Source organism: Megalops cyprinoides, chromosome 8 (assembly GCF_013368585.1).
Source record: "Megalops cyprinoides isolate fMegCyp1 chromosome 8, fMegCyp1.pri, whole genome shotgun sequence".
Lineage (NCBI taxonomy): Eukaryota > Metazoa > Chordata > Actinopteri > Elopiformes > Megalopidae > Megalops > Megalops cyprinoides.
In genome coordinates this window covers 39,809,354-39,953,532 of record NC_050590.1, presented here as the reverse complement: position 1 = coordinate 39,953,532, position 144,179 = coordinate 39,809,354, and the positions used below count along the sequence as shown (strand labels likewise).

The following is a 144,179-nucleotide window of genomic DNA, read 5'->3' as shown; positions in this document are numbered from 1 at the left end:
CTTCTTCATCCATATCTTCCGCAGAGAGCCCTTCGCTCCCAAAATGCCGGGCTTCTCACCATTCCAAGAGTGGGCAAAACTACTGTAGGCGGTAGAGCCTTTTCCTATCAAGCCCCTCTCCTGTGGAACAGTTTACCCTCTGAGATTCGGGGAACAGACTCTCTCTCCACCTTTAAGTCTAGGCTCAAAACATATCTATATAGTAAATCCTTCAGCTGAGGGACATGGCCTGGTGCTGGCGTGGATCATAGAGTCTCTGGTGGACTAAGTGGTCATTGCTTTCATGGACCCTGTGCCGTGATCTGGTGTTGACTGTCTTAGGGTCGCCCTCATGACTATGCCGGTCCCTTGCCTCCCGTCCCCTAGGTATGCTGCCATAATGTTAGCCTGTTGGGGTCTTTCCTTGTTGCACACCTTTTTCTCTGCCCCTCCTCTCCTGCCTCTCTGTTCTACATCCCTGCCATTCTTATCATCCACTAACCACTGTTTTCTGTTTGCTTCCTATTCCCTGCTCCGGGCTCCTGTCCGGAGCTGTAGCCCAAGCGTCTCATCCTGTTTTCCAGTCCTGCTACCTCGCTGCCCTGCCCATCAAAGCCAACTGCATTCCAAAACCCGGACATCCTAGGAGACATTCTTATAATTACTCTACTGTTAACTACTATTAGTGCCGGCCAGAAGCAGATGGGCCCCCCCCATGAGCCCGGTTCTGCTCAAGGTTTCTTCCTGATAGGGAGTTTTTCCTTGCCACTGTTGCCTTAGGCTTGCTCTCAGGGGGTCTCAGGCCTGGGAACAATGTAAAGCTGCTTTGTGACAACTTGTGTTGTAAAAAGCGCTATACAAATAAAAATGAATTGAAATTGAATTGAAAATAATGCAAAAAATAATGAAAATAATTGAAAATAATGAAAAATAAAGTCTAATGCTAACACTTACCCACATGCTAATGCTAACCCTAATGCTAACACAACCCTAAACCTAACTATAACCCTAACCTTAACCCTAGCCCTAACCCTAACCCTGAACTCTGACTCTCACCCAAATTTCAAGGCTAAATCTGACATTATTGCTAACCGGAAAGCTAAAGCTATCGCTACCCCTAACCTGAACCTCCATTTGGGCCCTTGGAAGCATTATCCATGTCATATTAAGCGAATACAATTTTATATATCTGCAATGAATATTAACACTTTCGCATAAAAAAAGTTTCAAGGAAATTAAAATAATCCTTCTTGGGAAAATATACAGTCAAAATATCTTAAAAAGTGGGGTTTTCAGCTCCAAAGTTATATTTAGCAAGATCTGTGGCACTCATTTTTTTATGCTGGACTAAATAACTTCTAGATGTGATAAAACTATATTAATACTACACAGAATCAAAATGTGGTTGCAAGAAAGTGAAAACTAGTGGAGATACAAATTTTTGAAAATTGAAGATTCTTCATTCAGGTAAAAAAATATTTATTTAAAAGCATTCAGCACAACTATTTACATGAATACATGTTGCAAATTATCCTTCGGGTTTCTTGGATGTTCAGTACAAATTTCAACCCAATCCAGTGAACTGGGAGGTCCTAGGTGAGTTGGCATGGATTGACCCATCTTTGTAAATTGATTGGCATGTGGCTCTAGTGTTAGTGTTTACAGAGCAACTTTTCTTTAGAAAATGATATAGAGCATACCCAAAAGGCTCTATACATCAAATTTCAATTCAATTGGAAGCATTTATGAAAAGATTAAGTATTTTTGACAGGTTAAAACTTTTCTTAAAAATTTACATTTTCAAGCGTTTGTAGACTCCATGTTTTTTTTACTACTGTCAAATTTGTAACATTATTCTGATGTATCTAGTTCTCCTTCACAAATTATTTGGAGCTTCATACAAAGATTGGTCAGATAAAATTTTAGTGGACATTTAAGCATTGAATGAACACCAATTCATGTGACCTGTGTAAATCTTCCGTATTGGACTGTGGTCAAGGACTGAACAGTACCTGTGAAGTTTTAGGTCTTCCCAGTTTTTTGTTCTGTAATGAGGACACATTGAAAATGTGCCATAAAAATATTCGATATAATACCGAATATAGTGGCCAAAATATTTGACCAGTGTGCATGTCCAATGTTCTTCTTTAATTCTGAAGACACTTCCTCCATCCTTGTAGAAGTTTGAAAGGTTTTGTGAGATTTTGAGCAGCTGTCCAGAATTTCAACTCCTTTGAAAAGCACTTCTGTTAAAAATAGTAAAAAAACAATTTAGGTAAAACATGCCCACAAAGGACCTACATACTGAGCTTATGTCAATCTGTACTAGTATTAATTTTTAATGTTTACAAATGGACAGTGTGTGTGGAATTTTAATTGCTTGCTACATCAGTTGTTGGAGTAAACTGCATTCACATTTGGTGCATTATTGAATCATGTCCAAAGTATATACATGTATTCGCAAATTGGGAGATCACAGAATTATACTGCTTTCAGCACTACCAGGTTTTATTATCATTGTCTCAAAATGACCTTTGCTCTTCCATACAGCAATATGCATTACGCTCAGTTGGCACAGTTGCTCCTGTAGTACAGAAACCTGTTCATTTTATAGCATTTATTATCTAATTTTAAGTACATGACAGAAGTTGAAGACGAACGTGATTCAGTGCAGTGCATTTCTGTATCATACGGAAACCTTATGAGTTATTAAGGTTCAGTTTAGCTAATTTAGCTACCTAATTAAATTCAGTTTCACTTGTACAGTAGGCCTACTTTCTACAAAGACAATTCCTTACAGATCAATTTGCTTTAGAGATCGATCCAGGGCTGATTACCCCATTAACAAACAGTGGCTTCACCCATTTGGAACAATCCATTTTCACTATCCGGTGGTTAGCCTGGATTACCACACGGGCATATCAGGCACAGGCCCAGGGGCCCAGAAGTCACAGGGCCCTAAAAACCCGCACAAAGTAGGCCCCACTGCTCCAGGGCGGACCCTTGAGAGACCCTAAAAGGCCCTTAGCAATACATAAATACCAACCTGAATGCAAGTGATCTAGAGCTAGTCTGATCATTGTGGACATGTACTGCTTTAAATGAAAGTTTTGCACCATATGTGAGGTCCTATATGTCCTTGTGTCTATATGTGTGTGTCAGTGACAGGGGCACTGCTAGGAATTCTGGGCCCCCTGACAGAATTTTCAGTTAGCCCCCCCCAGCGAGATTTTCAGGCCCTCCTCCAGCCAGGGCCCTAGGAATCGTACTCATCTTTCATGCCTTTACGGCACCCATGGTCAGTGAATACTGTGTGTCACAATGTTATGTGTTAATGTGTGTCTAAGCAATTGTACCATTCAAATTCCCTGTAGGCCTACATGTCTTGTGCTTGGTGAATGAAGAAATTCAGTTTCTGATTCAGATTATAAGGATTTCGGAGGGCCTCTAGCAGTGATCAGGGGATTTTCAGATTTGAAATACCCTTTTTCCCTATAAAAGTCTGGTTAATGAACATTTTTTAGTCTACTTAGTTGTATTGTGGTTATACATACAGGACATAAAGGAAGCCATCTCTCTCCTGAGCATGACCCACTTCTTATAGAGGTCTTATAGAACATATGATGACGAGAACAGGCCATTCGGCCCAACTAATTTCTTAATTAAAGAGTATCCAAAACTGCATCAAGTCTAGACTTGAACACAGCAAGGGTCTCTGCCTCAACTACATGACCTGGCAACCTATTCCATGTATTGATAACTCTTTGTGTAAAATAATATTTCCTTACATCAGTGCGGAACTTACTCTTAACTAGTTTCCATTTATGTCCTCTTGTTTTACAGACTGAACTCACCCTAAAGAATCTATTATAGTTAACCTTATTGATTCCTTTTATAAATTTAAATACCTCAATTAAATCACCCCTAAGCCTCCTCTCGCTTAATCTAAATAGGTTAAGTAACTTGAGTCTTTCCTCATAGCATTTATATTTCATGCCAGGAACTAATTTAGTTGCCCTTCTTTGAACCTTTTCTAAAGCTTCAGTATCTTTTTTATAGTGCGGTGCCCAGAACTGCACACAGTATTCCAGGTGCGGTCTGACTAAGGCATTGTATAATTTCAATATAACCTCTTTAGATTTATACTCAATACTTTTGGCTATATATCCCAGCATCCTGTTGGCCTTTTTTACTGCTACAGCACACTGCCTAGATCCTGTTAAGCTTGGGTCAACCATTACTCCCAAGTCCTTTTCAAATTGAGCACATTCTAGTTTTTTCCACCCATGAAGTAGTCTTGTTTAAGGTTCTTATTTCCCACATGCAAGATTTTACATTTATCTAAATTGAAAGTCATCTGCCAGGTATCTGCCCACTTTTGGATGCTGTTTAGGTCTTCCTGTATTACCTTAGTTGATTCTATACTGTTGGGTAGACCCCCTAGTTTTGTGTAATCTGCAAATTTTACTATTTTACTTCTAACCTCTGCATCAAGATCATTTATGTATATAAGAAATAGCAAAGGCCCCAACACCAATCCCTGCGGGACTCCACTTCGTACAGGACCCTGCTCTGATACAATTCCTCCCACAGTTACAGTCTGCTTTCTATTAGACAGCCAACTTCGAACCCACTCAGTGATGGCTCCTGTAATTCCCGCAGATGTCATTTTCAATATGACTCTCTCGTACGGAACTTTGTCAAATGCCTTTTGAAAGTCCAAATAGATAATATCATAAGCCTGGTTTGAGTCCAGACATGCTGTAGCTTCCTCAAAGAAGTCCAGGAGGTTTGTTAAGCACGACCTCCCTCTGCGAAAACCGTGTTGGCTATCATTTAGAACACCATTTCGTTCCAGGAATAATTGCAAATTATCCCTAATGATGGATTCCAGTATTTTGCATGCGATACAAGTTAAGCTGACAGGACTATAATTTCCTGGTTCAGTCCGGTCTCCTTTCTTGTAGATAGGTACTACACTGCCATGTTTCCAGTCATCTGGTATTTCTCCAGTTTTAAGGGATTGCTTAAAAATAACTGTCAGAGGCTTGTAAACCACTTCTGCTAGTTCTCTGAGAACTCTTGGATATATTCCATCAGGGCCTGCTGCCTTATTTGTTTTAAGTTTTTGAAGTTTATCTAGTACTTCTGCATCATTTAAATCAATTTCCTCTATAAGTCTCTGAGAACTGACTGCACCTGAAGGCATATGCGAAAACACTTCACTAGTGAAACTCTCCACAAAGTAACTGTTTAGTGTATCAGCAATAGCTTTGTTATTGTAAACCATAGCCCCATCCTTATTTTTTATACCTCTTATTTCATCCTTTTTGACCATAATATTGAAAAAAATGTTTAGAGTTGCTCTTTGCATCTAGTGCAATTTGTCTTTCATAACACCTTTTGGCTTCCCTTATTTTTTTCTTAACTTGAGCTCGCATATTACTGTATTCAATGTTATTACTATCTGAGCTCTCCAACTTGTATTTTCTAAATAATTTCCTTTTTTGTTTCAAACTGTTCCGCAGTGACTTATTCATCCACTGTGGATGCTTCTTTTTCAGTTTTCCTTTTCTCACTTGTGGAATGAATTTACGCTGTACATCCAGAATAATCGTTTTAAATATGCACCACATTTCTTTGACAGTTTTACCACCTAGAAGAGGTACCCAGTTTATATTCCTTGTATAATCACGCATCTTAATAAAGTCAGCTTGCCTAAAGTTGAATACTCTAGCATTGGAGAATGCAGACTTAACTTGCCAAAAAACTTCAAATGTAATTGAACTATGGTCACTTGTACTGAGTGGTTCCCCTACCTCAATACTGCCGATTCTATCAGGATTATTACACAGAACCAGATCTAGGATTGTGTTCTCTCTCGTGGGTTGAGTAACAGACTATATCAAAAAACAGTCATTTACAACATCCAAAAACTCTTCCTCACATTTACCTTGACCTGACACAGCTTCCCAATTAATTGAAGGGTAACTGAAGTCCCCCATTACTATTGTCTCACCCTCCTGACATGCAAGTTTAATGTTATCAAAGAGAGTACTACTGACATTGCTATCTGAGGCTGGTGGCCTATAGCATACTCCAACATTCAGGCCTTTTTCATTTTCCCCCAATATCTTAATCCATATGTCTTCACTAACACCAAGGGGCTCCATTCCTGGTATTTCCTGAGTATTAAGATTATCCTTTACATAGAGAGCTACGCCTCCTCCTCTTCTATTGATTCTATCTTTTCTTAGCAGCTTGTATCCCTCTACGTTGTACTCATCCCCATCCCCTGGACAAGCCACATCTCTGTAATCCCAACAACATCAAAGTTACTATTACTCATAACGGTTTCCAGATCGAGAATTTTATTTTTTATGCTTCTAGCATTTAAACAAGAGAAATTTCAGGGTACCATTTGTGCCTCTCCTGCCCTCTACCCCCGCCCCCAACTGCCCAGAACCACCTCTATTACAGTGCTGCTCTGACTGATTTACAAGCATTGTTTCCTCTCTACTAATAAGATATTTAGCCATGGTGTGTTCTATTCCGGCAGTCTGTCTATCCCTACCCATCTGACTGTATAAACTCCCTGCCCCCCCAGACCCTAGTTTAAATAACCCTCTGCTACCCTAAGCATACGCTGGCCCAGTGCAGCTGTACCCCTCCGGTTCAGGTGCAACCCGTCCCACTTGTACAGGTCACCCCTGTTCCAAAAGGAGTCCCAGTGCCCATAAACCTGTACCCCTCTTTCCTACACCAGGTTTGTAACCACGTGTTAAACCTCCATATAAAGGCTTGCTTCCCTTTGCTTGCACGTGGTACTGGTAGAATTCCAGAGAAGACTACCGTGGAGGTTCTGCTCCAAATCTTCCCCGCTAGCTCAATAAATTTTTCTTGCAGAACCCCGAACCTACCCTTTCCTATGTCATTGGTTCCAACATGGACCATGACCACCGGATCCTCCCTTGCTCTGGCCAGGAGCCTATCCACGCTCTCTAGGAGGTCTCCAACCTGGGCACCAGGCAGGCAACAGACCATGCGAGACTCCTTGTCGCACGAACACACTATGCTATCTACCCCTCTAATGACTGAATCCCCCACTATCACCAACTCCCTTTTCTTGGAGGATGAGGGCGTCTGGGTGCCCTGGGGCTCTTCAGTCCTCCCACTCTCAGGATCGTGGGTCAACTTGTCCTGCAGTGGCGCGAAACGGTTGGTCACCGCAATCTCTGGAGATACTACCCCTCTTGGAATTTTGTGCCCCTTTCTACGTTTACGCCCTACTGTAACCCAGCTCTCTCGCCTTATCTGGTCTGTATCTTCCCCCCTACCCGGCTTGGGTGAGCACACTATCTCTCTATAGGGCGTACTAATCAGTTCCTGGAACTCTAACAATTCAGGATTAATTGTTAGAGTTCCAGGAACTGATTAATTGTTGATTCTTGTACTTACAGATTCACTCAGCTATCCGTGGTAGTAAAGTTGGCCTGGATAAAGGTTTAGTCACTCACCCATTACTGGACTGGTTCTTAGTAGACAAAGGATTGGTATTACATTTATATAATAACTTTTTTAGACACAGGTTGGGACCGCTGACGGTCTCTGCGATCTGGGACAGAGAGCTAAGTGTGTATAAGGAAGTTCATGATTGGAGGAGAGCTTGGGATTACTCCTTTTCGTTGTCAAAGAATTTGGCGCATCAACTTACTCATTTTAAACTTATACACAGGGCTCATCTTAAACCTTGAAGGTTTCTCATGAGGTTAATTGCAGATTCCTTTTGCAAAACCTGTAATAGGGGAGCAATTGGAACAACACTTCACATGTTTTGGGAATGCCCAAATGTAATGATATTCTGGGAGGAGATGGATAACACAATACCAGGGATCTTGCAAACCAAAATTCTCCTCTCCTCTTCTGTGTTCCTACTGAATGATGTCAGTTTAGGCTTGTCAGTCCCACATCGCAAATTCTTGTTAGCAGCCTTCACAGCTGCAAAAAAATCCATTTTACAATCCTGGTTATCACCAGATAATTATTATTCTAGTTATTCCATTATATAGGTCATGGTTATCCAATCTGAATTCAGTTATTATTATGGAGAGATCTACCACCAAGCTACACGGGGTCAAACCCAGAACTATTGAGCACTGGAATGTGTTTTTATAATTGATAAGAGATCTGTAAGGTAGTCCGGTGTGTGATGAAAACAATGCAACTGGTATATCAATATGAGTTAATGTAAGTGTATGCAATATTTGTAAATATTATAGACATGTATGCGAGGTGATTCCCAGTACTTATGTATTTAAATAAATAGTTGTTCACAAAAAAAAAAAAAAAACAGTGGCAAGGAAAAACTCTCTGAAATCTTGGAAGAAATCTTGACCAGAACTCAAAGGAAAGGAGGAACCCATTTGTCTCTGGCCAGCACTAAGCAGTTACAATTTGTCTAAGGGAAGGGGGGAAAGTTTGAAGAGGAGGAGATGGTGAGGCCAGTGGTCAGGAGAGCAGGGGAGACACCTGGATGTGGGCAGTAAGGTTGTTCAAAAAACCAAATTGAGTCAAAATGATTGGTAATAAAATGGATTTACATTTGACTTTATTACTTGAGAAACCATGAAGTGATATAACTGCACATCATCATAAAACATCTTGATGCTTATGTTTTATGTTGTGATATATCTGCTAACCATAAGTCAATCATTGTAATTTGGCATTATGATGTGTATTATTTTGGTATGTTCATAGGCTAAAATATAAAGGCATAAGACACCTTGAGACACAATGGCTGCTTAAAAAACTAATAATAACCTGTCCAAGACTTACCAAAGCACTATCCATGCCCCTGTACTCCTGGTAGCTTTCTCTAAGGCTGCACACTACAACTCAGTAATGCTGGCACCACAACATTTTTTTCTGAACTGTGGATTCTGCTTGGTGTTTCTGCACTCCACACTACATTGGCGTTAGAGGCAATTGAAGCAATAATTTCCAGGATTCTCAAAAAAGACTGGATTCAGACTTTCAGATATTTTTTGAACGACGAGTCTTGCTTTTTCATTCAAAGCCCCTAGACTCTGGAACAGTCCTGACACGATAAAAGCTACCAAGTCTATGGTTTTCTTCAAAAGCCTTTCATAAATTAGCTTTTCATTAAGTATTTTGTATTGCGGTGACTTTTTTATTATTTTGTGAACACTTCAATTTATTGCTACACCACCTACATTGCTGAAGAATGTACCAAGATATGTAAAGATGGCTGTAAAAATTCATGAGTAAGCACAGTATTTGTTGTAATTAATAGATAACTGCAGATGACTAAGAAGCAACGGTGGGATAATTGTTTAACAAGTTGAAAAGGAGGCTATATCGACCTATTGATGCTGGAAAGCAACCGGTTCGACGGTTGCCTTTCTTCTTAGACATGTGGCAGTAGAACGCTATCTGCAGGCACTGAACATATTTCGGTTACAAATTAAACACTCTCTTCGCTCCGCTAATGTTGTACAGATCTCTAACTGTGGTTACATTTTAGGTGCAAAACGCATTAATCAACATTTTTTTAAAAATTACTGACGCTGAAATTCTATCACATCCAGAAAAATTCATGTATTATGTGCCAAACAATTTTTATGTAGAACTATAACCTCACGAATACCATCTCAAAGTTGTCGTAAATTCAAAATTACCTGTATGGACTTTCCACCACAATAAGCATACTGGTCCTTAAATGTGCGCACTACGTAGAATGAGACGTCAAAGATCACCTCACGGTGAGCTCTGCATGCCTCATTTCCAAGATGAAGAGTCTCCATCCTCACATTGTAATAGCTGAAAAAGTCCTCATTTACCATGATGGTGATATGGTCTTTCGCACATACAACGTTGATTGTTGCAACTGAAAAATGATCGAGAAAAAAAAAAACATTTATTTGAAACGCAAGCTGATATTTCAGGGCCTTTATAAATAATCACTTCGAAGTTGTTAGTTTTATCATTAGGAAGCAGACCTCAACAAAGATTATAATTTACCTCTGTCGCACATATCACCATAATACCCCACTGCGCACTTGCAGTTTCGTTTGTCAGTGGACAGCACACACTTGTGTGGATCGGTGCAGTGGGTAACGTTGCATGCCCCTACCATAAAACACAACAGCTTTCACTTTCTAACACGTCAGTACAACTTATAATAAATGTAAGATCACCATTCGCTAAAACAGCATACGAATAATGCCACCATGAAGAAAAACAAAAGTTACACCGGTCGGTATTCTCTTTACCAGGAGTCTCAACTACCCAACTGCCTTTTCCAGGTGTCAGGAACTAACTGGAATAACTTTCCAGTTGTCAATTTTTGATATTTCACTACCTCCGAAAATATCCACTATTGTATAAGTAGGACCCACAGCATTTCTTGACAATGTCAGTTGTAAAACAGCTATAACAAATAAATTAGATTGATCGATGGATTGATTGAGGTACTCACCAAGGACGAATTCGCAGGCACAAAAGAAAACAAGCGACAACATCAAATACACCTACACAAGTAACACATAAAGAGAAAAAACAGTAAGTGTAGGCTGTGCAATCCCGCAAATAAAAAAGTTATTTGTTAGCAAACTCAAGACAATAGTTCGCCTAGTGGTTACACTAAATGTACAAATAGTGTACTGGAGTCGGATATAAATGTTCTATACACACCTTTGAGCGTCGATAAACCATTTTAGGAATATAATCTTTTGTTGCGTTTTCTAATATAGCACCAATGTTAATACTGGATTGCGGTTTTTCCTCTACGATTTTGTTTGACTCTTCCTTCGGTTAAAAACAGCAAATGAAAGCACAAAGCGAGAGCTAATGTAGATACACCACAGGTGGTGAAGAAATTCTTTACGTGGAAAAAAAAAACCATCTGCGTTTACACAGGAGAGGGTGATACAGAATCAGCTCACGAGACAGTCAAAAGACAGTTTTACACGGACACCTAGCATTAACCCGGGATTTGGCATTTATGACAGACAGTGAACGTAGGGATTTACTGAGTTCCCCTTTTACACAAGACCACCCAAATCGCAGGAATGTACAAAATGATCAGGAAAAAAACACTGTTGCTCATCTGATTTCGGTGCCTCAAATTACATATAGCTCGTTAGCGTAATACCTGGTGCACACTAGAGGATTTTCAAATCTTAACCGATTTTGAAAACATAGGAGACCACAGACATAACGACAGATTTAACCGATTTTTAATATTTTAATCGTAAGAACGCACACACCAATAGACGCAGGACCACACACCTGGCGTTTATACTAAACCAGCGTTTCCCAAACCTCTCCTGGAGGACCCCTTGTCCTGCATGATTTAAATGATTAGTTTGTTATTAAGCAGCTTCAGGAGTTCATCATTTGAATCAGCTGTGTTGGAGCAGAGAGAGATGTAAAACATGCAGGACAAGGGGTCCTCCAGGAGAGGTTTGGGATTAGGGGTGGGCGGATCGATCCAAATATCGATAGTATCAATACCAACGTTGGTATCACTATTGGATCGATACTAGCGTGATGAGATCGATTCTTTTGTTCCAGTTTCTCTTCTAAGTTCAGTACATTACTCCCATTTCATCAAAAAGTAGACACGTGTGTGTAAAGCACAGCTCCCTTTACGTCTTGCTTGCTCACTCTGCTCCCCCTCCCCTCCCTGCTCTACTGGTTTGCTGTCACGTGACCCAGCAGCGCCTAGCAAACACTGTTAGTTGCAGAGAGAAAGAGGAGCGGTATTTGGAGTTATTTTACAAGCGAAAATTAAAATATTGCAAAATGCGATGTAGAGAGCTGTTCGTTACTGTGGCAACACCACCAATTTATACAAACATATAAAAAATCACGAAAAAGAGAACGCCGAGTTGCAACAAACAAGACGAGAGGAGGAGAGAAATCCCCCAGGCAGACCACTGCCGGCACAGAGACAAAAGTCGCTGGCAGAATCTTTTCTGCGAGTCAAAGAATATCCAGGTAGCTCCTATACAGCAGTGGAACTAATATTTTAGTCATATCGGATCTTCAGTTTTAGTTAATGTTAATTTTCAAAGTGATACTAGTCATCATAATTGTTACTTTAGCAGACTGATTAAATATAGACCGTATTAAGACATTCAGATAACACAGTCAGCTCATTACAATGTGTTATCTAAATGAATTATTTCACTGGAAGTAAGAAATATTTTAAAACTGAAATATGAAAATGGCAGAATATAATAATCCTTTAGTGTTAACTGTCAAAGGGGCACTGGGATGTATTTAGGCTACATTTAGATATATCTACTGTTACGGGTATGCCACATGACATCAGGTAAAGGGTGCACGGAAGTAGGGGTTATGGGTCACGTGACGTCAGGGTCACGGGTGCACAAAGCTGTGCACCTCGGGTATTTTAAATGTCTATGGAATTTGAGTGAGTAGGCTACCAGCGTGGTATATTGTGTGTATCTAGCTGTCTCTTATACAGAGACCAAGTGCAACTCTGTATAAATTTCGTGAGACGGTGGTGCAATTTAGTCGCGTTTATTTTCTAGTTTTGTTGTTTTGGGTAGGACGGTGGAACCGGTCCGATGGTCTATTGCAGACTGGCCGGTCCCCACCGTTTTATTTCATTCTTTTGCGCACCGATCTCCAGAACTCATCTTTTCCCTACTCCACATTACCTTCTTCCCTCTCTCAAACCACTCTTTCTGAAACTCCTGTGTGGTGGATATCCTCCTGGTCTGGGCCAAATGGACCAAGGGTCTTCCTCCACATTTTGATGCCTTCTGGAAAGTAATAAGTCCTCACAGAGTCTGATGTAATCATGGTTGTTTGGTTTATTGCATATGGTGATCAATCACATACAGTAAACCGGGTTGGTCCGCGGAGCGACAGGTGTATATGCGGTGTGTATTCACAAACACTCCCCAATCACTCTGCCCTCCCCTCAGCCTGCATCCATCCTTTATGCCTTTTCTCACTCCTCCTATCCCAGACCACAATTTCCAACTCCTCCCAGGCTCCTCCTTCAAGATCATCCCATTTTCCATTTAATACACCATTATTTAATTTTTAAGCTGTTACATGTACCCCGCCTGGAAAGTCCCATAAACTCTATAGTCATTAATTGTATATTATTTTTAAGCATAACACTTCTGAAATTTCCCATTATTTCCACTCCACACCTATATGATTTTTAAACATAATTAAATAATACACAGCATGTATACCTGGAATATTACCATTATTTCCAGGCCCACATTTAAATAATAAAAAAGGTTAAGTAACTCAATTAGCCAGACCGCGGTGCTGCAGTCTGTAAGAAGGCACACAGATATCTATGTGCCATAAGCTACAAAGTAAGAGCTTAAAAAAAAAGGGTTTGTGTCAGAACTAGGCCCCTTCTGGACACGGCCCAGGAAATGGGCTGCGAGAGCAAGACAAAGAAGAATTAAACCCCGTGAAGAGGGGCCGTTGGCTCAGCACTACTATGATGGGCAACTATGACAAACTGCAGTAAATCCACCTACAGTTCGCAAGCATTTGCTAGTAGATGTCAGCTAGGCCAAAGCAGGCAATCAGTTCTCCTAAAAGAAAATATAAAACTAAAATGGGATGCATATGTTAAAAGGAGGCAAAAACATGCTGACACGCTGTAGGGGCATGTCAGGGGGAGAAGATACAATAAGCTAAGGTGGCATGACTATGATTCAGAGGAAGAAGATACAATAAGCGTGACTAAAACAATAAGAGAAAGTGGCATGACTATGAAACCAGAGGAAAAAGATACAATAAGCGTAGACCATAAACCAATAGGAGAAGTGAAGGGAGAGAAGATACAATAAGCGTAGATTATGAACCAATAGGAGAAGTGAAGGGAGAAAAGATACAAAAAGCATAGACCATGAACCAATAGGAGAAGGTGGCATGACTATGGAACAGCAACATAGTGCACGAAGGTTCTGGGTTGACTTCCAGGGAGGGCTCATGCTGAAGGCAGTGTTCCTTCTCCAAGGTCACCCACTGTCCTGTAATAGCCCCCAAGATTACCCCCCTAGCAGTGTCTTACAATGGCCTTCATGCAATGTTTATGACCTAGGGTAACCCCCCAGCATTACTTAGGCATAGAATCACATCATATTACTTTTCAGTAGTAGTGCTTAATGCATACAATATTTTCTACTATACAAAGTGTAATAGAATACATATTATTTAAGGCTAACATATTAGATTGTCTGGTTTCCTTATACACTTCCAGACCTCCACATATACTGTAAAGATAAAGTAAATAGCTAATGTAATATATCAATAACTTCAGTTAATATGTCAATAACTGTGGTTAAAATCAAAAGCTAACATCTGTTGGCAATGCTTATGATGTTTGCTGGCAATAACTTATTTCCACCATGTAACAAGCTTAATCGTACCACGTCAAGCTCCACTTTTCTCTGGGGTGGGGGGGGGGGGTGTGTGTGTGAAAGTGGCAATACTCATAATTTACATATGGGGTATACACTTTATCAAAAATTTTCCGCCACACCTGTGCACTGCTATCTCTCCGATTATCTTTTCTCTGACCCGTATAAATGCTATTCAGCCAGTTAAAACTCTGAAGCACTCGCCGCTGCGTCATTTGCCCAGCTGGACCAAAAACTGAAGAGTGAGTAGCCGGGTTGTTGTACTTTTATGTATTTATTTATCCTGCCAACTGCCCTGTGACTGCCTGTAGTCACCTTTGGCAGGAGTCTGGCCGTAACACTACATATAGATATATTTGCACCTTATTCACTTTATTTTTCATTTTACATTTGTGTGCACTTTGTTTATAAAAACTAAAGAAATTTTTATTTTGTTATGATATTGTTTCTGAACAAAACTGAATACAAAGTCTAATTGAAAAAGTTTTACATGTTCTTCAGTAATAATTTTGTAACTTTGTAACTTTAATAACTTTGTTTATTTTTTCAAAAAAGCCAGACAAGAAGTGCAGTGTTATTATATTTTTGTTTTTGAACAAAACCTCTAACTGGGAAGGAAGAATTTGACTTTTTTAAACATTTGTTCCCTAGTAATAGTTTTGTGCACTTTGTTCTTAAGTCAGAGAAGTGTAAATAAAGGGAAAAATTGTTTTGTTATTATATAGTTATTTCTGAACAAAAACCTCAGACTGAAGGGAAAAGGAATGTAAATTTTCAATATTGATTTTTCTTTTGTGCAGATTTTATGTTAATAAATATATATTTTTTTATTTGCCTAACTTTGCTTAAAATCTGTTCTGGGTTTTAACATGCACATAATTAATTAACAGTGGAAAGCAAAAATCACAAACTCATTTAGTGGTCAGAAAATGTATTCAGATTTAACATATGATGACACACTGCTTGCCCCTACATGAAAGCACATAAGCTGCTTGTTTAAGTACAAAGTATCGGTATTGGTATCGGTATTGGCAAGACTGGCCCTGTATTTAGTTGGTATCGGATCTGTAAAAAATTTGCAATATCGTACATCCTTATTTGGGAAATGCTGTACTAAACGATTTCAGAGTGGCCATTCTAGGCACTAGGGATCTCACAGAAACTCGCGTGATCAAACGTGACTTCAGAGCAAAACAAACATGGAGGCGGACTGTCGTCTTCAGCTTGTTGCACTTGTGTGTGCTATGTTTTGCACCAAAAAAAACTGTGGATGAAGTCATGGCTGAGAAGATGGAATCAGCATGGCTTATACATTTTGTAGCGTGAGCTGGAGGTAAGTTGGAAATAAAGTTTTACTGTTAGTCTCAAAGGGGGCTAATGCAAGCTACTGCTACAAGCTAATGTTGTACACTCTATACACACGTTGTAACGCTAACTTTACACTCTTAACAACATTTTGGAAGTCTTTCAGTTCGGGTTTAGACCTTATCATAGTACGGAAACCGCTCTCCTGAAAGTGCTTAACGATCTTCTACTCTCCTGCGACAATGGCTGTATCTCTCTTCTTGTGCTACTAGACCTGAGTGCAGCCTTTGATAACATCTATCATTGTATCCTCCTCGACCGCCTCGAAAACCTGGTTTGCATAAGAGGATAGGCTCTATCCTGGTTTAGGTCCTATCTATCAGAACGATATCAGTTTGTCTCCATTAACAATGAATCTTCTGCTCGTTCCAGAGTAAGATATGGTATACCACAAGGATCTGTGCTTGGGCCTCTGCTCTTCTCATTATACATGTTGCCTCTAGGCAATATCATTCGTAAACATGACATTAAATTCCACTGTAATGCGGATGACACTCAGTTATAGTTACAGTTATACATATCAGTCAAACTTGATGTCCCTGTGAATATCTCAAACATGGAGGCCTGCCTAACAGATGTAAAGAATTGGATGGCCTGAAATTTTCTCCTCCTTAACTCAGACAAAACTGTAATATTGGTCATTGGCCAAAATTCAATCAGGAGCAAATTCACTCACTTTACACTGGACCTTGATGGTGTCTCCCTGTTCTTGAGTGCAGCTATCAAAGACCTTGGTGTTGTTATTGATCCTGAGCTGTCTTTTGAAACTCACATAACTAACACCTCTAGGACAGCCTTCTTCCATTTGAGAAATATAGTCAAAATCAGGAAAATTGTATCAATTAATGATGCTGAAAAGTTAATCCACGCCTTTGTAACATCCAGATTAGACTACTGTCATGCCCTCTTGTCAGGATGTGCAAATGTCTCACTAAAACCCCTTCAGCTGGTACAAAATGCAGCTGTTCGAATCTTAACTAGAACTAAACGTTTTGAGCACTTTACCCCAATTCTAGCTTCTCTCCATTGGTTACCCATTAAATACCGGATCGATTTTAAAATACTCTTACTCACATTTAAGGCTTTAAATGGGCTTCCCCTTACCTATTTTAAGGACTTTTTTCACCCATACCTTCCACAAAGAGCCCTTCCCAAAATGCTGGGCTCCTCATCATTCCAAGAGTGGGCAAAACTACTATAGGCGGTAGAGCCTTTTCTTATCAAGCCCCTCTCCTGTGGAACAGCTTACCTACCGAGGTTCGGGGAGCAGACTCTCTCTCCACCTTAAAGTCTAGGCTAAAAACATATCTATACAGTAAATCCTTTAGCTGAGGGACATGGCCTGGTGCTGGCATGGATCATAGAGTCTCTGGTGGATTAAGTGGTCATTGCTGACATGACATGGACTCTGTGCCATGACCTGGTGTTGACTGCCTTAGGGTCGCCCTCATAACTATGCCGGTTCCTTGTCTCCTGTCCCCTAGTTATGCTGCCATAATGTTAGCCTGCCGGGGTTTTTCCTTGTTGCATACTGGCATCTTTTTCCCTGCCCCTCCTCTCCTGCCTCTCTGCTGTACATTCCTGTCATTCTTACCATCCACTAATCATTGTTCTCTTTTTGTTTCCTGTTCCTGCTCCGGGCTCCTGCCTGGAGCTGTAGTCCAAGCATCACATCCCGATCTCCAGTCCTGCTACCTTGCTGCCCTGCCTGTCAGGCCAGCTGTGTTCCAAGAACCGGACATTCTCTAGGATACATTTTATAATTACTTTGTTATTTACTACACTCTATCAAAACTCAAATGTCTTAAAGTACATTGTACAATTTTAAGTATTCTATGTAATTCTATCTGCCCAGTGCCGGCCAGAAGCAGATGGGCTCCCCTTCTAAGCCGGCTTCTGCTCAAGGTTTCTTCCTGTAAATTAGGGAGTTTTTCCTTGCCACTGTTGCCTTAGGCTTGCTCTCAGGGGGTCTCTGGCCTGGGAACAATGTAAAGCTGCTTTGTGACAACTTGTGTTGTAAAAAGCGCTGTACAAAAAATAAAGATAAATAAATAAATTACAAAACGTTATTGTTATTTGTACACATGTGGAGGGGAGAGTGAAACCTGTGATAATTAGAAATGTAGTCATTTTTATACATTCTCTGACCTTCCACTGCCATGGAGAAGAGATGCCGTTCCATATTAATATTACTGTGCTCTGGGCTTGTACAAATGTACAGTGTTTCTGTTCTACACAAGTACGCAACATCCGGTTGGTGATGCTTCCCGGTCAGCTTGCTCTCATTGGCTATTGCGGGTTTCTGCTCAATATTCCATCGCTGTTCCTTTCACACTACAGGATTTCAAGGCATAAATATACAATTTGAAATCAGAGAGACTCTGATCAAGTCGGTAACATTAAGATTATGTCTGTAAACTCCTCACACTACAGGATCATTTGGGCAGTTTATTGGTTCAGACCAGCCTTGAGTTGGGAACGCCCCCGCGATTGTTGGGAGGGGCGAATTGGACGCAAAATCTGCCCACTAGTGTGGGGCCAGCATAAGCAGAATTTCTTTAGACAGTGGAGATAGTGTTACCGACAGATTTTCGGGAGGACATATAGATTTATGTGATTTTATTGCTCTAAATCTGTGGTATGGCAAGTCTGGCAAATGAATGGGCTAAATGTAAATGAAAAGCTATTTGTCACAGTTTCTGTTCACTTGTAAGTAAGGCACAGTGGAATCACTCCATCCAATGTTACCACTGTTTCTTACTATGTATAAGAAACGTATATTCATACATTAAAATCCAGCACTACCTGTGGTAAGATTATAGTATTTTTGGTGTCACTGTAGCATGGCCGCCTCTATATTAGGGGCCAGTGGGGCCCGACCCCACCACTAGATGGCGGTATTGAGTTCTTTCTTTGAGTTTATCAGCCACAGCAGTTCAACGAATAAAATTCATTTTGAATTCCTCCACACTCAGCCTTTGATAGATATTATCTGTAATATCTTTTTTAAAATGCAGTCCAAGAAATAAAAATTGTTTGTGCAATGTACTATACCCTAAGGTGCTTGATTCTGGCAAGTATCTGTCAGTGGGGCTGGCCCTACGACCCATGGCCCTGACAGTATGACAGGGAACCCCTCCTGCGCATGTCATAACAGATTTTCTATGTTGGCCTGTGGGGCCTGATCGTCTCGGCCCCATGTTTGGTAACATGCCCACATAAAGGTCAAGTGTAGGGCACAGAAATCATAGCTATGTGTCAATTGGCTAGCTAGCGGTAGATCTCCTGACTCTCCTGACTGTAGCTGTAGTAGCTGTCTCCTTACAATCACGTTATTGATACGAGATTGCGTTAAACTCTTGTAGTAGCCTAGCTGTAGCAGTCCATATCGGTAACTTTTGAAATACTCCATCACTATGAATGAGGTTGAAAAGCTCTTGGCCGACAAATTCAGTTCTCTACATTTTGAAGAGAAACTGGGGATCAAAAGGTTGGGACCCCACCATCCAGAAAATATTAACATCATCCTCATTAAGGAGGAAAGGATAAAAACCACAGTTTCAATCCGTGGTTCCAGAAGAAACCCTGGCTAACAGCTAGCACTTTGAAAAAAATGCTCTTCTGCTTTCCTTGTCTTCTTTTTGGGGGTGAGACGACATGGACCACGACTGGTTTTAAGGATTTAAAACATCTATCAGAATGGCTGGCAAAACATGAAAGCTGCGGAACTCGTATTAATAACGCAATCAAGTTGGGCTTACTTGGGAGGACAAACATTGCTGCTTAGATTGATACAGTACATAGCCAGGCCAACTCTTTGGAAAATGCGAGATGGCTCTGAGAGGCCACGATGAATCTTCTAGCTCTCTGAACCCGGGCATTGTTAAATGCATTTTTGACACAATGTGTGAAGGGGATTCTAGACTTCAAGACATTTCAGGAGTTTAATTTAGCCTACGTTTAAGGTCAACAATTGCAACAATTGCATTGCAAAAGAGATTGTGGCCAAGGTCCTGTGTGGCCAAGGTCCTGAAAAAGCTGAGCTGGGATTCCAAGCGGAATCTCAGCTGTGCAGAGGCTGGAGCAAGTGACATAGTGCAAGGAGTATGTGGAATTTAAAAAGTCCTCACAAAGGGAAGTCAGACATTGGGTAGCACGTTAATGAATGTTCCTCCCAAACTTATGTTTGAACATAATTCATTTTAAATGATAGGCTCATCTGCGCTCCCCCCGGTAGGCTACTTTCTTGTATTTTGCAGGTGAGCAGCTAGGCATGATAGTGTGTTTCATCACTGTGTCAAACTAGCAAGGCTGAGGCTCACAGTTGTCACTGATAGGCTTGACAAGCTAATTGGTGCCCCACCAGAATTTCTATGCCAAAGACGCCACTGCACTGTAGTTAAATCGAACTCCTTTAAAATTCGTAAAGTTTCTGTAGAGTTCGTAGAGTTTTCTGTGCAAACGTACAACCTGGACTGGCACAGTGGTGCCTATGCAGCCATTTAGGCTACAGTAAAAGCCCAGCAATACTTCAAGACAGAGCTCCCAGTTCAGTTCAACCTCACTAGTACTGGTTAGAGGAGGATCTCCTGAGTACACTGAACTCCTCTTTCATGTATAGACTTTCTTGTTTATGATGACAAGTTCAACAAAACAAAACTCTCACCACATTACATGACCTGGCTGCATGAAACGAATCAGCAACACAGGTACATCCAGTCCCAAAACTATTGAATAAGGCACATTTGGTGCTACTCCTGCTGACAGCATATAATAATATATAATAAATAAAGCTGCAAGCAGCGATACAGGGGCCAAGCACAATGAGGGCCTGTTTCACTACAATACCACTTTCAATAATCAAAAATCTATGGATAACTGTTGTGAGGCATACTCTCACTATGCTCTGACTCAATTTTGGTGAAGACGAGAACATTTGTGGGAGAAGTAGCAGAAAGATTGTTTTCATTAAAATTCAAAATGGCAGACAATCCAACATGGCAGACATTGAAACCATTATGTGTGTAACCTGGCATGACTGAAGGAATCAGAAGAAGAAAGAATTATGATTTTAGGCCATGCAATTCAAAAGATATGTTAAAATATAAGTATGTTGTAAGTTATATGCAATATGTGTTATAGCGCCACCTAGTGGTCAAATTGCACGAAAACGCTTGGGCACTCTCAGGGCATAGTCGCAAACAAAGGCAGTACACAAAAACATTGCGTAGATATGACCTCACTACTCGTTTGGCGTCTTGATTTTTTTTGCGCTGTTGATTCTGTTAGCACATTACTAGCGAATGCTTCCCATAAATAAAAAAAACATGGATAACTCTCAATATGCTCTGACTCAATTTTTGAGAAGATTGGAAAACATTTGTGGGAGGAGTAGCGAAAAGACTGTTTTTATTAACATTCAAAATGGCGGACAACCAAATATGGTGGAAATGAAAATTCAACTTGTTCAACTTGACATGACCCAAAGAATCAAAAGAAAAAAGAAATAAATAAAGCTGCAAGCAGCAATTCTGGGGGTCTTGAATTTCATACAGTACAAGTCTGTGATGAAGATTTTCACAAGCCAGTGTTAAGAAGAATTTGATGCTCATTTGCATATCAATTAGTAAATGAAGCAAATGATTGGCTTGTAGTGGCTATGTTTTCTGATATAGTAACTTTTCCTTCATAAATTAGACAGAGGTCAGTGTAAGGGTTTTACATACCAAGTTTTGTGCCGATCAGCACATTGGTTCAGAAGCATATGAGTATTAAATGTCAAAAAACTCACTATGTCACCATTGCAATTTGATTGACACATAGCTCTGATGTTACTTGACATAGCAACTATTCCTTCGCAATTTAGATAGAGCATACCCCAAAGGCCCTACAAGTGAAATTTTGCATCAGTAGAAGTTACGGTTCATGAGAAAAAGATTTTTAAGTATATTTTTCACATATTAAAACTTGGGTTAAAAATGGGTGTGTTCAAGTGCTTGTGGAGTCTGTGTTTATTGATGGATTCAAATTTTGAATATCTTATCAGGGAGGCCTTGTCATTGTGCAGAAGAAATTTCAGAATGATTGATGCAACGGTGAATGATACTGGCTAATTTGCATATTAACTAGGACATGAGGCAAATTGATTGGCTTGTGGTGGCCATGTTTTTTGATGTTTTTTGATGTAGCAACTTTTCCTTCATAAATTAGACCACAATAAACAATAAACATAAATTAGACCACAATAGACCAAATAAAACCACAAAATATCAAATATAAATTAACAATTGTTTGTGAAACAGACAGTCCTAAATGACAAATTATATATTCCCTAATGGTACAATGACAACAGCTTCTGCCATTATTGATCATGGAATGTGCTTTACCACATAACTGTGCAGTTTGTTCATTTGACAGTCATCAACCAGTTGGTTGTGCCCCTCATGAATCACATTGTCATAATTTTTCAGCACAACTGGAAACGCTTTTCTTATGCAACCAACTTTATTCATTTGCAACCTAAGTGATCCAATAAACAGCCACGGGAAGCGCATCATAGCATACACCTAATGTGAATGTATGAATGCATACATGATGGAGGAGGGAAGCTCAGCCTCACCATGCACTTGCTTCCTTAAGTCTTCACTTTCACAGGTAGTTGGGACAAATAATCGGATACGACATTGCATATAGGGTACAGTAACTCTTACATAATTCTAGGGTTGTCATATACTTCACTTTTCCCAAACTCTAAGTTTTTTTTTCCTTTGGCATTGAGAAGGGATCGAAGGCAGAAACTCCATTCATCTTTCCAAAGTCTATGCAGAACCTCAGACTCCTCTCCTTCTTTTGAACCAGTGTTTACTGGATGGCACCACTTGCTATGTGAGGGCTCAATGATGCCTGCCAAACAGGAACTTCAGCATGCTGTCACAGAGTTCTCTCCACTCTGCTGATTTGAGATGTGACAGATCGCACTGTACCACCCTGTCCTTTTCAGATGGGAAGTATTATTCCCCTAAGTATTCTTCCTCTGGAATCCCCCTGGCCAACAGACTAGTTGCATCTGGCTTGCTATGAGGAGTCCATTCTATAAGCAGATTGAAATGAAAGGCCTGCTTTGGCTTGTGTCGTATGTGTATTTTATGTTACAGCAATCAGTAAGGTCTATGCCACCTATTCAACAAGCTGTTCTCACATGTTGTAAGCAGTAAGAGCATCTGCTGCCCTGGAAACAAAGTATTGGCCTTAGAAATTTGGTCATGGTCAGGGGTGCATTGCAAAAGGATTGCTTCTGCTGCTTTACTTAGAGTGCATGCCAATGATATACTGTCTATCATTGCATTGAATGTGGGTATGTTATCAACAGAGACATCAGTGTAAAATAAACTGTCATTCTTTGGGATTCTCTTCCACCCTTGGAAAACAAAATTTGAAGGCACACTGCTGCTGTAAAGTAGATAGGGTGTATTAAGAGGGGAAGATGGGTGGGATATCCCAAATAACAATGTAAAAAGTATCACGGCCCTATGCATAATATATGTCTTTTTCTGCAGTCACCAATGGCACCTTTGTTATGCTGTGTATTGCTTTGTCTTTTTTTTACATTCCATTATTGGCATTTAGCAGACAAGCTTATCCAGAACAACTTACATCAATTACAGGTTTTTACAATGTTATCCATTTATACAGTTGGATATTTACTGAGGCAATTGTGGGTTAAGTACCTTGCTCAAGGGTACAGCAGCAGTGTCCCCATGGGGAATCAAACCACCATGCTGCTACAGCTAGCTAAACAATGGCTGACAGGGGTGGGGATGGTTATAACACCTTTTAAAAAAGTGTTACAACTAACCCCGTAATGACAACTGAACCTATTTTCTCTATCCTACTCCTTTTTTCAGCATGCCAAGACAGTGGGTGAGAAAAACTGATAGGGGTGTGCCTGCACACATACTTAAATCTGCATCAGTTGAGATGAAGCAGGGAAACACAGTAAGGTCTGTCGCAAAAGAATATTCTATCTGCCATGTGACATTGAGCAGATACTGCAAGAAATTAGAAAACCTGAGAGAACAAGGGTCAAAGGAGCTGCCTAGTGTGGGGTATCACACCAGTCAAAAAGTCTTCAATGCACAGCAAGAGGAGGTGTTGACTGCTTACTTGACTAAGACAGCAGACTTGTATTTTGAACTCACTCCACATGAGGTAGGCCTACTGAGCATCTGACAGGTGCAGATTAGTGTGTTAGACCTAAGTAGGAACTGGTTACTAGTATGTGTATCAGTTCTTTGTGTGTATGTATTACAGTACTATTTTTATTTTTATTAATAAATTAAAATTTAATTCTAAATTAATTTTTAGTATTTTTATTTATTTTTATTTTAGGTCAGGAAGTTTGCATACCAACTTACAGTGAGACAGAAATCAACCAGCGCAACCCGTTTATGGAAATACGGGGACCATTTTACTTTCAAATTTGGCAAAGGTTGCAACATAACAGTACAGTGCAAGCTGTGTTTGCCAGCAACCAAACTGCTATCCGCTTCAAAAGAGTTGACCTCTAACCTGAAGAAACATCTTGAAGTAAGTTCTCTTTTTCATTATTTAAGCTAATATTGATTGCTAGCTAGCTATCTTACATAGTTTGGCTGCACTGGATTAGCCGTTCAGCTAGCTAGTAGGCTAGCAGGTATAGTATTAAAACTAACTAGCTAACGAGTAGATAGGGTGACAAAACAAGTGGAATTTCATGTGTTCAAAACTGCGATTACTCCAACAATTTTACACTATGCATATTATACATTAAATTCTTAAGCTACTCCTTTCTCACTCACAATGTATTTAGGGTGGCTCGTGCCTTTTCTAACTCATGTTTTCATGTAATGTACAGTTTTTGAATTAACATTTACAATTCTGAAGAAACTGCGATGAACTGCCCATAGACTTAACATGGGGGTGCCAAAATGTTAGCCACAACAATGCTAAGTGAACATTCTAAAAATAACCGTTCAGAACCTTATGCTAAGTTCACACTGGATTAGCTATTCAGCTAGCTAGTAGTATAGTAGTAGTATAGTATTAAAGCTAACTAGCTAACAATTAGATACAGTGACAAAACAAGTGAAATTTCACATGTTCAAAACTGCGATTACTCCAACAATTTTACACTACACATATTATACATTAAATTGTTAAGCTACTCCTTTCTCACTCACAATGTACACTGATGAGCCAAACATTGATCATCTCCAAACAAGGACACATGTCAAGGTCTGGGTAGATTATATGGTAAGTAAACAATCAGTTCTCGTAGTCAACATGTTGGATGCAGGAGAAATGGGCAGGAGTAAAGACTCAAGCGAATGACAAAGGCCAAATTGTTATGGCCAGACGACTGGGTCAGAGCATCTCTGAAACGGCAAGGCTTGTGGGGTGCTCCCAGTCAGCAGTGGTGAGTACCTACCGACAGTGGTCCGAGGAGGGACAAACCACAAACCGGCAAACAATTTTTGGGCGCCCAAGGCTCATCAATGCGCGAGGGCAATGAAGGCTATCCTGTCTGGTCCAAACCAACAGAATGTCTACTGTGGCACAAATCACAGAAAATTTTAATGATGATTACGTGACGAATGTGTCACAACATATAGTGCATCGCACCCTGCTGCGTATGGAGCTGTGTAGCCGCAGATCAGTCAGAGTGCCCATGATGACCCCTGTCCACCGTCAAAAGCGCCTGCAATGGGCATGCGAGTGTTGAAACTGGACCTTGGAGCAGTGGAAGAAGGTCCCCTGGTCCGATGAGTCTTGTTTTCTTTTAGATCACGTGGATGGCTGTGTATGTGTACGTTGTTTACCTGAGGAACTGATGGCACCAGGATGCACTGTGGGAAGACGACAAATTGGTGGAGGGAGTGTGATGCTGTGGGCAATATTCTGCTGGGAAACCCTGGGTCCGGCCATTCGTGTGGATGTCAATTTGACATGTGCCACCTACCTAAACATCATTGCAGACCAGGTACACCCCTTCATGGCAATGGTATTCCCTAATGGCAGTGGCCTCTTTCAGCAGGATAATGTCCCCTGCCACACTGCACACATTGTTTAGGAATGGTTTGAGGAACATGAAGTGTTCAAGGTGTTGCTCTGGCCTCCAAATTCTTCAGATCACAACTTACAAGACTTGAAGGATCTGCTGCTAATGTTTTGGTGCCAGATACCACAGGACACCTTCAGGGGTCTTGTACAGTCCATGCCTCGGCAGGTTGGCGCTGTTTTGGCGGCACACGGAGGACCAACAGCATATTAGGCAGGTGGTCATTATGTTTTGGGTCATCAGTGTTTTTAGGGTGGCTCATGCCTTTTCTAACTCATGTTTTCGTGTAATGTACAGTTTTTTTTATTAACATTTACGATTCTGAAGAAACTTCGATGAAACGCCCACAGACTTAACATAGGGGTGCCAAAATGTTACCCCCAGAACAATGCTAAGTGAACATTCTAAAAATGTTCAAAACCGTTCAGAACATTAGTCAGATGAACATTCTTTAAAAAAAACGTTAAGAACATCAAATGACTTCTGTATTTTGGTAACGACAGAATTTTATTTAAAGTATATTAAAATATTTTGAAAACTACTTTTAATGTACTGCTGTGATCATTTCATGCACCAATTTGTCTAAATGTGAAAAGTTCAATAAAATAGACCTTATAATTAGTCTTTTTCCTACATCATAAAACATATCGGTAATGACAATTACACTGGTGCACATCCTTATAAAACTTTCATAAAATGCATAAATGTTTTTTTTTTTCATGTGAAATGCAATTGTAACTGGGCCTACTGGTCTATACTAAGCCATCTTGGGAGTTGCGCCCAAGGAAATAGTTATCACAGAAACTGTTTTTCCCCCACTCAGGTCCCCTTAATTGAATAAAGTCAGCAGAGGTGTGGATTTGAAGATTTAAAAACTCATTATACAAAAATGACAAGACAATCTATAGAAAAAAAAATAAAAATAAAAAGATAGTGGCAATAGGTCCTCCTGGACTGCTAGAGGCGCCACTGTCCACGTGCGGGTAGGAGCTAACCGCTGGGAGGGTACTCACGACACAGGAAGTGGGAGTGACACCACAGACTCCGGTGAGGCAGAGACACAAGCACACAAAGGAGCACAGCAGGGGGGTGAGTTCAACAAAAAAGTGAAATTAACCACGCACCGAATATCCCACACACGCACACACACACCATGTTTGTCGTAAAAGACAACCACCTCCGATATACTGCTACCGCCTCCTCCCCGCAAGTACAAACCCAAACCGTGCACGAGTAAAAGCAACAAACAAGCCCAAATAACCAAAACAGTAAAACCAATTAAAACCCGTTTAAAAGAGCTAACCACAGATGGTTTGTCATGGAGCACTAAAACAATTTGGGTTATCAACGAAAAATTCACAATAAGATTCGCACAGGGCACACTAAGGGCGAACGAAGCAACCACCGAAGACCATGGGACAGATGGAAATGGAAACCCAAAGGGCAGGTCGTGCTGAATGTAAATAAATAAATAAAAATAAATAGATCTTTGTTGTCCACCGGGGTGGAAATTTTCCTTTGGCTCACCAATACACATAAGACAGGTCAAAGGCATTTAAAACATACAACATAAAACATAGTCAATAATAAATACACTAAAACACAATCCATAAAAAACACTGTCCATTTCTGTGGCTAGCATGTCTTAAATTCCAGTTGTATTCAGAATATCTACTCCACATGGGACAAACGACTTTTTAAAGACAGCTTTAGCCGCCAGTGGGACTCTATAGCGCTTACCAGAGTGCAAGAGCTTGAACTGACTAAAAAGAGGATGGGAGCTGTCTGCCACAATACTCTTGGTTTTATTCACTGCCCTTTTTTTGTACAGTTGGCTCAGTTGTTTTTGAGGTTTGTCAACTGTCTTAGTGGCCATTGACACAATTTTGTTGTTTGGGGTTAGGGTTAGGGTTAGGGTTAGGGTTAGGTCTGCAGGTCAGATGGTGGTACCACGCAGAATGGTGGAATGTTAAAACACTTTCAACAACAGATTTATAAACAACTTCTAGAATCTGTGGACTGACCCTAAAGCTGCTGAGTTTCCTCAGAAGGTACAGCCGCTGAGAGCATTTTTTGTATATAAGAACAAAATAGAGAACAAAAAAAAGAACAGGCGACAGGACATATCCCTGTGGGCAACCTGTGCTCACAGTGACCTCCTCTGATGTGTTCCCCCTGACACAGACCCTCTGTGGGCGGAAAGAGAAACTGTCTGATCCAGAGGATTAACCCTGTGTTGATATTGAGGTCAGCAAGTCTCTTCAGGAGAATGTCTGTTTTCATTGAATTAAAAGCTGAACTAAAATCTAAAAATAAAACCCTAGCATATCCCTTGGGGTGCATAAGATGTTTTGTGACTGTTAAGCAGAGTTAGTATTTCGTCATCTGTGCCTCTTTTGCTTTTATAGGCAAACTGGAGCAGGTCTTGCATAGTGGCTACTGTGGAGGTCAGACGGTTGGCCAGAACTCGCTTGTGGTGCCTATCCTTCGGGTTTGGGCCAGAGGGACCAAGGGCCTTCCTCCACACTTCGGTGCCTTCTGGAAATAAATAAGAGTTCTTACAGAGTCTGATGTAATTAAGCTTTTGGTTTATTGCATATGGTGATCAGTCATATACAGCAAACCGGGTTGGTCCGCGGAGCAACAGGTTACAAAGCATTCGCAAGCATATCCCCAAGCATTCTGCCCTCCCCTCATCCTGCATCCATCCTTTATGCCTTTTCTCACTCCTCCTATCTCAGACCCCAACTTCCGACTCCTCCCAGGCTCCCCCTTCAAGATCACCCCATTTTCCATTTGATACACCATTATTTAATTTTTAAACTGTTACATTTACCCCGCCTAGAAAATCCCATAAACACCATAGTCATCAATTGTATATTATTCTTAAACATAACACTTCTGAAATTTCCCATTAATTCCACTCCACACCTATATGATTTTTAAACATAATTAAATAATACAGAGTTCATTTTTTTAAGCATATATGCCTGGAATATTACCATTATTTCCAGGCCCATGTTTAAATAATAAAAAGGGTCAAATAATTCAGTTAGCCAGACAGCGGTGCTGCAGACTGTAAGAAGGCACACAGATATCTATGTGCCATAAGCTACAAGGTTAGGCCTTAAAACAAAGGGTTAATGTAAGAACTAGGCCCTGTCTGGACACGGCCCAGGAGATGGGCCAGAAGAACTAAACCCTGCAAAGGGGGGCCATTAGCTCAGCACTACTATGATGGGCAACTATGACAAATTACAGTAAATCCACATACAGTTTGCAAGCATTTGTCAGTAGATGTCAGCTAGGCCAATGCAGGCAATCAGCTGTTATTTTCTAGCTGTATAACTCATAAAAGAAAATATAAAACTAAAATGGGATGCATATGTTAAAAGGGGCAAAAACAGGCTGACATGCTGTAGGGGCATGTCAAGGGGAGGAGATACAATAAGCGAAGGTGGCATGACTATGAGTCAGAAGAAAAAGATACAATAAGCGTAGACCGTAAACCAATAGGAGAAGAGAAGGGAGAGAAGATACAATAAGCGTAGACTATGAACCAATAGACGTGAAGGGAGAGAAGATACAATAAGCGTAGACCATGAACCAATAGGAGAAGAGAAGGGAGAGAAGATACAATAAGCGTAGACTATGAACCAATAGGAGAAGAGAAGGGAGAGAAGATACAATAAGCGTAGACTATGAACCAATAGACGTGAAGGGAGAGAAGATACAATAAGCGTAGACTATGAACCAATAGGAGAAGAGAAGGGAGAGAAGATACAATAAGCGTAGACTATGAACCAATAGGAGAAGAGAAGGGAGAGAAGATACAATAAGCGTAGACCATGAACCAATAGACGTGAAGGGAGAGAAGATACAATAAGCGTAGACTAGGAACCAATAGGAGAGGATGGCATGACTATGAAACAACAACATAGCGCACAAAGGTTCTGGGGCGACGTCCAAGGAGGGGCAATGCTGAAGGCAGTGTTCCTTCTTCAAGGTCTTCATATTAATAACAGTACTTTTCCGCTTTTCCAATAGCGGCACTTTTCCGCTTTTCCAATAGCGGCACTTTAATCAATACTGTCATTAAATGCTTATTAATTGTAGTGCTTATGTAGTAAATCAACAATATCATGTAATGCTTATTATTGTAGTACTTAATATAATGCCTTTCATTAATAACAGTGCTTTAGTGCATACTAGTGCTTTAGGCCTCACATAAGGCCTCACATTCTCCACCACACGCTCCATGGTTTTACACAGTATAGAGGTTATTGCAATGGGCCTAAAGTCATTAGGTATGCCATACCAGTTAAGAATTTACTTTGTTTTGTTTTTGTAGTCGATTTTGGCCTTGTTAATTTTCCCCCTTAAATCCCTCCTTTTTTCCCGTAACTGTTCTGAATATAGCTAGCCAGCAAGCTAGTTACTGCCACACAACGCGATCTACCCCAACAGGCAGCACATACCACACTGTGATGCTAGCACAATGGCAACATGAACGTCGGCTACCCCGTGCGATCTACAGTACATTACACAGTAAAACAATTTAAAACAATCAAAACACAATGGCAAAACAGCAGCCAGCAATGTCCTGTAGGCATCAGATCACAATTAGTGTATGTATGCATTATAACAACACCACCTCAGGAGCTGAATGCTTCCCTACTTTTACCACTAACAATAAAAGTTTAAAACCAGTACCTTCATTCACCACCATATTATTATCCAGGCTATGGCCTGTCTATGGCCACCTATAAAACAGACAACCGTCAGATCTGCACCAACTGTACGCAGAATGCATGTTCACAGTTTAACACCTACCTCTAAGGCAGCAAGGAAGTTACACATCACATGCACAGCAGAAGGTAAGGCTTTTTTCTGCTACCACCAATATGGTGTATTTATAGCCGCTCACCTTGACTGATTTGTGTGATGGCAAACCGGGTAACTGCTATATTGTCAGCCCTGCCTAGCATGCTAACTAGCTTGTGTTTGCCTACTCATTGTATTAGCAATCCTGCTACATTATCATAATTTAAAAAATATAGACTGTATTTTATGTATTGCAGTAAAAAAAAAATCACTCAAGTTTAGCTATTTAGATTTTGACATCACTTGGACATAGTTCGTGAGAATCACCCAGCCAGCATATGCCACATTCACACTTTTACTTACATACTTTTAAAAATTAAAAACAGTGTTCAGAAAGTAATCCAAAGAATTACATTACTTACCTTGAGTAATCTAACAGAATACGTTAGAAATTACATTTTAGGGCAAGTATTCCGTAATCTGTAGTGGAATACATATTAAAAGTAACCCTCCCAACCCTAATTTTAGATACTCCAAAGCAGCCAAGAAAATATTTTAAAGAATATTTTTGAAAAGAAATTCATACATAGGCATCAACTTCACTATTTCAATTTGACTATGAAACAAATTTCAAGTATTTAAGCATACGTCTTTTGATCAAAATGTCTTTGAATGCATGTTTCTGTCAGGGAACAGGCACGGACTCATGCGCAGACCTGAGGTGCATTCAAATTAGCAAACAAAGGCAAACATTTGCGAACATTTTCAAACAGCCTTCTGTTTGCTTTGAGTTCACTGCAAACACACACAAATGGGCTGAGGAGGTAGTACAGGCATGGTCAAAACCAGAAAGGCAGTCTGAGGCAGAACAAGTGAGGAGCAGGGATGGAAACCAGGCAGGCAGAACAGGCAACCAAGGCAGGGCGGCGGGTTCAGATTAGATTCAACTTTCTGTTGAATACTGTCATTGTGCAGCATACAGGTACAGAGCCAATGAAATACAGTTAGCATCTAACCAGAAGTGCAAAAAGCATATATAAATAGCAAGCATAAATAAATAGCAATGGTATATAAAACTGGTATGTACAGAGTGCAAGATATGAGATATAGGAGTGAGGTAGGAGCGGTAAAAACTTAATGCAGAGAGACCAACTGCAGTGAAATGACTTGCAATGATTCAGTATAGTGATACTGTTCAGTATAGTGACACTATTGTGCAGAATAGAAATGTGCAAGGAAGAAGGTGCAATGTTGTGCAATGTGCAACACAAAAACAAATGAAAGTTCCATGTAGAAGGAGGAGTCGGGGGGGGGGGGGGGGGGGGGGAGTCAACAGTCCGTGATTGGGGTTAGAGGTGTCCTTGATGATGCCTTTCACTCTCAACAGACAATACTTGCGCTGGATGGTACTGCGGTGGAAGTTCACCTGGATCTGGGGGGAGACGTGAGCCTTCCACAGTCTCCTCAGAAAGTAGAGGTGCTGTTGCTTCTTCTTGACCAGGTTGGTGGTGTTGAGTGCCCAGGAAAGGTCCTCGGAGGTGTGGACACCCAGGAACTTGGAGCTGGAAACATGCTCCATCACAGCCCCATTGATGTCAATAGGGATATGTGCGTGACTTATCTTGGTCCACCGGTAGTCCACAATGAGCTCCTTGGTCTTCTGGGTGTTGGGGGCTAGATTGTTGTCTGCACACCGCCTCGTCAGGTGCTGGACCTCCTCCCTGTAGGCAGTCTCATCATTGTTGCTGATCATGCCTACTACCGTGGTGTTGTCTGCAAACTTCATAATGGAATTAGAGCCATACACAGGTACGCAGTCATGGGTGAAGGGGGAGTAGAGGAGATGGCTCAGCACACAGCCCTGTGGTACACCAGTGCTCAATGTGAGGGTGGAGAAGGTGTGGGTGTCAAGCCTAACAGATTGTGGTCTATTAGTGAGGAAGTCCAGGGTGCAATTGTAGAGTGATGTGCTGATGCCAAGGTTGGTGAGTTTGGAGATCAGCTTGTTAGGAATGACAGTATTAAATGCTGGAACGAAGGAAGTCATTGAGGGCTGTTGACACTGGCACAATGGTGGCAGTTTTCAAGTGGGTGGGAACGACTGCTTGGACCAAGGACAGATTGAAAATGTCAATGAAGACCCCCCAGTCTCCAGACGTAAAAGCAGCATCACGCACTCTGAGTAGGGGTTTTCCCGGGGATCAACTTGAGCTGTAGAACTGATGAATAGGCTATGTATTTCAAGGAATGTCAGCCAGAGAGCACAAAAATGAAGGATGGGTTTATTCTAATTACTATATTAGCTCCTTGCGCCTGATTTAAAGGAAAAACATCTTATTTAATAATACTATACCGCCCAGTGAGGCACAAACATAAACATTTTTTTTTAATTATTAAATTTAAATTATTTAAATTATATTTAAATCTACCTCAGTAAACCAGGGGGTGAGTCTTTATTTGTATTGTAAAACTAAGGATTAAAACTTACCAACAGAGTGAACTCTCCCATTCTCTGCTATACCTTGTCTTAAACAATTCCTAATCATTATATTCTTATTAACGCTTTTTCACCATGTCTCGCCCTGCACATTTAACTATATTTCATGCTTAGGAAAAACATAATCAATGAATTAATATTGTAATAACTAGAGGAAACTCTTGCTGATTTATGTTTTCATTAGCATTATTAAGCTTCTCATAGTTTTCAGTTAGCATTTGCTATATTTTTAACGTTAAATCGCTAGTTTTCCAATCTAGTGTTCTAATCGCACCGGTTTTAGCATACGCGCTAAACGGCAAATCACACCGGTGTGACCGTTCTGTGAAAGGGTTAAAAAAAACCTTGTCTTTTTAAGTGTATTTTCTTGAACTTTAAATACAATTCAACTGAAGAAATAACCATAACCGCGCTCACAGTTATGAGAAACATCATTTATTTGACATTTTTTTTCTTCCCAAAAAAAAAAATGTAAATATTTGTACAAAATAAATATTCGTAAAAACCCACTATTGGTGCTTTGCCGAATACCATACCAATTCGGCTCCACCCTGAATAAGCAGAAGATGTTAAAATGTGCTGAACACAAAAGTAAGGATATGACAGAAGCTCATAGGTATATTCTGGTGTCAGGTCATGCTTTGTAAGCAATAATACAATCTTAAAATCAACTGAACTCGAAAGGCAGCCAGTGCAAGGAAGGTTCATATAAAAGGCTTGCATATGCACAAATATCACCATAAATTGTACAGTATGTGTAAAAATCCACACCAGCATTAATGATACTTGATTTGACATGAGAATGCATGTGTGTCGGGAGTTGTGGGATGCCCTACCAACCACCCTCACAGCCCCCCCTTACAGGTACACTATATGGACAAAAGTATTCGGACGCCTGACCATTACACCAACAGGGACTGTAATGACATTGTTTTCAAATACATAAACTTTAATATGGAGTTGGTCCCCTTTTGCAGCTATAACAGCTTCCACTCTTCTTGGAAGCCTTTCCACAAGATTTTGGAGTGTTTCTGTTGGAATTTGTGCCCATTCATTCTGTAGAGCATTTATGAGGTCAGGCACTGATGTTGGACGAGAAGGCCTGGCTTGCAATCTCCGTTCCAGTTCATCCCAAAGGTGCTCGATGGGGTTGAGGTCAGGGCTCTGTGCGGGCCAGTCAAGTTCTTCCACACTGAACTCATCAAACCATGTCTTAATAGTCCTTGCTTTTTGCACTGGGGCACAGTCATATTGGAATATTCCTTCCCCAAACTGTTGCAAGAATGTTGGAAGCATAGCATTGTCCATATGTCTTGGTATGCTGAAGCATTAAGATTGCCCTTCACTGGAGATAAGGGGCCTAGCCCAAACCCTGAAAAACAGCCCCATATCATTATCCCTCCTCCACCAAACTTCACAGTTGGCACAATGCAGTCAGGCAGGTAACATTCTCCTGGCATCCGCCAAACCCAGACTCGCCCATCTGACTGCCAAACAGAGAAGCGTGATTCGTCACTCCACAGAACACGTTTCCACTGCTCCACAGTCCAGTGTCGGTGTGCTTACACCACTCCATCTGACGCTTGGCATTGGACTCGGTGATGTGAGGCTTGCATGCAGCTGCTCGGCCATGGAAACCCATTCCATGAAGCTCCCGCCTCACAGTTTTTGTGCTTACATTAATGCCAGTGGAAGTTTGGAACTCTTCAGCTATGGAATCAGCAGAGCGTTGGCGACTTTTACGCACCATGCGCCTTAGCAGTCGTTGACCCCGCTCTGTGATTTTACATGGTCTTCCGCTTCGTGGCTGAGTTGCTGTTGTTCCTAAACACTTCCACTTTCTAATAATAATTTCTAATATCACTTACAATTGACCGTGGAATATCCAGCAGGGATGAAATTTCAAGAACCGTCTTATTGCAAAGGTGGCATCCTATCACAGTACCACGCTTGAAGTCACTGAGCTCTTCAGGACAACCCATTTTGTATCACAAATGTTTACAAATGGAGACTGCATGGCTAGGTGCTTGATTTTATACACCTGTGGCAACCGGTCTGATTGAATTCAGGTGTTTCAATAATTAACAGGTGTGGCCAAATACACTATATGGACAAAAGTATCTGTAACCAGGCAGTTCAATATGGAGGCAAACCTACACCACCCTCAGTTAACAGGTGAGGGCCCTGAAAGCAGATAACACCTCAGTGACAGTGCACAGATGACAGATACAGACTAAAATTTGCAAAGTTTATTTAAAACATCAAGGGTACAAACTTTGAGGGGAATAGCCTGGGCTGGCCCACAATACTAAGATGTCCTGCAGTTTCTGCCAGTGTATTTCAATTTAAGTGCAATTACTTCCACACCAAAAAGTGACAACCACAAAGACAAGGTGCATCACACTGGAAATATCTACAAAAAAGCTTTGCACTATATTCAGTGCTACGCTATTAGCAGCCACCGCAACCCACAACAAGCATATCACCCTAAATAGTCAGCAATACAAAAGGCAGACGCCAGCACACCATTCAGCCAGACCAGGCCTCCCCAAGACAGGCTAAAAAAGTATAAAATATAAGGTAAAAACAAGTATGCCGCTAACCCAGTCAAGCAGCCCACATTAATCACGGTATCCTAAGCAATTCCACCTTTAAAAGAATGTAGCATCCATGTTAAAATGAGGTACAAAAGTTTTAAAACTACGTGCACGTACAGTGAACCAGCTCCACAGCGCACAGCGCTGTCTGCACAACGCAGAACAGAGAAGCCACCAATGCGGTAGAAAATTACCAACAAGTTTATGAAATCACTAGTCAACAGCGAGAACGTTGCTGATCGAAATGATATTCCAAATCTCAATCTACAAGATTCAATGCTGTAACGCTGAATACCATACCACACAGACGCACGATGTATAAACGCAACCCGCTTGCTCTGGAGCTGATTCTGCCTCATTTTCCGATCCCTTTTTTAAAAGGACGCCAAGTTCAGTTTCCTGTGATATTAACTAATCTGTAACAGATGTAAATCATCACATCATCACTCCGCTTAAAAACAGGAACACAACAGACACAACTTGACAAGATGCAAATCCACATGATACATCCGCATAACACAGATACATTTTAATACACACCCTGCTACATCGTAATTTAAATGATATTTAAAATAACGCTACCCGCTACTACCCTGCTACATATCTACCACTGGCCCACCAAGCACTTCACAGACACAGAAGTGAAAAAACACCTTATCAATTTTATTAAGGAAAATTCATAAATTGTACTGATTGTAAAGATTGTGTTGGAGCTCACTGATGTTAATTCTCTCAACTATCCCACCCATCCAGGAGCCCATTAGTGGGCTCAGTCTGGCGTGTTTGAATTCTGGAGTTGCTCTGGACAAGAGAGTCTGTTGGAAGTGAAAAATATAAATGTTAATGTAAATGTAATGTAATGTCACCTGTAGTTGCTGTCCTGACTGTATTAGCTCACCCCTTACCTGGATGGGTTGTGAGCCTGCACTCCCAGTTCTCTCGACCTCATCTGCTCTCTCAGATCTGTAAACATGACTCATTGAAAGAGCATAATGAGATTATTAAAAGAACAGTGCAGATGCATCAGCATGAGTGTTTAAAAGTGACAATGTCTAAAATATATAGGCATAATTCAGTGTGACGGTTTAACTAAATAATGATATAACTGTATGTACTGTACTGTATTACACCACCAGTTGAAAGTTTGGACACACCTTATTAAGATAATGGGAAACATGCATTCAAAGACATTTCAATCTAAAGACTTATGCCTAAATATTTGAAATTTGTAGAATCTAAACTATAAGATTTGTTTTGACTTGTTAAACACTTGTTATCACTGTATAATTCTATTTGTGTTATTTCATAGTTTTTATGTCTTTACTATTTTTCTGAAATGTTGAAATTATTAAAAATAAAGAATAAGAGTTATGTTCAAACCCTTGACTGGTATTGTACTTCACATGTGTATTGTAGTCTTGTAGAAGTAATGACTCCACCTTAACTTTTGGAGTATGGGGCTAACATTCCCCTACCCCATGTGTTCATTCAGAGACTGGGCAGACTTTTTAGCAGCTGAGGATGAACAGCTCACGAGCCAGTACTGGGTTCCCAGAGCCATCCTCTTAAGCATTTGTAAGCTTCTCAGCTCAACCCTGAAGAGGCCAACTAGATGCTGTACCATAAAGTAGAATAATGCTATACCAGTACATTTCAGGTCCTCTCCACCCTTGGTTTTCTGGCTGCAGAGATCTTTCAGAGGGAGCTCAGTGGCAGTTCTGGCAAATTCCAATCATGACTAAACCGCATTATGTCTGATGTACAGAGCAGCATCATTTACATCACAACATTATATGCTTGCTTCTCCTACACAACAGTAGCTCAAGTGGACATCAAAAAGGGATTAAAAGTCCTCAATGAATTCCCAAATGAAATAGGGGAAATCAATTGCAAAGCATGTTGGCATATGGGCATCATCAATAAGAGCTATCAGCTACGTTAATCAGAAATAACTATCCCATCACTCTTTTTTGATGCTCGTATGGCACTATTAACCATGGTTGCTGATGGCCTGGATCTCCCCATAACTACTTTATTTTAAAGAACAGCAATTTGGCACATTACCTGGAGGCAGGGGCAGTGAGAGATAGCTGGCTGATGATGGAGTGACTGAGAGTAAGAGATGGAGATACTTAAGTTCTGATGTATTTTCTTTATTTAAATAAATTAGCCAGGTCTAACAAATTTATTACTTCTTTGAATGGCAACCTCATTTGGAGAATGTACAGGTGGCTCTTCTGTCAGTGGATCATCTCCCCCTGAGAGAATACATATTTTTGGGCCAGGGTGTGAAGGATGCAACACTGTGCAGTTTCAACAGGGCAGTGATATCCCTGCCCTGTCCCCTTCCTCTTGCTGAGTGACACCTATGATGAAAAAAATAAGGGCTGAAAGAGCACCTGTACACATACAGGGACACCATGACAGTATTTCCATTTGCACTGTGCTATAATTCAGGGCTGGCCCAACGCATGAGCGTACTAAGCAGCTGCTTAGGGCTCCCGTAGCCACCATGTCCCACAAGAAAGCTTGAAATTTTTTTTGTGGTATATTATATTTAGGGTTGTCAAAATAATGTGTTAATTTTGATTAATTAATTATGGAAAAAATAATGCATCGAAAAAAAATTAACACAGATTAATCACAATCTGTGATGCCCCTTGACCCCATACGTCACTGTGCATTTAAGCAATGTCACACTGGAGGTTGTGCTGTTTCACTGAATATCAGCACGGCTGTGATTCGGTCGTAGGTACGAGGCTGCAAGCCGAGTGCCAAAGATAATCATAGCCGTGCTGATATTCCTTAATTAATTAGGTCATATTTTTTGATTGTTATGGCCATTATTGCATATGAACAGTCAAAAAATGTTATGAATGTATGGGAAATAAAAGACATGTTGACCTTTAAAGTTTATAATGTCTATAATCATTGATGCAGTCATTTACCAAAATCCATTTGAATTGAAATATTTTTAAATGCTTCTCATGGCAAATATTGATATATGTGATTAATTTAGATTAATTAATCACAAAGCATGTAATTAATTTTTTTTAAATCACTTGACAGCCGTAATTATATTATGTCAATGGTAAACATACAAAAACGCAATATTATGTTAACAATAGTCAACAATAGTCAATAGTATTGGAGGTGGGGGGTCCCCAAATAAAATTCTGCTTAGGGCTCTGTAAACACTTTGTAATTGTAAGAATACAGTATAACAAAGAAAAACAGACAATTTGATTGATTGATTCTATTTTATATTAGGCTAGTCAACACCTACAATCATGTAGGAGTGACGATGCCTGGTGAATGCCACCCTCTGACACACTGAAGAATCATTTTATGGAATGTTCAGTAAATGTGTGTCTCAAATATGTTTTCCCCTTGGCAGAAACACATCATTAATGATTTTGAGTCAGTGTAAAAGATATTTTGATTGGCTGTGCAAATGATGGCTGATGGAGGATGTGGGCTTTGCACAGCAGCACTGTATATTAATGTTTGAAATAAATGTTTTCTATTGAAGATTATTATTGGATTTTTATTGCTGGAATTATGAGCTGACAAATTATCTTGTTTCCATTTATAGTGATTTGTTAAAAGTCATGCCATAAATTAGTTAAAACTGATAATCAACAGAATTTGTGTGTGGTGTGTTCCATTACTGTGTGATCCCGGTGTGATAACAATTTGCACAGGAGTGGAAACATGATGCATCGTTTCATACAGATTTTACAGACAGGTTTTATTTACCAGGGTCTCAAATCCTGACTGATTCTGGCTTCTGATAGGATTGTTGCCAAAGAAAAAAGACATTAAATGCCTGAGGTTTCTGTTTAGAAAAACAATGTGTACATTTGGTATTTGCCTTACAGTTGTATTCTGAGCAGCTAGACAGGAGACAAATTCCTTTGGCAGTAGATGCAGGTAAAAGTAATCATTTTACAATCACAAAATTACTATATGCCTGAAAACAGCACATCACTGCGCTACAGTAAAACCATGGCATAGCAATCCAGTGAGTCATTGCAGAATAAGAGAAGCCACCACAGTACACTTTTATCCATCAGATCTGGCTCCTCCCACTGTCCGCATATACTCCCTGCACATGCAGCGCCACTTAGCAGGGCAGGATTCCTCTGGTGTCACTCTGGTGTTATGGAAAAATGATGGAATGTTATCGGAGACTAGTAGATTTTGACCTGATGACCTCAGCATTATTCTTTATCTAATAAATAATTCTAGCTTCAGTACATGATCAAATAAACTTCAAATGCATTCCACTACTGGAATGAGGCTTGGAAGGCACTGGTCCTTTGTGGAATGCCATGTTCTGGTGAAGAGACTTCATCTGAACAGCAACTCAGTCCCAGGCTTGACAGGCTTCCAGCACTCTGCCTGTCTCATATGACTGTTGGAGAACTGTAACGTTACTAGGTAACTGAGGTGAGGGTACACAGCTCCATGTGGTCTGGGCTAATCAGCAATATCCATTTCAGTCAGCACACAGAAGAAGGTGAACTGTGTAAAGCCAGTGATGAAACCTGTCCAAAGAGAGGGGACAGGGGTCACAACTTCTTACATATAACATCCTCAATTCTAAAGTCTCTTGGCTAAGATTCCATACATAATGCATATAAAAGAGGAATACAGTGCATTGTAGCATTCATGTATGTTTCATTGACAGATTGGTTGTCAAACACCACTTCTGATGAAAGTGACACTAGAGCTTGAACTTGAATTGGGAGTGTGAGTGAGGTAAGGAGAACTGGGAGTACAGGCTGGTAAGTAGACCTGAGAGTGTGGGTGATAAGGAGAACTGGGAGTGTGTGAACTAAAGAACTAGGAGTGTGAGTTAAGGAGAAATGCGACTATGAGTGAATTACCGACAACTGGGAGTGTGAGAGTCACAGGTAAGTTAGCCAAACATATTTTGATTTGTAATGGGTGTGATAACTTATAATAAGAATTACAATTCTTCTGGTTAGATTTCCAACAACCTACATAGTTAGCCATGAATCTAACCATAAGTAACTGGCTAGTTAATGATTTTGCTATGTTGTATTACTTATGCTTTGTGATTAGCAATGTTAACTTATCTGAAATTTAATAATGTAAATCCTCAGAGTTTGCTATTTGGATGGCAAGGTAGACATACAACTGGCTAAACTGGCTAGCAGTTAATATTACAACACAAAGTGCCTTAAAACAGGATAAGCGCTCAGCTAAGACAACTGATCCCACTGCCACTGTAACATCTACAAGGTAACATGCACCATTATGCTACAAGAAAACGATTAGGTGTTTAGATGCCGGTATATCATTGGGGTTATCCACTGGGCACCTTCCATCATTGGTGTTTCATTGATTTAGGCCAACGACACCTCAGCAAGGCTGAAATGTTAGTTCTGGCATCCTAGAACTACCCTCCTCCACACCTGCTCTCACTACCTATGCTTCCCACCTGCCCGACTAAACAGCTAACCATGTAATGAAAAATGACTAATTACCTAAGTGGCTTGCCATGTACGCTAACTTCAACAATAACTCAAACAACAACAAACTTCCCTGCTACTGAGGTACACCAACACACATGCGCTAGCAGCCTTACAATTATACTGCCAAATACGCATGGTAATAAAGCTTGGTAACTCCACACTAACACACAAACACAATGGAAAGAAAAGCACAAACCATATGCTATACATCTTCTTTCTGACACCCCATAACACTATTCTTTCTGCACCAAATCCACCTACTTCCTTGCTCTGTACCCTCTGCTATCTCCTTAACTGCCTGATGTAAGCTCTGCCCCTGAATTCCCAACTCTCTAAACAGTGCCATAGTTGATTGTGCTGCAAAACCTCTACAACCCACCTTTATTGGATGCACGCTTGCTCTCCATCCTTGCTGCTCCACCTCTACTGCTAAATCTATGTATCTAAACATTTTCCTTTCATAAGCCTCACCCACTCCCATGGCACCATCAGCTCTATAAAATGTATGACCTCATGACTAACCAACCATAAAAATATATCTGACCTCAAACTAGTGCTAACTCTTTCCAACAACACACTTTCCTCCCAGGTCTACTTGCATCTCCCAATCAACGGCTCTCCTTAGCTGGCCTACCTCATGCCTGTATAAAACCTTTCCTCCTCTACTTTTCTCTCAGTCATGAACAAAATGAATAGCTGAAGTCTCAGTCCTATTACATATTAAATTTACTAGTCTTCTCCTCCTCACAATTGCTGCTGCTATACACTTCAAAACCTGGTTATGCCTCCTCAAGTATATTGGCCCTGTGAGAACATCCTGACAAAATATGTCTCCATGTTCCAAACTCTGAACATAGGGGACATGCTGGGTCCCCATCTACCCACTGTTTGAAGTTCTGCAGTGATTGCAGCACATCATACTTACCCCCAGTAAAGAATCTTACATGATTTGTCTCCATACAACACAGGTCCCTCCAACTGAGCCTTCTCTTTTCTGTGCTCTCCCGGTTCATTTGTTGTCCTTGCTTCACCAGAGCCACTGGCCTAGAATGCCTCACTGCTTCATCCTGATGCCGTATCTGCTCCACAACCATTTTCCTCCTCTCTACAGGTCCTGATTTATTCCACTGTAATTTCCCTGTGCTAAGGCCTAGACCCCCTCTCTCTTGCTGCACCCTACCCGAAATGTCTAAATGCCTCAGAGCTGCATGTGCCTCTTGTACTGCCTGCCTCAAGCTCCACTTCCTGCCTGTAGCTACATTTGGCACCAGATTACTAACATATCCTTGCTTTCTGACAATTGCATCTCTAACCTTACCTTTGCACACTTAAACTCCTCCACTAAGCTAGGAACTGGTAACAGAAGAATACCTCTTCTATACAATGCCACATTACTCAAGCACCAAGGAACACTTAACCACTTTCTAATATATGCACTAACCACTCTCACAAATGTTTCTGCCTTGGCACCTCATACACAGTTAGTGGCCATATTACTCTAGGAAGTAGGCCAAACTGCAAACTTCAACTTGCCTGGAAGCCCTGACTTCTTTATCATTTCTAACTCATCAATCACGTAATCATGTTTGTTCTAAGTTGCTACACCTGCTTGCTGTCATTTACCTTGCTGTTATACCACCTACCTAAGCTTTGGACTGGCTTTACCATCACAGACAGGATTTCTTCCTCATTAATGTAAAACACTGTCTTTATAACGTTCCCTCTAGCCAAAGAAATACTCTGTGATTTACTCTGCTTAATCTTCAATTTAGCTCATGAAATTACAGCACTCTGCCCCAGAATGTATATTCTATCAGACAAATTAGAGACATGACCTAATTTGAATAGCTGCGTCATCCCAAATGGCTTGATTGCCATAGAGACACTGACAGGATGGTCCACACCTCTGCTGACACCCTAACAATTGGGTCAAGTGCAACGGCAATCAATTACAGCATGGGACTGGGAGTGGGCAATCGAGAACCATCTGACTTCCTCAAACACGGAATTCAGATTTTATCATCATACAGGTGACAGGTCTGGTTCATTTACATCACAAGCATAGCCTAAACTAAATATATATGTTGGAATGGGTTTGAAAGTTCAGGGTTCACTCCGACACTGTTGAACCCAAAGTAAGTGCTTTTCACGTGCTTTGTTACTGCTTTTTATTGGATTAAAGATGGACTTTTACATCAACACACATTCTTCTTCTCTATCCTCTTTTTCTCTTATAACTTCTGAGCCACGCAACGCGGGAACTTTCTGAAAAAAGCAGGGAAGGGGGAATATACTACTAACCTACTGCTAAATTTCTTTCAGGTAATTCTTTCATATAAAAGAAAGTAGAAAAGAGTTTTAAGGACAGGGAAAAGGTTGCCTTGTTTAGTATTAAGCAGGAGTTGTCATAGGCCTAATTCCTTACCATTCTGTAAAAGATTCTGAAGTAATTGAATCAGCCTGAAGTACTGTGGTGGCAGAGTTGTATTGGAATATAGTTTCTAAAGTAACTGAAACAAAGTGTCTTGAAGTTTCTAAAGTAACTAAAACTGAAGTGTTGTTGTGAGCCTGACTGGCTCTGTGAGGTTTAAAACTGTAACCTGATGTAGCATGGTTCCTGCCTGACGCACTGTGGCAGTGTTTTAAACTCGTTGATAGTATTGTGAGCCCGACGCACTGCGGCTCTGTGAAGTTTAAAACTGTAAGATGAAGTAGTGTGGTTTTTGCCTAATGTACTGTTGCAGAGTTTTACACTTCAATGGCGTTGTTGGAAGCCCAATTTAGTGTGGAAATATTATTCATGCACTGAAGCTGTGAATAATTCAGCATCTTAAAGTAACTAGAAACTGTACAGTCATTGAGAGGACTGATTGTGACTAGCCTACTGAATTGTTGCAGACGACTTTGTAAGAATTTCATAATGGAAGATTTGATTGTTAAATATTGTAATTGTTAAATGTAAGCATGGCTCACTGGGAATGTTCGATGGGATAGAGAACGTTGCGGATAAGCACTATGGATGGGCTGTGTCTCGGTTCAAGAACTATCCCAAGATGCCCATGAAAAAGAAAGGGAAAAGTGCTAATGCGCTTCAAGCGCTTCTTGCTTCATTCAAGGTAACCACGAAAAGATAAGAGGAAGTGGAAGCAGAGTGAGAGACATGTTGTATTCAGAAAAGAAGGTGCTCCACTCCCGAGTCAGTGACAGAGTGATGAACAGGCTAGTGAAACACTTTTGAAAGGAAAAAATACAAATGCAGAAAGAGATTGCTGCACTGAGAGCTAGCAATAACATCATCTGTCTGGAGATTTAGATGTAGCAGGAACCACTTGTTTATGATGAAAAACAGGACAATTGAAAGAAATGCTTGTCATAGGTTGGCAGATTCAATGTGTTGTAGCCCAGTCACAGACCTGGCAGATTTCCAAGGTAGATGGGAAGACAGCAATGATTGTTGGGAGAGAGATTCTTGATCACCTAGCAGAAGAGATCAGTACTCTAACCACATAGTTAGGTTTCCCATGGAATCAATTCACTCCACTACTACAGTGCGTAATAGTGAGGAGGAAGATGGGCTGATGACCTATACCCTTGTTAGGAGTTTTAGTCCCACTGAGCAAAAGACTGTGGTTAAGAACATTGGAAAGTTTGACCCATCCAAGCATGACCCATTGGAATTTCTGGCAAGCCTAGAACAATATTCAGATGTGTACAGTTTAACACTGATGCATGTATCTTGTTAACTATGTGCCTACCCACTACTCTGTCCAGAGCCTCAACAGGCAAAATGAAAAGTACAACTGCAAATGAAATGGAAAGGAAACAGGCATTGCTTCAGGTTTTGGGGATTTTCAAACCTACAGTGGTAATCCAGATGTTACACAGGATGATGGTAGCTTTTAGCTTGTGCTTGATTTCTGCCTTTGACTGTTCTGAGCCACCTCGGAGCTTTTAGCACTTTTTAGCTGGTAATTCTGTTGGCAGAAAATCTTTATTTAGTGAAAGTGTGTTCAGTTAGGGGGGAAAAATGTGATCAAAACTGTGCGAGAGTTGCCGGATGATTGGATTTCTGGAGGGAGACCTCCAGGATGAGTTCATCTGCGACCGTTGCCTACTCGTTGAGCACTTGGAGAACAACATTCTTGATCTCAAGCCCCGACTAGTTGGACTCCACAGTAATCCTGAATTGTTAGAGTTCCAGGAACTGATTAGTACGCCCTATAGGGAGATAGTGTGCTCACCAAAGCTAGGTAGGGGGGAAGATACAGACCAGATAGGGCGAGAGAGCTGGGTTACATTAGGGCGTAGACACAGAAAAGGGCACACAATTCCAAGAGGGGCGGCATCTCCAGAGATCGCGGTGACCAACTGTTTCATGCCACTGCAGGACGAGTTGGCCCACGATCCTGAGAGTGGGAGGACTGAAGAGCCCCAGGGCACCCAGACGCCCTCATCCTCCAAGAAAAGGGAGTTGGTGATAGTGGGGGACTCAGTCATTAGAGGGGTAGATAGCATAGTGTGTTCGTGTGACAAGGAGTCTCGCATGGTCTGTTGCCTGCCTGGTGCCCAGGTTGGAGACCTCCTGGAGAGTGCGGACAAGCTCCTGGCCAGAGCGGGGGAGGATCCAGTGGTCATGGTCCATGTTGGAGCCAATGACATAGGAAAGGGTAGGTTTGGAGTTCTGCAAGAAAAATTTATTGAGCTAGCGGGGAAGATTAGGAGCAGAACCTCCACGGTAGTCTTCTCTGGAATTCTACCAATACCACGTGCAAGCAAAGGGAAGCAAGCCTTTATATGGAGGTTTAACACGTGGTTACAAACCTGGTGTAGGAAAGAGGGGTACAGGTTTATGGGGCACTGGGACTCCTTTTGGAACAGGGGTGACCTGTTCAAGTGGGACGGGTTGCACCTGAACCGGAGGGGTACAGCTGCACTGGGCCAGCGTATGCTTAGGGTAGCAGAGGGTTATTTAAACTAGGGTCTGGGGGGGCAGGGAGTTTATACAGTCAGATGGGTAGGGATAGACAGACTGCCGGAATAGAACACACCATGGCTAAATATCTTATTAGTAGAGAGGAAACAATGCTTGTAAATCAGTCAGAGCAGCACTGTAATAGAGGTGGTTCTGGGCAGTTGGGGGCGGGGGTAGAGGGCAGGAGAGGCACACATGGTACCCTGAAATTTCTCTGTTTAAATGCTAGAAGCATAAAAAATAAAATTCTCGATCTGGAAACCGTTATGAGTAATAGTAACTTTGATGTTGTTGGGATTACAGAGATGTGGCTTGGTCCAGGGGATGGGGATGAGTACAACGTAGAGGGATACAAGCTGCTAAGAAAAGATAGAATCAATAGAAGAGGAGGAGGCGTAGCTCTCTATGTAAAGGATAATCTTAATACTCAGGAAATACCAGGAATGGAGCCCCTTGGTGTTAGTGAAGACATATGGATTAAGATATTGGGGGAAAATCAAAAAGGCCTGAATGTTGGAGTATGCTATAGGCCACCAGCCTTAGATAGCAATGTCAGTAGTACTCTTTGATAACATTAAACTTGCATGTCAGGAGGGTGAGACAATAGTAATGGGGGACTTCAATTACCCTTCAATTAATTGGGAAGCTGTGTCAGGTCAAGGTAAATGTGAGGAAGAGTTTTTGGATGTTGTAAATGACTGTTTTTTGATATAGTCTGTTACTCAACCCACGAGAGAGAACACAATCCTAGATCTGGTTCTGTGTCAAAATCCTGATAGAATCAGCAGTACTGAGGTAAGGGAACCACTCGGAACAAGTGACCATAGTTCAATTACATTTGAAGTTTTTTGGCAAGTTAAGTCTGCATTTTCCAATGCTAGAGTATTCAACTTTAGATGAGCTGACTTTATTAAAATGCGTGATTACACAAGAAATATAAACTGGGTACCTCTTCTAGATGGTAAAACTGTGAAAGAAATGTGGTGCATATTTAAAACGATTATTCTGGATGTACAGCGTAAATTCATTTCACAAGTGAGAAAAGGGAAGCTGAAATTCAATATTACAGTTGAAAAAGGATAGTTAAGGATGAAATAAGAGGTATAAAAAATAAGGATGGAGTTATGGTTTATGATAACAAAGCTATTGCTGATACACTAAACAGTTACTTTGTGGAGAGATTCACTACTGAAGTGTCTTCACATATGCCTTCCGATACAGTCAGTTCTCAGAGACTTATGGAGGAAATTGATTTAAATGATGCACTAGAAGTACTAGATAAACTTCAAAAACTTAAAACAAATAAGGCAGCAGGCCCTGATGGAATATATCCAAGAGTTCTCAGAGAACTAGCGGAAGTGGTTTACAAGCCTCTGACAGTTATTTTTAAGCAATCCTTTAAAACTGGAGCAATGCCAGATGACTGGAAACATGGCAGTGTAGTACCTATCTACAAGAAAGGAGACCAGACTGATCCAGGAAATTATAGGCTTGTCATCTTAACTTGTATCGCATGCAAAATACTGGAATCCATCATTAGGGATAATTTGGAATTATTCCTGGAACAAAATGGTGTCTTAAATGATAGCCAACATGGTTTCCGCAGAGGGAGGTCATGTTTAACAAACCTCCTGGACTTCTTTGAGGAAGCTACAGCATGTTTGGACTCAAACCAAGCTTATGATATTATCTATTTGGACTTTCAAAAGGCATTTGTACCGCATGAGAGGCTCATATTGAAAATGAAATCTGCAGGAGCTTACAGGAGCTATCACTGAGTGGGTTCGAAGTTGGTTGTCTAGTAGAAAGCAGACTGTAACTGTGGGAGGAACTGTTTCACAGCAGGGTCCTGCATGAAGTGGAGTCCCGCAGGGATCGGTGTTGGGGCCTTTGCTATTCCTTATATACATAAATGATCTTGATGCAGACGTTAGTAGTAAATTAGTAAAATTTGCAGATGATACAAAACTAGGGGGTCTAGCCAACAGTATAGAATCAACTAAGGTAATACAGGAAGACCTAAACAGCATCCAAAAGTGGGCAGATACCTAGCAGATGACATTTAATTTAGATAAATGTGAAGTCTTGCATGTGGGAAATAAGAACCTTAGACAAGACTACTTCATGGGTGGAAAAACTAGAATGTGCTCAATTTGAAAAAGACTTGGGAATAATAGTTGACCCAAGCTTAACAGGATCTATGCAGTGTGCTGTAGCAGTAAAAAAGGCCAACAGGATGCTGGGATATATAGCCAAAAGTATTGAGTATAAATCTAAGGAGGTTATATTGAAATTATACAATGCCTTAGTCAGACCTCACTTGGAATACTGTGTGCAGTTCTGGGCACCGCACTATAAAAAAGATATTGAAGTTCTTGAAAAAGTTCAAAGAAGGGCAGCTAAATTAGTTCCTGCCATGAAATATAAAAGCTACAAGGAAAGACTCAGGTTACTTAACCTATTCAGACTTAGCAAGAGGAGGGTTAGGGGTGATTTAATTGAGGTATTTAAATTCATAAAAGGACTCAATAAGGTTAACTATAATAGATTTTTTAGGGTTCAGTCACAAGAGGACATAAAGGGAAACTGGTTAAGAGTAAGTTCCACACTGATATAAGGAAATATTATTTTACACAAAGAGTTATCAATACATGGAATAGGTTGCCAGGTCTAGACTTGATGCAGTTTTGGATACTCTTTAATTAAGAAATGGTGAGCTTAGTTGGGCCGAATGGCCTGTTCTCGTCATAATATGTTCTTATGTTCTCTCCTTCACTAATATATAGCTAACTGTAGACATACAGCTAACTGGCTGGCAACATAAAACAAAATACAATGACTAATACCAATTCTGTATATTACCATATGCTTGCTAGCCATCAAAAGAAATTCCTTCACTTGGCACGCGCTCCTTACTGAACAAAGAAATTCCTCAAGAAACAAAATAAATTATTACATAGAATACAGTAGATGGTGACTGGGGAAGTAATTTGTTGGGAGAACTTATTTTACCTTACAATTTCATCTAATTTAACTATTCTGCTGTTCACTGCATCTGTTGAGCTGAGCATCTCTGTACGGATAATGGCATACAGGAAAACAGCTTGGACAAAGCACGCTGTTGGAATTGGCTTCCATTTCAATTGAAAAGGGGCTTCTAATTTAGCTGGAGGATAAAAACAATCTACACTACAAAAGAATTCTTCATTTTCTCAAGTAAGAAAAAAGGACATATTTCCTCCAAAGTGATGCTTTGTTGCGTGCTGCTTTAATATTATTTCAAGAATAATGCTCATTTCATAACAGCAACTGGAAGTTGAGATGGTTTGTGATATTAAGCTAATTTGTGGGTTAGATATTATGTGCATGATATATTTTGCTCTTCTGTCTATCTAGTCTAGATACCATCACTACCACTGGGGCGGCAGTGTAGCATAGTGGTTAAAGAGCAGGACGCCTAACCGAAAGGTTGCCGGTTTGATCCCCGCTGGGACACTGCTGCTGTACCCTTGGGCAAGGTACTTAACCCACAGTTGCCTCAGTAAAATATCCAGCTGTATAAATGGATAAAATTGTAAAGAACGGTAATCTATGTAAGTCGCTTTGGATAAAAGCGTCTGCCAAGTGAATAAATGTAAATTTCAATGAGCATTCAGTGTTGCCCTGCTTTCTCTTATGGCTTGTGTTGCAAGCTACTGTAAGCGTTAACTGTGCAATCTGCTTGTCTGATTTTTTGCTTATGGCAGTCAACACGGCTATTAGGTACTGTAATTTACTAGATGTGTATAAGGTGTTGTGTGCTGTGAGGAGTCAAATGATGTTACTGAAGGCCCAGTAGTTGACCAACAATTCCCTAATGTTTATTTGTGTGAAGTACAGAGAAGGGCAACAAGCTATGAGGAGAGACTCAGCTTTAGTCGAGAAAAAAAGGAAAGTCAGGGGAGATTTGATTATGAGGTTACTGCATTTATCAAAGAAAAAAAATGACAACAGAAGCTATTTTAAGATTAATTCTGTCAGTAGAGCAAGTTATATTTTAAGTAGTTTTTTATAGTTAAGTTTGTCTTAGAAATATAACTGTCTTATAACAAAAACTGTGCAGGGGTATGGGTGAAAATGACTTTATCAGTTTACAACAAACTTATGAGTTTCTTTGTCAAAGAGCCTGGAATATATCCAATGCATTAAATGTTGTATTGTAGGGAACATTTATTGACTGTTATCAAATGCAGAACAAAAATGACATAATTTCATACTTTCCAAATTAGTGGGGGTATATAGAGCTGCGTTTTGAGACTGAGAAACTGAATTTCAATTTCAACTCTCTTTTTAGTTACATTACATTATATTAGATGTATTTATTTTCTGGTTGTTTCAGTTTTCCCATTTTTGGTACATTTTTATCATTTTACTGTTTTACTATCTTTTATTGTTTGAGTTCTTAATCAACAGCCAGTGTTTTAGCATTTTTATCAGTTCTATATGTTTTTAGCATTTTTCTGTCACTTCCCTGTGACACAAAGATCTAAGCAGCTCCACACTCTTACATTTACTCTCAATCCAGGACACGGGTGGCTTTAATAGCTGGGCCTGCACTTCTCCATATGTCCTGGTCATACTTAGAATGGAAACAGTTGCACATGCGCATACATTTGCAAGAAATTCTTTTGATGAAAGCAGCAAAGGTTCCAAACTCTCAGGAAAGCCTTGGAAGGTGAGTCCTGTGAGATGTTTGTTGTTGTCCCTGATGATTTGTACATGGCTTATGAATGCCAAAAGTGTAAACATGGCTATGAATTGAGATGCCAAATCATCACCTTAGAGCACATCTAAAATTTAGGGAAAACCAAAAATAGTGCTTTGGAGAGCACGATTCTAAGTAACAAAGCTGAACTTAGAGACAGCTCCTCAAATTTCAGTGCATCAGTGGAAGGGCCTGCAGAAGGAAGAGGTGCCACAGACATGACATGTTCCACTTCCTGTGAGCCAGAGCAACAGGTTAGAATTGGAAAAAAGTGCCAAGCCAGGTGTCTCGCTCTACTGGAGTGCCTGGTGCTTCAGTTTTCCAACTACTTCCAGTCCCTGTGCCTGCCCTCCCCGACACAGCCCCCTCCATCAGAATCCCTCCCCACTGAACCAGCTCCCACTGAACTGGGGCTGTTTGGTTAGGGTTAGGGTTAGGGTTCAATTTGTGGTATATAGCACTGGACTCTATGGTTGTTGCCCCACAATGGTGTGCCGTCTCCCTGAATGTAGCATTATTGATATAAATGATCAATTTCCATTCCTTTTAAATATATGTATGACTGTCACACATGTTAGCTCAAATGATGATCTTTTGTTGAAACAGTGATCTTCAATGGGATAAGATCAGTGCAGAGAGACACAATCTTCCTAAATTGTGCAGTGTTAAAACCCATTCTCAGATTAATATTTCCCTACATTTTTAGCTAAGATTCCACATGTGCTTTCCAGATCTCACCACTTCTGCCTTTTCCATTGTTTTCTGTGGTTTTTTGGTGTTGCTCCTGTTTCATTATTAGCTACTCCACCAATTTAAATGGGTGATGTCACTGCAGGGCAGTATGTAAGTTCCTTATATGTAATTAACTATTTGTTCTGAATGAAAGCAACATAAAACAATGCAAAATTTTATTTAATGAATGCAGATTTTGGTACTGCTACACCCAACTGCTGCATTTGATATCACTGGCCACTCTATAGTAATTGATAGACTAAGACATTCATTTGGGATCTCTGGAACTGTGCTGAGTTGGTTCACATCATTTCTGTCAAACAGAACACAGGCAGCTGACTTGCATAAAAACAAATCAAAAAAACGGATAGAAATCTATAGTTATTCACCAATCAATAGATGGGAAAGACCCTTGTGTTTTACATATTTCATTTGTTCTTCAAGGAAAATGCATTACTCACAATTTGAAAGTCACCCTTTTTGAAACAACACACCTTACTGCTGTGAATTAGCTGCAGACAGCATAAATAAATGTCAAGATTTCAATTCAAGAAATATAACATTTCAACACGCTCCTGCACAACATTTCACACACATTGTCCATTGCTCTAAATAATCCAACTGAGTTCAACAGATGACAGTGCCTGATCTAAACATCACTGTCATTTGTGTTTAATTGGTAATTGATTCATCACCTTTAATTATTGGGGAGGTGCAACAATTCTTTAATGAGTGGCTGGCAAAAAGGCTGTATTGACCTCTTGGAGCTGGAGGGCTGTAGTACATGCAAAAAAACAACTCAAGAAAAAATGAGACCTCTGGATATGCACTAATTTGAGGTTCCAAAAGTAGGTAACTTATTCAGAGACTGTTTTCATTAAGGTTTAGAGAGCTTGGGTCATTTCTTCATACTTTACAACCTTAGAGAAAATCTATTATGCATTAGCTTTGCAAATGTCATTAGAGGCAAACTTTGCCTGTGTGCTCTGCCTATAGGAGGAGGACAGATGGCAGAGGAATTACTCACACAGCAGCTTGGTAATGAATGGAGGGCGTGTGGACACTGGGAGGTGGATGCCCAGGAAGTAGACAGGCACCCCGGAAAGGGCGATGGCAATACCAATGAGGGAGTTGATGGTGTCACTGTACAGGGGCACACCCACCAGGAACACAGTGCAGAGACAGAATACGATGGGAAACAGCAAGGACAGCTGCATAAACAGACACAAACATATGAATGTACACACACACACATACACAATCACACACACAAACACGTGCGTGTATACACACAGAGGCAGATACATGAATATGTGCACATACATACAAAGACATACATGTGCACATACACACCTGCATACATACATGTGCAAAAAACACATATGCAGTATACACACACACACATTCACACATGTGAAAAAACACACATATATACACACAAATATGTGCAAAGACATGTACATAAGTGCACAAACACACACATAGGAGAAAGAAAATGTGAAAGCCTACTTAATAATAATAGAATAACAGTTCAGTAATTCAGTATAATGACTAGTGTTGTAATTTCAGTTTCAGTCTAGATTTTGCTTTCAGCACATTTTATGTCTAAACATTTTTACATTAACAAATACTGTTGTTTAAACAGACTAGACAAATCATTTGTATATATCATGTTTAACTGTGGAGAAATGCACTTCTCAGTGTGAATATGACAATCAGCAGATAAAAGCCATTAATTGCAATAAAGCTGGGTGGGCAAGTTGCTCCATTTGCACGGGGTAGTTATTATTTATTTTAAGGACATTACTAACTGTAGCATTATCCTGAAGTGTTGTCTCACCTTTACAGGCCTGGGTCGCTCAGGTTCCTTCCAGCGCAGGTAAATTTGTCCTGCAATGGACAGCCCTACAAAGAACCAGTAGCTAAAGCTATAGTAGTTAATCAGCTGATAGACGTCCTCCACAGTCAGGTAGATTAATGCCATGGCACACTGTCAACACAACAAAATATGTAACACTCAGTCAAAGTTGTACTGCTCTAACTTGATGGTGACAATCACAGGGGGAACACGTGTGCACAGAATGAGCATTCAGTAAGCGAAGTGACATTTAAAAACTATTTACACACTTTCTGTTTAGGTTAATTTAAGTCATTTAGCCTTCCCCAAAGTATAATCTCATTTTATTTTGTTTTAACTAAGTATCCCCATTTTTATTACGCTGCTCAGTAAGATAGTTGAAGGGAGTCACCATCTCATACATTGAAGAGAAGAGCAGGGATGGGAGTGAATCGTTCTACATGAATCATGGACAGGGCATCGGGGAGATGTCCTTCACGGGAACCCACAAAGAACAGCCTTCAAGCCAAAGGGAAGAGACAGCCAGCACCAGTTAAGAATAATTTCAAACACAAAGAGTACATTATTAGCAAATGCACATGCCCACATAAACTTGTTTACCTGACAGCTGCTTAAGTATATTCTACACGACACCACATTGCTGCCCTGTTCCCTACAACTGAACCAAATGACTGCTTCTTACCACTACACCACACTACTGTTCTATACCACCACAATACACTGCTGTCCTGCTCTTTACCACTAGACCAAACTGCTCCCCCCTTCCCCTGCACCAAACTGCTGCCTAGCTCCTTAGCACAACACCACACTGCTGCTCCTTACCATTACACCACACTGTTGCTCTTTAAAGCTACACCACACTACACCTTACACCTACACTACATTTCTGCTCCTTATTATGACAACACATTATACTGCTGCTCCTTACTAGTACATCACACTGCTCACCTGCTCCCTAGTACTACACTGCTGCTCCTTACCACTACACCATACTGCTGCCACACATTTTGCACCACACTATTCTGCTGTTCCTTAACACAACACCACACTACTGCCCTACTCCTTAGCACTACATCACACTGTTGCTCCTTATCACCACACTATACTGCTGCTCTTTACCACAACACCACACATCTGCACTGCTCCTTACCACTACATAAAACTGTTGCTCTTTACCACTACACCACACTATTTCTTACCCTACACCAAATTGCAGCCTCGCTCCTTACCATTACACTATACTGCCAATCCTTACATTACATTACATGCATTTAGCAGACACTGTTGACCAGATCGACTTCCAGCACAATAGAACAAAAGTGTATCCATTCAATTTAAACAAGCAACAGTGTCAGACCAGGCTAACAACACTCCCAGGCCAGTGAGTATGAGCATAACAGTATTCAAGCCCTACCACAAGTTAACTTGTGCAATCTGAAAAAAGTTAAGTATACCGCAATACAACAGTCCCTAGAACAAAAAAATCAGTATACATCACAATATTACATGTAAAATTAACATCAAATGCTAGAAGTAGCAGGTTTTAGGAGGTAGATATAGATGCAGTCTGAAGAGGTGGGTCTTCAGTCTGTGTTGGAAGATTTCCAGTGATTCTGCTTTCCTAACCTCCATAGGGAGTTCATTCCACCACTGAGGGACCAATACAGACAAGGAATCATGTCTGAGAAGTGCGACCCCATCGGGTCGGGACAGTCAGCTGCCCTGCAAATGCAGAGCGCAGCAATCTTGAGGGAACATAGGGCTTGAAGAGCAGTTATAGGTATAAAAGGGCTGTCCCATTCACTGTCCTGTATGCCAGCACCAAGGTTTTGAACTTGATACGAGCGATGACAGTAAGCCAGTGAAGTAAGATGAAGAGAGGAGTAACTTGAATATGTTTAGGAAGATTGCAGACAAGTCGTACAGCTGCATTTTGGATTAGTTGTAGAGGTTTGATTGCACAGGCAGGAAGGCAAGCAAAGAAGGAGTTGCAGTAGTCCAGGCATGAGAGGACCAGGGCCTGAACTAGGAGCTGTGTCGAATACATAGCGAGATAGAGGTGGATCCTTCAGATGTTGCTCCTTACCACTACAAAACACTGCTTCTCATTCCCACTACATTATACAGCTTCCCTGCTCATTAGCACTTACCACTATGCTGCTGCGCTTCTAACCACAACACCACACTAGCACCCTGGTCATTAACATTATGCTACACTCTTGCTTTTTAAAGCTATACCACACTGCTGCTCCTTACAACTACACTGTTGCTCCTTACCATTGCACTACACCATTGGTCCCCAACTACTGGGCCTGGGACCGGTATCGGGCCACGGCACATTCGCTACCGACCAGCATGGAAAAGATAAAAAAAAAGATTTTTATTTTTTAAAATTGGTAAAATAAAATAATAGCCTAATAATATGAAAATAATAAAAATAATAATTATAAACAATTATAGGCTATTCGTGCAGTAATTACATTGAACTTGGTGCAGTCTGTTGGTCCTTTTCTCACCACTCTAAAATCTCTGTCATGCCCACAACAGTTTACAGATTTTGAACTTGAGTAATGCATGCGCTGCGAGTTCATCACTTACAATGGTCTGCGTGAGCTGTGTTGCCTGCCAACTTTGTACTAGCTTGCTAGCTGACATGAATAAAAAAAATTAAATCAATTAAAATCAAGGCTGAATATCCTGAGATAGCCACAAACGCACTGAAAACGTTGCTTCCATTTCCAACATCCTATCTCTGTGAAGCGGGGTTTTCCGCAATGCAGGCAACAAAAACAAAATTACGGAGTAGACTGGACAAAAGAAACACACTTCAGGTGTCACTGTCTCCCATCACCCCTAGATGGTTCCAGGAAACAAGCTCAGGGCTCCACTCCACTGATTCAGTGACATGGTGAGTTGCAATGTTTTTATTATATGGTCATTGGAGAAAAATATACAATTTATGTTTTTATATCATCATGTCAGACCTACTTAAACTAAAAGGTTATGAAAAAGCAGCTATACTAAACTTACAGGCTTAATCAATATTCCAGTTGTGTCATGACGACACCCCCCCCCCCCCCCCCCCCGATAGTTGGTCGGTCAAAATATTGTCTGTATTCAATTCAATTCAATTCAATTCAATTCAATTTTATTTGTATAGTGCTTTTTACAACTCAGGTTGTGACAAAGCAGCTTTACATTGTTCCCAGGCCTGAGAACCCCCTGAGAGCAAGTCTAAGGCAATAGTGGCAAGGAAAAACTTGTGGGTCTATATGAAACTGGTCTGTGGTGCAAAAAAGGTTGGGGACCACTGCACTACACTATTCCTTACCACTGCATCACACTAATGTTCCTTACCACTACACTACACTTTTGCTCCTTACAACTACACCACACTGCTATCCTGCTCTTGACCATTACACCAAACTGCTGCCCTGCTCCTCACCACCCAACCACACTGCTCCTTACCACCACAACACACCTCTGGTGTATTTTCCACTTTATCCTTTAATTGGATTTCAGTGCTCACCATACTTATTTCAATTTCCAATTTCTCCTTCTTGTTTGCATTTTTGTATCTACAAAATTTACTTTACATTTCATATGCTGTCCAGGATGGTCACTCGTGACTGCTGATTTAAAAGGTTTATTTAAAAGGTAAACTTTTGTTAACTGCAGGTTTCAATGTTGTAAATACCTTTAACAGATGATACATGCATCACGTATACATAATTCAGTACTCACAAGTAAGGACATAAAAAAGGGCCTCATGTTAATCTTACATTACTAAAGAACCATCTGGCATTTAAGTATAAGAAGTCACTTTGTAACATTTCTTGCTATTTATTCTGCCTTTATTTGCTGTTGTACTTTAGCGTTAACTACTACTACTTAACTATACTTGTCTTAAGAAACTGTCTTAAATGTTGTATAATTTGCAGTTCTTATTATGATATAACTATGTTTCACTATAGTCTAACAGACCTAAATAATGGGTTATATTTTGAAAACAGCCTGATAATGTAGTGGCTTTAAAGTCAGTTGCATGTAATTGACCCCACCATTTACCCTCTGAGGGTCATGTGACACACAAACCACTGGAGGAGAGAGCCTATGAATACTATAAAGCCAGGCAGCACAGGCAGGTTAAGGAGTAAAGAAGACCAAGAGGATTCCCACCTGGAAGCAGCAATGATAGATGCATTCAGGCCACCGTAGCAGGACAGTGCCACAGCAATCGGGATTGACCAGTTCATCACTCCCAGGGTGTGGTCAGCAAATGTCTGAACAGAGATGGAAAGACAAAAATACAGCATTAGTTTATACAACTCACTGATAAACACTGACTGACACTTCCGACTAGGAAACATTGTGTCAAATAGACATAACCCTGGTTAGACGTGGTTTTTTTCTGAAAAGTTCCACCACATTGACAACCAGGATACAAGTTTCAGAGTGACCGGCCTTCTTTAAGAGACATTGTTGCCATCCTAACTGCAGGTTGCATTCAACCTGATACTGGAGGATACTACTCATCTTGTGCCAGTCCAAGACAATATTATTGTAATGCACAAGCCAATTTTTAAATCTGTGCTGTGAAAAATTGGCACTGTGCTAGAAATGTCTTCTTTGTGCCAAGTTAGTAATTTTATCCTCACAAAATCATTGTGCTTGTGCTGAATGGGAGGAGAGGGATGTCTGGTGCAAACCAGGGTATGTTCCAGTGAACCGTGGTATTTTCTGGCCAGCTGTGCACTTAGGGCATAACACCCTGAACAGCCACCTCAGCACAAGCATAACATTTAAATGCAAAAACGAGGGAGTGAAATTAATATTCAAATACCATTATCAAATAAGCTTATTAGAGAGATATATAATTTGTAGACATCAGGATAGATTGAACTGAATTATAACACATCAGTAAGCAAATATTGTCAAAATGTCTGGTAATACAACCATGCGATATTCTTTGCTGTATGTACTTTACTCATCATTTGTCCTGTAAACCCCTATATTGGAATACATTTTCAGATGGATTAACATCAACATACACTATATGGACAAAAGTATTTGGCCACACCTGTTTTTCAGGGTTTGGGCTAGGCCCCTTATCTCCAGTGAAGGGAAATCTTAATGCTTCAGCATACCAAGACATTTTGGACAATGCTATGCTTCCAACATTGTGGCAACAGTTTGGGGAAGGCCCTTTTCTATTCCAACATGACTGTGCCCCAGTGCACAAAGCAAGGACTATAAAGACATGGTTTGATGAGTTCGGTGTGGAAGAACTTGACTGGCCTGCACAGAGCCCTGACCTCAACCCCATCGGGCACCTTTGGGATGAACTGGAACGGAGATTGTGAGCCAGACCTTCTCGTCCAACATAAATGCTCTCATAAATGCTCTACAGAATGAATGGGCACAAAGGCCCACAGAAACACTCCAAAATCTTGTGGAAAGCCCTCCAAGAAGAGTGGAAGCTGTTATAGCTACAAAAGGGGGATCAACTCCATATTAAAGTATATATATTTGAATACAATGTCATTACAGTCCCTGTTGGTGTAATGGTCAGGCGTCTGAATACTTTTGTCCATATAGTGTACATCCTAATGCACCATCATTACATTACATGCATTTAGCAAATGTTCTTATCCAGAGCGACTTCCATCACAATGGAACATATGTGTATCCATTCAATTTAAACAAACAATTTAAACGAGTGTCAGACCAGGCTTGCTTAAGTTAGCTTAAGTAGTTGGCTTCTCTTCATTCCGTTTGATGTGATTATTTCAAACAGAGAGTATGTGTCTCAAAATGTTCAGGTGCAAATGCAGAGCAGTGAGTGATGCATTATCATGAAGTAAGAGGTTTTATATGCTCACATTGTTTTCCTTGCTTGGGAAATTGGACTAATGTGAGTTATCTAGTCGTCCCAGGTATTCTAGACATCAGTGTTTTGCTTTCGTGGACAGAATGCCTTCCGTCAGTTACAGAAGACATTCCGTCCACGAAAGCAAAGGCTGCTGGAACTTTCATAGACATCAATGTTTTGCTTTCGCAGATAGAATGCCTTCTGTGCTACATAACACATAAATTCATTATGAAACCATGTAACACTGTAACGTGAAAACCACGAAAAACACAAACGCGTTAGCATTGTGTCCACGAAATATTGACGTCTATGAAAGTTCAAGCAGCCTTTGCTTTCGTGGATGGAATGCCTTCTGTAACTGCAGAGTCACGGAATGTATTGTGCTAAATCCCTTTCATGCACATCATACTTATAGCAAAACAGTTAAGCGGACAGTAATAAACAGTAATATAGCAAAACAGTTAAGCGGACAAAATAAGCATTTGATGGCATGGAATGATGATAGTATAGCGCATTCTGCATTTCGTGCCACAAAAGCATAAATGCTGGCCTAGGACATCTGTTACATGGACAGAATTACTTTTGTCTACAATATGAGTTTGTTTTGTCTGCATAGTGCGAAGTGCATTCCATCGTTTGTCCACAAAATGAAAAGCACAACTGTCAATTCAGTGCACAACAGGAATCATCCATTTTGTTTTCTGTGCACGAAAGTATGTGCTCTCTTCAATATTTCGTGGACACAATGCTAACGCGTTTGTGTTTTTCATGGACAAAAGGTGTTACGGTGTTACATGGTTTCGTAATGAATTTATGCGTTTCGTAGCACAGAAGGCATTCTGTCTATGAAAAAAGGTCTGTTACATTCGGCGCCCCATACACAACATGCTCAACAGGCCAACTCATATGGAGTTTACAAGGCTTATTCTGATTAAAAAAAAATTAGATAGCAGGACGGCTAGTGTGGCTAGTACCAGGTTTAAATTTTTAAATTTGGTTTAAATTTTTTTTTAACTTAAATCTTTATGGTCCTTGACTTAAAATGTTACCACTAACCATGACTGTGCAGTGTACAATTAAAGTTATTTAAGAGTGGTGAAAAAAATGGCAGAAATGACCTGTTATGTATTGAGTATACTGTGGTGGAAAATAGTTCATAAGCATTGCCACTTTCACCCCACCAGAGAAAAGCAGATCTTGACATGGTACAATCAAGCTTGTTACTTGGTGGAGACAATTGTTGCATGAAGATGGTAGGCATTGCCAATAGATGTCAGTTTTTGATTTTAACCACAGTTATTGACATATTAAATCAGCCATTCACTCTATCTCTACTATGCATGTGGAGGTCTGTAATGTATAAGGAAACCAGATAATCCAATATGTTAGCCTTAAACAAACAATACATATCCTATTATACTTTGTATGCATGTGAGCAGAAACTAAAAAGAATGGTCACAAGTGTACAGGAGACTGTGGGAGGGGTATGCAGCTGTGAGATAACTGTATGCCGTAAGTTACAAACTACGGCCTGTTGTTGGCACTGATAATGGGAGGTAGACACTGTCTGGACATTTCCCAGAAGATGGACCTTGAGTTTAAAATAAAAATAATTGGACTCTGTGAGGACGGGGTTGCAAATATTGGGGTTCTTTGTTTGTTCAGTGTTATGCAAGAGACTGCTTAGTGTCGTATCTCCCTGATTCTGCCGAGTGTTTTTACTGAAAGGGTGTGTGTAAATAATGGCAGTAAATGTCAATTAGGCCAAAGCAAGTAATCAGTTATTTTTTAATATAACACATGTGTGGACTTGGCAATACTGGTGCACATCCAAGGCAGGACTGTTATTTTTTATTTATTTTTATATTTTAGATATGTGCAGCCTTGAAGATAATGGTGTACAGGGGAAGCAGAATATGAAGTGGGCACAATGCCAGAGTGTGAGATAACGATGTACAAGGAGATGGGGTGTGAAACTGAAGAAGAAGATTTTGTGTTTGAGTTCCATGACAGGAGGAGTGAGGAGAAAGGTAAAAGAGAGTGCATTTAGAAGGTGCTTCGGATTTGCTCTGAGCGGACCAGCCTGGTTTACTGTATGTGATTTGAAGCATACTGTATGCAATAAACCTAATCACATCAGACTCCATGGATTTTACTTCTTTTATTGAAGAAGGACTGAAAAGTGTGGAGTGAACCCTCAGCCCAACTAGCCCGAACTGAGGCTAGTTTTCCACCACAACACCCATGTAAAAAATTAGAATTACATGAAATAATTGAACTTCAATTGTTAATTAGAGGCCAAGCACTGAAAGTGCTAGGCACCTATTGTAATTGTTAGAATTTTTCATTATTATTAGTGGTCCAAGCAGCAAAGCTGCTGGAACCGTATTGTGTTTGTTCAGATTTTTATTAGGGGTCCAAGTGCGTAGTGCTGGAACCCTCGTGTTTGTTTCGATTTTTATTAGGGGTCCAAGCACGCAGTGCTAGAACCCTATTGTGTTTGTAATGATTTTTACTATTAGGGGTCCAATCACATACTGGTGGAACCCTATTGTGTTTGTTCCGATTTTAGGGGTCCAAGCACATACTGCTGGAACCCTATTGTGTTTGTTCTGATTTTTAATATTAGTGTGATTGCAATGCAAAGCATTGCAAGCAAACTATTGTTATCCTAAGAAGAAGAAGAAGAAGTTTTCTTCTTCTTCTTCTTCTTATTCCACCAAATTTTGTCCTGCTTCTCCTCCCACAGTTTTCGAAATTTCGACCCCAAACCACCTGTAACCCGTCTGGCCTGACCCCGATCGGGTTGCTTGTATACAGCTAAGCCATACCCGCACTTGTTCTCCGGTTTTTGACATTTTTACATCCCTTTTTTTGCCACAGAATCCCATTCATTTTCAGAATCACTCCCCTCACACTTCATGGCCTTCCCACTCGGTCACTTTTCACCCCATTGACCCCATACCTCACCCGTTGCCTCAGGACAAACCACCCAACACTCATCCAAGACCGTCTTGATCCGCACTCCTCTTGGTGTCATTTTTTCATCAGTGTTTTTACTCATTTATTCCTCTCTCCATCCTGCCATTGACTTCAATTCATTTTTAGGTTCTTACTGCTCGGTCACCTTTCGGCCTATGGTTACAGTACCATATATGCTGCCTTAGGTCATGCCACCAAACACTTATTGAAACCCATACTGACCCGCACTCATCTTTTACTCATTCTTTCATCCCTCCATCCTCCCATTGACATCAATTAATTTCTCAAAGTATTACCACTTACCACTTACCACTTAGTCATAGTACCTGAGCTTAGTACCATAGTTGGCTCAGGTCATACCACCCAACACTCATTGAAACCCATACTGATCCGCACATACTGATCCTCTTTTTGTTTACTCATCCATCCATCCTGCCATTGAGTTCAATTCATTTTTCAAATTCTTACAACTTGGTCACCATTTAACCAACAACCACGGCACCTGATACAGTATGTTGCTTTGGGTCATGTGACCCAACACTCACCAAAGGTCCCTAGCAACCATATTGTTTACCCTAGGAAGTGCCTAGCAACCACTTAGCAACACCCTAGCAACCACCTAGCAACACCCAGGCAACCACCCAGCAACACCCTAGCAACCACCTCATATACCTTAGCAACCACCTAGCAACAGCCTAGCAACCACCTAGCAACGCCCTGGCAAATACCTAGCAACAGCCTAGCAACCACCCAGCAACAACCTAGAAACCACTTAGCAACAACTTAGCAACACCCAGGCAACCACCCAACAATGCTCTACCAAATCATATACCTTAGTAACCATCTAGCAACGCCCTAATAACCATCCAGCAAAAACCTAGAAACCACTTAGCAACATCTCAGCAACCACCTAGCAACAGCCTAGCAACCACCAAGCAACACCCTAGCAACCACTTAGCCACTTCCTAGCGATCGTCTCATATACGTTACCATGTTTTCGCTGCCAGGTTGCAAGCACACTTTGCATTTTCTTCAGGAAATGCACTTTCCTAGTTATTAGGGGTCCAAGCACGTAGTGCTGGAACCCTATTATGTTTGTTCTGATTTTTAGGGGTCCAAGCACATAGTGCTGGACCCCTAAAAATGTTATGTTTGTTATGATTTTTATTAATATTATTTTTATTATTTTTTTCTGCCCTAAACGGGTTTGCACAGCAAAAACTATTGATGCTAGAGCTGCCAAACTTGGTAGATATGTTTCTATGGTCACCCACTACTCAGCAAAAAAAAATTAAAATAAAAACAAAAAAAAATTACCCCGATTGGTGGCGCTATAGCGAGCGTTTGGGCTATACTCTTGAACCGCTTGGGCTAGCATCAAAATTTTTTTTCCCCTGATTCCCTGGCTCCAGATGAACAAAAAAGCCTCTGGGACCAAAATGATGTGCATATTGGGATTCATTTAAAATTTATCTCCAGTTTTTCCGATTTGTATGAAATTTGGTAGCACAGCATCTTCAGATCAAGATCTTAAATATTGTATAAAGAAAGTTGCTGACATTAAAAGATGTGGCCGCAGTAAGACAATAAATTTGGTGGGTGTGGCCTCTATTATATAATGAGCTATCCTTCATCTCCAGGCCATTAGACTCAAACCTACCAAATTTAGTGTAAATCCATCAATAGGTGGCGGCTATAGCAAACAAATGGTCATAACTCCTAAAGCACTATGAACTGATCTAGTTCAAATTTTGCATGCTGTGACTTGGTCAAGGCTCCTAACAAAACTGTTTTAAACAAACAAGTTGATAGCTCAAACAAAAGGGTCGGCATAAGCCAATCAATTTTCAGCAGTTCTTAAACTGACTTAATTATGACCTATTGTCATGAAACTTGGCAGCAAGGTTCCTAGGGTCACCCACTCCTCAGCTTAGAAAAGTTACCCCGATTGGCCAGATGGAGGTGCTATAGGAAGCCACAACGTGTTTTGGCCTATAACTCTTGAACCATTCAGCCTAGAGTCAAAATTCTTCTTTTCCCTGATTCCCTGGTTCTAGATGAACAAGAAGCCTCTTGGACCAAAATGACGCGCCAAATTGGATTTTCTGCCATTTTGAATTTTAAATCTTTTAGACATTTAAAATCCATCTCCTCCTAGATGGGTTGTCCAATTTGCACAAAATTTGGTACACAGCATCTTCAGACCAAGATCTTTAAATATGGTATAAAGAAAGTTGCTATGTTAAAAGATGTGGCTGCATTAAGCCAATAAACCTTGCTACACTGCCACCCCAATGTGTCGCAGCAATGTGGTTGATAACTTTTAGCTGGTTAGTGCAATGTTACAATCACTATCCCCAGTTTCCTTGCAGACCTGGATGGAGTTAGTGTTGTTGAGCCAGGCTGTATGGTGATGTTGTGCCTGATTGACAGGGTGGCTGGGATGACTAGGAGTTCAGTCTTGGATATGTTGAGATAATTCTGGCCAACTGACCCACCCCTATCCCTGGCAGAATCAAGTCAATTTTTTCCCGTTGTCGTTGGGTGTCCAGATTTGAATCCAAGCCATGGCCAATCTGTGCTGACAGCAAGCATCTTTACTGTCTGAGCCACTAAGGACCCAGACAAGAACATGCCACTGCTAAGCAAAATCATGAGGCTGTAACAAATGAAACGTGGCACTGTGCTGTTAGGGGAAGCAGTGTAGCATAGTGGTTAAGGAGCAGAACTTGTAACTGAAAGGTTGCTGGTTCGATTCACTGTTAAGACACTGCTGCTGTACCCTTGGTCAAGGTGCTAACCCACAGTTGCCTCAGTAATCATCCAGCTTTATAAATGGATAACATTGTGAAAACTGTAACCTATTTAAGTCGCTCTGGATAAGAGTGCCTGCTAAATGCCAATAATGTAATGTAATGTAAAAATGGAGGTGACTAGGTATGCAATAGCAGCACTAAACCTGTGTATTAGTTGTGCCATTCTATTTTTAAATGGTTTCCTGTGATCCCCAAGATACATATAGGACTATCATAGGCAACCTCAGGAGAAAGGAGTACCCAATCCTTCCAAAGCTTTAGCCTTGACCCCAGACTCACCACAGCAACAGCATCACTGGCAAGGATGGCGCTCATGTCCAGCACAGCGTAATAAGCCACATTTGTCAGGATGTAGATGATGGTGACAATTGGCATAGAGACGGCAATAGACAATGGCAGGTTCCTGGTGGTACAGATAGGCCAGAGGTAACATCATGGAAACCTGGTAGGAGGGGGTGACCCTTTTGTTAATGATACCTTAAATTTAAGAGTGTAATGTCAGTTAATGTTTGCTTTTGCAAAAAAAAATTGAACCCATTTGTTTTCACAGCTGAACTGCAAAGAACACTTTCAATGAATTTTTTTCATATTTTTTTCATTTTTACTTTGGATCCAACGTCCAATCCAACACTTATAATATAAATATCAGACTAGACAGGACACACATTTAACTGAGTCCAGTCTGATGCCAACCTGTTTTTACATTCCACCTGCAGAGAAACATCAGCAAGTTCTCTAGTTTATTCCCTGCTGTGCATTTGATGTGCATAAATTTGCTCCAAGGGTGTGCTCACTACTGGTTACCTTCTGTAACAGCTGCAGTGCAGAGTGGACCACCGCTACACTCTGAGCACAGCCCTGCTCCATTCAGAACATGTACTCTCCATTTGGGAAATATGGAGGTGACAGTGTTGTTACTCAGCACGTACACTTTGCAGCAGCACTGCGCTCACCACCCATCACTGCACTTTGTGAATATGGCAGCAGCAAAACCAACCTGGTTTGCATGCTGCACTCACCGGTGTGCTATGGCACAAAGCATTCTTCAATATTCCCCCTCCATGCTATGGTTTTCCTCTTTCTTGAAGAGCTTTGGGGTTAAAAACATAAAGATGGTACTCTACCACCCAGAAGCTAATCACACTTTGATACATGACATCCATGCCCATTTTGCTCAAGATGGGTTTAGGGCTGCTGTGCCTGTCTGGCTCAGGGTTGCTGTTTCTGTCTGGCACACATAATTAGACTAGTTCAGACAGCACAGAACAACCAAGTCACCCTGTGTCTCTGCACCTGTAAGAATGACAATAAACATGTCAAGTGCAATGCATCTCATCGAATATTTCTAATTGTATGTTAACACATGGTGTCATTGTTCACTTAATACAGGTACATAACTGAAGTTCCTGCGTTATTCCTCTCAAGTTCAAAGACTCACCAGCAGCACTGATGTCAAACATACAGTCCTATTTCTGTTATGAAAGAAAAAAATCTATACTTTTTGAAAATATTAGTGAAACACCATCTTTTTTAAAAACGAAATGTTTCATTCAGCTGCAGTACTGGTACAATATGCAGTGTGTATAAGATTCACTCTCTGTATCTGTGGATCACACTTTACCAGCATATTACCTGAACAGTGTGAAACAGCATGTGAAAGCAGTGCAGATCTACCTCTCAGGGTTCTTGATCTCTTCTGTGACAAAGTTGAGGGTGTCCCATCCTGAGTAGGAGAAGAGTGCAGAGTAAAGTGCCAGAGCGATGTCACCTGGGTTCAATGACGAGCCTTGGAAGGAAGCCTCGAAGTTCATGGTGTACCCTGAACTCACACACAAACATACACACAAGGGGTGAGCTAAGTCCTCTAAATGGAAGAACATCTTGCCCAAGGAAAACCATAAACAAACCATAAACAAACATAACAGTCAAACCATTACAAACAACAAAATCAAAACATTTATTGTGAATGTAATGTTCACCTCGACAGAGCTTCACTATCCCAGTGATGATGATGACGATTAGAACGAGGACCTTGGCATAAGTAAAGACATCCTGGACTCGGGTGCCCCATTTCACATAGGCTGAATTAATGAATGTCAGCAGACCTGCCTCAATGAGAATAAAGAAGAATTAGTTATTGGATCCATATTTCTGTCATGGCCAAACTTCTAAATACTTATAATTTAGGCACAAGGCAGAAGGAATAGACCACAAAATGGAATGGGGCACACTCCAGGCATGACAATTGATTCTACATTCTAAATATTCTTTAAAATGCAAGTTTACTAATAATAATTTACTAATACATTCAAAATTCAATCACAGAGATATAGTGTTAAAAAGGCTGTCTGTTCCTTTAAGATGGTGGGGGCTGAGAGGCTCAGTTTAGCAATCATTAATTTAATTACAGTGGGATTTGTGCATCGATGAAATCCGTAAATTGTTCCCTGTGTTGTCCTTTGCATAGTTCTGTAATTAAGCATTAAGAGAATGTAACCGGTATGTTAGCATGTTTACGGTTTGAAGTGATAATTGTAAGACGGCATAAATATCAAGATGTTCAGTCAACAGATCGCCTTTTCCGTTAGAGAGCTGTGTATTAAGATAATTAATTGTATGTTTACTGTGTATATATGTTAACATGCATAACGTTTATGTCATTTGGGGAGGTTTACTTCCCTTTTTTTTTTCCACTGGCGCATGCACACTAATGCTCATGTGCCTCTCACGTGAAGGCACATGCTTTAGCCTCGTGGACAATAACTGGATAGTATGCACCTAAGTAGAGAATAGTCTGTAGAATATCTGTAGGTTACCCCTAAGACAGTAGTATATGTTCATGTTATTCTGGGTTTATTAAAGATATTAGAGAGGATGTGTATTTGATATTTACAGTATCTGTATGTAAGTCCATTTGTATTCTGGTCCTACTAAGTCTATTTGTATTCTGTTTACTTTGTTTGTAGAAACGACAAGTCTCAATACCACAGGTTTCACTACCTCAAGTTCATGATCAGAAAGTATAAATAAAGGAACCCTTTTTCAGCAAGTCCTGGTGGTTGGAGCCCCTCTTCTACAACAACACCAGAGTTCTAACCGGACTCTCCACAGTGATTTGAACGGTCCCATCAGCACAAGTTTACTATTCTTCATATACATTCAATAATTATTTGGTCTGCTTAACTACAGTCACGGCGCCTACAGCTGTACGGCTGTATGCACAGTGTGTACCACGAGATTCCCGATTTGTGAGCGCTCCACGAGAGAGACATTAGCAAGGAGGAGACAGACCACTCGTTGAAATTTGAATGGCAATGGCCGTAACACTCAGTGTGGCGGTTGCATTGAGGAAAGTCCCGCTTTTCCACCAAACGGCAAATTCCAGGTGTAACCTGGAAAAAGGCAGGTCTTTCATATTCTTAAGGCAAAAAATGAATGCCCACAGCCCACTCTACTGTCACAATTATAGCTACGCAGCACACAAATGGGGCAATTCTACACAATGAGTAATATTAGGTAGCCTACCAAGCTAACATCCTATATAATGTCTCTGATGGAGACAGGCACATTATTGCTCCAGCTTTTCCACCAAATGTTACATATAAAAGACAACACAGTTCTGTCTGACAGTTAAAGTATAGACTGTAGAAAGTATAGAGTATTTTTGGATTGTATGATCATAATAGCATGAGCATTTATTAACATTTGGCATTTATTGTGCTTTTTTCAATTTCTATCAATGCAGAAAATAGCTTGCTAACTAGGTGTATCAATTAGCTAGCTAGCTTGCAAGCTAAAGTTAGCTTGCTAGTCAACTGCAGCTAGCTCTCGGAATACTGAGGAAAGTAGCTATAAAACAAAAAACAAACTGTGACACACCGACTTTATTAAGTACTGGGCATGACAAGATGACCACCTCGGTGTTTACCGATATTGACAGATCATGTGCAAGTCCACAGCATATTTCTCCTCCGGCTAAACACTCTTCAGTTAGGCTATGTGATCATTGTGTGGTATGTGAGGAAGTGCTCAAACAAATTTGATGTGACCGGGAGAAGGAGAGTAAATTTCAAATAGGTAGGCCATATGTAATTATTCATTAAGTAGTCATTAGCATTTCTCTCTGTCAGCTCTCTCTCAATGTGTGTGTGCGTGCATGCGTGCGTGTGTGTATGTGTGCGTGCGTGGTCAGGTTTCTGTGCGTACCCTCAGATGAAATCCTGCAAGTGCCCCTGACTACAGTGATTATTAACAAATAGCACAGTGGTCTACATAAAGAGCATGTCACATCTTAAATAACCTTTATCTAACAAGCCAGAGGATCAGCTAAGTGAACAGAACATATGATATATTATTGGAGGTATTTAGAAGCAGACCACTGCACATTAAATGATAGTGGCACTCTATTACTTGTAATTAAAAAGGCAGAATGACAGAGCTGAAGCTTGATAAATTTTTGTATGTATGTATGTAACGGAAACAGATCAGAATTTTTAAGGCAGTTGAAAAAGCATGCCAAGACAATTTCTTGTGGAGAGCACACTTTAGGAAGTTGACTTTCTGAGTTAAATGTGAACAACACCTGTTCACATTAAGCTTTGGTTTAGACGGCTGATCCTACCTGAGTCATTTTGTCAAGCCAGAAATCAAAAGTGAGCATTTGTAGAATGCCTAAAAACATTACAAAATACAAAATAATAGCTCTTCGGGTGAAAGACATGGAACTTCAACATAAACTGCAAACCCACATCAAGTTGCTGTGCGCATCACTTTCAACAGCTTAACCAATTAATTACCTGACACTAGTAAGTATTAAAGCTTCGATCATTGAATTGGCATTCGATTGTGAAATTAAGCATTCGATTATTAGGATGGGTGCTCAGTTGCAGTTTTAAGGTTATTGCTACTGTAATACAAGAAATTTAGATGTTAAAGTGGCCTACTTTTTATTATCATTTAACATAAACAATTTTGCCAATAAACTGTGGGGCGCCAAGTGTAACAGACTTTTTTTCATAGACAGAATGCCTTCCGTGCTATGAAATACATAAATTCATTACGAAAACCATGTAACACCGTAATGTGTTTTGTCCACGAAAAACACAAACGTATTAGCATTGTGTCCATGAAATATTTGAGAGCACATACTTTCGTGCACAGAAAACAAAACGGATGATTCCTGTTGTGCACTGACCGTTGTGCTATTCATTTTGTGGAAAAAAAAAACGAAAGGGATTTAGCACAATATATTCCGTGACTCCGCAGCTACAGAAGGAATTCTGTCCAGGAAAGCAAAGGCTGCTTGAACTTTCGTAGACATCAGTGTTTTGCTTAAGTACAAAATTAATTATGTTCATAGGCTATATTACAAAAAAGTGCACAAAAGGGCTTTGGTCCAATACATTCCGTGAATCAGCAGTTTACAGAATGAATTATGTGTCACGAAATTGCACAGGAATAATTCCATACACTAAAGCAAATGCTGTTTGAACATTTGTATGTAATAATAAAATACTTTTAAATGCTTGTGTTTTTCCTATGGAATGGAATATTACAACTAGATGGCCAGGCTAATGCATTTAATGTCAGAATGTCTGACATGGAGGAGGATTTGTAAGCCTAGGCACAAGAAAACTACTAAACTATAAAAAAAAAAATCTGGCTAAAACAAGGAAGTAAGGACAAGAGAGGCTTCCTGGAACTACTGCTCATTCAAGCTTTCAGTCTGCAAGTGGAGTACTCATTCAAGCCAGTACAATAATCTAAGACTAACTCCTGGACTTCTTGACTCTATGATTCCTGCTAAAAAAGATGTACTGAATTATCAAAGGTCCTGGAATTGGTTAAAAAAATAATCCTAAATGCAATTTTCAATATGGCAATAGGAAAAAGTTAAACAATTTAGGAGGAAGGCAAGTGGCTAACAACAGATTTTTGAGAGCCTCCCACGCGATAACATATATGCCTACAAAAAGAATATGCTAGATGGCTCAACCTATATGAAAGATTAAAGCCCATGCATAACATTTTTACATGCAAGGAAAATGAACAAGCAGTTTCTTTTACACATATTGAATTTTAGATTAGATAGAGTTGTGAGTAAAATTGTGAATATTTACAACATGGAATAATGTTTTCTCTGATGTCAGGCATGTACAGGCATAGAAGGGAGATAAAATGCATCATGAAGATCTGTTCCACTGAGAAGTATATGTTCACTTAACTCAACCTGTGTCATTAATAAATTTGGCTACTATAGCATGCTCATGTGTACATGTACACATGCATAAATTCCTGCATATAAACCTGCAAATGTCTCCTTTCATATGGTGTTCCATAACAACAAATTGACCAAATGTGTCCCATACTACATGTTGTTATATTCCTGCAAACTAAGCAAATCCACCTGAACTGTCCTCTAGGGATGGTGTCACCCAGAAATCCAGTGAATGGAAGGTTCTTTAGTACAGCAGATGGCTTATGATGCAAAACTAAGACTTTGGATCAGATAAAGATCAGGTTATTGTGTGAAGCTTGAAAAAAATCCTCCACTCAAAATGGTGGCTGGGTGCGTTGATTGTCCACTTCATTCACTATCAAATGCAAGTCTTGAGCTGTGATTTGCAGAATGTGCCCCATAGCCAATTGTCACAAAGAAAGTCAAGAGTAATGGAGCATAATCTTCAGTCTACTATACACCAATGGTGTGTAAGACCACTGAAGGAATTTGAGGAGGTCATGTTTGAGGAACCTGGAGAGTGTAATGGCGGATGCAGCCAACACAGAGGTAGTAGCAGCAGTTATGGAAGGTAACATTGCCGCTATCCGTGCAGACATTAAGGTGATGAGCTTGGAGGTGAAGTTAGAACTGAACAATTTTCGAGATAGACTCAGAGATGATTTGAAGAAGGAATTAGCTGACATAACAGACAAAATCCAAGGTAGGCTAAGTGGCAATGGATCTTTGCCACTTAGCCTCAATAGAGTGGTTGAGGCTGAGGAGCGAATAGCCGAAATCGAAGAATGGAGTGCGGACTTAAAAGAGGCATTATGTCAGTCACTAGAAGCCCAGGAAAACATACAAATGAAACTGACGGATTTAGAAGCACGGTTGAGACGTAACAATATCCGCATTTACGGCATTCCAGAGGGATCCGAGGGAAACAATACGCAGCAATTTATCAATAATTTTATCAGAAAGGAGTTGGAACCCCTCACCGAAGTTGAACTTGGAATACAGCGATGCCATAGAGCGCTCAACCCCAAACCACCCAAAGAGGTGCAGCCCAGGTCAGCAGTAGTATACTTCCAAGAGTATAACTAAGGAACTGGTGTTGCACTCTGCTTGGAAGAAGAAAGAGATTTAACACAGCAGCAGAAGGATCTACTTTGATCATAACGACCATGAAGAAACGCTAGCAAAAAGGAAAGCGTATGCAAAGATTAGGAGGATCCTTTGGGAAAAAGGAATAAGATTCCAAACACCACCACCAGCCAAGCTACGAGTTTTCTTTGACAGTGGGATGATAACTTACGGGCACGCAACGGAGGATTTGAAGAAGAGGGGGTTTTTGATCAACTGGGAAAAGCCTGCAGAGTCCGGGATCGTGGAGAAAATACAGAGGCTCGCCTGGCAGCGATCAGGGAATGGAGCTGACCGGCAAACTCGACAAGAACGGATTAAAGAGAAATTGCGAGGTTTCCATTGATCAAGACAGATTTAGAAATAACACGAATGGCAGGTGACATGCTGACAAACGAGTTTATACTCTAAGAACAATTCAATTCAATTCAATTCATTTTTATTTGTATAGCGCTTTTTACAACACAAGTTGTCACAAAGCAGCTTTACATTGTTCCCAGGCCTGAGACCCCCTGAGAGCAAGCCTAAGGCAAGAGTGGCAAGGAAAAACTCCCTATCAGGAAGAAACCTTGAGCAGAACCGGGCTCAGAGGGGGAGCCCATCTGCTTCTGGCCGGCACTAGGCAGATAGAGTTAAAGACAAGGTATGCAATGTACTTTAAGACATTTTCGATTGACAGACATTAGTAGTTAACAGCAGAGTGATTATAAGAATATCTCCTAGGATGTCTGGTTCTTGGAACGCAGTTGGCTTTGATGGGTAGGGCAGCGAGGTAGCAGGACTGGAAAACGGGATGAGACACTTGGACTACAGCTCCGGACAGGAGCCCGGAACAGGGAATAGGAAGCAAACAGAAAACAGTGGTTAGTGGATGATAAGAATGGCAGGGATGTAGAACAGAGAGGCAGGAGAGGAGGGGCAGAGAAAAATGTGTGCAACAAGGACAAACCCCGGCAGGCTTACATTATGGCAGCATACCTAGGGGATGGGAGGCAAAGGACCGGCATAGTCATGAGGGCGACCCTAAGACAGTCATCACCAGATCGCAGCACAGGGTCCATGAAAGCAATGACCACAGTCCACCAGAGACTCTATGATCCACGCCAGCACCAGGCCATGTCCCTCAGATGAAGGATTTACTATATAGATATGTTTTGAGCCTAGACTTAAAGGTGGAGAGAGAGTCTGTTCCCCGAATCTCGGAGGGTAAGCTACTCTGGAACGAGCGGAGGATTCGTTGTTAATGGAGACAAACTGATATCGTTCTGATAGATAAGACTTAAACCAAGATAGGGCCTGTCCACTTATGCCAACCAGGTTTTCGAGGCGGTCAAGGAGGACACAATGATCGATGGTATCAAAGGCTGCACTTGGGTCTAGCAGCACAAGAAGAGAGATACAGCCATTGTCACAGGAGAGTAGAAGGTCGTTGAGCACTTTCAGGAGAGCGGTTTCCGTACTGTGGTGAGGTCTAAATCCGGACTGAAAAACTTCCAAAATGTTGTTAGAGTGTAAAAATGCACAGAGTTGCTTTGATACTGCTTTTTCCAGAATTTTTGAGAGGAATGGAAGGTTTGAGATGGGCCTATAGTTTGACAGGTCATTGGGATCAAGATTAGGCTTTTTCAGAATAGGCTTGATAACTGCTACTTTGAAGGGCTGAGGTACGTGTCCAGACATAAGGGAGGTGTTGATAAGATTTAATAGCGGTGTGCCAATTGCAGGCAGTAGCTGTTTTAGGAAGCCAGTTGGTATGGGGTCAAGTTGGCTGGTAGAGTTATTAGATGAATTGATAAAAGAAGAAAAGTCACTAAATTCAATGGGAACAAGGGACTGGGTAAGCAAGATATCAGACTGGTTAAGGACATTTTGTACTGAATGATAGAATTCTACACCCACAGTGTGCGGGAGTAAAAAATTACACCTGCTGCTTGCTAATCATTGAATCCCCCCCCCCCCCCCCCAATAAGACTGCTCATTTTATTTGATTGAATATACAATTACCAGCTCTCGCCTTTGTGTGAGACTAAAATTTTTGTTTTACAGTTGTAAAGATTTACCCTTAGCCTATATTTAGAGAAAAAGCTGACCAACAAATACGGGTTAGAGATGTTTTTGTAATGAATATTTGGTGCACAAAATATACTCTTGAAGTGGGGGCATCATACGTTGCACTGAAGGGGGGCTCTAGTGATTAACTAGACTACTCCTCCCAACATTAAGAGGTGGTTTACTACTTCAAAATGGAGGTCAATTTGAGTTCTTTGACCTGTTGATTCACCCTATCTTGTATTGACTTGTGTTTGTTTTATAGTGGAAAAAGTAGTTCAAGTATGGTCACCAAAAGCATATCACTTATTTATTTGTGTTAATTGTGGGATCAAATGCCAGGAACATAGGGTGATTACCCTTAATGTTAATGGCTTGCACAATCCAATTAAGAGGAGTAAGGTTATTGCAAAGATGAAAAGGGAAAAATTACATGTAATATTTCGGCAGGAGACTCATCTCAATTGCACTGAACATGAGAAGTTAAAAAAATAAGGCTTCAAAAATACATTCTATTCATCCTATCAGAAGGGCAGAAAGAGGGGGGTAGCAATACTAATTTCAAATAGAGTGAACTTTCAAGTGGTCTGTGAATTACGTGACAAAGAGAGTTGATATGTTTTAGTTAAGGGATATCTTGACCAGAAAGAAGTAACACTACTCAATGTGTATATACCGCCAGGTCAGGACAAATCTTGTATTAGGGAAATTTTTCAATTGATTGCTTCTGAGTCTGCAGTTCTAATATGTGGAGGAGACTGGAATATCCAGATACAGCCTAAACCTGACTCCTCTAATACATCAAAGGGGCTTACTCCTAATGCTAAAATGACTAAAGAAATGTTGACAGAGTTGGGAATGACTGATGTATGTAGGGACTTCTACCCAACAGAAAAACAATTCACATTCTACTCATGAAGTCACAGTGCATACTAGGCATGTCACGATATCAGAAATTTAGTAGTCGATACCAATACCAGTGAAATTCCATGATTCCATTACCCAATTCGATACCACGGTAAAAAAAAAAAAAACAATAAATCCCATGTACTTCAACATGCACTCCTTTATTAAAAACTTTTGAACAATACAAAAAACAACAGTGGCATGTAGCCTTCAAGTAATAAATAAAAAGAAACAACTATTAACATTACAAAAAAGAACAGTGGCGTGTAGCCTTAAAGTATTTAAAACAAACAATACTGTGCTTAAATACAATCAACTTTTTATGATGGCACAGCATTTCAATTGCAGTACCTGACCAAGACATGAAAAAATATGGAAATAATAAATAGGCCTATATATAATATAATATAATATAACATATGTGTCTCTGAAAAGCTTCTGATATGGTTGGCTGTGTATGTCTTTGTTGACTTTGCTCCTGCCTCTCCTGGTCGACATCCTCCTGTGGTTGATACTGTGAAAGGAAAATTATGAGATTTCAGTTATCAGGTATAGCTCAAAGGCTGCACACACAATGTACTAACACACACACACACACACACACACACATACACAAGCACACATATGGGGCGCCAAATGTAACAGACCTTTCTTCATGGACAGAATGCCTTCTGTGCTACGAAACACATAAATTCATCACGAAAGCAAAACACATGTCTACGAAAGCTCAAGCAGCCTTTGCTTTCATGGACAGAATACCTTCTGTAACTGCGGAGTCACAGAATATATTGTACTAAATCCCTTTCGTGCCCTTTCAGTAATATAGCAAAACAGCTAAGTGAACAAAATGAACATTCCATGGCACAGAATGATGATACTATAGCACATTCTGCAGTTCGTGCCACAACAGCATAAATGCTGGCCTAGGACATCTGTTACGTGGACAGAATTACTTCTGTCTACAAAATGAGTTTCTTTTGTCCACATAGTGTGAAGTGCATTCTGCATTCTGTCCACGAAAAAAGGTCTGTTACATTTGGTGCCCCATAGCAATATGCCATCTGTCTCTAACAAAAATAATGGTAACATGTATTTCAGAATAAGGATAACAAGGATAACACTTTGGATACGTTGTTAATGTAACGTTAACATGAATTGAAACTCACTTACCTTGAACTCTTTGAATAAATCTGGACGTCTGTCTTTGGGGTGCTTCGCTACGTTGGAAGTGTTTCCTCCTTTCGTCTGAAAAGTTCGATGGCACCATTTGCATACTGTTTTTTGCAAATTTATCATTAATCCCTGATGACCCGCCTCGAAGGCAAAGTAGGCTACTTCTATACACAACTGTTTTTGTTTTTGACGAGTCGAGGCGAAGTGGTCGCTGATGCTGCATCCCCGGTAGCTACGGTAGGCTACTGTAGAAAAACGAGTACTGTCACGTTTTCAGAATTTTGGCATCGACTTGGTACCGAAGTATTGGTTCTTGTGACATCCCTAGTGCATACTCAAGAATTGATTACTTTTTTGCTTACAGCTCAGGCAGGTGTAGACTCAAAGACTGTAGGATAGGGGTCAGAAATATCAGTTATCAGATATCATTAACAGTGTCAAAAAGGAAATAAATAAAATATATGAGGAGGAATTGGAGAGAAAAGCTAAATTCGTTAAACAGATAATATGAGAATGGTCCAAGGGCCTTGAAACTTTTGGCATGGAGGCTAAGGAAGCAACAGGCAGAGAGCACTATATACAAAATTAGGAACCCTAAAACTAAAGAAATGTGTCATAAGCTAGAGGACATCCAACAAATTTTTGAAAATCATTATAGAGACCTGTATAAGGAACCAAATACAGCTGGCCCCCAGGAAATAAATACATTTCTAAAATCATTACATTTACCATCTACAGGTGAGGAACAGAATAAAGCCCTAACCACAGAAATAACGAAGGTGGAAACAGAGAAAGCTATTTCCAGACTAAAGGCTAATAAAACGCCGGGAGCGGATGGCTTCCCAGCTGAGTGGTATAAGGCCTTTAAGGACCAAATAGTGCCCATGCTTTTTGACTGCTTTAATTACACGCTTAAAGAAGGGGAACCACCAAGAACATGGAGGGAGGCAATAATTTCGGTCATTCCAAAAGAGGGAAAGGACAGAATTTAGACCAATTTCCGTAGTGAATATAGATTATAAGCTGTATGCATCAATATTAGCTAAAAGATTAGAATGTATGACACCAGAATTAGTTAATCCAGACCAAACGGGTTTTGTACGTGATAGACAGACACGGGACAATATTAGACGGGTTCTACATTTAATTGATTACGTGATTAAGAGGGGTTTTTTGGGCTGTAGTAATTAGTTAGTGGATTCAGAAAAAGCATTTGATTTGGTTTGTTGGGAGTACCTTTACCTGGTGCTGAAAAAATTTGGCTTTAAAGATGAGTCTATTAGATATTTTAAAACACTATACTGCTCAACAAATGCCAGAATAAAGATTAATGGACACCTCTCTCAGATTATTAATTTGGAGAGAGGCTGCCGCCAGGGTTGCTTTTTGCTTTATTTATCAAACCCTTTGCACAGTTAGTTAAGGATGACCAGGTGATAAAAGGAGTAATGGTTACAGGTCTAGAACAGAAGATTTGTTTATATACGCAGATGACGTACTACTGTTTGTTACAGTACCAGAGGTTAGCATTCCTAGACTGATGTCTGTACTAAAGGATTTTGGAACATATTCTGGATATAAATTAAATATACAAAAAACACAAATTTTAAGATGTAATTATACTCCTCAGACAGATATGCTAAATAGTTTTGAATTCAAATGGAACTCATCAGTTATCAAATATCTGGGGATTCAAATACCAAAAGATATCTCTAAAATATTTGAAAGTAACTATGGTCCCAAAAATAAAAACATAAAGTCGGATATTGATAGGTGGTCTCAACTGCCCCTAGATATGCATAATAGGATAGAAATAATAAAAATGAATGTGGTCCCTCGAATCTTATATTACTTTCAATCCTTACCAGTTGAAGTAACACTTAAACAATTTAATGAATGGGACAAGTGGATTTCCAGATTTGTATGGGAGGGTAAAAGGCCAAGAATTCAATTCAAGACACTGCAACTGTTGAAAGAGAAAGGGGGTAGAGCTGTACCATGTTTAACAGACTACTATAAAGCAGTACAGTGAAGAGCACCAGCATGCTGTTGTAACCCAGACTATATAGCAAAGTGGAAAGACTTCGAATTATCACAGTTAGATATCCCATTACAGTCTATATTAGGGAGCAAAATTCTGTATAAGCAGAACTCTAATAGTTTAAATCTATAGACTAAAGTTCCCCTTAGAATTTGGTTTAAGGAGTGTAATTCATCACTCCTTGAAAGACAGTCTAGACTCCTCAGGTGGGTCGCTTTTGACCCAGATATTAAGCCAGCAAGGATGGACAGGAGATTTAAGCATTGGTATAGAATTGGTATCACTTCTTACTGTTCTATTTCATCAAAGGGAGAATTGTATAGCTTTCAGAAAATCTCAGACATATATGGGCTGAAAAAATAGACTTTTTTAGGTGTCTACAAGCTAGGGCTTACTTTAACAAGGAGATAAAACTTAGGGAGAACTGTGATACCAATATAATTAACATATTTATTTACATGTATAAAATTAAGGACAACGGGAAACTTGTCTCAATATTATACTAGAGTATTCATTCTCCTAAAAAACATTCAACAAATAAGGTTAAATTAAAATGGGAGAAAGAAACTGGAGCTGTCATTTCGGAGGAAGACTGGTTAAATATGTGCTCCATACAGGCTACTTCCACCAGCTTGGGTTCCTGGAGACAGGTACTTTACAACCCCTAAGTTAAAATATGTTCAAACAGGTGAGATGGGAAGAGGTCTATGCTTGAGGAAATGTGGAGAACAGTTGGCATATCATTTCCATATATTGTGGAGCTGCCCAGTGATTAGGTCATACTGGCAGGAGGTAATGCAAGTAATACAGAACATTTTTGATGATGAAATTGATTGTTCTTTTTCTACAATCTATCTGTAGAAATCTATCTATTTGTGAAAGTATTTTTACTTTCGCAAATAAAAATATTTGATACTATCAGATTTTAATGTGTACCATTTCATACAGACGGCTCATGTCAAATCCAGGAATGCTTTATTTTCTTAGAGGTATCAGCCTAGCTTTCATAATTAAGTGAGTCTGTATCTTGTGGTTGTGTTCTGCAATGACAACTTAACAACTCTGTTAAAAAAAATCAGGCTGCTGGACTCTGGGTAGGGCAGTGTGGTTTTCCAGGACAATTTACTCACAGTGGGAAATTTTGCACTTCCCATTCTTTAAAAGTACTCAGTAGTTAAGACTTAAGTCTGAATACCAAAAACTGAAAAATATGTGAGTCACATAAAAACATTCTGAGCGCCGTGGAGTCTGTGTCACCCCCCCAGCCTTGTCACCAGCTGACAATTACCTTACATTACATTATATTAATTAGTGTGGCTTATTAGTGTGGTTGCCTGAAGGGCAAGTATACTACTGCTCTTGTGTTCCCTATTATTACTACTGATTCTTCTTCTAGCTTTAATGCAGCCTAAAACAGTTCGCTCTACAGACATCAAACCAACACCAAATCAACCAGTTCATTCACCATTGGTGTGCTTGGACTTTTATAAATTTATAGTTTTATAGTTTTAATGATATTTTTTAAAAACCACTCCTTTTTTAAACTGCTGTATCTCCGAGAATTCTGGCTCTACACAAATAAATTATACATCAAATAGAGGTACACTTGTTCAGATTCTCACAGTGTCTGCAGTTCAGCGCTGTGATGGACGGTTTTTGAATTATGAGCCGAGTTCAGCCGTTGTTCTAAATCATGTGTACACATTCCTTTGTCTAAGGGAGCTCACAGTGCCAGACACAGAGCGAGGGGGAGGGAGACAGTACAAGGCAAATCAGATGGCGCACATGCTACGCGCACATCACATTTTCTTTAGAAAATGCACACAAATCTAGTTATTAGTGTGGTTGCCTGAAGGGCAAGCACATTATTGTTCTTGTGTCAGTTATTGTTATAATTATTAGGGGTCCAAGCACGTAGTGGTTTTTATTTTAATTATTTTTCTGCCCTAAACGTGTTTGCACAGCAACAACTACAGATGCTAGAGCTACCAAATTTGGTAGATAGGTTCCTATGGTCACCCAACTACTCAGGTAAAAAATTACCCCAATTGGCCAGATGGTGGTGCTATAGAGAGCCACAACATGTTTTGGGCTATAACTCTTGAACTGTTTGGGGTAGAATCAAAATTCTTTTCCCCCTTATTCCCTGGCTCCATGAACACCCTCTTGGACCAAATAATGCGCCATATTGGATTTTCCGCCTTTTTGAATTTTTTGTAAAACCTTTAAAATCTATCTTCTCCTAGACAGTGTGACCGTTTTGCATGAAATTTGGTACATATCATCTACAGAGGGTCCTGACCAAAAGTTATTCAAAGAATTTTGCTGTTAAAAGATGTCGCCACAGTAAGCCAATGAATTTGGTGGGTGTGGCCTCTATTGATATAATATATAACTATAACTCTTGAATGCAATGTCCAATCATCACCAAACTCGAGATCACTCATCTAGAGGCCATTAGAGTCAAGCCTACCAAATTTGGTGTAAATCTGTCCGTCTATACCAAACAAATGGTCATAACTCTATTAAAACCAATCGCCCGATCAAGTTGAAATTTTGCATGCTGTGTCTTGGTCAAAGGTCCTAATAAAGTCTATAAGGACAAGTTGATAGCTCAAACAAGATGGCAGTCATCAGGCAATCAAATTTCAGCAGCCCTTAATCTGACTTAACCGTGATCTATCATCATGGAACTCTGCAGGATTGTTTTGGATGTGTCAAATAGCAATCTGTACGAAAATTTCTCCAACTGTCCCAATGGTGGAGCTATACAGCAATTTGAAATATAAGCAGATTTAAGAGGTCATAACTTTTGACACGTTTGCATGAATGGGTGGCACTGTAGCAAAGAAATGGCCATATCTTAGTCAGAGGTCCTGTTAAAGTCTTCAAGGACAAGTTGATGACTCAGAAACAATGGCAGCCATCACCCACTCAATTTTCGGCTTATGTGCTTGGACCCCGTAATCGCCGCTTGCAGCTATATTTTTGTTTTGTTTCTTGTTTTTCCTTTTTCCAATTGCAATACTTTTATATAGCATTTTTACTAATGTTTTATGTAACATGCTCTCATTAGAATCTGTTCACCTCCAAAGGGACTACAGATGGATATTACCACGGGCCTCATCCTTGAGCCTGTACTTTGTCAACCTGTGCAAAATATTGTTTACACATCTTTATCATCAGGTTCCATGCCTATGCTTCTCAAACTAAACAGCTAGTCACTTTTGCTTTTTGATCTGAGTGCTGATTCCAACACAACAGATCACCAGATCCTCTTGAATAGAATTAAAGGCACCACTGGTCTTACAGGAAGCATGCTTTTCTGGTTCAGGTCATACTTATCTGACAGATTCCTGTTCGAACAGTTCAGAGAAGATACTCCTTTTCTTTAAGTAAATACAGCATCCCACCTGAGGTTTTAACTTAATAGCAGCTCTGAGAGCACTCACAGATGCAGGCAGCAGCGATGAGGCGAGATGCCAAATAGGGTGGCTCGCAGGTGGGGAAGAGGGGCTGCACCAGGTAGTTAGCAAAGGTGATGGCGATGACAGCCTGGCTGGTGGGCTCAATGATGAGGAGGGAGGTCCACAGCCGGATGAAGGCAATAAAGCCACCAAAGGATTCCAGGATGTAGGCGTAGCTGGCACCCGACTTAGTGATGGTGGTTCCCAGCTCAGCATAGCACAGGGCCCCAATCACAGAAAAAATGCCCCCGAGAGTCCAGATGACCAGCGACAGTCCATAGGAGGCACTGTATAGGAGTACGCCTTTTGGGGAAACAAAGATGCCAGATCCAATCATGTTTCCCACAATGAGGCTGATACCATTCAGCAGGGAGATCTCCTTCTTTAGCTGCATGCCTTCCTTCCTCTGGTCCCCAGGCACATGCCTACTGATATCATGGTCATCCATTTTCCCAGGCTATACTGCAGCTCCAGGTGACTCCAGGCAAGTTTCCCTGCACAAGTGTAGAAAAAGAGAAAAATATTTCTGGCAACAAAAATGGTTCTGGAATGTACCCACCTCAGCTAATAATAAGTTATGGTACTATCAATTACTCTGTACCTTCTAATCTAGGAGACAAATGGGTCACAGGCCTGCTTCTTTTGGCTTTGGACTCAATGTTTTTTTTTTGATGTTTTAAAACCACAAGGGCATTCCTATAGCAGCCTTTACCTCCATTTTCCTGCAGGTAGATGCTATGGACCAAGAATCCCACAATGGTGTGGTGATGGTCAGTGATAAACTGAGTATAGGGGTGAAGTGATGATAAGGGATTTTCTAAAATGGGTAGAAGGGTGTGGGGGCCCCCCTACTTTACCAGAACCTCCCCCTACAAAACTTTTTATTTTCAAATTTGCTGCTTTTTTTCCTAACTTGGCAGTTTTTGCAGATAACACTCTATTTATAGGTGACTTTAATATACATCGGAATACTGATACCAATTCCCTAGTAGCAGCCTTTACATCCTTTACTGAATTGGTTGGCTTTATCCAATACATGTCTGGGCCTTCTCTAGGGGTCGACCAATTATCTGGTTGTTAGATAATCGGGGCCGATATTTGCAAACTTTTGATTATCGGTCATCGGTATATTTTTATCTAAATTCCCAATTAAAAAAAAAACTTGTAAAAGCAATGCGTGTACTATCCCGACACATCTCCTCTGCCAGAAAAACTGCTATTGGTATGGCTAACATTCCACAAAATTCCCTCATTGGCTGAGACAGACAACGTTATCTGACCTTGAAAATCAAACATTTTCTCAGACCTGCTGCTGGAAACAAGGATGGACGGTAAGTATCCAGTAAAAGGGTCGTTGTGCTCAAACCATGCCGTTAACCAAATTGCACTAGGCTAATTGGACCTTTTTGAAGCAGTATAAGTAGTCTACGTTTAAGCTAAAAACCAAGCTGGGAATATAAAAGAAATAAGGACTTGTAATAAGGACTAATTGGTGCACTTATGCTATAAGTTGCAACAGTTCAACACTGCACATTTAACAAATAGTAATGTATATTTATTCTTTCAAATGAAACATTAAAAGAAATTTACCCTAAAGCACAGCCCTTCTGAATTACAGTCATCATTTAAGCAAATCTTCACAAAATTAAACTTCAGCTTGCCTGCGGTTGCACTATATGTCGGAACGTTACGGCAAAGCTGAAAATACTCATTTGCCGCTTTGATGTTTCTTCATTTGGATTCATCATCATCATCATGGAAGTTGAGTCATTAAAATAAAAATTTGCAGCACACAGTTTGCACTTCACAGTATTTTCGCTAACTTTATCTCAGTCCTTCCACATGGTACCCTACTTTTGTATGAGCTGTCCATTTTTCACAAATGACGTCTGAGCAAATGGGCTCCTAGGATCTCCCCGCAGCTTCAGAAAAAGTGTGGACACACAGACTAGTTATACACTTTATGATGAAAATGCAGCCTAAATGATGTATCAATTTGCTTTATTTCTTATGCAATGATTGCCATTGTTCATCCGATAATTGAATGCTTTTGAAATAGCGATAGGCATCTGCTGCCTAGTCAAAATAAGATAACCATCGAGAAATTTACCCACAACGTCAATATTAGCTCCCTTTTAGTAGGCCCTATCTCTCTCTCGTACACCGTCTCATTCGAACGTGCACACCCTTGCACACACACTGCAGCTCACATGTGACCCTCACAGATAATCTGTAATGCCAAATGTAGTCGTTTTAGTTATTGCAATTTTCAGTTTATTTTTATCTTTGAGAAGGAATTTTCATTTAATCTTTTTGCTCTTTTTTTCCAAGTCAAGTCAAGGACTTTATTTGTCACATACACAGTTATAAGCAGTATACAACTTGCAGTGAAATGTACAACTGGTTCAACTCCTTAGACTGTGCAAAGTAGCAGAGATAAAATAAATAAATTAGATAAAAAAGATAAAAGGAGAAAAGTATGTACAATAAGAATAAGACTAATAAAAATAAAAGCTGGAAGGTATCACATCTTCCAATCAGGAGTATGTGTTTAAGATTAGTGTGGTGGGCATGTCCTTGTTGAGGAGTCTGATGGCCTGGGGGAAGAAACTCCTCCTGAGCCTCTCAGTTTTGGCCATCAGATTGAGGAAGCGCTTGCCGGATTTCAGCAAGCTGAACAGGCAGTTATTGGGATTGGTGGAGTCAATTATAATTTTGACAACTCTGGTACTGCATTGTCTTGCAGAGAGGGGAGGGCAGTCCTGGAAATGCGCTGAGCTAAGCGCACCACTCTCTGCAGGGCTTTGCAGTCCAGTGCAGAGCAGTTTGCGTACCACACCGAGATGCACTGGGTCCATAGGTTTTTAGAATCACTGGGGGGATCCTGAATTTCCTCAGCAGTCTCAGGTGGTACATCCTTTGTCTGGCCTTTTTTACCTGAGCTTGGATGTGATTAGTCCAGGTCAGGTCCTCAGTGATACCTGAAGCTACTCACTCTCTCCACTTGGGTCCCGCCAATCATGAGTGGGGTGTAAGATTGCTGCTGCCCCCCTCTGAAGTCCACAACCAGCTCCTTGGTTTTGCTGACATTCAGATAGAGACAGTTCACCTGACACCAGGTTACCCGCTACTCCACCTCGTCCAGGTAGGCGGCCTCATCGTTGTTGGAGCTGAGGCCCAGAACCACTGTATCATCAGCAAATTTGATGATAGAAGTGGAACTGTGAGAGGACACACACAGTCATGTGTATACAGAGAGTAGAGTAGGGGGCTCAGGACACAACCCTGTGGGGCCCCTGTACTTAGGGTGATGGTGTTGGAGGTGGACTGGCCCATTCTCACTACCTGAGGTCTGCCTGTAAGAAAGTTCAGAACCCAGCCACAGAGGGGGGCATTTAGCCCCAGTTCCTCGAGCTTGGAGGCCAGCATGTGTGGGACTTTTCCTTTGTCTGTGTATGTAAGGGTGGTGTGCAGGATGTGATAGATGGCATCCTCAGTAGACCTATTGGGACAGTAAGTGAATTGGAGTGGGTCAGTGGTGTAGGGGATGGAGGAGCAGATGATGCTGTTAATAAGCCCCTCAAAAACCTTCATTACCAAAGTTGTGAGGGCTACTGGTCGATAGTCATTCAGGCATGAGGGCTTATTGTTCTTCGGCACAGGGACAACTTTCTGCCTGAAAACATATGACTAAGTAAAGAAGGTTTGTAATTAAGTCCATATTGTCACAGCCTATTTCTTTTCACACAGGAAAAAAAATGAAAAGCATTCAAATATCGGCCTGAAATATCGGTTATTGTCCTTTTTTTGTCACAGATAATCATTATCGTATCGGCCTTGAAAAAACATATCGGTTGATCCCTAGCCTTCTCACTGGCAGAATCACACCTGTTCTGCCCTCTGATTTAATTCAGTAAAAGAAGGTTAATGTACCTTGCTTGTGGTAACTGATCATAATTTATGATGAAATATACTATCCACATAGACATACAATATCACATTTGCTGTGTTTTGTGGGATAGGGAACCCCCAGTAGTAAACAAGTGGCATGAAGCACAGATGTGCGCATGGTGAAAGCTTTTCCTGTGTCTTACACTTTTCTCATGCTCTTGAAAGCAATGGCTGTAAGTTTTTTGGTTGTTTCACACCTTAGTTAACATGTATAAGTGACCTAGATTTACTTTCTATGCACAGTGTTAGTTCGTTGATGTGCAGATTGACGTTAACAGTAATTCATTCTGGTGTTGCAGTGATGCTAATTTACAATAACGTTACACGCTAATCAATGACCATGTTAGCATATCATTTACTTGTAATTCTGTTGATGGCTAACGTTAGCACTTATTGGCCAGCTGTGTTGTAATCATACAGTAACTTTGCTATGCTAGCTAAGAGACATTCTAAGTCTTTTCTGTCTTTTATTACAGTTTCACTCATTAATTTTGTCACTGTCATACACGAAGATTGTCAATAAAGGAGCAAGGCGCTTGCTTCCTGGCTCGTGAAAATTGAGTCTGGCTGACTGTTTAACTATGTTAACTTACTAGTTGTATAGAACATGTAACGGGAACAGTACAACACCTTAGACCTACTCTTACCATATAGCGCTGAGGTTATGCATCTTACCGTACCATAAGATCTCTTTCTCTGTATTTTGAAAATAATCTGGTTTATATGAGAGATAGAACCGATGGAGCATATAGTGAATGTGCAATACATACAATGCAAAATGATACTGCAATATTATAGCATTTATAAAATATACATTTGTCTTCTATACACAATAGGTTCAAATAGGCATTTGGGTGTTATTCCAGAGTAGGCCTACATAGCACCGGAATATCTATACATCGTATCCAATTACCGATGTGAGGACCGTAACTGCATTAATGTTTATGACAATTATACACAAAGGACAAACACAACTTGACAAAAATAAGAGCCTGTGTGCTGCTATGCATTCACTCATTTCCCTGCATGCAGTTCGTACGCTACTCTTCGGTCTGCAGTGCAGCACCTCTCACAGCTGCGGTACACACAATCTGTGTGAACTAGTAGCGGCTTGGCTGCCTAACCTAGGGCGTTGTTGGGTGGTTGCCAGGCAGTTACTAAGGTAAACTATATGGTTGCTAGGGACACACCCACCTTTGGTAAGTGTTGGGTCACATGACCCAAAGCAGCATATCAGGTCCCATGGCTATTGGTCAAATGGTGACCGTGTGGTAAGACTTTGAATAATGAACTGAAGTCAGTAGGAGGATGGATGGATGAGTGAATGACAAAAAGAGGAGTGCTGGTCAGTATGGGTTTCAATGAGTGTTGGGTGGCATGACCTGAGGCAGCATATATGGTACTGTAACCGTAGGCCGAAAGGTGACCGAGCGGTAAGAACCTAAAAATGAATTGAAGTCAATGGCAGGATGGAGAGATGAATAAATGAGTAAAAACACTGATGAAAAAATGATAAAAAGACGAGTGTGGGTCAAGACGGTCTTGGATGAGTGTTGGGTGATTTGTCCTGAGGCAACGGGTGAGGTATGGGGTCAATGGGGTGAAAAGTGACCGAGTGGGAAGGCCATGAAGTGTGAGGGGAGTGATTCTGAAAATGAATGGGATTCTGTGGCAAAAAAAGGGATGTAAAAATGTCAAAAACCGGAGAACAAGTGCGGGTATGGCTTAGCTGTATACAAGCAACCCGATCGGGGTCAGGCCAGACGGGTTACAGGTGGTTTGGGGTCAATATCTCGAAAACTGTGGGAGGAGAAGCAGTACAAAATTTGGTGGAATAAGAAGAAGAAAAAGAAAAAGAAGAACTAGAAAAGTGCATTTCCTGAAGAAAATGCAGAGTGTGCTTGCAACCCGGCAGCGAAAACATGGTAACGTGTATGAGACGATCGCTAGGATGTGACTAAGTGGTTGCTAGGCTGTTGCTAGGTGGTTGCTAGTGTGTTGCTAGGTGTTTGCTAGGATGTTGCTAAGCGGTTTCTAGGTTGTTGCTGGATGGTTGCTAGGCTGTATCTAGGTGGTTGCCAGGGTGTTACTAGGTGGTTGCTAGGTGGTTGCTAGTGTGTTGCTAGATGTTTACTAAGGTATATGATTTGGTTGCTAGGACGCTCTTAGGTGATTGCCAAGGTGTTGCTAAGTGGTTGCTAGGGTAAACAATATGATCACTGGGCGTTGCTGGGTGGTTACCAAAGTGTTGCTAGGTGGTCGCTCACACCCACCTTTGGTGAGTGTTGGGTCACATGACCCGAAGCACCAAATCAGGTCCCGTGGCTATTGGTCAAATGGTGGACCAAGTGGTAAGACTTTGAAAAATGAATTGGAGTGAAAGGAGGGATGGAGGGATGAGTGAACGACAAAAAGACGAGTGCGAGTCAGTATGGATTTCAATGAGTGTTGGGTGATTTGACCCGAGGCAGCATATGTGGTACGGTGGCTGACGAGCCAAAGGTGACCGAGTGGTAAGACTTTGAGAAATGAATTGATGTCAATGGGAGGATGGAGGGATGAGTGAATGACAAAAAGACGAGTGTGGGTCAATTGCAAAGCAATCACACTAATAAAACTCTTGGATAACAATAGTGTGCTTGCGATGCAACTACTTGTTTGGTAACGAAATAAACTAGCCTAATTAAAAGCCATTTGTGTGGTGTGACTTTTGTGTTGATGCTAAGTGAGAAGTCAAATTTCAACATGTAGCTCATAGGACACGTTTACTAGCCTTGGTCTTTAATTAACATTAACGTTAATTTGTGTGTAGCCTACATTAAAGTAAATAATGGGAAAACTCGCCACGACAATTATCAACCTCTCCTCCACTGTGCATGTGAACTAATGTTTGGTGGGAACACAAGTTTACACGGTTGTGTTCTGTAGAATTCTCTAGAGCGGAGCACAACCAATTCCGATTGGTTGCTGCCAAACCGTGTCATAGCTCATTACCATAAAGTTGCCTGGTCTTCAACTTTATTCTGATGCCCACACCACCCAAGCGCCGCCAACGGTCAGGCTGCTTCTTGGCTCACATGGAAAATGAATGACTTCGGGTCGCTTTGATGCTCTTGCCACTCCCTGTGTGAATGTACGGTAACGCTTAAGGGGCCGCCACCCTACGCTACTGCGGATGCACGAGAGGGCTAACAATAGGACGTGGTTCTATTCACGACCACAGGAGGGTCTAGATTTGTAGCGCTCTCAGTATACTGCACCACATGCACGCAGAGGAATTGCTGACACTAGCTAGCTGGACTGACGTCATTTCATTTACTATTTGTAGTCTACTTTAAAAATAGGGGTGGGAATCGCAGAATGACTCACGATACGATACTATTGCGATACGTTGCCCACGATAATGTCAGTATCATAATACAGCAATTCTGCGATACTCTATACATTGCAAGATCCAGGTACAATAGGATACACCATGATATCTGTGTAACTGAAGAAGAAAAAATACCCCTAAAAAGGAAAAAAGCAGGAATTATGTATTTATTCACTGACTAGTGGTGTCGGTTACAGTTGTTACATCCTTATGGCGGTCAGTTGTCTGATAATAACATAACTAAGTAGGTCATCAAATTAACCGTAAAGCAAGTTATTAAAATGAACGTCTGCACGTTTAAGGATTATTCAATGTAATGGTGTAAATTCGCAAGCTAGCCGTTAGCTAGCTAGTACCACCGGGTTGTAGGTCTGGAGCTACGTTCAGGGTGGTCAGGGAAAAGACTAGGTAACATTAGTTTAGTAATTGCTAACGGGAACCAACAATGAATTTAAGCTGAGACTGTGATGCTTTAACCACTTTCTGTTTTCTGGATAATGTCAGGTAGATAAGCTTTTATTTAAATGCCTAATCACACAGAATACTAGTGATATAATTGTAAAGTACCTTTCAGTTTAGACATTTTTTTAAGTAGAAGCTACGTAGCTAAGTTGGCTAACTACTCAACTGAAGCTAGCTACTTAAATAAAACAACTGCCATCTCTACCATCCAATCAGCATTACTTACTGAAATTGAGTTGGACAGGTCTCATTTCCAGGGAGGACTGAGAAAGAGAAGTTGTGTGCATTTCTTCACCGCAAGTTTACCCTCATTCATTTGATAAGTGCCACCACGAGGAGTCATGAAGTAGTGACTCTGGTAAGTCAAATTAGCGGAGGAATCCGTTTGGAGTGCCTGCATGTTTTAATAAAAATATCGATATTTGGCGCCAGTGCATCGATAACGTATCGCAAGAGGAACTAATACTATATATTAATATGTATCGATATTTTGTCCCACCCCTATTTAAAAACCTCTCCAAACGGATTACATCCCACCATCTGAAGCTGAACCTCATGACAACAGAACTGCTCTTCATCCCAGCCAGTCCTTCCCCCTTGCAAGACCTCTCCATTACTGTCGATGGCACCACAATACCATCCTCTCAATCAGCAAAGAGCCTGGGTGTCATCCTTGACAACAAACTAGACTTCAAGGAGTACATTGCTCGCACATCACAGGCTGTCGATTCCTTCTCCACAACATCAGGAGGATTTGTCCATTCCTGACAACATACACCACGCAGCTCCTTGTCCAGGCCACAGTGCTCTCTCGCCTAGACTACTACAAGGCTCTCCTCGCAGGCCTCCCAGCCTGTACCACCCAGCCTCTGCAGCTTATTCAGAATGCAGCTGCCTGATTAATCTTCAACTTCCCCAAATTTTCCCATGTTACTCCCCTGCTTAATTCCCTCCACTGGCTTCCTGTTGCAGCCAGGATCAGATTCAAAACGCTGACCCTCACCTTCTCTGCAGTCAACAGGACAGTCCCTACCTATCTCCAAGACCTCATCCAGCCCTATACACCCACCCAGCCCCTACGCACAGCTGCAACTGGATGTCTTGCTCCTTGCACTGACAGAGCGGGAGGTTCTAACTCTGCAAGGCAACGTTTCTCCTCCATCGCTCCCCAGTGGTGGAACGAACTCCCTGTCCCACTACGGACAGCTCCATCACTCCAATTCTTCAGATGTGGACTGAAGACACATCTCTTCAGACTCTATCTGGACTGACCTATCCCCCCCAACCCCAGCCAGTCACTTCCCAACTCCTGTCTGCTGTCATCTTTCAGCTCCCCATCTGGATCAGTGCTGTTAAAAATTGCTGTGTGTTTTTTGTTACTGCCTTTACTCTGGCACTCATTGCGCTGTTTGAATTCAGATCTTGTTAATTGCCCTATACCCTGTAGCTGTATAAATTAGCTAGTACCGCTTCCTCAAACAGACTTTGCTCTCAGCTGAGAATTACTGTCTCATTGTGAAACTGTACATATCCTGTCTCTGTACTGTTATTATACTTACTGTATGCACTTTTGTACATCGCTTTGGATAAAAGCGCCTGCTAAATAAATAAATGTAAATGTACAAACAACGTGCAATGCTAATGCATTGTCTTCAGTAAAACAAACACTTTGTTTCAGAACAAATAACAGATGAACACGATTATAACTGCAGTGCACACACAATATACATTAAATAAGAAAGCATATCACCCTCCTCTCACTACAAACAATTGTAATGCAACCAGTTTAACTAAGGCATAGTAGTTACATAGGCATGCATGCACACAACACAACTATCTGTCCCCAAGGGTTTGGTCTCCTCGGTTCTTCACTCCACAGGAACTTGTGCAGTACAGGGGTGGGGGGAGGTCACCACTACTTTTACATTGTCCTAACCCTTGGCCCTGTTGGGGTTCCCATTGGGGGCAAAGGATACGGACAGGTCAGAGGGCAAATGGTGACCCAAGGGCTGTCCTTGGGGGTGCGCCTGTCCCTTGGGTTACCTGTGGGGATGCTGCTGATAAGGGGAGCAGGAGGACCGGTTTGGGCAGGTTTCAACTGAGTTGTAAACAAAGAGTCTGTGAGAGGTGGGGGTGGTGTGCACAAAGACAAAGAAATGTGGCTCTTTTCTACAGGATGCTTGCACACTAACTGCTTTTCCCCTCTGTTCTGCCTTTTATTCTTTTTACCATAAAGTGAAATGTACCCTTCAGGACAAATACAACAGATTGGTTAATTAAACTGGATTGCAATAGAAATGAATATCTACAATAAATCTAAGGTATGCTTTTCCATTTGTCTGAATATAATAACCCTATTAACCAAACATTTATCTGTCTAGATACTCCTCTAAACAGAATGTTATCAAGTGCTGAAATAGCTAAGTGTGTAGTCTTTGAAGCAATACATACAAATTCTACTTTTAGTAACAATGTTGTGTGAGAATTTGTGTTTTTTGGAAAATTTCAACATCAGATTGTACACTACACCGTGTGAGTATCTACAATGCCCATATTATATCAAACACATGTCACACTTTTTAAAATATGGCATGTAACAGGTGAACTCGGTAGTCTTTTGACAAATAATCCTGACAACTACATGACCATGCAAAATCTTCCTTCTCTACCTAAAATTCTTGAGAAAGCTGTAGCAAATGAATGCATTCTGGAAATCCATGGTGCTTTTCTCTTATTCTGGTTCTTTCTCTATCTCTAATGACTTAAATATTTGATCATTACCACATCGCCTTTACCCAGTCAGCCATGAGCATCACCAAGCCTTTTAGTGATGGGAGGGTTGATCTCAAGGTTCAACGCTGAGGATTTCAGAGTGTCACATAACTTATTAATATCAATGGAACTGGGTTGCTATGATCATATTAATGAGTCAAACTATGGCTGTTATCAATTAATCGACTATCGATTAACTTAAGAATTTAAGATTAAATTAAACAATTAATTGATTTAAACTTCCAGAAGTTTAGAACTGTTTCCTCTTGTAATTAGGGCTGTCAACGTTAACGCGTTAATGCTTGATCGCGATTAATCTGGAAACTTTAGCGCGTTAATTTTTTAAAGCAAATTAATCATATTATCAAGTTTGACCACAACTTCCTTCCATAATTCCAGCGCGGATATTTACCTGGCTGAATTACTGAAAGGCGTGGCAAACGCAGATGTGCTGAATGGCAAATTTCGTTTTAACCCTTTCGCGCATACGGTCACACCGGTGTGATTAGCCGTTTAACGCATATGCTAAAACTGGTGCCATTAGAACACTAGATTGGAGAAATTCTAGCTAATTTTAGCTTTGAGGAAACAGCGATTTAACTCTAAAAATATAGCAAATGCTAACTGAAATTTATGAGAAACGCAAATGAAAACATAAGGAACCATATAAGGTAACATGTGCTACATACCATAACAAATAAGTTACATATTCTCAGCAGCTGGCCTTACTGTGAACAGACTCACCCCTGATATGCTGATCTTCCTGAATAAAAATACTTAGGTTTTAGGTTATTTAGGTCTAGGTGAACATAGGAGATCAGACTCTGAAGAGTGTATGCCTTTAGTTCAGAAGGCTTAGTTTAGGCTACTGTTGTCTATATCGTTCAAGAGGGATAATGTTAGGCTATCAGTTCACTTGAGACAAACAAAACGGAGTTGTTTTAGTTTTTTCCCCCTTTTTCCTGTTGGCCTTAATAGGAAAATGAAACCTAGGCCTACACATTTTTTGATATGCTATACAAGAATGTCCTATATTTTTGATTTACAAAAACATTTAACTGAGGAATATAACATGCATTTGTGTTATGTATATATATACAAGGTAACTATCGCTTTTATAATAGCCTAGAGTACAATAAACTTCATCGATCGTAGAATTTACGCCTAGCCTACTAAACGGTATTGGGTGGGCTAAGAAAAAAACCTGACAATTAATCGATTATTATTTGATAAGGTTAACAACAATCGATTAAGGACACTTCTTAAAATTCACATCCCTAAGTCAAATCCATTTATGAATGGAGATGGTGATGCATTTAAGTATAATTTATGCCACAGTAATTGCGCCACTTTCATGTGCTTGTGCTGTTACATCTAATCATTACTGTTATTTGTTAAATATGTCTATGTCATATGCTGTAAAACTGTTATAAAGGGAATTAACCAATTAACTGAAAGAGACGTGTTAAACACTGCTTCAAGAATATCCAGTTACAAGAGAAGACAGTCTTTGCAGTAGTTAAGAAAACACATGAAAAAGAAACATCACTGACAGTCAGATACTAAATACACAATCTTCAGTTTTGCTGAAGAAAAAGTCAAATACATCACGTTACATTAATAATAGCTAATAGCTGAATATAATAAAACAAACCAAGCAACAGGATTACCTTTACATACCCTAACCTTAGCTAACTAGTTTTCAGCCATACCCACATTGATGCAAATGCTGTCGCTTGGTTCCTTTTAGGGCTGATCTAGGGCTGAACAAATACATGTTCCACTCTGTGAATGAAAGCTTTGTAGTGGTCTATCTACTACAACTTCCAGGTCATATATGAAAACAAGTGGAGAAAATGCAAATTGGAAATGCAAATGATACACAGAATCTTGAATCTTTTCAATACTTGATACTGACTTTGCATTTCACAGCTTTCAGTTTTTCAGCTTCAGTGGTGCAGATTTAAATTTAAAAATGTTGTTATAAAAAAGCTGTCTTCTCATTTTCCAGTCTCAGATTCAGAAACTACAAGTGAATGGATGCAAAGTATAGACCAGTTACAGTACATACTTTCACTACTGCACATGAGTAGCTGCTTAGAAATAGTGTTTATGTTTACTGCTGCCCAGTAGCAGCCGCATAGAAATTGTATATATTTTCACCATTGCACAGTGACAGTTGCTTTTTCTTGAGCAAGGTGGAATTTTGAATTAGTTGCACGTGAGCATCCATACATAATTTCCACAGTGCGACCAACATGGAACAGTAGTGTTAAAAAAAAACAAGACGGCCAAGGACAAAACCCTGAGGAGCTCCTGTAGTTAGACAGAAGGGGTTGAAATGACACCTCTCCTGGACACCTGACAGGAGCAAACTGAGAGGTAAGATGAGACCCAGCTAAGAACAGTACCCAAGATTCCCGTAGCTGCCAGAATAGACAGGAGAACATGGTGATTTACTGTATCAAAGGCCACAAAAATGTGCAGGAGGATGAGGACAGCAGACTGGGAAGCAGCTCTGGAATGTGAAGGGAACAGAAAGAAGAGCCATTTCAATCGAGTAGTAAACTCTGAAACCAGACTGGTTGGAATTATGGAGGTCATTCTGTGTGATATGGTCAGATAGTTAGTTCAAAACTGCACATTCACAGGTTTTGGAGAACAACAGGAGAAGGGAGACAGGGCAGTAGTTTTGAATAGCAGAAGGGTCCAATGCTAGTTTCTTAAGCAGGGGTGTGACACAAGTCTACTTGAAGGTAGAGAGAAGACAGTTCATGGTCAGGGAGATGTTGATCAGACAGGTGATGATTGAATATTAGGTGAAACTTTCTGAAGAATACGAGAGTGAAGTGGGTCCAAGGAGCAAGTAATTGAACAGTGAGGAGGACATCAGGAATTCTGACCTCTCCGTGTTTGTCACACCTATGATGATGAGTGTTGCTGTTTGATGTTAGCTTATGTTGCTCCACAACAGTTTCAAAACAACACTCACCCATCACAATTCAAATAGTAATCAATCAATGTGTGCAAACTAGCATAGTCCTAATGACAAAAGAATCACTGATAACTGCATAAATAATGACTGAAAGGGAAGACCAAGAGAAAATAAACTTTTTAAAATTATGAGGTAGCTGGCTAACTACAGACAGACTGCAGAACACAAATCTCACCTTTAAGTTTAAATATGAAACTAGGTCACAGCATGTGATACCCACAATTACCTTATTTAGTCCTGGGAAGGGTAATCTAGCTATAAACTATTATCAGCAGCATCAGAGTTTCATAACAGAATGATGGTGGTGCTGTTGTATGACAAATTAGACTGGTGAACCTGTAGAGTTAATAAAAATATATGGTTTTGAATTATGCATTAATTTTAAAGCTGATTTCCAGTGTTATCTCATCACAACTATTTCAAACCCCTTAAAAATATAATTGCCTATACCCAGTAAATTCTTAAAGCAGAACTCCCCTTTCATTTGCTAGCTACATAGTTATTGTTTCAGACACATAATTTTATATATTGGAAATACACAGCTGCAGAGCTGAAACTGACACCAGCACTAATTTACTGCACACACAGGAGGAGAAAATGCAAAATAGAGAACAAAAACAGATTTGGTGCCCAAAACAGAAAAATAAAGAGGCACCCAGAAACAGAAAAAATTAAAATGTGGAATTTGTTTAATAACTGGCTTAAGCAAAACGAGTCATCTGAAAAGAGTTAGGTAACAATAAGAATTCCCTTGAGGGCATAGATTTACCAAGCTAGCTAGCTAGTGTAGCCTAATATTTGCTGGGCCGTTTGCCCAACGGCAGGGTCTGGTAGCTAGCTTGGTAACTAGTCAGATAGCTAGTTAACTAGCAACCTAACTATCTGCGTGAGCAGTTAGCTGTTACATGATGTTGGCTAACTTTACTATTGAGAGATCTCAGATAGGGCATAGTAACATAAATGTTTGTTTTGAATAAACAAACATTTTTGAATGGAGTATGTTTGAGACACAGTAAATTGTGAATCATAAATCTGTAGTTTAGACCTATATGAGCTGAGCATGAGCGCTATTTACTGTAGCTGGAATGTCAAATGTTGTGCATTCCGTTCAAATACTGTGACATTGAAATGAGGGCACTAAATAAGGTTTTGCGTATATCTAAAGAAATAGGTAGTTGCATCACTGTTAGGAAGTGACTCCATGAGCAGTGTCTACAAGCCCAGTGACTAGCTCTATGTAAATCCAAGTGAATTCTAAATAAAATTCTAAAGCTTCTAAAGCTTCTCTACTCTCTAATTACAATTGTCACTTTCTGTAAGTCAGTCAACCTCAAAGTAGGGCTGGGCGATATGGCCCATAAATATCACAATATTGTTAGGCTATATCGCGATACACGATATATAGCTCAATATTTTGTAATCTCTTCTAAAGCACTACATAAATGCTCAATTTTACCCTTTGATGCATACAATCACATTTTCTATTTCTATTGGAACAATTTTAAACTTATTTGGTCAACATCCTCCTTGCGATACCAGGGCTCAAGACTAAATTTCCACTGGTAGCACTGGTGGTAGGCTACCAACTTTTTCAGTTCACTTTTTTTTGGTACAGCATGGTATTTATCAATGACCTTGCATGCTGATGAATAGTTGTCTTAATTTGCATACCCTTGTTTTGCATTGATGTAAAGATTGACAGTGACTTGAGACTTGAAATTTGCAAAATATTTTAATCTGAACATTAAGTCATTAAGTCATTAAGTCATACCGCAACCACGGGTACTGCGTTAGACATTTTGGTTGAAAGTAGTACTTTTTCTTTACTGGCTCAGTCGGTCTCTCCCTGCCTGCACCTGCCCTCTCATCATCAGTTATGTCTGAGTCAGGGCCTCTCGTTGGCTCTCCCTCTCCACCACCCTCCTCTTCTTTCTCATTTTGTTTTTTTTCAACCCTTTTGTGCGTACAGTTACACTGGTGTGATTAGCTGTTTAGCGCATATGCTAAAATGGGTGCAATTAGAACACGAGATTGGAAAAAATTCTAGCTAATTCTAGCTTTGAGGAAACAGTGATTTAACACTAAAAAATATAGCAAATGCGGCATTGAAAACTATGAGAAGCTTAATAACGCTAATGAAAACACAACGAACCATGTAATGTAACGCGCACTACATAGCATAAAATAAGTTACATGCAAAAGGGTTAAAATAATCAGCTATAGACCACTTCATCTTTGGAACGCGGTAACAGCTAAATAGATTGTTTTGCGCGCTTCATCATCAGCGTGCGTGTTCAGAGTGCAGGTAGGGAGAGACCAACTGAGCCAACGTGTCAGGGCTGGACTCAGGGCAAGGACTCAGACGCGGACCACGGGAGCTTCAGGTTCCAAACGGGTTTAATGATCGTCAGGCTAATTGTAAATCAGAAACAGGCAGGGTTGAAAACCGGAAGGCAGTCCGTGGACAGAATCAGGGTCGGGAACTGGAGCAGGCAGGCAATCAGGCAATCGTGGCAAGGCAGCAGGCAGGAACAAGGTCGGTGCACTGGCGAGGTCAAAAAACAGGAAAGCAAATGGGCAGAAACAACGGCGGACAAAACAGGTGAGAACACACTGCAACGAACTAGCAACAGGACAGAGACACACAGGGAAGATTTAGGGCTGGGCAGACGAGGGGATGGGAAACAGATGTGCAAGCAGGCAGGTGAATGCGATCAGGCAATCAGGTGGGCGGAGACAAGGCGGGGAGTGGGGCAGGGCTAGAAACACAAGGAAAAACAAAAGTACATGGACCGGGGAAAACAAAAACACCACAGCTAGGGGGCTGGAGTACTGACACAACGAAGAAGAAAAAGTACTACTTTCAACCACAATGGCTATTGCAGTACCCGTGCTGAAGGGGCACCAAAGCAGCCTAATCATCATGCACTTGCACGAATGCGACCACGTGAAATTTTAACTTGCACACTCTCAAAAATGGTCACATATGCGACCATTTTGGTCACAGTCTGGAGCCCTGCATACCCAAACCACTGCCAGTCAATGGATGCAGCGCTGTTTCTTTTCGGTACCAATTCATCTGCCTCCATCTTCTATTACAGTTTCCGAACTCAGCATGTATAAACTTGCATTGGCGCTTCACTTCTTTCGCTCTCTCCAGGCTCTTTCGCTGTTCCCTCCAGATACAAAAACACACGTCTCACCTATATACGTCATACACACTCACCAAGGAGAGTGGTCTGGATGGGCGGGCGATGTGTGTGACGTATGTATGTGAGTTTTTTTCTTTATGTGTCTGTGAGAGTGAGAGAGCCATAGGAGATAGCGAGCATGCAGCACATTTTTTGCACTGTCACACAAGTCACACAAGTCACACAGCGCAGTAAAGCAGAGTGGGCATTTTTTGGAGGATAGGTGCTGCTTCACTGAGCAACTCACAAGAACCTTGTGAGTTGCAGGGAGCCTGACAGCAGTGATATGAGAAAGCCCTGACTGACCTACCCTCCTCAAAGTCAGTTTGTCACTATGCAGTCCTGGACATTTTTGGCAAATGACACAGCCGGTTTTGAACCTAGGCTCAGCCTGCTCTCTAAGCAAATGACTAGTGGGCTGAGCCACTTGGGACCAGATTTTCTAAAGGTGTTTTTTTTTTCTTTTCTATTTTTTTGTTTAACAACTGCCTTTTTTCTTTTTCATGCCAGTTTACTACATCAGAATGTATTTGAATAAACAGTGTTCAAAACATACTCAGAGCTATACTTTCCATAATAAATACCCAATTAAACAAGAAACTACAATTAAATACCATGATGAAATGTAACTAGCATAATGCATTTATTTCTTTCAACAACGTGCAACCTTGGTGAGGTTTTCAGACCCCTGCGGTGCTCAGAGTGGCCCAGCTGCTTAATCTTACCATCGTCAAATGATCAGACTTTCTGCAATGAAAGTGACATTTTGCCGGTTCATTTACATTAATCTATATAATTGCACAGACCACATGATTTATGGTATTTATTTGCAATTCAGTTGAACACATTACATAGGTTATTGACCTGCGTGAAGTTGGCACCCCAAGTATTACTGGTATTACTGTTCGTTTGTACTACGTTTGTGCCGTAAAAAATTTCGTTTGTGCTGCTTTGGTTTTTTGGATATAAACATTGCATTTTTGGGGCGATGACGTCACCCAGCACCCCAACCTTCTCCGAATTGCTCCAAAATGGTCTCGTTCGTTTGTGCCGGTTTGTGCTGTAAAAATTTTCGTTTGTGCTGCTATGGTTTTTTGGATATAAACATTGCATTTTTAGGTGATGACGTCACCCAGCACCCCAAGCTTCTCCGAACTGTTCCAAAATGGTCTCGTTTGTTTGTGCTACGTTTGTGCTAGTTTGTGCCATGATAATTTTTGTTCGTGCGGTCATGCTTTGGATAAACACTGTACTTCATGGCAAAAATTCTGTGACAACTTCCAGAACGCTGCTTTCTCCATGACGAAGAAAGTGGCTTCTACTGTGCAACGTTTTGCTGGTTGGTGCCCTGAAAAAACTTACATTACATTATTTCCTGATAGGCCTATGTGAGATACAGGATATTTCATGTCATGTAATATTTAATATGTTTAATAAACATAAGCCATACGTGTGTGGTCCTACAGGTAATCTTGAATGTCTATAGACACAACCCCATTTCATTTTTTTTCCTGTACTGTATTTTAACTGCTCTATTTGAGTGTAGAAAGCACAAGACCACCTGTGGGTATTTAAACTGTGGGAACGCGCTGTGTTCTTCAGTTGGCAGTTGACATGAACTGAAGTAAAAAAAAATCTGCCGACCCACAAATATTTGTTCATTCATTCTTTCAGAATCCATCTATTAAAAATATGTCACCTGTGGAATCATCTCACACTCCATATGCGTAACACCTACACAGAGCACTTCAATGCCAAGAACAATAACATTACATTGGATCCCAGTAAACTTACGTTGCAGCGCTATTTGGAAATATCCAACACTTAAAAATGACAAGCACTTGTAGCTATTTTTTAAGCCAGCTAAGTACTTACAAGGCCTGAGTTGCTTTTGCTAATTAGCTGGTTAACGTTAGTTACATAGTAGCCGTCAAGCTAATTAACGTTGTGTCATTAACGTTAGGTACAAATAATACATTAATGCTGGCAATAAAACACACAAAATTAATGCGCTACGTTACGCTATGCAAATTAAGACTATTCATCAGCATGCAAGGTCATTGATTAATACCATGCTGTACCAAAAAAAAGTGTGCAACCAAATCATGTGCTGGTACGACCAACTGAAAAAGTTGGTAGCCTAACGCATAATGCAGCTCGTGCAGCACTAGAACTTGGACAAAGTTGTAGGCCTAATCGGCTCAGAGGGAGCTAATTGTGTTGTAAAACGTAAGGGTAGGTGTATAATGATTCACAAATTGTCCAAAATAGATAGCTAGCTATACGTTTGTATGTTTTGTTTACGCTGCTATGCTTTCATTTTTTAAAGACATAGGCTAAACATTATATTTTATGGACTGTGATGTCACCAGTACCCCGATGTTTGTGCCGTAGGCTAAACATATTTGTTCGTGCTGCTATGTTTTTTTTTTAGATGGATATAATGTGATCATTGCTGACGCCATTCAAACTTTATGGAAACAATCCAAAATAGCCTCTGTGGGTTGGACTGGATTCAGATATTAACTGTAGGCTAAGTCGATATCATTAAATGTGACATTGCCCCAGCCTTTCCTTTTTAGACGGTGATCACAGCACTACAGGTCAAGAGGGACCACACGCAATACAAACCTCCTTGCCCAAAAAAGAAGTTGCAAGTGCAGATGCAAACTACGTCATTCAACAACGTTTACTGGGATCCCATGTAATGTTATTGCTCTTGGTATTGAAGCGCTCTGTGTAGGCCTATCAGGAAATAATGTAATGTAAGTTTTTTCAGGGCACCAACCAGCAAAACGTTGCACAGTAGAAGCCACTTTCTTCGTTATGGAGAAAGCAGCGTTCTGGAAGTTGTCACAGAATTTTTGCCATGAAGTACAGTGTATATCCAAAGCATGACCGCACGAACAAAAATTATCATGGCACAAACTAGCACAAACGTAGCACAAACAAACGAGACCATTTTGGAACAGTTCGGAGAAGCTTGGGGTGCTGGGTGACGTCATCACCTAAAAATGCAATGTTTATATCCAAAAAACCATAGCAGCACAAACGAAAATTTTTACAGCACAAACCGGCACAAACGAACGAGACCATTTTGGAGCAATTCGGAGAAGGTTGGGGTGCTGGGTGACGTCATCGCCCCAAAAATGCAATGTTTATATCCAAAAAACCAAAGCAGCACAAACGAAAATTTTTACGGCACAAACGTAGTACAAACGAACAGTAATACCAGTAATACTTGGGGTGCCAACTTCACGCAGGTCAATAACCTATGTAATGTGTTCAACTGAATTGCAAATAAATACCATAAATCATGTGGTCTGTGCAATTATATAGATTAATGTAAATGAACCGGCAAAATGTCACTTTCATTGCAGAAAGTCTGATCATTTGACGATGGTAAGATTAAGCAGCTGGGCCACTCTGAGCACCGCAGGGGTCTGAAAACCTCACCAAGGTTGCACGTTGTTGAAAGAAATAAATGCATTATGCTAGTTACATTTCATCATGGTATTTAATTGTAGTTTCTTGTTTAATTGGGTATTCATTATGGAAAGTATAGCTCTGAGTATGTTTTGAACACTGTTTATTCAAATACATTCTGATGTAGTAAACTGGCATGAAAAAGAAAAAAGGCAGTTGTTAAACAAAAAAATAGAAAAGAAAAAAAAAACACCTTTAGAAAATCTGGTCCCAAGTGGCTCAGCCCACTAGTCATTTGCTTAGAGAGCAGGCTGAGCCTAGGTTCAAAACCGGCTGTGTCATTTGCCAAAAATGTCCAGGACTGCATAGTGACAAACTGACTTTGAGGAGGGTAGGTCAGTCAGGGCTTTCTCATATCACTGCTGTCAGGCTCCCTGCAACTCACAAGGTTCTTGTGAGTTGCTCAGTGAAGCAGCACCTATCCTCCAAAAAATGCCCACTCTGCTTTACTGCGCTGTGTGACTTGTGTGACTTGTGTGACAGTGCAAAAAATGTGCTGCATGCAAATGCATCAAGATTGCAACAGTCTCATTCCAGTGGTCCTGCATGCATGCAAAAGTTGTCGCAATAAGACGAGCCCCAGTTTGGTTAATGTTTCCAGCTCAGACAAATAGTAAAAATATGCATACTGATTACTTTCATGTTCAGAATTAAATAGTACTTTTTGAATGCTTCCCATATGTGGCAAATGATCAAATAAGAAAATGTAAGTGCTTACTGAATAAAAATAACATTGGGGAAAAAAAAATCAGTATGACATTCAGTAAAAAATTTGAATTAAACTAACAGTATTGGAACAGCAGAGGAAAAGGGAGTGGTTATATGTACTCACAGTATTAGTGTCGATGAAAAACAGAATACCAATATGGAGTTGCACACTGCCCCAATTTGTGATGCATATTATTTTTTTTTTTCAGTTATCAAAGTTGGATAGTCCAAATGTAGTTGGCCACTGTAGCTTTTTTCATCCAAACTTGCCAAATCTGACAAACTACATTACATTATAGGCATTTGACATATGCAGTTATCCAGGGCAACTTACATCAGTTTTTTTTTTTTTCATTTTATTTTTCAATAACACTGCTATTCATTTATACAGCTGGATATTTACTGAGGCAATTGAGGGTTAGGTACCTTGTCCAAGGATACAGCAGCAGTGCCCCAGCGGGGAATCAAACCAGCAACCTTTCGGGTATGCATCCTGCTCCTTAACCATTATGCTGCACTGCCGCTCAATTGTTATGCGCAACAATAGACTCAAAAAGCATGTAAAGGATATTGTTCATATTTCTGCATTTGTTCTTGTTGGGTTTGCTACAACATGCAAAACATGTGATAGCTGTTAGCTGCAACAATGTAATGGAGAATCTAACTGTAGTACTTCACAAGCGCACCTTAATTTAAGTTCCTAGAAAGAATGCCAACAATCAAGGGAAAGCTTTTGTTTGTTTTCATCTAGCGACACCAGTTAATGAATCGTTGTATCATCTTACATGTGTGTTTGTCTGAACAGGGTAAGAAAACACTTCTATTTACTTCATATTTATGATGTGGATGAAACCTGGTAAAATTACTGGCTAGCAAAATCATCTGTATCAGTTTAGGAGTACCTCTAAATTTGAATTTGACAACATAATCATCCCCAATCCAGTGTAATAATGTACATACTGTTTTAAGCAGTGTAGCCTATATCTAACTGACCCCATGCGACCCTGTTTAAAAATAAAGAAAAGAAATAGCTAGCTTAAGTTTTATTGTCAACCAGGAGTCGATAAGGAAAACTGTTCGCCAGTCTGCTAATGTTAGCTACCTTACAGCTAGCTATCTAAATGTATTAAGGTTTTCCTTTAACAGGTATCTGTCTAACCACCACAATTGTTTTACAAGACTCATCTGTTCAATATGAAGCCTTGAAATAATATATTGCGGCAGTTATTTGGGTTTAGAATTTAAAAATGCATTACCTTTTGTTGTCCCTATTCACAGCTCACAACGCGGAGTCAAGATGCTCAGGGTGAGCTTGCAGCGCGGTCTACTGGCAAATTTTGTTTTGCGCTGGCAAGTTGCTCGGAGGTCACGTGATAGCGGCACTTGTAATCACGTGAAAGGCACTATTCTGCTAAAGGCAGCATTGTCCAAATCGAATAATTCTTTAGTAAGGTCCGATAGCGTTAATGTCTGTATGTTATGATAATACTACGAGATTAAAAACTCGTGGTTGCCAATTGATTTAAATCAACCGTTTAAGCCCAACTGTGTCTTTGTAGCACAAAGTGTGTTCTTTAAAGGGAAAATGTACAAACTGCAGTTTTGATTCAGCAATAGCCAAGGTTTCCCACATTTAACTGAGTTCCATCAAGAGTCCAGTATACATGGGTTTGGAAGGTAGTCAGACCCCTTCACTTTTTGCACATTTGTTATGTTATAGACTTAATGTAAAAGGGATGAAATGTATTCTATTGCTGTCAATCTAGACACAATAACCCATAATGACAAAGCAAAAACTTTAGCCAGGGACAGCTGGTATAAATGGGCTAACAGGGCTAAGCCCTCCCTATCTTTTACGATAAAGATGAGAAAATTATTGTTAAAAAACCTTAGAACAGATTTAAAAAAAAAATTGGTGGAACCTAGAGTAGCAACAGCACCATGCAGCTCTCTCTCTCTCTCTCTCTCTCTGTCACACACACACACACACACCATTTGACTATTTTTCTCTGTACACATTAGCACATGCCATTTTTAACAAAAACAAAATATGCAAGAATGATAGGCTATATGATCTGTCATGTAGCCTACAATGTCAGAAAAGGGTCCACCTAGGGATGCACTACAAAACGTGTTCCAACTGTAACGACTGCCAATAGATACTGCAACTGTTTTTATCACAACCGTTTTGCAAGACATTGAGTCAAACATCATGTCCCGAATAAAACAATTTGGTAACCACAGCAAAAATAACGGTCATTATAGAAGAGAGACAGGCAATAGGCCTATGTAGACAGGAAAGCTAAAGGAAACGTGTGTTATGGTCTTTTATAGGCTTGGGCCTACCTTATTTGAAGATAAGCTCACATCGACGACCTTTCTGGGACGCAAACAGGTTAATCACCATGTCACTGAAGTCCGGTGATTTTTGGATGAAGTCCGAAAGACTCGAATAGTTCCTAATAGTGGCTAGTCACAAGCAGAGCTGGCCATTCTTTGAGGTATATAATCCGAACAAAAAATATACAGCACCAATGAAAAAAGTTGAATTATCCTGATTTTTTAATGTTCAACTTGCTAGATCGATAAGCTAAATTTGAAGAACAGTCAGAGATTTATTTAACAGAGTATTTCCCATCATTTGGCTACCGTTTTTAAAAGCTTTGAGGGATAGGTCCAAAATCACCTCTTAAGCCTTCAATATATCATCACTATGTTAGATTGACTGATAGCTATTTGACAATACTAGCTAGCTAACGTTGGTTGACAAATAGCGAAAAGGTTATCTAGCTAGAGAGCTAGTGATAGCTAATGTCAGCTATTAACTAGCTACCTATTGACAGCCACTCTTTTTTTAGCCACTACTTTTGCCGTGATCATGTGATTATTAGAAGAAATGTGCAAAACAGACAGTCAATAGATGTCAGTTACTTGTATTCTAAATGACAAATATATAATCTGATAGAGTAAATGATCTAGTTTCGCTGGACTTTCTCAGATACTTTCCGATGGAAAACGGCATTCAAATTAACCGGCACGTGACCGCCTGAGACTTCCGGGTACTGGGCTGAATGAATTTAGCTCAAATGATCAGCAAATCAAGGGGGCGTGCCACGACAAATGTCACCGCCAAATCCCAATATAGGGGGGAAATAGATCTTTTGCAGCCGTTCCCTTAGTTTAAGAGAAGTCTGCAAATCTGACGAGGCACTTTGATGCAAGAGGTACATTTTCGAACACATGACCCTTGAAGAAACAATCTTCTGAAAACAACACAGAAGACATGCTATAGGTAAATACTGCAAAAAGCATACATAAAGGAAGTGCAAGAGAGTTGCATAAATGTTTCTCCAATGTCCAGTATAAATGCAATGAAAGAGCAACAATGGTCTGTGGCAACAGCTCACTCACAGAGTCTGTTTTTGAGAACTTGGGCTTTCTTAGAGAGCGTGTTGCCATCCAGCTCCATCACAACTTTCTGGAGCACTTCAAAAGAGTACTTCAGCTCAGGAGGATAGTTGAGGTTCAAAGCATACATTAGGCCAAATAACATGGCAGCAGCTAATGCAACGTTGTCCAGATCATGCAGTACCAGCTGGCATTCCAAGACAACCCCAATGTCCTCTGGTATACTGGTGGCATCATGTATGACAATGTATATTCCCACCATGGTCTCCTCAATGGATCCTTGGAAGAGGGCTTCATCTTCTGCCTGCAGAGTGCACAGTCACAAAAGGAACAGAGTGAGATCAAAATAAGTAAGATCAAACAAAAACATTAAATATATACACTTGAAATATTATACTGAATGTCTGCACTAACTAATAATATACAAATCTCTAAATCCCTGTGTTTGATAAGTACATTTGGTCATTTTTAGTACTTCATTTAAGCCTGTTTGTTGTCTGATCTGCTCCTTTCTGCCCTGTTAAATTTTTGTTACTGCATTATGCTTTTCATACAAATGCAACACTTCCTGTATCTGTTTCAAATTAAAAGCCCTCTAGCTTTTCAGTGAATAGAATCCCTTCATTTATTAACAAGGCTTTAACTGTGAAACATTTACAGGAATGTGTTGTGGAAAATTCAGAGGCTTGCCTCACAGTACTACAGATGTAACTACTGCCATTTTGCGGCACTTTTGCTACAAAATACAGTTTGTATAATAACTAAAAGGCACCTGTCAGTGAATGTTTATGTATTTAAAATATATGAAATTTAAATTATTATATTGTATGTCTATTAAATGGCATATCACAATGTAATTAACTAACATTTTTATTATCAGTTAATCTGAGGATTATTTTCTCAATGAATTGTTTTGTCTATAAATGACAGAAAATACTGAAAAATGCCCACTGTTACATTTCCCACTTCACAAGATAACATCTTTAAATTGTTTGTTTTATACCACCAACAGTCCAAAAGACCAAAACATTGAGTTTTCTATCATATATGATAAAGGAAACCATAATTTTTCTACATTTGAGAAGCTGAAAACTGAAACAATTAACTGATTATCGAAGCCACTGCAGAAAGATTTTTGACTAATCAATTTATTGATTAATTGTTTCAGCTCTACCACAAGGTATATCTAAAGCGTAGTAAACTCTGCAAGAGAAAATATCTTTAAGGTGTTTCATCCCTGATATCTCATAATTTAACGTCATCATTCATTTGGAGTCATGTTTCTGGTCACCTGAAATTTTAACCTACTGGTCGTGTAAATGTAAAACTGGATATTCATCAAAATCCAGAACATGAATGAATGAATAAAATTAAAGTCTTTCTTCCATATACTGTGTCTGAGTCTGAGTGTATATAACAATACTGCCAAAATTGACCCATTTTGAGATCACTTTTTTTTAAAATTCAAGATCACTACCATATTGATATCTGACTCACTGGTTGTTCTCTGTTGTTTCAATAACTAGGTATTGTAGTCCTCAACAAAATAATTTTGAGATATTTTTATATTTTGTTGTTTTGTATAATTATACTCACCACGTACTCTCTCACTAGATTTGCTGGGTCCTCATTGAGGTACACACACAGCCCCTTGAGAACTCATTCCCCAAAATGCATTCTTACTTGAGTCACATGTGCCAAAATGCTCTGGAGATGCTTGCCTATCTGTCCGCCTCTCTTTTCAAATAGCTTCAGAAGTTTGTCAGATAGCACATCTAGCTGTGAGAGAAATCTCGATTGCAGGGGCATGGTGGTAATGCGCTTAAATTCTGCATTGATCTGAAAACAAGAATTATCACAGACATAAAAATACTTATTTGATCACTTCATTTTCTAATGATCTTATGATTGTACTTGTTTACAATATCATTTACCCCACTCAATATTTTGTTTTGCTGCTACAATAAGATGGTTTTTAGTTAATGTATGTGTACACTGATTGAAAATCCTGGGTCAACAGTACCAGTTGAAAACCATATTTCTGTGAATTTCCTTTGTAGGCTAAGCCAAAATATTCAAAGAAAACATGACCAAGTTCAACTTTGGTGATGGGACATGCCCCAGGCAGCAATAGAAAGCATGCAAACAAGGACAAAAATGTGAACAATGAATAATTCTGAGACCCAACAAAAATTGAAAGTTAGGTCGAGAAATTAATTTTAGTCCAGTGTTTCATTTTACAGTTTGGCCAGCAACATGGGTGAAGCTTAATTAGCTATAGCTGATTGAATCCACCAGTAATACTTTTAAGTTCAACCTGCAAACTAGAAAGTGGTGGCTAAAAATTAGAAGCCTAGGTAGGATGTAGCCCACATGTATATATAACATATAGTACAGTGGAACATACTATGGTTAGTACAATATGCAAAAACTCCCACAGATAATATGGCACAACAAATACACCCAGAATGTGGAGAAAAAAAGTAATGAGCCATGAAAAAATGTAATTCAGCATGTATATTACGCAACAAGTTTTAGTATCCCTTCACCACCAAACAGAACCACAATATTGCATGTATGTCAAAAAAGAACTTAAAGGCAGAATGAGCAGGATTTGTTGGTTGCGGTTTGTAAACAACATTCAAAGTTAGCCTGTCCTCCTTGGCTCCTCTTGGATGCATGCTTACAATCTAGCACCTGGTCGCTATGTCCCACCTTCACAACCTGCACGCTGTTATTGGTTGGGAGCTACACACCCACTGCCAAAAGGCTGACGCACTGCCACACACTTCTAGTGGGTCATAAGTAATGACTGAGAGGGAGTCATTTTGTATCTATACATTGTTCTTTAAGGAAAATCCTCTGACTTGAACTGTTAATTAGCAGTCAGGTGGTTGACTAACCTTTTATGACGATATGCCTTTTTAAGGTCACCATGTGGCTTGATCCAACCATATAATCGGCCAGTGGATAGGTGTCAGTCAGTTCACTGAGTGCCACAAGCTTTATTTATCTTAACGGTGACCAACTTAGTTCAAAGGCTCTGTAGTGTGCACTGTACCACCCACACAGCACTTTCACAATGAGGAACAACTCCTCATTTATAACACACATCTGAATAATTTCATAAAACGCTGGCAATCCACTTGCGGAGCCATAGTCAACTATCATACCTTTGCTGTAGGCTATGCCACTACTTGATGCATTCTTAGCAAGATGCACTTCAGATGTGTTGGGGTATTTTAAGACCTAATAGCCTGAGCCACTTCCTCTTTCAGTACATCAACTGGAACTGTGGACGCACCGGGTACATCAAGGCTAGATTTACCATAGGATGGTGAGTTTATGTGGAAAGCAATCATAAGATGATGTTTTGAATCCAAAGTCAGAAGTACATTCTTAAAGCAACTTGTGTGCTTTACAATCTGCTTAATGAAACTATGTTTGGCTTCAAATCACATTGTCCAGAGTGCGACAAGAGGGCCAAAACACCTTATCATCTGAGGGTAGTGCTCAAGATAGCGGTGCTTGGGTAGAAGTCTGACACCAGGGAACAGCTCTTGGTACCTCTCTCTGTGCTCAACTATTTTGCTTTCAAGGTATGATAAGGATTCATCAGTATGCACGGGAGCAACAATTAACTAGGGCATATCATATAGCAGATTTCCATATTTGGAGAGGTGTTTAAAAAGCTCTAAAGGGAACACAAATTTACAAATGCAGAGTCACTGGAAATTGTGAAAATCACTAAAGAAAAAGCCAAAGGTTTGTACAGTCATGCGCCGCTTAACGTCCATTCGGACAACGTCCGTTCGCATATATGTCCGTAGTCCCATAAGGTTATAATAAAGTTTAAAATCCCGATCGCAGAACGGGATGTAGTGGACTTAGTGAAGGCAACGCTTCCTGCACGCAACACGTCTATCTCATGTCTCATGGAAATAAAGCCATTGCACTGCCAGGCGTATAATCGTAAAGTAGCTACATAGTATACCATTGTAAGATTATAGTGCTTCTAACTTCTGACCAGACATGGTTCAGAATCAGAGAACTGTTAACCTGATGGCCTTATTATCATAGTTACAAAGGAAGCTCCACACCTTGGTGCCACGCTACAGTTGGAGCCAAGAGCAATTGATTAAGGCAGGCAGCAGACATCGAGTCTAGCATACAACCGGGAGTGGGCAATTGGCAACCATCACCACACAAAGACGCGGTCAGCATCAAAGGATCCCGCTTTGCATTGGGAACATAGGTTGATGCTGCAACAGTGTAAAACCTATTGTTTGTTGCCATTTGTTTCATGGTATAAAAGGCCGATCACGGTAACAGTTCTCTGAGTTAAAGCTTCGCAGGCAGAGATGCTGCCGGATTCCATCGCCGAATAAAGCTTTTTCTCCAAGCGCGCTTTTGGTCCGGTTCGTTTACTTTTAAAATTAGAACAAAATCCAACACCATATAATACATATGTCTTGATATTCATAATAAATGCCTGTGTTGATGTCTTATGTAACATGTGTACTGTACTGTACTTTCTATCGTTTTAATGTGAACTTTGCATACTTACAATTAAAAAGTTTTCCGTATAACAGGGTATGCTTTGACTCGTAAGCAGCAGCATCGTGCCTATTCCATATAGGTTTGCTAAGTACATAGTATGGTGTTTGCACAACGTCCAAATCACATAACGTCCTATTTCACAGAACGTATTGTGGACGTTAAGTGACGCATGGCTGTATACCAAAATCTTTTTATTTGAGGAACACCTGGGTATAGTTCCTTAAAAGCCAAACCAACCTGTATCATTGCCTACTTATTAATGACACGAAGCAGCAATGTGTTTGCATCAGTTAGCTCAGGGAAAGCTGGTTTGTAAGGTAGCTACAATGACTGACAAAACATAGCTGACTGCCAGTAGCAACTTTGCAATTGTGAACATTTCCTTGCTAGCCTAATATGAACATCTAGCTAGCTAGCTAGTGTGACAGAGTGCCGTCACTACGGTTGAGTATGTGCTCTGACTGCCATACCAACGAGCCAGACTCTCTGGCGTCGCGGTCAAAGTCGTATGTTTGGTACCCCGTAGACCGGGGTTCGAGGCCGGGTGGGGTGACTGCTCTCGCCCTTCCCTACAAATGGTATCAGTAGTGGGATGGCTTGTCGCGAGGCCATCGGAGGCGTGCCCGGTGTGCGAGTCTGCCCTCCCCTTCGGGAAGCGCGCCCATGCGCTTCATGCACTATGGCGTCCCTCACGCATTCTCTTGCCGTACTTCTCCCATCCCAGGGTGCCCCACTCACCAGTGCTTCACCCATCTCTGGGGTCCCTCACACCATGCTTCACCCATCTCTGGGGTTCCTCACACACCGGGGTCAACTGAACCTGGGGGTCCCTCATACGGCTCACACACCGGGCACACCTCCGATGGCCTCGCGGCAAGCCATCCCACTGCTGACACCATTTGTAGTGAAGGGTCAGAGCAGTCACCCCCCCCCCCGGCCTCGAACCCGGGTCTACAGGGTACCAATCATGCGACTTGCGAATCATGTGACCGCAACGCCAAAGAGCCTGGGATGGGAGAAGTATGACAGAGGAATGTGCGAGGGACGCCATGGTGCGCTTCCCGAAGGGGAGGGCAGTGTGACGGAGTGTCGTCACTACAGTTGAGTATGTGCTCTGACTGCCATACCAACAAACCTGGCTCTTTGGCGTTGCGGTCAAAGTCGCATGGTTGGTACCCTGTAGACCCGGGTTTGAGGCCGGGTGGGGTGACTGCTCTCGCCCTTCGCTATAAGGTCCAATCAAAAATGGGAGAAACCTCAGAAAGCTCCAGTTTTCATGGGCATTGCCTCCAATAGTTTTCCGACCCAAGAGACTCTGTGGTACAACTTGTTTTGTCTGACCATTTATAGGGGAAAGCCAATATAGCTTTATTCAGGTCATCTAATGTAAATAACTTCTTTGATATCATTGATGCAGTGAGCCAGCTCGACTGGCACAATACCCTCAAATGCATCATGAGCAATGTCAGGAGGAAAACCAGAGACAACGTGAAAATGAGACAGATTTTTGGTTAAAACACACTCTCCTTTAACTCCAAAGCAATGGGCATTATTCTCAAGAGCTGCTTTTACATCATCAGCATACACCTCTTTAGTTTTCAGGCTGAAACACCAGATGCAACACAGTCAGACCTAATATCACAACTTTTTGCAGTGCAAAACCGACAGAAGATATCACCTGTAAAACTTTCATTGAAGCCTGCAATACTGTGCACCCCCAAGGTTTCAGCCACAACACTCTACACTGCACCTCTAAGAGACTTGCCTAACAAAGGAACATACACACCATGCTCCTCCAGAGTTTTAAGATCATGCAGAAGAGGTTCTAACACTTTGTCATAACCATATATTTTTGCATCAACACTTTTGCAAAGTATTTGTAGCGGCATACCTAGACTGTGGAACTTTTGTGGCATGTTAGCCTTGAGCCTTGCTTAAACTGGTGAGAAACCCCCCTACAACCACATCAAATAGACACTACAGGACTTGGCCAGGCCAGCCAACCAGTGACTACTGAGGGCAGTGTGCTGCCCAATGGGAGTGCAGAGGGGGAGGTGACGAGCAAGGAGAGAGATGACGATGAGAGAAGATGGCGGCGACCAGGAGAAACTCACGTTAGACAGCACCCTACAAAAAAGATCCGAGTAAACATCTGAAACGTTTTTAAATTACACCTAATTTGCATTGTCTTATTTTGAAGTGTCAGGGGGTCGACAGCCACAAATGCCAACGTAGATCCACCCACCACAGATGACCAGGACACATTTACATTTATTCATTTAGCAGACGCTTTTATCCAAAGCGACTTACATAGGTTACAGTTCTTTACAATGTTATCCATTTATACAGCTGGATATTTACAATTGTGGCAATTGTGGGTTAAGTACCTTGCCCAAGGGTACAGCAGCAGTGTCCCAGCGGGGATCGAACCGGCAACCTTTCGGTTACAGGTCCTGCTCCTTAACCATTATGCTACACTGCCGCCACACCTGTACTCCTGACACAGGAGTACAGGTAAAAAAGCTTTATTACAAGTAAAAAAAACAAAAAACAAAACCCAATTCATGCAGGGACGGCTCACGCTCTGCTGACCCCACCCCTCCTAACCTTGCCCCCCCCCCCCCCCCCCCTTCTCTATGGCGGCCCTTCCCTCGTCCGGCTCTCTCCTCACACGGCCGGCGTCCATAGCGAGATTGCCCTCCCCACACACAGCACAGCAATATCAGACACCCCACGCCAACCCTGTGCACACACACGCACTCCACACCGTGACCCCACAGACTCGCCTCTGGCACAGGCTCTGGTTTCAGAAACGAGAGGGGAGGGGTACTACCCGACAGGGAGGAGTGGATCCTCATACACGCACGCACACGCGCAAACAAAAACAAAGGGTGGGACGCAACTTGGCCCGCGCCGCTATGCCGGGCTCCGCTTGCGTCCCAAAATAAAAAACAAAACCAAAAAAAAAAAAAGAGAGACGGTGTGCTGCTGATGCCCTTGGTCCAGACCGCTCCCTCCCGACGCTGATGTTCGCCACTCGTCCTTCTCGCGCAGCTCCGGAGCAGGCGTTATGGCCACGCTGGGGGAAAACACAGCGGCACGAATCACCCGCTCTGCTAGGCTGAGCAGACTGCAATAAGGAACGCACACAATTAAATGGCAACACCGCCAGTCACGTTCCTTACTGCACAGGGGGACCGCCCCAATTCGCCTCCTGCCCAGCCTGGGGTGCCGCCGCTCCAGCCTCGCTTCCCTTCTCCCGCTGGCTTCCGCTGCTTTGCCTGCCCCGGGCGTCACTCCTGGAAGCGGTCCGGATCTGCAGCGCTCCGCCGTCACTCACTCCTCACTCCCGCACCTATTAAAAGAGATCCCCTCCTGGGATCTCACCCCGATACACTAAGAAACAAAACCGAAACTTATCCAAAATATTCCCAAAAAGAAAGAAAAACCCGGCCGAAAATGACAATCGAAATCAAACCCAAAAATAACCAAACGCAACAAAAGGAAATCAAACCAAAACGAAATTAATCCCACTAGTTACTAAACGTGTGCAGTGAGTTTAGCTGTAATAAAATTAGTTCGTCTCTTACGAAGATCAACCTACAGCCAGCACGCAAGGAAAGCAAGCCCGGCGCCACTACCGGCGGTAGCCTTTGATGTTCCTGCCCGCTCCCTCTCCCTCTCCCTCCTCCCCTTAGCACTGACGGTGTGGTCTGTGAGTATTGCCCTGCCACATGAGACTCTCCGCTGTCAGCGAGCATTGGATACAGTGAGGAGTTAAACGCATCGGAGTGCTAGAGAAGATATTGTAATTTCGCGAACTGCTTACTGCACTCCGACTGATGAGTGATAAGACACTTCTAAGATTCTCAGAGTTAAATGAACACTGTGAATGACTGTTGTATTGTACTGATCATCTTTGCACTATAAATGGGCTTATTGTTTGATATTGTGTTAACCCAAGCATGTGTGTGGGAACATTGTAATTGCAAAACTTGCTGATATTCATTTTTGTTTGGTAACAGTTGATTTTTGTGGCTGCCTTTTCAATGTTTGGGTTAAAGCGTAAAGGGCCCTGTGTTAAGGTTATGGGTCATTTAATGGTTGAAATGAATATCTATTATCTGGGTTGAAGTGTTCCCCTTCTTTTTTTTTTTTTTGGTTAGTAAGAGTAATCCTCACCGGTGAGTAGGAAAGGTGGTTTATTTCCGTTGACTCGTGAGCATTTAAGGAGGACCAAATATTTAAAATACTGGAACCTGTCTTTTGTAATTGAAAAATAAATTTAATTTTTCTGAGCCTTATAATACATGTTTGGTTCCACAACTTACATATTGCAAGAAAAATAGATGCTAAAGATGAGTGAGAGCCAGGTGGCAAGTTACCTAGTACCCAATAAACACCACAAAGCTTGTGTTTCTTGCGAGAGGTGCCTAAGGGATTGCAGGTCTCAAAATCGTCCACATACAGATGCAGTGATATTCGTAATTCCTCAGTATTCAAAAAACTGTTGTCTTTAAAATGCAAACCATCTTTGGGGGACCTGAATTCAAAACAGGGGTCAAGTTCAATGACCTGCTGTCCTCTATGATTTTCAATAATCTTATCAAGAATGACTTTGCAATTTAATATTTGCTGCAAGGATTTCAACAGTGGGACATACTGAAAGGTGTGTTTTTTATGATCAAGTATGTAGGTAACTGGTTACACAACACTGAATTTTTCCTTGTAATATTGTTTACGTTGATACGAAGTGCTAAGAGGGCCGCCTTTTTCAATTGCTCTATGAACTGGGTTAGATGAGCAAACTGCTGTGGTGATTTCAGTAACTACAGAGTCATTAACTTGGAGGTTGTGATGCTCAAGGATCTCACTTACAAAACCTCTTGATAGTGGGACTGATGCAGAGCTTAGTAAGTAGTAAAGTTCTACTAAATACTCCAACTTCAACAAGGCTGCTGCAAGCTGCTGCTCAGTTATATTTGGGAGTGCCTTGTGTTGATGTTTCCAATCTAGGGATGCACCAGAAACTTCCCCTTCCACACACGCCTTGTCCTGGCAATCAGCAAACGAATCATGTAATTATGGTGATGCTAATGTAGTTGTTATCACAATACCAGGTATAAAATCAGTTAGGGTGTGAGGTGTGTGTCGGCGACTCTTATGAGACTTAAAGGTTCCATAAATACTTGTTTGAAAATTACAGCCAACAAACATGCAAGAGACATTTTCATTTCTCCTCAGATGTGTGTTGATATGAACAAAGTACTCCCTTTCATTACATAAATTCTTGCATTTACATAAGTGACAGCTGAAAGAAGACAACCCTTTTTGAGTCTGACTAACTTATGCACTCTACTTTGATGTACAATTTAAGTATTCCATGTCTTAAATGTGCATGGACATTTCAAATATGTGCATGGATAGCGAATTGTGCATCTAAAATGTGGATGTTTGAGTTTGTAATGGTTAAGTAGTTCAGACCTACCTGCAACTGCTACTGAACACCCCTTACACTGCCACATTCACTGGGGGGAGAGAGAGAAACAAATGGGAAGCCAGCCAACCTAACACACATCCAACAGTTTTCCTCACAGAATAGGTCAACAATGCTTCATAGTTACTCTTTATTATAATTTCTATCCATAAACTCAATTTTCAGTTTATTAGGTACACGTAGCTAAAACAAATGCAGCAACATTGTCATACCCAGGAGTTTTGAAAGTCAAGTCAAGTAAATCAACAAAAGCATCTCAATACTCCCCATTTACTACAGAGCCTTTGGAACAGTGGTCAAACCAAAGCAGAGGTCAAGTCTCAACACCAATTACCTATCCAGAAAAAAGATATATTATTTTAAATTATTTTATTATTCACACTGGTTGATGAAGCTTAAGATAAATTATTTTATTTCCTGCTTGTGACTCAGCTCATCCAAGTAAGTTGAATTTAAGTTTAAAATTATATAAAATGATAAAAAGCATTTGAAAAATAGCAAAATATGTTGCCTTCACAAAATTAAACTTGATTTATTTCATTTTACAAACTGCTTTGGTGAAGTTTCACAGCAATCATTTTATTTCCTGCTCATGTAAATCTCAGACAGCACATCCAAGTGTTATTTCGAACACATTTTATTAAGCATTAAATACAATTAATAAGGTCAAGGCCTTATCCAGAAAAAAAGATATATTGTTTTTGAATTATTTTACTATTCCCACTAGGTGGTGAAGCTTTAGAAATATTATTTTATTTCCTGCTTGTGACACTGCTTAGCACAGGACATTCAAGTGTTAATTCAAACACAGAAACATTTGTTAAGAATTACATAAAATTAATAATATTAAGGAAAATGAATAATACTCTCCTCTACTACAGAGCTATCTATACAATAGCAAAATTTAATGTTATTTTGAAAAAATGTCATAAAAAACAGTAAGTGGTATGTAGGTTTTTCCAATGGTAAAATTGACACAGTCTACATAACTACAAAATTGATTAATCAAAATTTATTTGTTGTTGTGTTCAGATTTATACAGCCAGTCCATGTAATCTGTAAAGGTGATACAGACATACACGCAGAATAGTTCATCTCAGTAATTCATCTCTTCTACATGAACTAACTGGACATGAAGCGAGGAATCCGTGTGAGGCATATATCTAGTGTAAATAACTAGTGCCTATTGGCTCTCCTCTGCCAGTAATCAAAAATTCAGTTGCACTGCACCTCATTTATCTGAATGTACCGTTTGCCTCTCATTTTCCAATTTAGAAAAACAGAAAATTAAGTTTCCCGACTTTGTAAAGTGCTGCGCTAATTAATTAACGTGGAGCAAATGTATGATATGATCAATCACTGTCAGCTGCTGCTCTGAATGAGACTGATCCTGACAGTCTGACACTCCTTATCTCATTATCAGTTCAGTTATCAAAGTGGTCTACAGTTCCCTTACTCGCCGAATGTGTGTCCTTTGCTGTGAAATAAAGCCGTTTTGCTTTTCTTCTTAAGGCTGATATCATATTTCATCATGGTATCATAATTTTTTCTCTGAGGTTAATGTGGATGGACTTCAGTCAAGCCAGGCGCCTGCACTGTAAAAAGCTGCAGTAAACTAATGCCGCCAGTAGCAGCTTTTCAAGAATGATGCTTACCAAAACTTGTCATGGAGACCTTGACATTCCACACCGTGGGATAGTGGACATGCCTGGCAATGCGTCGGTTATAACTCCCCCCTCTCCCCACCAAATTAGGCTAACCGTTAACTTCATTGTTCTTAATCTTAATAACCCTCTGGAGAGCAACAATTACAAAACTACAAAAAACTTCAAAACTACAAAAAAAACAGGTTCAACTCATTGGCCCTGGCCATGCAGTCCTCTCTCACACAGCTGCTGGTCTGGTTGTAGCCGGTGATTCTCCTCATGCCGTTCCACACGTCCCTTGTGTTATTCTGTTGCAGCTTGCACTCCATCTTCCTCCTATAGGCGTCCTTGCCTTTGTTATTTGGGAAACATTGTACTGTGCGAGTGGGGATGACGTTGTCCACACAGAAGTTGATGTAGCCCGTGATGCATTGAGTAAGCTCTTCTACATCCTCTCCGTGAGGCTCAGTCAGAGCCTCCCAGTCAGTAGCCTCAAAACAACCCCTGAGAGCCTCAACTGCATCACGTGACCACCTCCTGAATGTCTTGGTGGTTGCAGGTTGCCGCTGGACAAGAGGCTTATACTGGGGTGAGAGGTGGACCAGGTTGTGATCCGATCTGCCAAGTGGGGGCAGGGCTGTGGAGCTGTATGCGTCTTTAGCGTTGGCATACAGTAAGTCCAGGGTTTTATTGTCTCTGGTTGGACAGTCAACAAACTGAGTTAAGCTAACAAATCAATTGGCTTGTTATGTAACGTTAGCTTTTCGTTTTACCTCAGTTTGACAGTCAGCTAAGTAAAGCAGACTGATTTTTAAAACATTTAAACATCCAGGTCAAAGGACAGATCAGATAGCGGCGGAGTATGTCCGAATTGTGTCCTTACTACTCGCTTGCATACTCAATAGTACGTACTACAGTAACGGTCGGGTAGTAGCTATGTTCTTAACTGAAGGTAGTGCATACTGACTATTCGGATGCAGCTTTTGTCTTCATTATGCAAATGAGGGGGCTGTCATTCAAGGTGTGTCATGGGGTCAACTTTCCGCCTATTGGTTGATCGACATCAGAGTGCATAGATCAACCATACCTGCCTTGCTCCCACACCGGTGGCCAGGCCCACTATAGAAATGGCTACTTCCAGTCAGGAGATCACTAGAGAATTGAGGCGCTTAACTGATCTAGCTAAAAATAATTCTGTCAGTCTGGACTAGGGCTGGGTATCCTTTTAAATTTTTTTCGGTATCGGTGCCAATACCGGTACCTGGAATTTGGTGCCGGTACCAAAATGATACTTTTTTCGGTACCTCATTATGCTCTTTGTTGCATAAACTAATGTTAATTAAATAAACGAGTTCACAGCACTGAACTCTAAGATATGGAAAGAACCTAACTGCTTCCCTTTCCCAAAGTTGCAGAAACCATGGCGTCCAGTGCACCACACCACGTCAATTTTCCGTTGACCCTAAAGGGGATATTCCTGCCTTTTTCTACCAAACAAAGGGGTTTACAGTCATATTTTCAATCCATTTACAATAATAATGCCCAAGGTAGGTAGCTAATGCTAGCTAGCAATGATTTGTGAATCTGTGTGAATCCGTCAGAGAAAATGCGGGTTATGAAAAAAATTATTTCATTTGTAGCAAGCGAATAACGTGTAATTGCCACAAAGTTGGAAGCATTGTGGTAGAAAACCTCTCCCAGTCCAGGCCAATCGGACTGGAGGCTCCCTCCACACTTTGATACCTTCCGGAAAATAATAAGTCCTCACAGAGTCTGATGTAATCATGGTTGTTTGGTTTATTGCATATGGTGATCAATCACATACAGTAAACCGGGTTGGTCCGCGGAGCAACAGGTGTATATGCGGTGTGTATTCACAAACACTCCCCAATCACTCTTTTCTCACTCCTCCTATCCCAGACCACAATTTCCAACTCCTCCCAGGCTCCTCCTTCAAGATCATCCCATTTTCCATTTAATACACCATTATTTAATTTTTAAGCTGTTACATGTACCCCGCCTGGAAAGTCCCATAAACTCTATAGTCATTAATTGTATATTATTTTTAAGCATAACACTTCTGAAATTTCCCATTATTTCCACTCCACACCTATATGATTTTTAAACATAATTAAATAATACACAGCATGTATACCTGGAATATTACCATTATTTCCAGGCCCACATTTAAATAATAAAAAAGGTTAAGTAACTCAATTAGCCAGACCGCGGTGCTGCAGTCTGTAAGAAGGCACACAGATATCTATGTGCCATAAGCTACAAAGTAAGAGCTTAAAACAAAGGGTTTGTGTAAGAACTAGGCCCCCTCTGGACACGGCCCAGGAAATGGGCTGCGAGAGCAAGACAAAGAAGAATTAAACCCCGTGAAGAGGGGCCGTTGGCTCAGCACTACTATGATGGGCAACTATGACAAACTGCAGTAAATCCACATATAGTTTGCAAGCATTTGCCAGTAGATGTCAGCTAGGTAAAAGCAGGCAATCAGCTCTTTTTTTCTAGCTGTATGACTCCTAAAAGAAAATATAAAACTAAAATGGATTGCATATGTTAAAAGGAGTAGGGGCATGTCAGGGGGAGAAGATACAATAAGCGAAGGTGGCATGACTGAGTCAGAGAAAAAAGATACAATAAGCGTAGACTGTAAACCAATAGGAGAAGTGAAGGGAGGGCTCATGCTGAAGGCAGTGTTCCTTCTCCAAGGTCACCCACTGTCCTGTAATAGCCCCCAAGATTACCCCCCTAGCAGTGTTTTACAATGGCCTACATGCAATGTTTATGACCTAGGGTAACCCCCAGCATTATTTAGGCATAGAATCACTTTTCAGTAGTAGTGCTTAATGCAAACAATATTTTCCACTATACAAAGTATAATAGAATACATATTAGGCTAACATATTAGATTGCCTGGTTTCCTTATACACTTCCAGACCTCCACATGTACAGTAAAGATAAAGTAAATAGCTAATGTAATATATCAATGACTTCAGTTAATATGTCAATAACTGTGGTTAAAAAGCTAACATCCAGTGGCAATGCTTATGATGTTTGCTGGCAATAACTTATTTCCACCATGTAACAAGCTGAATCGTACCACATCAAGTTTCTCTGGGGGGGTTGTGGGAGTGGCAATACTCATAATTTACATATGGGGTATACACTTTATCAAAAATTTTCCACCACAGCATAGCATTGTCCAAAACGTTTTGGTATGCTGAAGCATTAAGATTGCCCTTCACGTCCTCGTTTTATTTAGTGTTAATATAAAAAGTGACAATGCAATATTTTACTTAGGTTAGATGAGCGCGTTGTTGGTAACCTTACACAACTAAGCTCTGTTTGAACTAATAGTGACGTGACTTTGTCAGTGTCAAAGTAAAGGATTACATACGAACGTGTGTCATTGAAAACTGCTATGCAACATGCCTTAACAGTGAAAGCATTCATGAAATTATGGTATCTTGTTATTGAAATAAGTGTTCATTTCTCAGTCCTCCCAATTGAACCATTTCATCAGATGATAGGCACACCGAGAGGGCTGGTAAAGAGACAGACAGGGCCAGTAAAAACTTTATGGATTTTTTGACGGTCCACCGGCCCACCGATGCGGTGCCCCACTGGGATTTGTCCCGGTATGTCCGATGGCCAGTACAGCACTGGCAGGAGTAAACATGAAATGGGTGGATATATCAAATTATGAGTTTAATTTCACTCTAGAAATCCCATGAAAATGTCACCATTAATGAATTACTTTGTATGCAGGAAACACAGCAGCAGGCTAGAGAAGTAAAGCAGGCTGATGAGGAAATGGGTGCATCTTCAGGGTTTCAGGTAAGGTCCTAATTATGAAATATAGTGTGGAATTACAGGGAGGCATCAGCATTAAAGTTAGTCTTAGGGTGTTCAGCAAATATAACCTTTGAAAGTCAACTTATCTGGTCATGAGTTTATTTTGAAAAAAAAATTCTTACATCAGAACAAGTTGGTTTCATAAGATCCTATTTCCTTCACTCCAACCCTTCAGATGTGGGCTGAAGACATCTTTTCAGACTCTACCTGGACTGACACCCTTGCCATTTTGACCTTGTAAATCTAAGATTTTTGGCTTGTACTTGTTGCTCTGTCTCTTACCTTGTATTTGTAGCACGTTTTTGCCTAGGTAGTATAGCGGTACCTCATTGTCCCAGTGACTGTATTCGATATATGTAACCTTAGATCAGATTAGCTCTGGCTCGCTACACTGACCTTGTGCTCAGCTTCAGCACTATCTGCATTGTATGACCTGTACACATCTTGCCGTTGCGCCTGTTTGCACGCTATATGTACCTTTGTACGTCGCTTTGGATAAAAGCGCCTGCTGAATGAATAAATGTAAATGTAGATTTTACTAATTTTTTGTAATTTACTCAATATTTAAAATTGCCCTCAAAAATAGATTGGACCCCAAGTTTAACCAAGTTTTAACCCAAGTTTGTTTATATGTATCTTATTCATCAATGCATCATTTTATTACACATAGGAAACTCAGAAATCAAGTAAAGATTCCGTAGGGCAGGTTGAGGGAGAAGCAGCTGGACCTTCAGGGCTTCAAGTGAGGTCTTAAAATGATAAGACCTAAATGTAAATGTAAATACTGCGATTAAAAATATGCTATTATGGATTAAATGTAAATGACCAATTTACATGTAATATAACCATGGGGGTGGGGGTGGGGGTGGATGTGGGGGGTAAGGGGTGGGTTGTTGTGTCCCTACCAATGTTGATACCAAACCTACGCCCTTGTGTGATACACCAACTTTGTTAAGTACCGGGCATGACATGGTGACCACCTCTGAGTGTTTACTGATATTCACAGATCATGTGCAAGTCCACTTCATATTTCGGGACATTCTAAAATGATTAACGTGGCTTAATGTTCCAAAACAGCAATCATTGATCACCAAATTTCTCTCGGCCATCTCTTGTCATAAACACTTCCACCTGTCAAAAAATCAAAACCGAAATCCTATGAGTATGGATGTTATCATACATTAAGCGTTTTCCTCTCCATTGACGCCCATTATAAGGAAAAAGCTTAACATAAGATAACGACCATATTCCTTGGATTTCGGTTTTGATTTTTTGATATGTGAAATTTAGTCTTCTTTGATCGATATTTAGGTACATTAAGCCACGTTAAGCTTTTTATGGCAGAAAAGCCTTAATGTTCCTTAATGCAACAGTAGGCCTACACATTTCTGATCACCACCCCAGTATAGGCTGTAGCTGAAGTGATGTCGTAAGAGGTTAAACATGAATATTTCCGTTAAGCTATTCCCAATAGGCCAACTGTAGGCCAGCTGCAAGCAGTGTCTTTATAATGGGTTCCTATGGGGGAAACTTCAATGAAAATGTCAGTGTTTATATTAAACCCATGGTGTCGTCGTATTGGTTCTTGAACATGTTCATGATCAGATACGATCCTGATACGTCACTATTTTGGTCCATAATGCTATGTTAAGCTCTTTCCTTATAATGGGGGTCAATAGAGAAGAAACAGCTTAACGCAAGATAGCTACTCCTTTCATTGGATTTCAGTTTTGCTTTTTTGATAGGAGATAGTATTTATGACATGTGAGATGTCAGACAAATTTGGTGATGATTGATCGCTGTTTTGGGACATTAAGCCACGTTAAGCTGTTTCCTTATAATGCGCATCAATGGAGAGAAAAATGCTTAATGTGAGATAACAACCATACTCCTAGGAGTTTGGTTTTGATTTTTTTGACAGGAGGAAGTGTTTCTGACAAGAGATGTCTGAGAGAAATGTCCAGTACTGTGTCCAGATCTGGGTTTTCCTGCTGATGCTGCTGCTGCTGAAAAAGCTCCTCTGTCCTGATGTCCAGCAGGAAAGAACAAGTGGGACAGGATACTGGGAGGCTTGTGGAACATGCCTGGCTGTATCTTGTACCTTGTTCTGGTGTTTGTAGTTTGTTGCATGGGGTAACCTGTGAAGGGGAGAGGTGGCTGAAGAGTGACCCATTGTTGGGTCTGGTTAGAAGTGAGGGACCAAAGTTGTTCCAGGCATCTCAAATGGTACACAGTTAGAGGTAGTCGGTTTTTAAAATTGTATACATTACACTGTTGCCTATTATAAACAAACATAAATCATGATGTACTATTACATTATACATCAACACAATCCTTATTCAAGCATCACCCAAAGGAGTAACTATTTTACAATATATGTGTAGTTCTTACGATGAAGTATGCTGTCTGCTTTTACATACCAAGAATACCATTAACATTAACTTTTGCTTACTTTATGACTCTGTACTGCTGATAAATTGTACTTTGTCTATTCTACATTATGCACTTACTCAAAAACTTGTAAAATGATTACATTTCTAGCTATTATTTAGAATTTTATATACCAGTTTTATTATATATACTGTAGTAGATTTATACTAGTTCCAGCCAACAAAACCAGAATATACTGTTGTAAATCCACAGTGGTCCTGTTGATACAGAAGGTTTTCAGTTCAATGAAAAATCAACACAAAACAACCTTCCAAGATGCCTTGACTCTTATTTCAAGCGTATATCCTTGAAGCTAATACTTGGACTACCAGTGTCAGTTTCAACACATACAGCTTAGTGGCTTTTAAACAGGTACCTCTAAATGATGCTAACTGTTACTAAGATGTGAAGACCAAGTGTGCAATTAGAGCTAGCTTGTGAGGAAGCTTGCAGTCTGAGAGATGCACCATTGTGATGTGGGAGCTTGACTTTGGAATGTTACACAGTTTCCAGGGGATTTTCACACACATGCATGCTATGCATTCTCCATGCAGGCATATTGTGTGGTTTCATTTCTCTGGGTCCCTGAAGGTCAGACATGAAGGAATGGCGAGAACAATCTTATCATGATCTTTCATCTTACCACAATGAAAGCAGTGTTTAATTACACATTTGTGTGATGAGTGCTGACTGGAATCCAAACTGTAGGTACTAAAAAATGAACAAAGATGGGGATGTGATACAGACATAGCAAGAGTGAGACAATGGACCTCCTTGGATTTCACTCAAATTGCACCTATTTTAGGAATGGCATTTTAGCAGCTAAGGTCAAAAATTGTTGACTTCATATGTCTTCATATTACTGTGTCAGAAAATGAGGAAACATGAAACATGAAGCAGTATTTGCAAATTGGTGACCAGCCCAGATGTTGACAATTTAATTAGCAGAATAATTAGTGGTGTGACAGCAAACCTCAGTGTCTGTCTAGAAGCAAAGACAGTGGATACTGTGTTACTGTGACAATGGATACTGTGTGTGAGAACGTGAAGGAGGTGGATAGGTGGGTCAGAGCTACAGAGCAAAGAATCTGAGATAACGAAGATTAAACTTGTGCTCACCAAGAGCCAGCTGAGAGAGACTATGGATAGGTTGAGCAACAGACTGAGACAAAACAACATAAAAATAGTCAATTTTGCCAAGAGCTAATGAAAGTGGGAATCCGAGAGCACCAACTGCACTCAGTCCAAACTCTGTCCTTTATATCAGGATGTACAGTTCATAAGAATGAGGTCTTGTGTGATTGAAAAAGTTCTTGCACTATCTCTGAATCTTTCTTTGCTGAACTCTTGAGAGACTCTTTCCTGTACCTCTTTCTCAGTTATTGGTGGGGATTTTAACTGCGTGTTAGATCCACGTATAGATCAAAAACCACCCACTTATGATGTATCAAAGAAAACAAAAGTGATGCAGAAATTATGTAGAGATCTTAGCCTGTTTGATGCCTGGAGAACAGTACATCCTAGAGAGAAGGACTTAAAATTCTTCTCATCACGTCACAAATCCTTTTCTAGGATTGATTACTTTCTGATATCTCAACTGGCCCTGGAAAGAATGAATTTATATGATATTGATATAGTTAGTATTTCAGATCATGTTCATGTTAGTGTTAACTTTTGTCCTCCATAGCATAGCTTTACTTGGAGATGTCTCTACACTACATACACCGAAACATCTCAAATCATTCATATTAATATCACTAACCATCGCCAAAAAGACCATATTACTGAACTGGAAAGACAGAACCAAGATATCGCTCACTGACTCAATCTACTAATAGACAACATTAAATCCTATGAAGATAACTGGTCCCCTTTTCTACAATACCTTCAACACTGAATCCTCTCTCCACAAATGACCCTTAACATTACTATTATTTTAAATTTTTATTTATTTGAATATTTTTTCCTTTCTTATATATTTTTCTCTTTTCTTTCCGTTCCGACAAACCTACATGAAAACACAGTGTGCAATTTTTCCCACCAGTCTGGTCTTGTCTGTCCTGCCCCATCATGTCTTGTCAGTCTTGTTATGCTTTGTGCCTCAACCTTTAAACATAAATACATATATAGTTTATAGTATATAGTTTTTTTTTCTTCATTGCTTCCCTTTGTTCTTTGTTTTTTGTAGTAGTTGCTGTTGTTGTTAAATAAAAAAAAAAAACTTTTGTCCTCCATACAGAGATTTTGTTAATAGAAGGTGGCAGTTAAACTGCACTTTGCTTAATAATTCTGAATTTTTACAGTATGTTGAAAATCAATGGAATATTTATAATGAAACTAATAATACCCCAGAAATTAGCCCTGCAACCTTCTGGGAGGCAGGTAAAGCCTTTCTTAGGGGAACTATTATCTCATATGTATCTGCTAAGAAGAAGGCCACTCTAAGGAAACAATTGGATTTGGAGAAAAAAGTGATGACTAGAAAATGAGCTAAAAAACATACCCTCTAGAAATGTATTTAAAGAACTACATGCTGCTAGGTCAGCTCTAAACCAATTACTATCCGAGAAGGCTAAAGCCTCAACCCTTTTCGCCAGGCATAAATTGTATGAATCAGGCAATAAGCCAGGCCGTTTGCTTGCTAGACTGGTAAAAAATCGATCTGCCTCAAATTTAATTGTTTCACTAAGAATTGGTTCAGGTACAGTTTATAAAACTACTGAAGATATTAATAACATTATGTGAAATTATTACAGTTGTCTATATAGTTCAGATTCAAAAAAGCTTCTCATTATATGCAGGACTTTTTGGATAGGATTTCCCTTCCTAAATTGTCCAAAGCAGGTAAAGCTGCACTCTGTAAGATTATTACTAAAGAATAGGTGCTAGAGGTGATAAGATCTCTCAAGGATGGAAAGGCCCCAGGTCCTGATGGTTTTTGCTCTGAATTTTATAAGAAATGTAGCAATGTTATTGTGGAACCACTTTTGAATATGTTTTTGGAGTTTTTTGAGATGGGACGCCTCCCTACATCACTTACTCAGGCTCATATCTCTTTGATTTTAAAGAAATACAAGCCTGCAGAGGAACGCTCTTCATATAGACCAATATCTCTCATCAACTTGGATAGCAAAATTCTCTCCAAGATATTGGCTAGAAGGTTGGAGAAATTTTTACCAGATCTGATCAAAATAGATCAAACCAGTTTCATTCTTAAAAGAATCCTTCTCAAATATCAGACGCCTTCTCGGCATTATTCAGTATTGTACCCATACTCAGCATAGTGCAGTAGTTATATCATTAGATGCACAGAAGGCCTTTGATAGAGTTGAGTTTGATTACCTATTTAAAGTTCTTCACTGTTTTGGTTTAGGGGAAGAATTTATTAAATGGATACAAGTTATTTATTATGCACCACAAGCCTCGGTTCTTACTAATGGTATGCAATCTCCCCCATTTCATCTGGGGCAAGGGACTACGCAAGGTTGCCCCCTATCTCCTTTACTTTTTGCCTTAGCACTTGAACCGCTGGCGGAGACTATTCAAACACATGCAGGTATAGAGGGTATTACAGTTGCCAATGCTACTCATAAAATAGCTCTTTATGCAGATGATATTCCACTTTTTATATCCAACTCTGAATCTTCCATTCCTGTTCTTGTTGATCAAATAAATTTATTTAGGTCTTTCTCTGGGTATAGAGTAAATTATAACAAATCAGAAGGCATGCCACTGGGTAAATTGCGGGAGACCACTACATTAAAAGATTGCCGTTTCAGCTGGTCCAAGGACGGATTTGCCTATCTTGGTGTTAATGTCTCTCGTAAACTTCAAAATTTATATGAATTGAATTTTGTATCCACTTTACAGTCAGTTAAATATGACCTTTACAGATGAATGGATCTTCCTATCTCTTGGTTTGGAAGAATTAATCTTATTAAAATGAATATTTTGCCAAGACTCCTATACCCATTACAAATGCTCCCTCTATACGTAACTAAAAGGGCGGTTGATGAGCTTTATAAGCACTTCTCAAAGTTTATTAGGAAAAGACCTAGGATTAAAATACAGAAACTACAGCTACCGTATTCTAGGGGAGGAGCTGCTCTGCCCAATTTACTATATTACAACTGGGCCTGTCATGCTAAAATTATATCTGAATGGATTCGTGAAGATCCCTGTTGTACATGGATTGGTCTAGATTCATGGTATGCTGCACCTTATTCTATTATGAGTATACTTACAGGGGATAAAAAAGAAACATCACTGGTAATAAAACACAATCTTATTCTTGGGAGTACATTTAAGGTATGGAGAGATATTTGTAATTTTTTGGGAAGAAAATCTTTTTCTTTTTCATTTATACCTCTTATAAAGAACAGAGCATTCCCCGCAGGCTTGGATCATAGTTGTTTTCTTCTCTGGTATAAAAAAGGAGTGTGTTTTGTATCTGATCTATTCGATGAAAATGGTTTATTATCTTTCCGACAAATTCAGTTCAATATCCCGAATTTACATTTTTTCGCCTTTTTTGCATTTCATACAAAACAAAAGTATTTCAATTCAAACAAAAGTATATTCCCATCTGGGATGCCAGTTCAAACTGCTGTTGATGTTTTTTTTGTCTCAACCTTCCTGTCCCCAACACTTTATCTCCTTGTTTTTACAATCTTATTTACTGTAATCCAATTGAAAATACTAATGATGTGATGCAAGCCTGGAATGGTCTAGGTGGCAGTCCGGACCCTGATTCCTGGAAGAATGCTTTATTAGACTTTGGTAACATTCTTTTCTGTAACAGAGCAAGAGAAATACAGTATAAAATAATGTTGCGTCTCCACCGATCACCGGTGACTTAATAATAAAAAAATAGTAAGACAAACCCAAAGTTTTCTGCAATGTGCCCAAAATGTAAAATAGAGAAAGGTACACTGAAACTGGCTTTTTCTTTTTGGGATGACAGATGATGCCAGCAGCCTGGTTCCCAAACAGGTCACCCTTGTTAAAAAAATATTGTTTGTGGCTCGGAAATGTATCCTGTTAAACTGGATGAAAGACACTCCTCCAACTATAGATCACTGGTATAGTGAAATTTTTAAGATTCTCCCTTTAGAGAGACTAAGCGCTCAGATCAGGGAGGATACTGCCTCTTTCCAGAAAATCTGGGGTCCCCTTATCTCATCTCTACCCCGGCATATTAGGAAGGTACTAGATATTTAAGTGTCTGACTGACCCTCACCCCTTTTCTTATTTTTTTAATCATTATTTTTATTTTTCCCCACAGTTTTTAATTTTCCATTCAGTCTTATCTTATCCATCTCCCCTCCTTTTTTTCTCATCTTCACTTTGATTACGTGTCTGGTTGCTGCAGTACACCCACAAGAAAGTAAAGTTTTTCAGTGTCCTACAGTAAATTTTTAAACATTTTATGATATCATTTATTTTATGATATCATCTTTATAGAATGATCAGTTTTACATTGACAGTTGCATAGGAGTACTATAAGACTCCTATTAAGACAAGTATTACAGTGATATCTAAATAGTAATTGTTTATGACAATTTTGTGGTGTGTCTGCAGCCCATTTTCATATGGGATCACTATTATGTTTATAATTATGACTCCATTCCATCCTATAAATGTGTACACGCATATGTAATGTCTGTTGTTATGTTGTAGTGTTGTTATATGTAGTACTGTTGTCTGTGTTATAAAATAAACTAAAATTATAAAAAAAGGGGAAGAAGGAAGAAAGAAAAGTTCTTGAAAAAAAAGTAACAAAATGATGTTTGGGAAAGATATTTCCAAAACTATATAAAATTTGACCTTAAATATAACCTTCTTATAAAAATTATGTAATGTACATGTAACGGGTGGTATCTTGCGTTGTGTTTTAATGTGATGTTACGTGGGTCGGCGAGCGAGCGAGTTTCGAACCGAGGTTCTTACTGCTCGCTGCCAACCCCTTAAAGCCAGCGTTGTTGCCAGTTGAGCTAAAGGCAAATTGCCGTTAGCCTGTCGGCGACAACGCTACTTAACCAGGTCTCAGAGGGAGTGACGTAGCCGCTGCAACCACTCGGCTACCTGCTACCCGCTACCTAAGGCTTTACGCAGGACTCACACGAGCTAATCACTTCAGCTCTGCTACATACAGTCCTTGAAAAATTGATCTCTTTTGTTTTTGAGACTTTCTGCCTCAGTTTAAGTAACATGGCAAATACTGTAAGAAGACAAGTGCAACATGACTTATCTGAAGACATAGATGGCAACATATGGAGATCAATACCAGACCACTCTATATAACATTGTATATATACTCACAAGCATAGAGAATAGGGAAGACATTCTCCATAAAAAGATGCAATGAACACCATCTCCTTAAGGGTGTTAGTAAAAGTCCCGAACACCAAAACGTGTTTCGTTCCAACAAAGAAGCAAATTTGATGTTCGTAGGAAAAGACAGGAAGGTTTATTTGCACAGCCGGCTGTGGGAACATCAGCATTGAGCAGAAGTTTGACAGGTATAGCATTTAGTTCATTTTTATACAGTTAATAGCAGGCACATTTACATTTGAGTTATGATGACCAGCGGGGGTGCTGTTTCTGATTGGTTTTGTGGAGCTGTGCATAGCTAAACAGCTCCTTCTCTAATTGGGTATTTCCTGAGTCCTGTATCCTAATTGGCTTTGTAGGGTTCACAAGAGGCGCCATTTGGCTCCGGTTGGATGTAGCGACATCGCTTTGTATTCGAATACACATCACTTGTCTCCAGCATTTGTATTTGAATACACATCGCATCACATGCAGAAGGATATTGTGTGGTGTGTGGGTTTTTGTGTGGGTTTGCGTACCTGCTCAGCTGGGTCTGGGGAGGGGAGGACAGGACTGGGTAGCAGGGTGGGGGTAGGAGATCAGCTGCGGGTGGGAAATGTAACAGCGTCTCTAAATTTTTATGAAATTTTGTGTGTATATTTTTAATATATAGACACAAGTAAGTTAGTAAGTTGTGAAATACAGAGCGTGTTGTTCCTACTCACCTTGTCCTGGTGTCCTTGTGGCGGGCCGATCCCTATGATGTAGTCAACATGTAGTGTAGTGCACTAATGTAGTGCAACACTGTCGAACTTCTGTGGGCCGTGCTGGAGGAGCTGTTTGCCCGCCCCACGCCACTGCCCGTGGTCCGCCAGAACTTTTTCCAGTGTGTGAAGGAGTGGGGGGAGACTTTGGACGGGTACCTCCTTCAGCGACGGGAGGTGCACACCAAATGGCGGGCCCAGGAGCCAGCAGTGGATGGTGATGATCTAGTGTTGCGGGACCAGTTTCTGCTCAGCCTGCGGAGGGGCCCCCTTAAACAGGAACTGCAGAGGCAGGTAAGGTGGCAGCCTGCACTCACCTTCCAGCAGGTGAGTTGCAAGGCACGCAAGATTGAGCTGTAGTTCCGGGGGGACAAGGGCAATGAGCTGTGCCTCTAGTTCACAGGAGCCTCGGCTGCCAGTTGTTCCGCTCTGAGAAGGGGACCTGGAGCACTGGAAGGACTAGGTGTGGACTGAACTGCAGCAGGAGCGCCAAGAGCAAATAGCCGCGTTGGGCAAAGGGCTGATTGTGGAGCTTCGACAGCAGTGGCTGCAGACCCCAGCCGCCCCGCCCGCAGAGGAACGGGAGCCCCAGGCCCATGGCCCGGAGGGCCAACGCCCAGCCGGGCAGGGTCGGAGGCCGGCGCGGTTTCTGTGGGGCACTGTCAGCCAGCCCATTTGTGTTGCATGTGGGCAGGCCAGGCATATGCAGCGGCACTGTCCCCAGCCTGTGCCATTAACCCTCTGGAGTTCAGCTACAGTAATATCTAAGTAGTAGCCTATGTATTTCATGATTGTACTTTTTTAAAAAATAACTGGTAAATGAACCTTTTGTAAAAAGTAGTTTTAGAACTGTGCTGGAATGTGTGAAAAAACATTACCTTACCCATTGTGACGATCCGTTTTGATCACTTGAGGTGATTCTGTTAAGTCTTAGGTATGTAAGGCACAAACACTTTCGTTTGCTCCATTGATATGGACAATTAAATGGCTATCTAAAAATGTATGTCTTTATTGTTTTGGGATCAAGACTTGGCAGTGGGAGGGATAATGGCTTTTTACACTGAATATGCAGAAGGGACCGTGCACAGGTTAGCCCAGGTAAATGCCATAGGGGAGAGCCGGGACAAAAGTAACACTTTTCAGATAAACGTCATTGTAAAAGATAACGTTACAGACAGAAACTGATTTTCGTTGTGATCAAAAACTTACATGTGTGTTCTATCAATACCAGGTGCTATTTTGTACAAATGTGGAAAGATTTCAGTATAATTTGACTTTGAACAGAAGTTGCGCATTGTTACTTTTGACCCTGTCAGTCGGGACGAAAGTAACCCACGGTGTAGATCAAAAGCAGGGATGGGAGGGTTACTTTAAAAATGTATTCCGATACAATTACCTGTTAAAAAATGTAATCAGTAACCTAATCCAAGTATCACAATATTAAAGTAACGTAACATGATTACTTTCTGTTACTTTTGAATTGGATTGGATGTGCTAGTAAAATTGTTTAGCCTAATATAATGTTTTATGTTCCTTGTTAGGTTTATTAATTGTTTGTATTCCTTCCTTTGTTATGTGCGAATGTGCGTTTAGATTAATAGCAGTAACCAGGGTGCGAAATATGGGGGGGGGGGGGGGGGTTCCCCTGAAAGCCTCAACAGCACAAACTGTCACTTGCAATCTTGCCATTGTCACTAAACTGCGACTGTGTCCAAATTCACATCCCTTCTCGGTTGATGTTGCTAGTCACATATTAGTACATATCTAAGTAATCACGTTATGAAGACAGATAAAACTTCTGCAAAGTAATATCTTTACTAATTTCACACTCCTGTTTCTCGGTTGAATAAGTCACGAAGTCCCTATACGTACCGCACATCAAAATAAACAGCAGAACTTCCTCTTTCCGATGACACTAGTGTGTCGAAGCGTTGTCGAGTAATCCGGTTTTGAAATCACAGCACATTTCTGCATTGTCTTCAACATAGGGGTGATATTATTTTTCACACAAAGTGGGATGTAAACACAAAATAATGTATTTGCTTTTCATTGCAATGAGTCAAAAGCCATTTCCCAGCGCCCTCCTGTTTTGTTGTTTCTCCCGGGAAACTCCCGTAATTTCCATGGCAAACCTTATTATGATTAATCGTCATACACAGATCCATAAGTTTTGAATGTTTGTCTGACGTTACCCAAGTTTGCCAGATCGTCTATGAAACACAATCTACACACTACATACAATTATTTACTATCCAACGCTCACACTGAAAAAACCTCCCGTATTTTGAAACCTAAATGTTGGCAGTATGGGTAGGGGACCCCCCGATTGCCATCGGATATTTTGCACCCGAAACTATGCGAATACTTTTGCTTTAACTATGCGAATTTACTAACTATAATGTTAATTTGGTAGCTAGCTAACAGTGCTAAAGTTGTCAGAACAGGTTGCTTGCAGTGTCTGTAGTAAAATTAACTAGGTGTGGTGGAGAAATGTTTTTGAGCACTACTTCAGCACTATGTATGGTTTTTGAGCACTACTATTAACATGAGCACTACTGAAGTATGGTTTGAAACACAAGCACAAGTGGAATATGTTTTTGAGCACTACTAATGCAAGCACAACTACTGAAAAATATTAAGCACTATTATTTATATGCTGTGATTTTCTGTGTGTGGTTTAATATGATTCTATGAGTTTAAGCAAGGCTGGGGTGATTCAAGGTTACAGGCATTTGGAAGTTATTACAGGATGGTCGGTATCAGAGTATGTGACCTTGGAGAAGTTGGAGAAGTGCAGCATGGCCAAAGCAGCCCTTGAAGTTATTTAACCCTTTTTTAAAAAATCATCCAGGCGAAGGCCTGGAAATAATGGGAAACTCCAGACATGGGAATACGTAAAAGATAAGATGAACCTCTGTATTATTTAATTATTTTAAAAATCATCCAAGTGCAGACTTGGAAATAATGGGAATTTCCAGAAGTGATATGCTTTAAAATTAATATACGATCAATAGCCATGGGGTTTTTGGGACTTTCCAGGTAACAGATAATGGTGTATTACATGAGATGAGGTGATCTCGAAGGAGGAGCCTGGGAAGAGTTAGAGAATTAAGTCATGGTAAAGGAGGAGTTGGGAAAACAGCATAAAAAGAGGATGCAGGCCAAGTGGTGTCAGAGTGTGTTTGGGGTATGCTTGCGAATGCATTGTAACCTGTTGTTCCGCAGACCAGCCCGGTTTACTGTATGTGATTGATCACCATATGCAATAAACCAGAGCCTTAACTTACATCAGACTCTGTAAGATCTTGTTATTTCCAGGAGACATCAAAGTGTGGAGGAGCACCCTCGGTCCATCTGGCCCAGACCCGGGGGACATCCGCCACATAGGCCTCTTTGGTCAGAAGAGACGTGATGAGGCTGTATTAGTTTGATAGCTAGCCAGACAGCTATTAGTAATATGACAGTTGAGGAAAGTGCGTGAAAGCCAAATTAGCTAGCAAGCTATCTAGCTTTCTACGTTGTTCTTTTTATTATAGCTAGCTAAGCTAGCTATGTGTTTGTTTGCAAGGTGATATTTGTATTTGTCAGCGGAATGTGATAGTAGCTAGCTAGTTACTCTTATTTTTTTGTTTTTATTGTAGCTAGCTAGCTAGATTTGTCTTTGTAAGGTGGTATTTGTACTTTTCAGTTGAATGTGCAAATAGCTAGCTAGCTAATTTAGCTTTCAAGCCCTTTACTAACTATCAAACATTAACGTTAACTTTAGCTAACTGGATTTCTGTGTAGTTAACATTAGAGGTTGGTCTTACCTATATTTGTTTCTTAAAATTATATGTTGAGTCCTTGGATGATGACAGCATTTTCACAGCTGTGAGACCTAACTTGCACTGTACTGTGATGTTGTTCCCCTTTTCTGCTTTAAAGACAAGCTAATGGTGAAATTTCAACCCAGTGAGAGCATTTTAGTAGTATATTGTTCTTTATTTTAAAATGTATTTTAAAGTTGTAATCCTGCTAATAATCCCCATTTTTACTAATTGTATCGGTAATCTGATTACGTCTTTTTTTTCTGTAACTGTAACAGAATACAGTTACCTTTTTTGTATCCTAATTACGTAACGCTGTTACATGTATTCCATTACTCCCCAAGCCTGGTCAAAAGTAACGCAATGGTATAAACTTGAATTGTTTATATTATGCTTGTTTTTATTAAAAATGTCTGACAATGTCCTTGTTAATGTGTAATTGCAAACATATTATGTCCTTTATCTTAATAAAAAATATTAAATTTCATTTTTAGAACATAAGGCCTATCAATCAATGATGTATTAGTTACAGTATCTTCACTATTCAAATGACAGTGTTTGCATCCTCATCCCTTGACCTTACCCCGATGGCACCCCTTGGCGACCGTGTCCCATCTTGACCCCTCGCAGATTCAGGGTGAGTGCGATGTGGTGCTGCGGAGCCCCCGCCCTGGGGAGGTGGAGGTGGCCGTGGGACCGTCCAGGTGCTGTTGAGGGTGGGGAGACCACTGCCCCCGCCGGAGCTGGAGGGATGCGGCCCATGAGGAGGACTTCAGGTGTACGGATCCTGTGTATCACTGCATCCCGACCGGTAATGCTCCACCCAGCCGTGAAAGGTACCGCCCTCTTCCTCCTGGCCTTTATTCCGAGTTGCGTGCCCTGTTGCAGGGGATGCTGGAGAGTGGGGTGATCGCCGAGAGCTCCAGTCCCTGGGCTGCCCCCGTGGTCCTTGTGAAAAAGAAGGATGGTGCGTGGTGGTTCTGTGTTGATTACCGGCTCCTGAATTCCGTTACCCACAAGTACGCTCACCCTCTGCCCCGCATTGAGGAGTCGTCGGCGGGGATGAATGTGGTAGGGCGATATTCCACCCTTGACCTGGTCAGTGGGTATTGGCTCCACGGGACCATGAGAAGACCATGTTTGCTACCCCCATGGGCCTATACCAGTTTGAGCGCATGGTGTTTGGGCTGTGCAATGCTCCGGCCACCTTCCAGCGCCTCATGCAGCGGTGTCTGGGCAACCTGCTGCATGACTCTTTACTGGTATATCTTGACAATGTGGTCATTTTTTCCTGAGATTTTTCACCCACCTGAGGCACTTGGAGGTGGTGTTTGAGCGCCTGGGGCATTTTGGGCTCAAGCTCCAGCCTCAGAAATGCAAGTTGCTGAGGAAGGAGGTACGTTATCTGGGGCACATTGTCAGCTGGGCGGGGGTAAAAATGAAAAAATGACAGCGGTGCGGGACTGGCCAGCCTCCGCGACTGTGCAGCAGAGGAGGGCATTTCTCGGGTTCGCCAGTTACTGTTGGCGGTTTATCCCCTCTTTCGCCAAGATCGCTGCTCCCCTGCACCAGTTGTTGGTGGGTACTGTGTGACGGTCATGGAGAGAGACCGAACATGTTTGCTGCCTTCCTTGGGCACGAGTTGCCTTTGTGTGAACTCCACTACACTCGTAAACGCACACACGCTGACGGACGCCGACAAGAGCCATCAAGCTCGAGTAAACGTGATGCCGCTGTTGACGTACTTAATGTTGTTGCCCACGAAATGGACGTTTCACAATGATAAATGAAAATGCTAGACAATCTTGTGATTATGCTCTAAAACATCTTTATTGTGCTTAAGTAGGCTCGCAAACTTGAGTGCATAAAAAAAAGAACAACGTAGCATAGTCATACCGTGTTGAATGCTGCTCCTCGGTGTTGGCAAATGTCTCTCCGATGGCAAAGGGATGCCGTGGGGAAACAGGGTAGCATTTATTTCATTCCAGCCACGATTGGCCCAGTTTACCCTGCTTGTTGCCATGGGGGGTGACAGAGACGGCCCTGATCAAGCCGCCTCTGTTTTAATCCTCACGTGTCATTTGGTTGAATTGTATTTTTGCTAAAATCTGCTGTTTAAATGTTGTAGGGTGTTATGATGCTGCATCAGGGTTTGTCATGTTGTTGTTTGTGTTGATTGATTGTTTTATGTTCCCCCCCTTTTACGTGAATGGTGCTGGTCACCTGGGATATGTCTGTCTGTCTAGTCTCATGGTGGGAGTCTAGTGTTGGATGTTGGACTGTGAGTACCGCTGCTGTAGTATTGTTCTCTGCTTTTCAAAAGAGACCTAGCAGATTTTGTACTTTGTTTCATAGTTTGTTTGCATTTAGAGATTGCTATTTTTTTTCTTTTTTTTCTTTTTCTACTTAAAATCATTTTTGTGTTATTTGAACTTTGGATATGGACTCTTATTGCTTAGTTTTAACATTAAGCCAGAAATAAAAATCCTTTTTGTCCATCTTATTCACTCTGAATTTTTGGCCTGACCCAAGAGCCCTCAGTGGCGCCCTCTCATCCATTCCTTTACATACTGCAGCTGCACACAGTGGGTAGAGTGGGGCCCCGAGTGCCAGCGCACCTTCGAGGAGTTTAAGGCTGCCCTGCTCTCCGACCCAGACCTATGCTGACTTCTCGTTGCCTTTTAGGATGTATACAGATGCCAGCATGAATGGGCGGGGGGCTGTGTTGTCGCAGGTCCAGGAGGGTAAGGAGAGGGTGATTGCTTATGCCAGCCGGAGCCTGCACCCCGCCTAGAGGAATGACCAGAACTACAGCGCCCTCAAGCTGGAGCTGCTGCCGCTGAAGTGGGCCGTGACTGAGAACTTTAAGGACTATCTCTGGGGTGCTAAGGTCACGGTCTTCACTGACCACAACCCCCTAGTGCACCTGGGGATAGCGCACCTTGGGGTGACCGTGCAGCGGTGGGTAGCGCTGCTCAGGAGCTACGACCTGGAGGTAAAGTATCGCCCCGGGTCCTGCAATGCCAATGTGGACACCCTGTCTCGGTTGCCTGGGGAGGAGGGGGTTGTGGCACAGCTGGCTTTGGATGCTGCAGCTGAGGGTGCATGGGACTGGGCATCCTTGCAGCGGAGGGATGAACATCTGCGGGCTCTGGCGGCATGGCTTGAGAATGGGGGGTTCCCTTGGTGGGAGGAGTGGAGGAAGGCCTCGTCTGAGGAAGGTAGGTGGTGGAGGAAATGGGAGCGGCTCCATTTAAGAGGGAGGGTCCTTTACCGCTGGGTGCACAACGAGGCTGGTGGTGAGCCATTGTGGCAGGTACTGGTGCCCCGGGGCAAGGCCCGGGGTGTTTGGCAGTGGTACCACCAGGCCCTGGATCAGGCATTTGTGTGCCAACAAGCTGGAGGCCTCCTTACGCCGGCGGTTTTACTGGCCGGGTCTGGGGGCGGACGTGCGGCGTTGGACGGCAGATTGTGGCCAGTGTGTGGTGGCCAATGCCGGCCCGGAGGTAAGGGCCCCCCTTGTCCCTCTTTCCACTTTCTACCCCTTAGAGCTAGTGGCCATGGACCACCTTGCGCTGTGGCATCCGGGCGACATGTACCCCTACCTGCTCATGCTGATAATTTATTTTCAAGGTACGGGTGGGCGGTGCCTGTCAAAGACCAGGTGGTGACGACTACAGTCAAGGGTGTGGTGGTGCAGCACTGGGGCTGCCCTGAGCGACTTCTCTCTGACTGAATAGCAGCATTCGAGTCCTCCATGGCCACAGCTTTCTGTGTGCTTTATGGATGCACGAAAATCTGCACTCCCCCCTACCATCCCAGTTACTTCACAGAACATATACTCAGGGCAGATTGCTGAAGACTCAACTTCATTTCAAACAAAATATATAGTCCTCAACAGGAAATAACTATGGAAGTATGTAGTTAGTATATGCACTTAGACATTAGTTGCCACATAACATTTACCAGTTGTGTGTATTTTCACTGCTTGAGTCACTATACAAAAAGAAACCCAGATTAATTTTGAATGTCAAAATTATATATGTAGCATGCAATCAAGGTGTGGGTGTCAATCATAATTACCTGGTGTTCCCCGTCCCTTTTCTTTTCCTGTATATACACCTGGATTGGGGTAGGCCTAAGAGCGAACTATTATGAGGCTGGGTGCTTGCAAGTTTTCAGGTTCACTTGGGTGGTTTGTTTGTAGCATGTAGCGGTGTTAAGACAGTCAATAGCCCCTATCAAGGATGGGTCTGATATGCTGAGCAGTTTGTCTTATTTATCTTTTTCCTCTGTATTCTGCCTCTGTACTCTGAAAATAACAAAGCAGGTAACAAGCTACACAATGATTAGTGGGCTGACAGTGACATGTTTCCATCCATTCTAAACTTTTAGCTAGTTTGGCTTTTCTTCTTTCTGTTTGGTGTGATTGTCTCAGAGAGTATGTGTCTTATGCTTAGGTGCAAATGCACCTAATTTTCCTTGCTTGGGCAATTGGACTAATGTGATTTAACTAGTTAGGCTAGCTAGTCTGCCTTAACTTGCTAATTAGCCTAGCCTAGGATACATGTTATCCATAGTAATATGTAGATCTTGTTTATACTTACATATTTATGAATCAAACATAAACATAACATACATTGTGTTACCTGAATAGCTATCTAAATTGTAGGCAGGTTGGGGGACTTGTTTGCTCAGAGTCCATGGCAGTGAACAGTTGGCCCCTGCTGCATTGCTTGGGTACATGGTAAAACTTACTGGGTACTTGGGGAGGGAGCTTAATTTTTGACTCAGTAGAAAAAGTGGAGATGTGGGCAGGGCAACCAGGGCCTAAGGAGGGGTAGGATGGGTGGACAAGTGAGATAGCAGGGGAACTGGGGGATCAGGGTACAGACAGGGCAGCTACATCTGGTTGTTTGGTTGATTTTGATGTTGCTATAAGAGTGCAGTTAAAGCCAATGAGGAGATAAACTCAACATTTTAGTCATTTTAGCAAAATCTACAGTTCCTACCATTATTCAGTTACGATAAAGTACTACTACTATTCACATCACAAATCATCAATTTTAAGAGTGATGTAATGGTCAGGGCATAAGGAAGTAGGAGCCCTTCCTCTTAGTCATCTGGTTTACCTTAGACAAAGGGATCTACATCATCCTTACCTGTGATAAGCCTACATCATTGCTACAGGTGCTAAGCCTTGTGTTTGTGCAGATGGCAGAAAGCCAAGAATGCAAAAATAAAACCACATTCATCACCCTGTCTCTGCTGTCTTTGTGTACAGTGGAAATAAGGCATTCTTCTGACCTTTTTAAAGTAGGTTGTTTTATGGTTTAGATCGATCAGTTAAAACAGGTTGTAGGTCATAGTTCTCTTTGTTCTCCGTTTCATGCACAGCATGGATTAGATGGTGATTCCATGTGAACAGAGACAATTTTTAGATTGAAAAGATTTAGATCTGTCCCTTCACTTTTATTCTTCATAAGCGGGCCATCTGGGGTGGGTTTGTTTGTGCGTTGAGATGAGTGTCTTATCGCCTGTGGGTTTTATTTTTATTTTTACATGATTACTTTTAGCTTTTGTTTGCGATTCAAGTTGCACTCGAGTCAGGATTTGCATAGCAGTAGGGAAGTGAGGTAATAACATCCAAATTCCTTATTCCTTGCATGCTTATGTGTTCTCCTGTTTATGGCAATGTAAGGCCTTCCTCTTTGTTTATTTCACAGGAGCAATCAACAGCACATTCTTAGTCACGGTTTTTCCCTGGTTAGAATTTTTGTATTTTATTAGTGTAGCAAGGTAAAGTGCCTTTCCACCACTTGGGGTTAATATTCAGAAGTGTGCAATATCCACGGACCCACCAAAGGGTCATGTGTCAACATGGATGGATTATGAAATCCCCCCCCCTCCCCCCAACCCCCAGGCATGCTTGTACGAACAGCAAGAAGCGACTCACAGTCTAACTTGAATTGCCGACAAATATCACATTAACGGACAAAATAAAAAGACACCTGTACAGCCCATCATACAGGATTTACGAGACTAATACCACGGGCAGTAGCATTAGCCTAATCACTAACGACCCACATTGTTAATTTAATACACCTAGGCTATGCCAACAGATAACACAAAAATGTGATCTCATACCAAATTAATAAAAACCATCATTGTTGTTTCAAGCAAACATCTTACCAAGATCATAAAAAATAACGAGACTACAGGCCTATAAGACCCATACATGTCAACCCCTTCGGGTGCCCACCTGGAAGCATCACCCTCTGGAAACATCCATGGAATCCATAGAAAATCCTTAGGATCTATAAATCGCAACAAAATGAGTTAGATATTAACTTTTTTAACAAATCAACAATGTTTCCATGTTAGTGTCAGGAGTGACACAATGCCAGTTCGCCCTCCTAGGGATCTGCCCGCCACAAGAACGCCAGGACAAGGTGAGTAGGAAGCAACTCTATTAGGCTAAAAAAAACACAATTGTAACAAAACAATTCATAAAATTTGAGATGCCGCTATCCCTCTCCCAGCGAAGCCCCTCCCCCTATCCTTCTGTCCACCCCTGTCTGCCCTCCCCGGCTACAAACAGGCGGGAACGCTACCCAACCGCACACACAAAAAAAAGAGAAAAAAGGAATCCCCACACACACACACTTAGCCTCACTGCAAACACCCCGTGATCTGGCGTCCCCGCCCACCTGGACACAGAGAGAGAGAGGACTGCTCAATTTCACCACCGGGGGGGGGGGGGGGGGGGAGGGGGAGTGCTGCCGCTGCGGGGGAGGCTCCTCACACGCACACACACGCACACCACACAAGACGAACGAAACGAAAACGAAAGTATAAGGGGGGACGTAGCTCAGCCCGCGCCACGATGCCGGGCTTCGCCTACGTCCCAAAAAAACAAAAAAAAATTAAATTAACTCCAGACAAGGCCCCCGCGTCACTCCTGCGGGGGCTGGCGGCTCCGGCGGCGACCCACGTCTTCTCCCCGGTAGTAACTCTGCCGGCTCCGCGGGACCACACTGAGGGAGACACAGAGCAGCAGCCGGTCAGCCCTCCCTCTCCACCCCGTGCTGGTGACTCACGCACTCTCTTGAGGTTCCGCGGTGCCACCTCCCTTCCAGCTAGGGGATCCACCTCCCCAGCACGCGCTTCCACGGGGTGGGGGCTCTCTGCGACCCCGGCTGCGTCCAGAACCAAGTGATGTTTTCCCCGCTCCCTCAGGGATTCGCCGCTGGAGCCCCTTCGGTCGCCGCTCTTCTGAGACCGCCTAAGACACACAAACACACTCGGCCCAGCACACCAAAGCAAACTCAAAACCCGCTCTGGGTCGCGACTCCCAGAGCTCAAACTAAACGCAAAGAAAAAAACGACAAACCAAAAAAACAAACCCTAAACTCGGCCGTGCCGGCACGTTCAAAGGAAAAAAAGAAAAATCAAAAAAACCTAACTCCATGCTAAAACCCCGTGTGACAACCTCTGTCAGCGTCTCTCTCGTGCTACTCCCACTCACCTGCCTAAATAGTCCTGGCAAAATCACTACGGACAGGCAACAGGTGAGGAGCACACACCAGGCAGCGAACACCGTCATTAGCCAATTAATCAATCAATAATTCAGCCCTGCTGCACGCCCGAGCCCCCTCGCTCTCCCAGGGAGTGCAGCGCGATCATGTCAGGAGAAACTCCTGACATAAACTTATAAGTAGCACTACATTAAATAACTGACTTCACTCAGCTATTGCTTGAAGTTGTCTACTACACTAGGATCATGTCATACCATAGGTCATCTCTGCAGTCTCTAGTCTGCAGTCACTGCAGCAGTATCTGAATGTCCTTGATTAGTCAAGATAGATCATGGGTGCTCCTGATTGTACTCATAGACAACCCTTTTTGCCGTCTGGAGCTGCCTGTCTGTGCAATTACACAGCAAGTGTCTGTATTTATCTTGCATTGCAATAGGCTGTTAGAGTGTCAGTGTTAAGATTTTTTCTGCAGTCTGTGAATCTTCCTAACTTGGGAAAAGACTTTCACAGTCAGCATTGCTGTGTGGAAGGGACAGCACAGCTTTCATGGTTGTTCATATGTTTACAAACACTGCAGCGCGTGAGCAGTAGCTGGTGACAGAAAGCCACCAGGCAGTAACCAGTACCAGCAGAAAACTGACCATTCTCGGCAGTGTCTTCTATTGTGTTATCATCATGAAATCTTACATTTTATCATTTTTACATGATCTATCAGATGTATATTAAATGATCTCTGTCTACAGTAACGATTCTGTGCGCCTACAATTTAAAAAAAATTGTAAAGGTAACATGTCCGATTCGGGGAAAACCATATGATTTTACGGGGAAACAGCAGGCTAGTAATGTTACCTAGCATTAGCAGCTAGGTAGCAGTTTAATCACATATCAACAGATCCCCAGTAATATTAATAGCGACAAGTTGTGCTGTCTGGTGTAATATTAATAAGAAACGAAATTGCATCGTGCAAGTTTTGCTTTATCTAAGGCTAGAGGCAGTCAATAAATTAATTTACCTCAAAACTAGCCAAGACGGTCGGTGACTGTTAAAGTGCTGGCTGACACATGCATTCGGTCAGCTATCTTTATGGACGAAAGCCCATGTTAAAATAAATCTCTAATGTGATCATGT

At 40.9% G+C, this 144,179-nt stretch overlaps 1 protein-coding gene across 1 annotated transcript; it reads right to left on the bottom strand.

Annotated features, from left to right (window-relative positions):
* Positions 1-39,045: 39,045 nt before the first annotated feature.
* Positions 39,046-104,841, bottom strand: LOC118781742 (Y+L amino acid transporter 2). Its single transcript, XM_036534767.1, has 10 exons — positions 104,479-104,841; positions 82,270-82,778; positions 67,265-67,390; positions 66,960-67,104; positions 65,565-65,688; positions 57,795-57,898; positions 54,017-54,113; positions 53,598-53,747; positions 52,785-52,968; positions 39,046-40,355 (listed from the first exon to the last, which is right to left on the bottom strand). The coding sequence occupies exons 2-10, from the start codon at positions 82,730-82,732 to the stop codon at positions 40,288-40,290; spliced, it is 1,461 nt and encodes a 486-aa protein (XP_036390660.1). The 5' UTR covers positions 82,733-82,778; positions 104,479-104,841; the 3' UTR covers positions 39,046-40,287.
* Positions 104,842-144,179: the final 39,338 nt, after the last annotated feature.

Bases quoted from the DNA above. Each gene is read 5' to 3' on its own strand.
- LOC118781742 (XM_036534767.1), bottom strand. From the start codon at position 82,732: ATGGATGACCATGATATCAGTAGGCATGTGCCTGGGGACCAGAGGAAG. The intron at 54,114-57,794 runs GTGGGAATCCTC...TTTGGCTTGAAG, and splicing joins TCTATCATTGCTGCTTCCAG to GCTGTTCTTTGTGGGTTCCC. The intron at 40,356-52,784 runs GTGAGTAATTCC...CTCTTTGGACAG, and splicing joins ATTCATTACCAAGCTGCTGT to GTTTCATCACTGGCTTTACA.